The following is a 144179-nucleotide window of genomic DNA, read 5'->3' as shown; positions in this document are numbered from 1 at the left end:
GTCCCAAGAAACAAAGAGATCTTCTGTTGAATCTGACAATTAATCTGGATGGTTGTACAGTCGTCTCAAATAAAACTGTGAAGGACCTCGGCGTTACTCTGGACCCTGATCTCTCTTTTGAAGAACATATCAAGACTGTTTCAAGGACAGCTTTTTTCCATCTACGTAACATTGCAAAAATCAGAAACTTTCTGTCCAAAAATGACGCAGAAAAATTAATCCATGCTTTTGTTACTTCTAGGCTGGACTACTGCAATGCTCTACTTTCCGGCTACCCGGATAAAGCACTAAACAAACTTCAGTTAGTGCTAAATACGGCTGCTAGAATCCTGACTAGAACCAAAAAATTTGATCATATTACTCCAGTGCTAGCCTCCCTACACTGGCTTCCTGTTAAGGCAAGGGCTGATTTCAAGGTTTTACTGCTAACCTACAAAGCATTACATGGGCTTGCTCCTACCTATCTTTCCGATTTGGTCCTGCCGTACATACCTACACGTACGCTACGGTCACAAGACGCAGGCCTCCTAATTGTCCCTAGAATTTCTAAGCAAACGGCTGGAGGTAGGGCTTTCTCCTATAGAGCTCAATTTTTATGGAATGGTCTGCCTACCAATGTGAGAGACGCAGACTCGGTCTCAACCTTTAAGTCTTTACTGAAGACATATCTCTTCAGTAGGTCCTATGATTAAGTATAGTCTGGCCCAGGAGTGTGAAGGTGAACGGAAAGGCTGGAGCAACGAACCGCCCTTGCTGTCTCTGCCTTGCCGGTTCCCCTCTTTCCACTGGGATTCTCTGCCTCTAACCCTTTTACAGGGGCTGAGTCACTGGCTTACTGGTGTTCTTCCATGCCGTCCATGGGAGAGGTGCGTCACTTGAGTGGGTTGAGTCACTGACGTGGTCTTCCTGTCTGGGTTGGCGCCCCCCTTGGGTTGTGCCATAGCGGAGATTGTTGTGGGCTATACTCGGCCTTGTCTTTGGACGGTAAGTTGGTGGTTGGAGACATCCCTCCAGTGGTGTGGGGGCTGTGCTTTGGCAAAGTGGGTGGGGTTATATCCTGCCTGTTTGGCCCTGTCCGGGGGTATCATCGGATGGGGCCACAGTGTCTTCTGATCCCTCCTGTCTCAGTCTCCAGTATTTATGCTGCAGTAGTTTATGTGTCGGGGGGCTAGGGTCAGTCTGTTACATCTGGAGTATTTCTCTTGTCTTATCCGGTGTCCTGTGTGAATTTAAATATGCTCTCTCTAATTCTCTCTTTCTCTCTTTCTGTCTTTCTCTCGGAGGACCTGAGCCCTAGGACCATGCCTCAGGACTACCTGGTATGATGACTCCTTACTGTCCCCAGTCCACCTGGCCGTGCTGCTGCTCCAGTTTCAACTGTTCTGCCTGCGGCTATGGAACCCTGACCTGTTCACCGGACGTGCTTGTTGCACCCTCGACAACCACTATGATTATTATTATTTGACCATGCTGGTCATTTATGAACATTTTAACATCTTGACCATGTTCAGTTATAATATCCACCCTGCACAGCCAGAAGAGGACTGGCCACCCCTCATAGCCTGGTTCCTCTCTAGGTTTTTTCCTAGGTTTTTGGCCTTTCTAGGGAGTTTTTTCTAGGGAGTTTTTCCTAGCCACCGTGCTTCTTTCACATGCATTGCTTTCTGTTTGGGGTTTTAGGCTGGGTTTCTGTACAGCACTTTGAGATATCAGCTGATGTACGAAGGGCTATATAAATAAATTTGATTTGATTTGATGATTTGATGCTCATACACACACACATTCGCAAACATACACACGTACACGTTCCCAATCCAAACAAAACATGAAACGCATCTCTACACACTTAAACTTCACTCTGTTCTGGACAGAATGTATCTGCTTTATACTGCATTTCTCCCTACAACGTTCTGTATGTTCTGGCCAAAAATAACCTTCAATATTCAAACCTCCAACTAATGATACTTTTATTTATTTTTACCCCTTTCTCTCCCCAATTTCATGGTATCCAATTGGTAGTTACAGTCTTGTCCCATCGCTGCAACTCCCGTACGGACTCAGGAGAGGGGAAGGTCGAGTGCCATGCGTCCTCTGAAACACGACCCCGCCAAGCCACACTGCTTGTTGACACATTGCTCGCTTAACCCAAAAGCCAGCCACACCAACGTGTCAGAGGAAACACCGTACAGCTGGTAGTAAGCTTGCCGAAGTCAGCGTGCATGTGTCTGGCCTGCCACAAGGAGTAACTACAGCACGACGGGACAAGGACATCCCGGCTGGCCAAACCCTCCCCTAACCCGGACAACGCTGGGCCAATTGTGCGCCGCCTCATGGGCACCACTTCATGGGTCCCCCGGTCTCGGGCCGGCTGCGACACAGCCTGGGATCGAACCCGGGTGCAGGGCCTTAGACTGCTACGCCACTCGGGAGGCCCCAACCAACCATACTTACAGTGATAGGACGTTGGTGCTCAGTAAATGTATAAGAAAAATAAAAACATAAACCAGCCCATTAGATTAAAAACAGCAGTTTAAATATATATTTATTCATATTGTTTCTGTGTTTCCACTTCAATTCCGTCTCCCATCTTTTATCCAGCTAGGCTATTGATTTACCATTAAGTTGAATGGGGGAGAAAATCCATACCGCTCCCTTTAAATAACCATCACACAGACATGAGACATATAGTATGTCATATAGAAACAATATTGGAGACCTTGGATGAGTCCCAAATTACACCATATCCCCTATATAGTGCACTACATTTGACCAGGGCCCTGGTCCAAAGTAGTGCAGTATAAAGGGAATAGGGTGCCATTTGGGGTGCAAACCATTTGAGAGGCTTGAAATAACCAATGCAATCCTCCTATCCTGGTGAATACCCTCTCTCCTGCTCTCAAATATATTTCGAATGAAAACACCCATAGCATCGTTATCAATTAAACACTTTGCTGAATAAGACCTTTTACAGCTTCAAATGTATCAGCTTTTCATTGCTTACTGTGTAGTGCTTTCTTCTATCTGTGTAGTGGAGGCTGGTGAGGGGAGGAGGGCTCATAATAAAGGCTGGAATGGAGTCAATAGAATGGTAACCACCACATGGAAACCAGGTGTTTGATGTGTTTGATACCATTCCATTCACTCCATTCCAGCCATTATTATGAGTCCTCCTCCCCTCACCAGCCTCCACTGTATCTGTGGTATGTTGTCTCTTTGTCTTGGGAAGCACATTATGAAGCAGGGTCTGTATTGTTGGTCAGCTGGTATATGGATGCCACTGGGAGGGTCTGCTAGGTGAAAGAGGGGACAGATTGACTGAGAGTGACACTTCACTGTGGGAAATGACAGTGATTTATTTCTCCTTTTTTCTACTGCATGTTACAAGGTATGTCAGGCTGATGAATGGTTGAGACACACACATGGATGTGCACACATAGGCATGAAAGCATACACACATGCACACACAAGTGCACACCAACATACACAAACACAGAGAGAGAGAGAGAGAGACGGAGAGAGAGAGCAAGAGAGCGAGAGAGAGGAATGCCGTAGGACATCAGCCTCAGGTGGAGGTAAACATGAGAGGAGGAAAGTGGGAAGTACACTTGTGGATTTTGTTATTGTGTGTGTGTGTGTGTGTGTGTGTGTGTGTGTGTGTGTGTGTGTGTGTGTGTGTGTGTGTGTGTGTGTGCGTGCGTGCGTGCGTGCGTGCGTGCGTGCGTGCGTGCGTGCGTGCGTGCGTGCGTGCGTGCGTGCGTGGATGTTTACAGTATACGTACTGTATGTTAATGATTTTTGACACACGAGTCCCACAATGAAAGAAAAAGAGAGAATACTGAGAGAGAGGGAGAGAGGGGGAAAAAAGAGAGAAAACAAATCCATTCATCCATGCCTTTGTTTCTTATGTGCCAATCCCAAAACGCAGTGGACTGCAAATGTCTAAGTGATTGAAACAAAACGTCAGTCCTACCCCAGCCCTACTGTCTCTTTAGATTTAATACAAATCTCTAATCCACATTGTGCTCTTTGCCCAAATAAGAAAGCCAGTCTTATCTCTGGACCATTCTTCTGAACTCCTCTTTGCTTTCCCAGAAGCCAATCAAAATCAAGTATGAAATAAAAAAAGAATCAGCATGGCAGGAGCCAGAGTGAGTGAATTTCCATATAGATAGGCCAGCACATTAAACTGTCTGTCTGCCTCCTCTCCCCTCCACCCTTCCTCTTATTAGACCTGATCTTTCTACATCATCCACTTCTAACATCCAGCCGCTCTCGCTGTCAATTCTATATGGCCAGACAGTTGATTGTTTTTGAACCGCCGCTGACCTCTCATATACACTATAGAGTAAACCAGGTTGTGATATATACCTGCTGTTTGTTGTGTTGACTTGGAGACGCGATGTGGGCTGCGCTTGACATTGCTATTGTTGTATGTTAGAGGTCTCTTAGAATATGAGAGACAGAGAGAGAGAGCTTCTCGTCACAGCCTTTCCAGGCTATTGTAAATTAAAATGCAATTAAAACAAGCAAATAAGCCGTCCCAAGAGACGGAGGGGGAAGACAACAAGGATTATAAGCACTCAGCCAAAGACGACAGGCCTAGCTATGCCACTCATCATTAACATAACAGGAGCCAGGAAGAGGAAGTGAATCTGAAGAAAGAGCTCCGGTTATGGGATGTCAGACTGAGACACTAATGAATGGACCCACTCCAAGTTACAAGAACAAAGAGACAGTGGGCTGTAGTTCATAAAGATGAAACCACATCTTAACGATCAAACATGAAAACACATTGTCTCACAGCTGGCGTGGGAAACTGCATTTGCTACATAGGTATCATTGAGGGCAGTAGTCTGTATCTATTCCTTCTGTATTTGTGTGTTATGCCTGCTCAGCCTCGGCTGTATACTACAGCCCTGTAGAATCCAAAGACTGTACATAGACTGCATCCCAGCTCAGCATAGCGCCGTGGCTCGATACACTATTGACAGGTCTGCTGCAGCGGATTCCACCACACACACCCTACTAGACCCCCCATCCCCAGGGAGCATGGTGCTCTCTATCAGCCCCCCTCCCCGCTCTCCCTCACTCCCACCCACACACCCCTTGCTCAGGCTCCTGGGTATGGGAGTAGAGGGGGGTCGCAGGAGGGGTGGAGGGTTAGGGGTGGAGGGGGGAGGTGACTGAGCAAGCCCCACACGACGACAGGCAGGCAGGGAGGAAAGTGAGGCAGCCCACCCTCACAGAGAGCTCCTCTCCATGGACCAGCCCCACACGACAACAATGGGCCTGACAAAGACACTGGAGGAGGAATTTCCACTTCCCTCCCGCATTAATACACACAGCCCATACAACCTGATGCAGAGGCTGTAGGCCGCATTAAAGGTCGAATGTAGCCATTTTTATCACAATATCAAATCATTTCTGGGTAATAATTAAGTTCCTTCCCGTGATTGTTTTCAATTAAAATGGTCAAAAAGAAAGAAAAATAGCTTCTTAGCAAAGAGCAATTTCTCAAGCAAGAATTTGGCTTGGACTATCCGGGAGTGTTCTAAGTGGGGAGGGGGAAACTGAAAATGAACTGTTATTGGGAGAGAAGTTTGGAACTCTCTTTCTCTATTTGTCTATTAACTAATTTACCGTGCATCATCTGTAACTCCATCCCACCAAAACAAGCAGAAATTTCAGGTGGTCTTTACAAACAGCTCTTACACTAAAAGGACATTATCATCATTTTCACAATTGCACAGTATCATTCCAACCTCATAGTGTGGAAATATATATAAAACACAGGCATTTCACGTTTTCGACTACACTGGGCCTTTAAAATCTGCAGTGCGCCATTATTAATTGGATACTAATGGTTTTCATTTGTTACCATTATCATAATTGAACATATGTCAAAAACAAACCAAGATGAAGGGAGATAGCTACATTAAAACCTCAGTGCTAGGAGTCTGGATTTAAAATGACCAGCTGTGTTATCATATCATTTCCATTGAATTCATATGTTTACTTGGCATATTCTACTGTGACAGAATTGATCAAAATTAATGTAGTAATTACAATGCATTGATTAAGCTTCTTTTCCAAGCGTGCAAACAAAATCACTTCCTTCCCCATAATAGAGTTGCTAATTCGACAAGGCTTGGAATAAGCTAAACCGCATTGTCGAAAATCCAAGTGTTTCAAGGTTGCCAGATATACAGTGTACAGCTTGAAGAATCTCAAACTGCATTCTCATAGAGGGAAAATGTCCCCTCCTAATTCTGTGTGTGTCTCCCCCTCTCCCTGCCACATCAGCCTGTTTGATAGGGGGGCTTAATGACCGCCCACTGAGCGTTGTGAGAATGGCTGTAGGGCCCTCTTAACATTTTTGTAATACCCCCCCAACCCCTTCTACCCCTCTACCCCTCCAATCTGTCCCCTCATCCAATCCTCTTTTCTTCCATCTTTCTGTGAGAGATGAATCAGATGCTTGGCTGAGCAATGCAGGCATCCGTTTGGTCCTGCTGCTGGTGCTGCTGCTGGTGCTGGTGCTGCTGCTGTTACTGCTGCTGTTACTGCTGCTGGTGCTGGTGCTGTTACTGCTGCTGGTGCTGCTGCCTCTCTCTCTCTCTCTCTCTCTCTCTCTCTCTCTCTCTCATATCTCTCTTTTTCTCTCCTCTTTCCCTCCTCCCATCCCTCCCTTTCTAATCCTCTTCTCCTTCTCTTTTTGACATTTCCTCTCCCTCTCTTTGCCCTCTTCACTCTCTCCTCTTTGTCTTTTATTCTCTCCCTCTTCTGCCCCACTTTGGCCCGCCACCCAGCTCTCTCCATTTCACCAGTTGGCACAGTCTGGGCACTACAAGTGCCAAGCCCTCTCTAAGCAGACACCATTTTGTGGGTTGGATGATTATACAGGCAGGCTGTGAGAGAGAGACTGTGAGCAGAGCGAGAGAGAGAGGCTCTGGGATGAGGCTGTGTAAAGGTCATAGTCTGGGATCTCACCCAGCATCTCTCTCCTCACCGCCTCATGACTCCCCACGGTGAGGGGAGTAGAGATCACGGTTTAGCCTGACCCTGGGCCCTGCTGAACACACACAGATATACACACAATCACACAGGCACACACACAGGCACACACACACACATACACAAACATGCACACACCTCTTTCTCAATCTCTTTTACTCTCTCACTTCCTGCAGATCTGCAGGCCTCAATTGCCATCTGAGGTATAGTGAAGATTTGCAGACAGCACAAATGTAGACAAGTAATAACGAAATACAACATATGAGACTACAGCATTTGTGTATTCTATAAAGTATGTCAGTCCTGCCCAAAGGCTTAGCCCAGTCTGATAAACAGTGGTAAACCATCAGTTATTTCATGTATTAAATGGCACAGTGCTTCCACCATCCATTCTATGATAAATGAGCTACCCATGGTATGACGGAACAAAAAGCTTCCTCATTCTAACCCAGGCCCATGTATGTGCATGCATATCTAACATTCGTTTACTGTAACACCGTCATGGACATTCCAACAGGAGTTGCAATCCACGCATTTTGACCTTCATATCTGATAGCTGAGCAGTAGCAGAAATGTTCTACATTTTTAGAACATGTGCCATGCCATTTCTCATTTGAAAACCTTTCTTCTGTCTTTTTGGCTCGGCTGTAGTGTCTATTTTACAGTTGCTTTACACTACAAAAACGATGTATTTGGTTTCCCAGAGTTGAGAAGTTGGTGTAAATAAGATAAAGTAGTAATTGTGGGTAAAAATCGTCCACGGTTCTTACAAGATGGTATACTTTATCCGGTCACAAATAGACACAACTTATATAGACTTAGTCTTTGAACGTATGTTATGGAGAAACTTTGAGATACACTGCGAGCAGCATTGGTACATTATGCCTACCGTTTCACGCATAGGCCTATTCCCGCTTTATAAAGTGCAATTATCTGTTAATAAACTTCAATCAATTAAAGTAAATGTTTTGTTCAATTGCTGCTTTCATAACTCGAAATGTGGCCATGAATTATTTGACAATGTTTGGATTCAACACGGCTAAATAAATGCTCTCTATAAAATAAACAATGTGGTGCTATAGAAACACTGTTGGAATGGAAGACCTACTATCTTCAATACACATCCAACAGTATGAATTAGAAACGGTTGTATTTAGGCGTCCTAATCCTTTATTAGTCGGAATGAACAATCGAAGTTGATTACCTTTACCTAAAACTATTGGCACAGCTATTGACTAGAGATGCATCAGAGCCTGGAGCCAAACCAGTGAGTTTGTGCACCTGTGTGTTCAGAGGCGGATATCATGGGCATATGGGTCGAGAACAACATTGGCCATAGGCTTACACGGCGGGAAACGTTTCAAGTAATCAAGGTGTGAGAAAATGTATTAAAACAGTCTACTTGCAAATGTGCAACCACACCCAAATGATTACCAATTCTCGCTGGGTTGGCAGGTTGGTTGATTTAGCCTATACCTGAATTCTCACAGCCTACAGTAGTTTGTGGGTCTGGAATAGGGTTTATTAAATGGGGCGACATTTGTTTTACTTGAAAACTAAATGCTGAAACAAAACAATAAGATAAAACCCTATTACGTAGTTCAAACAGACAAATACCTTCTTAAACAACAATGTATTATGTGCAATGCGTTTCTACGCCTACATTAGTAGAGTCGTTCGTTTCTGTTCAGTGGTGATTATACAAGGTTAGTGTGGAGACATATTATGTGGTTGTGCTGAGTTGGATGTTTGTATCGACGTGAGAGACAACACAAAAATGCACTTGCGACATTCCATCAAACTCTTATCAGGAAAAAGTCGGCAGCAGCATTACAGAATGCCTGCGTCAGGAGCAGCCAATGAAGAATGAATGATCCCTTCAATGTGTCATAAAATCATCCTTACTAATATGACTTCATGGAAGGGGAATGAATGCATGTAGCCTACTACTATATACAATTTAACAGCTATTGAAAATAGCACCTCTAAATTATAGATATCGTCTTCACTCCACGGCTTCATGTTGCCTTCAGCCATGCATTTCGTTTCTAAAACGCTTAACTAATAAGACAGGAAATTCGCAAACGATAGAAAAACGTGAGCTCTACCTATGACATTTAATTACGGGCTGTATTGGCTCTATAGTCCCAGTTAAATTGTATTTCGCTCCGAATGCTGTTGCTAAGGGAGCAGGGCGTATTCGCTCTCTGACCGCAGTTGAAGGGCAAATGAAAACCGTGAATATGATCGAAATCCGTCGTTTTCACGAGCGCTTTTACGGCATGTGGTATCAGGACGTCGCCCAGTATGTATTTTGAGTGTGAAATATGGCTTTTAATTATTACACGGTGTGATATTACGCTCGTTTCTATCCATTACCTTATAAGGAAGGGCAGCGCTGTATCGTGCCTGGTTGCAATAGGCTGGCGGTTACCGCTCTATGGAAGATCGTGCATTAACCCTTGTGGTGCTGAATTATAGTTGAGAGGGAAACGCTTTATGTATCAGCTAGAATACTTGGCATTTTGGTGATGACTTCTCGACTTACCCCTCGTCTAATCGTTTCGAGGTAGACCTGATCAAAATGTGTCACCATTGCGGCATATACACCAAATGCGCAATGGTGTTATCGGTCGTTTAATCAATCATTCATTTCCTACAAACGAGTAGCCTAAATATTAATGGCACAACTATTAAATGAAGTAGTACCCGAAACAGCAGGGTAGCATATGAAGTTGCTTTACTATAGCTCGTATCTTTCTGCACATGCATTTTAATAGCCTATTGAAATATTATTGAATTACATTTTAGAGAGCACATTTAGCTATATATGGCTAATATAAGCCTAAAGTTATGCAAAATATGGATTACAGCAGCCGTCTGATGTCTATCAATGTTTAAATGGCATTTGTGAACGACCGGAGCATACGAAACTGGTTTCGGTGTAGAGTAGCCTAGTGCATGACCTAGATATTTGGTAACCTCATAACCGATAGGCTCTCCACATTTTAAAAGAATTCAAGCAGGCTAATGCATTGAGTATGATCATGAAAGTCAAAAGGTAAAGTCAATAGGCAGCTTATGGTCGTCGTTGAAGAACACGACGCATAGCCTAGCCTACTGGGGTCGCATTAAACCAATGCCCACTAAATGCCCCTCTTCATTGAATTGTGCCCATTCCTTTAGGAAACCTTAAAATATGACACCATTTCCCTTTGAATAATGTAAAGTTATTATTAACATTTTCAGCATCCACAACAACACGTTTATATTCATCTGAAGGTTGACACGTGCTGTCCCACTGACCAATTTCGGCTCTTAGGCTTCATTATGAAAACTCTTTCATAACGTATTTTGATTAGCTATTCTTGAAACCATTGCATAATGTAACTATTACATTTACAGACACGATCATCGTATCGACAGGCTCGTATGTGCTCAACATTCGGAGAAGACTTTGCACCTGCGCCTTATATTCTATTCTGTTCTATTCCATTCTATTCCCAGCAAGTTGGTGATACAACTTGCCAAGTATAATTTTTTGGGGAAAATAGACTATAAAGCATCAATACCATGTTGTTATACACCTCTGAAAAGTCCTAAACATGAAACATGTTTTCAAACTACATTTTTGTATTTTATTTTTCTGAATGCATCGGAAGATTGTAATTCAACATACATATTGTGCTGATCGAATGAACCTGGTTTAGGATACATATTTAGTCAACAAAGGTATGGTTTGCTCGTGGATGTAAATTATACAGTAATGGATTATAATTTCCATAGCTGCCTGTCTCTTGCAGCCCAACTCCGCTCCACACACACGGAGCGGGTACAAACCTCTGCCTTTCACCTCCCCCTCTTCGCTCTGACGTCATGTGCCTGGCTATTGCATGAAGTGTTCTTGCAGCCCCACTAGTGTGGACTGTGGATATCTTTCTGCTTACTGCCTTCGAGCCAGGACCCAGCGAGAGAGTGTGTGTGTGTGTGAGAGAGAGAGAGAGAGAGAGAGAGAGAGAGAGAGAGAGAGAGAGAGAGAGGGCAAGAGAGCGACAGAGAGAGCGAGAAGGAGCTAGAGAGAGGAGTGGTGGAGGGATTACAGTTTGGTTTCTTATAACTGGAAAACTACCAAAGGAGTGAACGAAGGCATCAACGTATTTCAACGTTCGTTCGCTTCAAACGGATTCAAGACAGAATGGAGCTACCTGCCGCGGGAGAGCACGTCTTTGCGGTGGAGGGTATCGAAAAGAAGCGCATTCGGAAGGTAAAACTTCTCACCAATGCACATTTCAATAGCGTTGAGCTCAATTCGAATGTTATCGGTTTTCTCACCAAATCTCTCTCTTTCTCCCTTCTCCTACAGGGCAAAATAGAATACCTGGTAAAGTGGAGAGGGTGGTCTCCCAAGTAAGTGTGAAACATTGTATTGCGCATATGATGTTAAATGCTCGGACACACGATAGTACCCATACGTGGATTTTGCAGGCAGCAACCGATTTTGTTTTTCAACCAAAAAATCCTCGCTCGAAAGGCGCGCGCGAGCCAAAGAGAGATGGGGGAGCAAGAAAGAGAGAGGGAGAGCGATACGGATGCCTTCACTAATTTATGCGAGGGAAGGGGGTAGGCACAGCCATGTAATCCCGTTTTAATTATTTCTGCACTGCCAGCGAATTTACGAGACAGTGGTGTTAAAATGGCCGACAGTAACTCGGTGCACAGTGCAAAGATTATTGGTTTTATACCGTTTGCGTTTGGATAGAGCAGGGACCCTACCCTGTTTTTTGAATTGTGTACTGCTCTCTCTCGCGTAGCCGACTTGAGACATACCCAGGGGTATTTGCTATGGCAGGCATGATCCGCATTTGTTTTGGAATTGGCTTCCCTTGCCAGACATAGTGAATCATCCAAGAGATGAACCCATTAGTAGGCTATAACACATTTTTTGAACATGCTGGTGTATAGGCTACTTTACGCATGAAGACTACTGTAACGACGTTGTAGGCTAGAGTCAAGAACAGTATGTAATTCGTAACCCATAATATATTGAGAGACAACCTTAGCCTCTATATTGTAAAAGGGAATAGCCTATGTTGTTTCTCTCAACATGAATTACATATTTGTTTCTGTTCTTTCTACAGATACAACACATGGGAACCCGAGGAAAACATCCTTGACCCGCGCCTTCTCGTGGCGTTCCAAAACAGGTGAGAGACTTTGGATCTGGCCTCGCAGCCTCGAGTTGAGTCATGACCTTATATGGTCACGAGAGGAGGGGGGCGGTGGGTAGCAGCGCCTGTTATTCATACACCACACAGCCTCCCATGGGGGGATGTGTTTGAATGTTGGGAGAACTCCAAAGACACGCTTATGGATTGATTATATACGCGCACGTGTGCATGGTTTTAGTATTAAATTCTGCATTCTGCATTTTAATAGCCTAGACTATCCCATGGGTTGTTGTCAAGGTCTGGGTCTCAATGAGTCCATGCTCCGCGGCATGGCAGTTCATGTAGGCTAGTCCTATGCAAAGAACTGCTACAAAATCAAATAAACGGAGGGAAATAAACGGAGGAAGTTGTTGTAATTAGACATTCGGTGTGAGGTTGTCCATCAATAAACTATGTAAATATATGTATGAAGTCAATATCCTTCATTAGCAATCTTCCTATAGGCCTAATTTACCCGCTTACGGCCCTATTGTGTAGCCTATTACAATCGAAGACTCGGGCTGCTTTCAAAAGTGAGCCAGTCTTGCAGGTGCAGGAAATAACGGCGATGGGATGCTATTGTGAATAAACGACGAATTTGCGCATATAGACCTAATACTATTTTGATAGTCTGGTCTCTGTGAGTCAATTCATGAATATGTCATTGTGAATGTCTTTATAATGACAAAACCACTCTTGTGTAGTCCGAAACATGGGCTGATTTCAACAATTAGCTTTAAGATTCAGGCGACAAATGTTTGGGCCTATCGTTTGGCTACATTCAAACGCAATGGGATATTTTAAACCACATTTTATTTCATAACTATTGATCGGAATAATCTTTGTATTAGCTAAAACCTCTGGAGTATATCTAAGAGTTGATTATAAGCAAGGCTGCATAAAAGTATTATGTCTGTGCGAAAGTTTATAGGGCTTAAACAATTTTGCGCCGCAAATTCACAAATAGCCTACATCACATGCAATGTCATCCATACTCGATTGCGTTAATCCCCACATATGTCGCAGTCATTTCACTCCAACAATGTATCACAACAGCATTGCGTGGTGCAGGCGGCTGGTCTCTCTCTCACCCACGGGATAACCTAGGCTACCCGCCCCATAGGCCACCACCACCACTCCGTGTTTCACGTCGATATGGAGACAGGGAGATGCATAGAAGGCTGAAGGCCTAAAGGACGGGGGATGGGTATCACATTTATGGAAACCGTAATTGACATCCACTGCTCTCCGGCATTTCCAGTTGGCGACCTCATATTCTCCAGTCCCCCGGCGGTCTTGTCTGTGTCTGGGCTGGACGGTCGGTCTCAGAGCGCTGCCTCTGCGCTGTGTGGGGAGGAGGGAAGGAGCAGGCCTGTGTGTTCGGCTCGCTCTGCTCCGGTCCCGGGGGATGGGGGAGGGGAATCGACATGGGAGGTTGTAATTTCCAAATCTTCTATAAAGGGAGATTACCCCGCTCGACGTCTCCGGTGTAAAATCACACCACGTTATTGCTTTATGATGCAGAAAGTTCACGGGGACTGGCCGTGTCATCACGGGTTTGCTCAGTGTTTTGCTTAAACATTCATACCGTAGCATAGTATGTCTACTACATTAATGCTGTGTGTTAGCCACATGCGCTAATGCACAGCGGTGCGGGTGCGTCGAGTCCAGCTGCCATTGGGCTAGTGGGTTATATTTACGAGCATGTTATGACTTCAGGCCTCAACCAGGGAGCAATTATTTCATATGGACATGACTGTGCATATGATCACAACAGAATCATAACGTCCTGCACTGCTCTCTCTCTTCTTTTTGTGGGGAGAGTTTTGTAAACCCAAACAAATATAATGTTGTTCTTGGTAGGCTATAGTTCTCTGGAATCTAGTTATTAATTCATTTATTCGGTGAGTGTAATTTACTCGGGAATATAACCCAATATATTCAAATGTGCATAGTTAATAATAGACCATTGTGTTCACCTAATCTTTATGCAGTGTAGATGCTGTTGTGTTGCAGTTATTTCATTTTCAGTAAACCCTACTTCAACCTTGTATTTATTCAATTTCATACACACCATGTGACCCTAATTAGGATTTGACTGTGACAGAACCATAGGGAGGTGTAAGGACTGGCGGTGGGAGAGGATGTGGAAGAGAGAGGGGGAGATTATCCCCCTGCTGTAGAACTAATTGAATTCCTTCATTATAATGAGAATATGGAATGATGGGCATATTACTATGGAGAGAGTTATGCAAATACAGACAGACCAGAATGCTTTGCAGCAGGTCACACTCGGGTCTTCATTAGCGTTCAAAATCAAAATTCCACTTTCGACCTTGAAGAGATTATTTTAAAAAGACATTTGTCTAGAGATGCTACGGAATTATTAATAAGATCAATAGAGGGATATATTTGCAAACTTTGTTTTGTTTGTGCACATCTGTCAATATGTACAGTTCATTAATATGTTGTAAAGCTACCAGTATGTCAATACGTCAAACATTCTTTGATGACACAAGATGATGTTTCCTGCCAACCTCCACCCTCGTGGTAAATATATGTTTTTCATCATCTTTTACAGAGAGAGACAGGAACAGTTGATGGGATATCGTAAACGTGGACCAAAACCAAAACATCTCTTAGTCCAGGTAACGATCATCATCCCCACCTTATTGTCCATATTGTTTTTATGTTTAATAGTTCCATTTGTTTAAAAATAACAGGATTTTCAGTCAGCCATTCCACTGAACAGCAGAGAGCGAGAGAGAGAGAGAGAGAGAGAGAGAGCGAGAGAGAGAGAGAGAGAGAGAACAGAAGTTCTTGTAACACACCAGTGTCAGGTGTTTTGGAGATCCCTGTCATTATATCTGTGGTTATTTTGAGTGGATTTGCATTAGGAGAGAGAGAGAGATATGGGTTCCTCCAGCTGGTCTGGCCTACACACTCATCATGAAACCCAGTTTGTTGCCTCAGGCTCTGGAAGTATTGCTTGAGCACATTCATTTTATTTTATGCTAATAGCCACATGTGCAAATGGCTGTTTCCCTTTTAAGATTTTACAAGTGTTATTTTCTCTTCCCCAAATGAATAACCATGTTGCCTATGGGAAATTTGGTATGCCATTCCATTTTCACGCGTGCAATTTGTTAGCTCTAAAATGTAGAATTATTCAAAGCAGAAGTGAAAGAATAACAGAACACAGTTCCCCGAGGTTGCGGATTTTGTAAGTTTAACTAGGCAAGTCAGTTAAGAACAAATTCTTATTTTCAATGACGGCCTAGGAACAGCAGGTTAACTGCCTTGTTCAGGGGCAGAACGACAGATTTGTACCTTGTCAGCTCGGGGATTCGATCTTGCAACCTTTCGGTTAATAGTCCAACGCTCTAACCACTAGTGCCACTGTGTTTATTACTACGAGTAGTCAAGCCCTGAAAGACCCACTTCATTTGAAAAACAACAAAATGGCAGCCCTGCCACTTAGTTTGCTAGAAAGCTGAAGGAGAAGGCTGGAGAAATGTAACCACTCTCAAGTTCATAGATATGGATGCAAGGATAGACAATCCTCAAAAATGTCTGTTCAAAGTGAGAGAAAAGTAAGAGACACACCACATTGCTACAACCACACGTGGTTTGACATCAAGGATCAAGCGTGACATGTCTAGTGGCACCTAAGTGACCCTGAGGTCACAGACATAGCGTCTTCCTCCCCTTTCTGAAATAGCATTCTCGTGGCCTGGGGGGTAGGTCATGCATGGGAAGTGGAGAGGGAAAGAGGGTGGAGGGATCTGAGAAGATGGAGGAAGGAATCCCAGGAGGAGAGCCCTGACTGGATGCTCTCCTCACACAAAGTTATAGATCGGTTGTCTGTGACCTTTATACCAGGTTAGCCAAGAACTGGAATGTAATGTTCCGATAACATCTGAATCCCAATGTACAAATGTAGCCATTAGCCAAGGCCTGTGTGTTGCATTTAGGCTTACAGTATGTGGATAATTTATGCAATGATATTGTATTCTTGTTCTCCGACAATGTCTTTGAATTACCCTTGAGGGGATTGATAATGTCTTATTGAATTGGATTGGATTGCTGGCTACGGCTAAGGACTAGTTATGAGAAGCAACATAGCATAAATGTAGACTTAGGATAGATTTCTGTTGGTTATCTTTTGCCTTTTATATTTCCCTTGTCAGTTAAACCCGAACAATAAAAGATGAAAAGAGTGCTTTCATTTTTCCAGAATAATAACCTTCCATTGTCTTCCGACTTTTTCAGCTTCCCTCGTTTGCACGGAGATCCAGCATCCCTGCTGGATTCGAGGAGACGTCTCCGGAGGCCGAGAACCACCTCAGGTCAGACCCGATCCAGATGCACCGCTCCCAGCCCCAACAGTACCAGCTGAACAGCAAGAAACACCACCAGTACCAGCCCAGCAAACAGGAAGTCTCAGCGGACCAGCTAGGCAACGGGAAGAAGAAGTTATTCTATCAGCTCAACAGCAAGAAACACCACCACTACCAGCCTGACCCCAATATGTACAACACCCAGTCCGCCAGGCCCAAAGACGTGGTCAAAGGTCAGGAACCCAGTCCGCCCACCAATCCCAACCCTGGGTGGAACCTGCCGCCGGCACTGCAGCAGAAATGGGTTCGTGACAAAAACACGGGCTGCCTGAGCAAAGTCAAAGACGTGACGGTGGTGGAGATGAAGAAAGCAGAGGTGCGTGTCAACGAGGCTGAGAGTGAATGCGCCCTGAAGCCCAGCCCAAAGGAGGCAGCCCTACCCAGCGCCATTAGCAGCAAGATGAAGATCATCAAGAACAAGAACAAGAATGGACGCATTGTCATCGTCATGAGCAAGTACATGGACGGCAACAAGGCTGGGGCGGCCAAGGGTAAACACTCTTCAGACTTGACTGGAGAAGAGAAACCTCAACACGCCGAGCAGTCAGACATGACCAAGGTACAGGGGACCACCAATGTCGCTAAAGAGATCTGTAATGCCAGTTCCCCTCCGGCCGCTGAGCATCCCAAGAAACGCTCTCCAGAAGACAGACATTTCTCGAAACCATCGCCCAGCACGGCTGAGGAATACAACACAGAGGTTGCGAGGGGCCAGGCGGACTTACCGGATGATCACCCCCTACAGCTAACCACCAACCCAACCCCTTCCCCCTGGGCGATGGATACTAGCCTCCCCACCCCTAGCCCTATGGACCAGATCCAGACACTCCCCACCACAAATAACGACCGCAAACGCAAGCTCTCCCACCCCGAGGAGGACAGGGGCGCGTGTAAAAGGTTTCTGAGCTCCAGGAGCATCAGTGTCCCCAGTGCTGTGCCCACTCCGCCCCAGGACAAACCCATGGACCTCCACCTCATTGTCCCCCGCCGGAGCAGCAATAGCGGGTATGGGTATGAGGTTACGGACGCCAGCACCAGTCAGGAAGAACCTATGGATCTTAGCTGTTCTAGAACCAGAAAGCAACCTGAACCTGAGCCAGTGCCAGAGCCAGAACCGGAGCCTAAGGATCCAACTGCAGTGGTACAGGAGTCAGAGACAACAACAACGATAACAACAACAGCAACAACAACAACAACAACAGAGGAGGCTGAAGAAGAGCCTGTCTTAAAGTTCTCTCCTTTTATGGGCAACATTGTCATCACTGACATCACCACGAACTGTCTCACGGTCACTTTTAAGGAATACGTTTCTGTTTAACAGTCCCTGGACCAATCGAAACTGAGGACTACTGATTTGACGGCCTTATCAATATGTGTATATGTAAAAAGAAATGTGAAGATTTGTACATATGGAGATTTATAATTTATAATTCAAAATCAATACATTTCTTATGATGTTTTATACTTCAACTCTTTGGTAATGTGGAAGCCAAGAAAGTGCCCTCATGGATTTCAGTGACTGCATTCAGGTGGATGTTAATTACTAGTGAAATGTCCATTATGAAATATCAAGTCATATAGAATAGCTTTTGCTGTTGTGGCTTGATGGTATATACCAAACATATACAATCTTAGAAAAAAGGGTTCCAAAAGGGTTCTTTGGCTGTCCCCATATGAGAATCCTTTTGTGTTCCATCTAGAACCCTCTGTGGAAAGGGTTCTACCTGGAACCAAAAGGGTTCTACCTAGTAACGAAAAGAGTTCTACAAAGGGTTCTCCTATGTAGACAGCCGAATAACCCTTTTAGGTTCTAGATAGCACCTTTTTTTCTAAGAGTTTAGCCTGAGATGTATGCCGTTTTATACATACAGTATGTTCTACTTAATAATGGCGGTTATTTTGGTCCATAATTAGATGATGTTGAGTAACTATGGTGATGAAAGATCCGTTTAAAAGCACTTCATTGCATTCACCTATGTGTGTATTTTAATTTGTACTATGTACTGTATATGTATTCTCCATATGATTTATACTTATTTCCATTGCTTTACAATCTACTCCAGCCAGGTGTGCTCAGTCTGAGGCTACTGTGTCATATTTCACGTTGGTGAGTTTTGTTATTGTTTGTGAGTGCAGGAGAAATGAATGGAAGAAGAAATGCAAATATGAATGTTGGGTGTGCCAGGCACCCACAGAGACATCATACAGACCCAGTTTCACCAAGGGGTATACTCTGATATGAGATTGAAGCGAACTTCTGACAAATCCTCCAAGGCTCTCATTTGAAAACTAGAGTTACACACATATATTTCAACTAACTGAACACCGGTTTCAGCAAACCCTGTCAATCTTAGCCATGAGCTGCTACATTGCATGTTTTCCTTTTGAGAAAACAAAGTGTATATTATAACTTGCACTATTGAATTGCACAGTGGCAGGCAGGCAAACCATTTAAGAAATTAGCTCTCAGGGGTGAGTAATGAAGACCAGTTTTATTGACTTGTGACCCTAATTAGGTTGATGTATTGCATTGGTGAAGACCCCACAGATGGTCTACTAAGCCCATACAGCAGGTCTATGTAGGACTATTTGTGGCAGGTCTATGCAGAACTATTTGTGGCAGGTCTATGTAGGACTATTTTTGCATTTAAGTTGACCTTATGACAGGGTGACATTTTTCTCCAGAGGAGGCTGGTAGGAAAGGCTTATCGTAATGGCTGGAGTGGAATAAATGGATTGGAGTCAAACATATCCATTTATCCCATCCCATCCATTACAATGACTTTGTCCTCCTATAGCTCCTCCCACCAGCCTCCTCTGCATTTCACACATACAGTAGGGGCATTCATCTTAACTTGCGATTGACGCTTGCTTTACAAAGGCCTGATAGATTGACATGTATAACTTCTCTGTCTTTAGCTTATCGAAGCTACCTGGGTTACTAGTCATAGATGTGTATTTTCAGTGTTTCCTAACACCCATCTCTGTGCAAAATATAAAAGCTAATTGTGAGTCGCTTATGTTTAGAGGCTGATATTTTGATCCTAACACACATGATCCAATGAGAACAAGCTCTTTTGATATTGCTGCTAAAGTGTATGTTAGAGTACTTTCTTCTGTCGTTGAAACCTTGTTGGATGTAACCTACATTACAGTCTAAATTGCCTTCGATGCACACTGAATGCAAAGCAAGAAAGAAAACGACGGATTATGGATTTACATATGATTGTTATGATGATAATGATTAAATAGATATTATTTATTATCATTATTATTTTGCTGTCCAAAACTAAGCTCACTTAGATGCCCTCTGCATTAGAGGTGGAACATCTTATACCTGTCGGTACAACATTTAGCACAACTTTGTAACTTTTTGAATCCTTTTGGTTACCATTGATTTGTTGGAGCCAGGGTACATTTCCCTGCCCTTGGTGGTTCAAAGGCAAAATTATTGTTTTAAGGTGTGTTCCGATGGGGAGGGGCTGGAATTAGTACTGTTGGCACAGCTATGGTATGTTTTACAATAAAGCAAGAGAACTGACCTTTTTCTGACATTGTCTGACTTTGGCCTGCTATGGGGACATGCTGTGAATGACATTAAGTGCTTAAGGCTAATGAATTGAAGTATTGTTTCAGTCAGTATGGGAAAAAATCCTTTATTTGTAGACTGGCATATTGTAACAGGCATTATAATTGCCTTCAACTACCCCCAAAAATGTTATATATATTTTTAAAAATAATTATTCACTTCATTCTACTTATATGCCATGTGATGTTCTTTATTTTGACACTAAAGTTAATATTTAGGCCTTGGCTACCGACCACGTTTTTTGTTTTTACTTGACAAAAAAGGCTAACTTTCCTTTAAAAAACATGAATGTTGGTAATAATGTGACCTCTGAATGGAAGCACATATGAAGTTGCTTAAGCACATATACAATCCAGAACAAAGGGTCTTCTGTCTTAAATAACTGTTAAATAACTATACTGGCCACTTGTGTTATTACTACTTTACTGATGGGTTATTTTTCTGTTGGAGCAAGACAGCTTGACCCTTGGCAGGAATGTAATCAGAACCACCACATAGTGGGGGGGGGGGTCTTATGCAATATCACATTGTGATACCTCTTGTATCACAATGTGAAAGGCTTTGTGGAATGGGAAGACCTCTATTAGGCTTTCACTTCTGTCAACCAAGTCTCAAGTATCACATTTGTAGGCTGTTTGATGTAGGCTACCATTGACTCACTCCATTTTGTAACAGCACAACTGAGGCTTTGTCAAACTCACGTGTCGTTTCAGCAATGTGTCTTGTCCTGAGCAAGATTTGTCCTTCAGGTAAGTTCTGTCACGGGGTGGTAGGCTTCGTCTTCGGTTGTTCTTTTCCCCACACACGCATAACCTTGGCCTATCCAGTAGACTCGTCTAATGAGCATGCAGTCGATCCATTCAGAATTAGGCCGTGAGATGTGTCAGGTTACCTTATCTTTTGGTGGGAGACGTGCTCTGGGAGTTATAGATTTGTGAACTGTATCTAGGGTTTCCACATTCAAATGCCTAAAGACCATTTGAGTTGTAGGCTTAACTCTGTTCAGATGTGCATGGTAGCCTACAGTAACTCCCAAAGCGGAATTTATTGACAACTCAAATGATGGCGCGAATGCAGTTGCAAAAAAGCGCACATACCTGGAATTTTGGCGCAAAATGTGTCAATGTATTGCTTCCTGGAACTTCGAGTTTACAGGCGGGCGCGCTTCGCAATGATTCGGCCCCAGACCAGTCAAGTGTAACAAGGAAAGTAGAACTACCTATATTGGGAGTATGCCTATACATAAACGTTACATGGACATCAGAACATGTTGTATGGCTTGTTTAGACTTCATAATATGGGCCATGACCTTGTCTACAGACCTAATCTAAAGCCAGTGTAAGACCTTGAGCTGGACTGGAAAACATGCCGAGGTCTTTCAATGGGAGTTGCTTATCAAATAATGTTTTTCGGCACTGGGAGTGTGTCATTCAACCTTGGAACAGATAGATATGGCAAGATTGATGGGCCAATTGAACACATTTTGAGAAAAGTTTTAATCGGCTGGTAGCCTAGCGGTGAAGAGTGTTGGGCCAGTAATTGGAAGGTTGTTGGTTCTAATCCTACAGCCAACTAGGTGAAAAAATCCGTCGATGTGCCCTTGAGCAAGGCAGTAAATGTTGCTCCTGTATTAAATGTAAGTTGGCGATGCACGCACATGGGGACTGTCCGGTGATGTCCTTATTTGAAAGCCTTTTTCGGAAATAGCTGGTTCTATTCATCTAAAAAGCAGGGACAAATACAATAATTTCAGCAATTCTCTTTTGGAATGCGTTCGCTTCTAATTTGAATTCCCTTTATTTGATCCATGTACAGAAGTCAAATTACACATTCAACTTGTTTGTAGCCTAACAAATGTTGTTTCATATTTTTGCAGATAGCTCTTATACACAAAACCAAGCTTTTTGACAAGTCCTGCACATTTCTAGAAGCGCAGCGCGGTACCTCTGAATTGCTCTCTGGGCTATATCATGCCAATAAATGTTGAAATTGTCCAGAGAATGGAAAACCGTTTCGCCATAGATTTGAGTCTGATCAGGTAGACTATATCGGTGTCATAAATAGGCTCACTGACATCCCTTTCCCTATGCATTTGTTGCAAGTTTGACATCTCACTTTGAGCTTAATCACAACTTTAAGAATTCAAAGCTCTCAAGTTTGCACTGTCCATGTTCATGGACACATATTTTAGACATTTTATTTTGTAGGTTAAAGTGTATAACTGTATTGTAATCGTGTTAGTATAGCCTATATAATTTTACAAGCGTCAATGGTTCTTTATCGGATATCATTAGGCTAAGAGCCATAGAGGATGTGTCTATTTTATATAGAATGGAGGTTCTTTGTTTGGTGAACCATATAGAAAAGTTTCAATTAATTGGTTTGCGTGTTTTCATCATGCATTTCAGGAATGAGGACTTTATCGAGGTGAATGAAGGCTACATTTCGTTTGTTGAGGCATCTACTTTCCAACTGTCCCCCAAGTAGCCTATGTGTTTGTTTTCCGTTTTCAGGTTTACATTTTTTTAGATGTTTACACCTGAAGTAACTTAACTAATGTTTATCATTAAACAATTCGGCACATAGCCAGCTTGTATCAGTCTCCATTTGATTTGCACTGGAATCCGCAGTAGACGCAAGGGTTAGAGGATAGCTATATTGCATCTACGTTTATAAGTCTTCCTTTTTTAGGAAAATATCTTAGCCCTATAGTCAAATGTTCCATTATTCATACACAGCGTGTGTAACTTGCTGAAAAGGAGACAGCCATTTTCTCTCGTCTATACCCGCTTCGAGCAGCGGATCGAATGTTCGCAGGGGCTTTGCGGTGTATGAAATGGTCGCTCGGCATAACGTGCTGAGAGTTGGAGGTGTAGCCTAATAAACTACAGATTTGAGTAGTGCAATGGGCGTTCCATGTCAGTTTCAATACAGAATCCCATTCTGAATTTGCTTACTGACCGAAGAAGCACGCCATTTTAGTTTATTACACAGTGTAACATAGGCAAATGCAACGTAAACGTAGGCACATTTCGAGAAATTGCATTTGATCTTAACGAAAGACAGGATCACTAATAAGGGGAACGAACAACCTTAGTTTTGGACATATGCACTTGGATAGTAAACAACAGCAATGCTTCATCGAAATTCATCAACAAGTCTATTTTCAATCAAGGTGTTAGGTGTGGATAGCAAATTGCCAAAGGTGCACATAATACATATCGGAAAAGAGGTTTAAATATATCCGGAGTTGGACATACTCTTCTAAAAATTGGCCCATAAATTGTTATTCTGCTGTCTCTAAAGGATAACCTAATGTAGTTCCAGGCAGAACCCTTTTTGGTTCCAGGTAGACCCCTTTCACCCAACAAATTAACCCTCAATGAATACTTTAAGAATCCTTTTGGTGAAAATGTTCTGTAACTAAAAAGGGTTCTATAATTGGGAGAGCCGAATAACCCTTTATGATTCAAGGTAGCCCATTTTTGCCACATACATTATATATAAGGTGAGGCCACTTGGCGGCCAATTTGAAGAAGATATAATTAGGCTACAAGACGGGCCACAGAAATGGAACAAGAAAACACACACAGGACTATCTTTAAAAGTGAAGGACATTATAGAAATAGCCAACCTCAAGATCGCATAAGAAATTGCATGAACCTGAGATATGACTGACACGCAGGATTCTGAGATGACTCAGCTTTCTGTAGTCAAACAGAAACCTCGTTGTACACATTGGAGCATATAAATAGAACAAGTGCGATGTTTCACATTCCCCCTTTATCACCAGTGCAGCCAGCCATTTCTGTATCATCTTACATTGACAGACGTAGCCTACTGCAAGGCGTATTTGCCATGTAGCCTAGGGCAAACAACAACGAATAACACCAATCAATTCCAATGACTGTTTTGTGTATTTTTTATGAGATTTATTTTAACAATTCTAATGGGGGCCAGTAGCATACGCCTATATGCCACTCTAATTATAAAGGATTCACAAATAAGTCAATTAAATGTAATTTGTGAAGATTACGTTTATTTTGTGTTATATCATGGCCAAACACAAATATAATCCGCCAATACTTATTTGCAGCATCGTTGTTGAATAAACACGAAGAGAGAGAGAGAGAGAGAGAGAGAGAGAGGCACAGTAAATTCAGTTTGCTTCGAGGCTGTGGTTCTTCTTCTCGAGCTGAAAACATACATGTATTTTATGTGTGTCTGTGGTTTTCCTCTTACTCAGGCTACGCGTTTTGCACAACAGATAATGTCCTCCATGAAAGTAGGACAGCAATCAGCGCTTGCGAGTAGTGAGCTGAGAAACCGCGGTTGCCCAGAAACGAGCGAGCCAATAATATTTTACCAACTCGCACTGTGTATCCATGTATGGCTGTCGCCATTGCTGCACTGCAGTAAAGCTGAGACCAATCATCGACAGCACCAAATATGGAGTCCTGCAGTTAGGTGTTACCTCTTCTAGGCTTAGCGCGTTCCCTTAAAATGTAGTCGTTTTAATACCCACATTTCGCTGAAATGTCGGTATCATGGTTTGAGCGTATCAAAATGGTGGTGGCATATGATTTCCAATGCAACCAATGCATCTTTTGTCCGCCGTCCTTTGTCTCCTCGTCCGTAATAAGACTACAGTGGCCATATCTACGTGTTATGTTGAACATGTGTTGTTGGGTAACAGTGTAGGGCGAAATAATCTGGCATCTGATGGTCAAATACGGAACAAATCCGATGTACATTCTGGTCTCCCCTTCGCATAGGCTCTAGAGCCATTCCACCAAATGGAGCGTTTTCTTTCCAAACCCGAAGCATATTGTCGGTTTGATGAACCACTATGGCGTTATAAACACTATATTACCACACATTGTGCACACTAGCCATGCTTTGTATGCTATTCAGTAATACACTGTAATTGTGTAACAGCACACTTTCCCTGTTTCTATTGATATTGTGGAAACGCCTGAGTAATTTAGTCATATATCAATTCACATTGTTGACAGCAACGTTCCATAATTTCGTTATCATACAAAATTGTAAAATACCTATAATGTAATGTTTAGTATGATATGTAAGTCTCTCTCGCGTTCTCTCTCTTTCTCTCTCTCTCTCTCTCTCTCTCTAAATCAATAACATACATATCTCTTTGTCTCATTATATTTTCATAACTCGTATGATTCCTTTTGGTAACTCTGCCCTTTTTCTATAGATTATTCTCTTACTTGTACAACGTGTTTAGTTGTGTACAAAAAATTGCAGGCTACAGTCGACTACTTGAATTTTCCCAATTTCCTTTTCTGAACAAGTTTAACCTTTTTCAGATGTGGACTTGAATAACACTGTACTCTAATGACTTGGGCCTACTCTTAAATACAGTCAGAAGATAACAAACGCGCGTTTTCGCAGTTTGATCTTTATGTAATTCATAGCTCTGTCTACATTACCATTTATTTTTCACTAAAGAAAGGCTGTAGTTGCATGGATCAAGGGACAGAACTCAAGGGGTTTATATTTGTATTCATTTGTTTAATAAGTTACCTAACGAGGACTGATAGCCACATTTTGTCAAATACTATAGGTTTCAAATGAATGTAGGTTTCTGTAGGATATGTTTCAGATCTCAGAGTTATCTCTTTATTATAGGAGGCGTAAATCATATTATTCTTTGCTCTTGTATAAAAATTCCTTATAAAAACAAAATCATTATGAAAAACACAAAGCCTAAAAACTTTTGTAAGTAGGCCTAATTATTAAAACATATATAAGTTAATGAGACAATTAAAGCAACCAAAGCGTCTTGATATAATAATAATAATAATAATAAAGAATAACATTCGTTATAGTAAATAAAAAAACTAGTATAGATTTTTAACAAACCAACATCATTTACTTGAAGTAATTTGGTTATTTAGCAATGTATTAATATTGTTATCATTATTATTAGTAAGTATTAACATTATTATTGTTATTACCTTGTGCTAGACTATGAGTTATATGTCATTATCATGTCATTCTTGTTTTTCCAAAGACCTGTTTATTCTTGTTATGGCTATGTTATCATATGTTCACATTTCTATGGCTAAGTTGTGTTTGAAATATTTGATCGTTTTCAGTTGTGTTTACCTATTCATCTTCAGACAGTAAAACTTAACATTCAACTCTTCTTAATTTGACTTTTAATTGTTTTCATAAATTCATAAATCTTCAACCGAATTAGTTTTTTTTTAAACTATCGGACGACCAAAGAGACGATTCAACATCCCACAATGAAGTAAATTACCTATGAAAAACAAACAATATCTTCATGAAAATGATACAACTTGAAAGGTCCATTTTAATTGACCTTTGTAGAGATTAGCCTCACGTAGTTGGACATTAATGAACAATAGTGCAATATTCTAAAAGAACATACTTTCCCATCTCTAGGCTACACATAGCTATCCTATGCATTTGTATTTAGGTTGGTGCATGGGATTCCTGGCAACTAGCTTATCAGTTAGATTCGGTGGAAATACAATCGAGCCTCAAGGTCATGTTCTTATTGATTCTCACTTTGATATTTTCATATCAAATAAATTAATGCTCTTTTTTATATTTCTAAATGCCGATGACTGGCTATTTAAAGATCTGATCAAGGAAATAGTCACAAAGCAAGGTAAGAAGTTGGGTAGACTATACAGTGAATATAAATTAACAAATTGTTTTAAAATGAATATTACTTTGTTGTGCCATAGTCAGACAGTTATTTATTCGCTTATGCCAAAGGCATTCCTGCGCACAAGCCAGACCACCACCAAATCAGCGTCACTTCCTTAGACTCAAGAGGAATTAACTCCTCCTTTTCACTTAGCAACCCAGGGCACGTAGCAACAGCTGAGCCAATGCGCTCTACCAGATACGGTCCCACCGACTGCGGTGCTTGGCAACCCATATAAAACGTGATGACGTCTTCCTCACTGAGCGTATTATGGGATGTGTGGAATTAAACAGCGACGGCAGTAGAAAGAAAAAAAAAGATATAGCTTATAAACGAGGTTGAAGTAAACATGGAGCTATCGGCTGTTGGAGAGCGTGTCTTCGCTGCCGAGTCTATCATCAAACAACGCATAAGAAGAGTATGCAGTTTATTTTCGTTACACCTCCGCGTTTCTAACAATAATGTATGCTAATCGCAATGACATTTTATCGACAATAAGTAGGCCTAATTCTCTCCCTATTTGTTGTTCTACTTGCAGGGTCGAATGGAATACCTTGTGAAATGGAAGGGCTGGTCTAAAAAGTGAGTAGGCTACACTCTGGGTTGGAAGCTGGCAGCAGCGCTTCCAGCCTGTCGTTTTATCTCTCGAATGCTTGTTTTTATGTGCAGCAATGTGTGCTCATGACATGTTTAGGCCATGTAACCGAGGCTTGTTGATTGCGTAAAGGGCATGGTTTTGGTAACATTCGCGTATTTTGCTTAGGCTATTTTAACGCACAAGCACAGGACAAGGGTGTTGCTAACATTAGCAGATTGCTATCTCCACATACGTCGCTGTCCGCTAGGCAATGCCAGAATGAAAGCAACGAGATTCTCAGCCGACATTGTTTCATTTGGTGAACGCTTTCGCCACGAATGTGACACTCTTTTTACGCTACCGTGTCGTTCTTTTGGATAGATATAGCACCTGGGAACCGGAGGAAAACATTCTAGATGCGCGCCTCTTCGCTGCATTCGAAGAGAGGTAAGGTTTTGACAGCACAGCAGGCCTCTTCTGGCAGAGTGCGAATATGTCATCTTGGGCTATCCCCAACAGACGACACGCATTTAACATAACCCAAATAAGACTAAATTATTTCGAGCGAGTTACGTTTCATACGAAAATTGTATGTATTTATTTCACAGGGAGCGTGAAAGGGAGTTATTTGGGCCTAAGAAGAGGGGACCGAAGCCGGAGACATTTCTGCTGAAGGTGGGGGAATTAAACTGTGACTGTCATGAGTTAGTTAGTCCATATTTCAGTCATATGTTTTTTCTTACTCATCACCTATGTTTTCCGACAATTGAATCATGAATCTTGTGGTCTGATAGAATGTCAGACTACAAAATGTCTGACATTCAGCTAATAAATAGATGAAAGTGCAACATTGTCTGTTATCTTGCTCTTAAATTGTTTTTAACCTCTGCTTTAATATCCGTTTTGATGCTATTGTTCAAACTCCAAGTTGAATAAAGTAACACACGTTTCCAAGTTACAATAGGAAATAAATGTATCGCAAAAGAGTAAATGCATGGGGCTTGCTTTCTGTTTAAACATTGTCATTACCAACAAAATTGGCATCATTGTAACAATGATTTTGGTGTAGGGAAATGCCATGTGGATGAACAATGTCATATAGGCCTATTTCAACGTTGGAAAATATCTGCAATGATACAGCTTATAAATAACAGGATTTAGCCTTCCAAGTACATGTTTATGAAACCCCATACTTATCTAACTTGACCACCTTTATACAGGCAAAGGCGAAAGCCACAGCAAAGACTTATGAATGCAGAAGAGAAATGCCAAGGGGGATTCGTGTTTCATACCCTGTTCCGACGCCTATGATTACACCGAGAGCTCGAGAGGGACTACGGGCTGTCGTGCCCACAATCTTTCCCCCTAGCACGGTCAACCGAGGAGAGAGCGTGAGGGTCAGACTGCCAGAGACAGAGAGAAGGCCGCGACCGGCGCCTCCGCCCTCATTCATGGCTGAGGAATTTGTCACCATTCCTAAAAAAAGGGGACCTAAACCCAAGTTACGTTTACGATTCAACATGGAGCCAGACAGCTGTCCAACAGAGGAGCCCGGGAAGAGGAGTCGGTTAGAGGAGCAGCAGGTCCCATACGGTCAGTCTAAAATGTCCAGACATTGTCATCATGAAGGGGAAACATCTGAGAGAAGTGTCATCCAGTTGACACACAGGTTTCAGGAGGGAACGAGCATTGTGCCAAAATCAAACAAAGCTCAAAGACAGGTGGGGACTATGTCCCATCCTGGCACCCATAGCCATGACGGAAGACTCGTCCATAAGGCTAGACTCGATCACCAGAGCCGCAGGACTTTAGAATGCCCTGGGGGCATGTCTATCCCACACCCCAAACTGAAGCATGTGTCCAAAAACCATTTCTACAGAGCCAGTGACTCTTCTTCATCCATGCAACAGTCTAGGCCCATTGTTGTCGCCAAATCGCCTGCATCGAGGAGTTCTGGAGAGCAGTCAGCAGTGTCTTGGAGGCCACGTCTGGATAATGTTGAGACGGTGGTGGTAACAGATGTTACAACAAACTTTTTGACAGTCACCATCAAAGAGAGCAGCACAGACAAAGGTTTTTTCAAAGATAAAAGATGAAATTAAGTCAATCTGCTTCACATAACATGACTAACAATGCAACAGCTATTTGTAAGAAGTTGGTAATAACTTAATCATGATCATTTGAGATACATTTTCTATAGGCCTAACTATATCCAGTGTTGTATGTTTAATATGTATTATGTCAAAAGTATTTAATGTAATAATGACCAAATTAAACATGTCTATATAGTTTATTTGAATATAATTTTTTGGATAACTATTTTGTATTTCATTTAAACTTTTAAATACATTAAGAGTCTTACATTTCCTCACCTTCTAATGGGGCTATCAGTTCAGCCTGGTTTAAATGTGGTAGGCTATAGAGGTATGTAATAGCTGTTATTTAATATAGCAATAAGGACTTTCCCTAACGTTTCATACCATTTTCTGTACACATTTAAAATATATATTTTTAAAAATATTTTCACATTTTGTATTAACATAATTGCAAGGATAGACATGCATGTAGACCTACTCTAGTGTAAAGTTGGCCTAATGTTTAAAAATATTTGGAAAATACCTTTCATTATCCATGGCATATTCTATGCAATAAATCGAGAATATTCGTGTGAAAATGTATGTCAGATAAGGTTCAGTGGACGACCCTGACCTATAGTTAACGATTTCCCTAATACATAGCTCTGTGCTCCGGTGCAGCAACCAGTGTAGTTGGAGCTCGGCGGTTGAGTTGTTCCTGGACTCCCTGGTGTGTGTCAAATCAGTTCAGCACAGCTGGGACTGGGACTAGCGATATTTTAGTTATGACTTCCATTAAACTGCTTTAGAAAAATGCACGAGCAAAATAAATCCGTTTCCGATGCTGAGTTAATTTGTTTTGGGATTTGAGGTAATCATTTGTAAAATGTATTTTGTTAGTTTATTCAAATAGCCATTTGGGAATTGTTTTGCGCAATATTCAAAATAACCCGTCAATGGATTTTCTTGACAAAACTAATTGTGTGCTTGAAGAAACCTTCGGACAAGATAATTAAATGGGACAATGATTAACTGAGGTTTTGGGTTTCTTCAAGCAAACAATTAGTTGTGTCACGAAAATGTGGGGTTTAAGGACAGGACTTGTCAGAGTTTAACTTTTTGACAGTATCTAAATGGTAGGTTTACTTCAGTTAGGGTAGATAACAATGAATTACCGTTTAGCTCTAAAGCATTGGTCATGGTCCGAGCTAATGAGTTTTGATGATCTATTGCTCGTTAGACCAATTTTGTCTTTTCTAATTATTTGTTTACAATCTAGAGGGATATTCGCATGGGGTCTTGATTAGCAGACAAGGACGTGCATGTATGTAGTCAATATTTTATCACTTTACTTATTATTCTTAGGTCTATTGACAGACTGCCGAAAGAAATGGCACACATGCGGCCACGGACTGCTTCATCTTTTGGATCTTGAATTGGACCACAACCTTTTAATTAAATTAGTCGAACGCTCATTTTCAAAAAAAATTACGAAATATTATGTCCAAGTGCATCTTAGAAGTATTCCTACTTTTGATAATGCCAATATCTAATGGCTTCTGCATTGTAGATTTGCTTCGTTATCTATAGCCTAATATAATACAGGTTTTACATTCATGTCAGCCTAACGGTTGACGTTTCTATCTTTTGGAAAAAGAACAAGGAAATATGACTCATCATCACACACCCTGATGACCCACGCCTCCTTTTATAAACTGAGCTATATGACTTGCCTAGTTAAAGGTTAAATAAAGGTTAAATATTAATACTTAAATACTGCAATCAATTCCTCTCGCACGCCCGGGACTATCGGCCAACCCATGTGTATGTATGTGCAACGTTATGTCTCCTAATTGTTTTAGGCCTAAGCCTATGTCTTTTGCGACAAGCAATGTATAGACGGTGCCAGACGCACGCCAGACGCACGGCAGTGGGGTAGGCTATATTACAATGCAGGGACCAGAGAGCACGGGAGTCTCATTACAGGTGGTTGCCGTCGGGGACCGTTTTAGCCAGCCATGGGTTGGTCCTGGGCAGGAGTGCCACGAGCGTTCAAAGGTGCAGATGAAACGCGGATGCTGCTGGATGTGTGTGATGATGGGACGGACGTCTGTGTGGCATATTTTACTATTTTCATATGATGTGGTCGTGCCTCATATGGGATGGGGTGCTTGCCCTTGCAGGTACGGCAGTAACCCTCAAGACTGGGTGGAGTGTCACAGACTCAACTCTATGTTGCCATAAGCCTATGAGCTTTTTATTTTATTATTCTAGATTTTAATACATATTATTCAATAGGAGTTCTAATACAGCTACTAGGTTACATTTACATTTTGCATGATTTTGTAACATTTTAAAGGGGTTCACATTAAAGAAAAATATTACTTTGGCCAATTAGCATAATGCATCTTATGGACAGATGATGTAACAAAATGTAAATGATATGCCTGCAGGGAGACAGAAATATTACAGTGCTGGAGCTGAGCTAGAGGTTGATTGTGACCATAAATGATCTCTGGCATTTCTAACACTCTGGCCCATTATTTTAATTGAGGACCCCAAACGAGCCAATTTTATTGCTTGAGGCCCCCATTATTAGCCAGATAATGATACTTTTGCGAAGAAAAAAAACAAGTTATGCAGGCAAAAAATGGTCCAGCCCTTGGCTATTCTGCCCCTATGGGACACTGAACCACTAGCCTTCTGTAGAATTCAGTCAGTCTGGGAGCTGAATGCCACTCGGACTAGAGGGTTATTCTCTCTCTTTTTGTAGAATAACAAAGTCTCCATTCATGTTGCTCTCCCCAGGGAACTGGGCTCTGGCCTCCGAACACGTGACGCAAACAGACGAACCTGAGAGCGCGTGTGAAAATGAGCCTGGCTGTGACAAACAGCGCGAGCCACTCAACTGCCATTGACAGTTACAAGGCCTTCCCTTACAGCTGAATTCTGATAGACGATTGAAAATAATAGCTATACCTGGGTATAGTTCGGAATAGTTTTTATAGAATCAATTAAAATAGTGTCGGTTAAGAAATACATACATTATTAGTGTTTAAAATGAATAAAACGTGCCCTATTTTAGCTCTTAGCAGTTTTTTTAATCTAGCCTATAGACTACGTTATTACTACACAGTAGGCCTATGTCTGTTAAATTTCCACCCTGTTGAGGAAAGGACATATCATTTCGTACGCCTATACCCTAGCAGAGGACTTTCCCCGCAGCTGAGAAAACATCTGCCTAAATTCTCCATATGAGTGCAATTTACCAAACCACATTCCCATAAAAACGCATAAGCCTTTGATCGCACACCACCGGAGGGGCCAACCAAGTCCTGTGACTTTGTATTATATACATGTGGTTGCTGGATAACCCCGCAAGATGTCGCCATGGACTTGACTTGCACCTTTTGTTGCTTGAGCACAGAAGGATTGCTATTTTGTTCACAGGTTTTAACCCTCAAACGTTAAACCGAGACGCGCATGCCCTGCATTTTCCAGATGTGCATTACATGTACACGACCACTAGATAGAGCCCAAGTATCAAAAATACGTTGTGCCTTTTTCAGTTCTTGGCCTGGGCCTGTTCCTAGTTGGATGCAACCGGGAAGGGATTTCGTCATCATTACGGTTAATCGCCCTCCCCACCTTCTTCACCCCCACTCACCACCCAAACTACCTGTGGCCGTTAGGCCTACCATTCGTTTTATAAAACCAAGCCTATCATTACAAAATGCGATTTCAATTATCTATATATACAAACACATCGTATTATTTTGTTAATTTATTTTACGAGTGATTTACTTGTATAGGCTTATGTTTAGGGGTTGAATGTGCAAATATAAAGTGTTCGGAAAATACGTATCAATACTAGCCGACATAAATAAAAGGCTTCTAAATAAGAAGTAATTGGCAGTTGTCGTCATTTATTTCCCAAAGTTTCATGAAGGCTCGCTCCAATTATCCAGGTGTGGAAAAGCTGTGAGTCGCGCAGTGCAGCTGGAGGTAACAGATGGCTGGAGCCTGTACTGCGGATCGTCTTTTCACTGAACTAACCTAAAACTAAAGCTAAAAGAGATTGAACGCGTATTAAGTATTCAGTCGTGTGGGAACGTAGGCCTAAATAATGCGATAAAAATAAATGTAATTACGTTTTGTTCAAGCTTTTTCGATTATTGGACCCACAGGCTATTCCGATTGATAGCCTATACCTACAATTTGCCACAAATAGTCTACATGTCGTTTTATCTATTTTACACAACTTCTATCATTAAATTATGCAACGACAAATGCAAATTACCGCCTTTGAAACGGTTTCGATTTTACAAATCTTTGGGCTTGGTAATTACGCCATTGATTGATTGATTGATTGATTGATTGAATTTATTTGACAATTTGTAAAATACATAATTAATGGCGCTCCAGCCAGTGACGTCTCCACATACAATTTAAGAAAATCATCAAGGATAACACAATTAAGCTTAATAGCTTATTTCCATTGTGGTCCAACGGTAATGATGACGAAATCCATTCCCGGTTGTATCAACCATCATCATCATCATCACACATACACACATACACACAGACAGACACATAGCGACGACATCCATTTTCTAGGGTGCACATTACTATTCATACAATGCAGCCGCAGCGTCAGTCACAGGCGTCCACAGATGTTGCTAAGAGAGCATCTCAGTGAGCTAGCAGAAGGATTGGAGCGGAACATTGGTGATGTCTTCTCACCAAGTTGATTTTGGATTCTATTTTTACTCCTATATTTGGTGGTTGCAATGTCGCCAACTCTCAGGCTGATGTTTATGTATGTACTGTTCCTCTGCTGTTTGTCTCCCTGCGCGGCAGACCTATGCAACTGGAGTGGAAGGTGAGGGTTAGGCTTTTTTTTAGTAGCCAGAATTCCAAACTGGTATTTGACATTGGGATTGCGTTTAGCCTTTCTAAAAACTTTGTTCTAAATATTTATAATTATTATCTGTTTATACCAATATCCTAATCGTTTTTAGGCAATTGTGTATTCTTATTGTTGCATATTATTGCAACAACAAGCAATAATATGCAATAGCACTACTTGCAGTTATCCTATCAAAATGGGTTTTGCCAAAATAATAAATGTTTTAACACCCCTCCTGGGGGTGGGGGGGAATAATATACATATTCTCTGTGAGTATAGGCTAATCTCTCTCGTCGTATATTATTTTCTGACCTGCATTGTTTTCTGAGTGAGTGTGCCCATTTCAACCCTTCTCCTTGTTCTTCGATTGCAGTGGTTTGGCGCGCGAGGCTGAGGCGAACTCGCGGACTGTGCAGCAGGTGCGGCTGCGTTGCACGGAGGGTTCGGTGGAGTGGGTCTACCCGGGCCAGGCGCTTCGGGTCGTCCTGGAACCCAACCTGTCCTCTGCGCGCCACACAACGGTCTGTATCAAACCGTTCCGCAGCTTCAACGGCGCCAGCGTCTACATCGAGCGGGCTGGGGAACTGGACCTGTTGATGACGGATGGAGGGCGGCCGGAGCAGGTGTTCTGTTTCCCGGCGGACGGACCTCAGAAGCCAGCCATCTTCCTCCTGGCGAACCCGCAGAGGGATATCAGCCAACGCGCAGTAGGCTTCAGATATGAGTTGCTGGGCAATCGGACCACTACGCCCAACCTCGGCCAAAGTGTGTTGCAGGGTGAGTATTTGACAGTGGTGGAAAAATTACCCAATTGTCATAGTTGAGTAAAAGTAAAGATTACTTAAGTAAAAGAGAAAGTCACCCAGTAAAATACTACTTGAGTAAAAGTCTAAAAGTATTTGGTTTTAAATGTACTTAAATATCAAAAGTAAATGTAATTGCACAACTATACTTAAGCATAAAAAGTAAAGTAAAAGTATAAATAATTAAAAATTGCTTATGTTAAGCAAACCAGACGGCACAGTTTATTTATCGATAGCCAGGAGCACAATAACACTCAGACATAATTTACAAACGAAGCATTTGTGTTTAGTTAGTCTGCCAGATCAGAGGCAGTAGGGATGAACAGGGATGTTCTCTTGATAAGTGCGTGAATTGGACAATTTTACTGTCCTGCTAACCATTCAAAATGTAACGTATACTTTTGGGTGTCAGAGAAAATGTATGGAGTAAAAAGTACATTATTTTATTTAGGAATGTAGTGAAGTAAAAGTAAAAGTTGTCAAAAATATAAAGTAAAGTACAGATACCAGCAAAAAACGACCTAAGTAGTAGGCTACGTTAAATTATTCGAATTTAAGTACTTTGCACCAGTGACATTTGGAGATAAAACGAATTCTCTATTTGTATGCCATGGTAATAAGATGTTCATTTGACACTTTTGTTGGAGTTGCAATCCCAATTGTAAATAGACCTAATACATTATTTTTTTTATATCAATAAATTATGTTTTGTCAGTTGTATTGATGTCAAAAAAGAACATTGCAGTGAATGAAAGTGATCAACAAGTATCCTTAATGCAAATCATCATGCCTTCAGTTGTTTTTAAGTGGTTTTTACTTTAGACCCATCTTCTTGACCATCATTTAACCATTTCCAAGCAAGTGCATCAATAATAAAACACTGATACAGTCTAACTTAATCATAGAAGACAATAAACTCCTAGCATCACAGTACTTTTCACAAGAGGTGGGCTCATTCACTGTGTGGGTGGAGGGGTGTGCTGGGGAGACTGAGGGACAGTTTGGGGCCCAAAGAAATCAGTCAATTATCCAATTAAAGACCAAATCCAATCTTGCCTGGTCTAGGAAGCAGCTGCTGACCGGTCTGTTGTTTTGTCTGGTGGTCTCATTTCCACCGGAGGGACAAAGCCAGGGACTAGGATGGCGGAGGGCCATTGGCCCCCGGGTGTCTCAATGGAGACAGCAAATACTTGTTGGATTCTACAGATGCCTCATCTCTGAGTGTGTGTGGGCCTGTCTCAATGGGGTGACGTCATTCTCCTGTCCTGATGAGATGATGTGATGTCTGTCTGTCTGTCTGAGTCCTTCTCTCCCAATATTGACAGAGTGGAGGAGTTCAGTGGAGAATACCAGTGATTGGGGTCACCAGTCTGGGGTCATTCAATTAGACCGCTAAACAATAGAAGTCAAACATGGAGGTCGAGACTCATCAAGGCTTTTGATCTGTGTGGGTAGTGCTCGTATGGTGGAAGAGATGTGAATGGAGTAGACACATGCCAGACATTCCTCCATCTGACCCCTTGGCTTGTTGTCTGGATGAACTGAGGAGGGATGGATGGATGGAGGGAGGGATGGAGCTGCTGGTATGTGTGTGTCAATGGAGTGGCAAGCTGTCTGTAATCCTCATCCATCAATCAGTTGTCTCAAGCCCAGCCGTCAGAGTAGGGTGTTGGGTGTGGTCTGAAGTGTTGAAAGTGGGCCATCACAGTAGAGTGTTGGGTGTGGTCTGAAGTGTTGAAAGTAGACCCTCACAGTGTGGTGTTAGTTGTGGTCTGAAGTGTTGAAAGTGGACCCTCACAGTAGCGTGTTGTGTGTGGTCTGAAGTGTTGAAAGTAGACCCTCACAGTAGGGTGTTAGTTGTGGTCTGAAGTGTTCAAAGTGGACCCTCACAGTTGTGTGTTGTCTGAAGTGTTGAAAGTGGACCCTCACAGTAGGGTGTTGGGTGTGGTCTGAAGTGTTGAAAGTAGACCCTCACAGTAGGGTGTTGGGTGTGGTCTGAAGTGTTCAAAGTGGACCCTCACAGTAGGGTGTTGGGTGTGGTCTGAAGTGTTGAAAGTGGACCCTCACAGTAGCGTGTTGGGTGTGGTCTGAAGTGTTCAAAGTGGACCCTCACAGTAGGGTGTTGGGTGTGGTCTGAAGTGTTCAAAGTGGACCCTCACAGTAGGGTGTTGGGTGTGGTCTGAAGTGTTCAAAGTGGACCCTCACAGTAGGGTGTTGGGTGTGGTCTGAAGTGTTGAAAGTAGACCCTCACAGTAGGGTGTTGGGTGTGGTCTGAAGTGTTGAAAGTGGACCCTCACAGTAGGGTGTTGGGTGTGGTCTGAAGTGTTGAAAGTGGACCCTCACAGTAGCATGTTGGGTGTGTTCTGAAGTGTTCAAAGTAGACCCTCACAGTTGGGTGTGGTCCGAAGTTTTCAAAGTGGACCCTCACAGTAGAGTGTTGGGTGTGGTCTGACGTGTTGAAAGTAGACCCTCACAGTACGGTGTTGGGTGTGGTCTGAAGTGTTGAAAGTGGACCTTCACAGTAGGGTGTTAGTTGTGGTCTGAAGTGTTGAAAGTGGACCTTCACAGTAGGGTGTTGTCTGAAGTGTTGAAAGTGAACCCTCACAGTAGGGTGTTGGGTGTGGTCTGAAGTGTTGAAAGTGGACCCTCACAGTACTGTGATGGGTATGGTCTGAAGTGTTGAAAGTGGACCCTCACAGTAGGGTGATAGTGTCCAGTAAGATGATCACTATAAGAAGTGTAGATGATGATGGTTAATATGAGAGAAAGAGAGAAATGGGTGGTGATGCAGAGTATGGAGTGGGCAGAGTGAGAGAGATAGATAGATTGTGAAGTCGAGAGAGAGAGAGAGAATGATTAGAGAGCGAGAGAGAGTTGTGAGAAGACAAGACAAGTGAAGTGAAAGGATGTGCATTGGTGCTCCACAGGGTGATGTGTGCCCCTTTCCTCTGCATAGACCAACACTCTTTCTCTAAACTTCTCTCTCTCCTCCCACAGCTAGCTGCCGTCCCTGCATAGACCCACACTCTTTCTCTAAACTTCTCTCTCTCCTCCCACAGCTAGCTGCCGTCCCTGCATAGACCCACACTCTTTCTCTAAACTTCTCTCTCTCCTCCCACAGCTAGCTGCCGTCCCTGCATAGACCCACACTCTTTCTCTAAACTTTCTCTCTCTCCTCCCACAGCTAGCTGCCGTCCCTGCATAGACCCACACTCTTTCTCTAAACTTCTCTCTCTCCTCCCACAGCTAGCTGCCGTCCCTGCATAGACCCACACTCTTTCTCTAAACTTCTCTCTCTCCTCCCACAGCTAGCTGCCGTCCCTGCATAGACCCACACTCTTTCTCTAAACTTCTCTCTCTCCTCCCACAGCTAGCTGCCGTCCCTGCATAGACCCACACTCTTTCTCTAAACTTCTCTCTCTCCTCCCACAGCTAGCTGCCGATCCCTGCATAGACCCACACTCTTTCTCTAAACTTCTCTCTCTCTCCTCCCACAGCTAGCTGCCGTCCCTGCATAGACCCACACTCTTTCTCTAAACTTCTCTCTCTCCTCCCACAGCTAGCTGCCGACCCTGCATAGACCCACACTCTTTCTCTAAACTTCTCTCTCTCCTCCCACAGCTAGCTGCCGACCCTGCAATGACACAGAGCTCCTCCTGGCCATCTGCAGCAGTGACTTTGGTATGTATCAATAGAACATAAATAATTCATTATTGTTCTTATTTACAAATCTAGATCCTATATGAAACATTTATAAAAACGGTAAACAGCTATAGCTTTTGTCTTGTTGTGTGCTATCTCCTTAGTTCTCCATAGATCCATGTAGCCCAATCTGTCCCCTCATCAGCTGGGTATCACCACTAATTTATGCTACAAAGGCCTGGGGTGGAGTGAGTGAGTGGGTGTTGGAAAGGAGATTTTGTGTCTGTGTGGATGTGTTGGGGTGGGGGGGTAGTGGGCCTGATCTGTTCCCAGCGAACAGCTTCTGTAGCTGGGCAGAGGGGCCTGACAGATGTGAGGGCTGAGGCTGCACAATGGGAGACCCATTGGCTTAAGGCTGCAACAGAGCAGAAGCAATAGTACCATTGAGTCCACTTCATTTATAGGCTGACTCCCGTGCCCTGATCTCACAAATCACCATCATCGACTTTTTGATGAGAGAAAATAGCTGGCTAATGAAAGTGTAAATGGCCACAGAGAGTGAAAGGAGGGAATGGAGGGCTTTCTGTGGAGTGAGTGGGGGATGTGGAGACTGAGAGGAGGGAGAGTGAGTGGGAGATCTGGAGACAGAGGAGGGAGAGTGATTGGGGGATATGGAGACAGAGAGGAGTGAGAGTGAGTGGGGGATGTGGAGACTGAGAGGAGGGAGAGTGAGTGGGGGATGTGGAGACTGAGAGGAGGGAAAGTGAGTGGGGGATGTGGAGACAGAGAGGAGTGAGTGGGGGATGTGGAGACAGAGAGGAGTGAGAGTGAGTGGGGGATGTGGAGACTGAGAGGAGGGAGAGTGAGTGAGGGATGGGGAGACTGAGAGGAGTGAGAGTGAGTGGGGGATGTGGAGACTAAGAGTGAAGTTTCTGGAGGGAAGATTTGAATCCTTTTTCCACTCATACTCACACAGCAAGATCCTGTTAACTTTTTAATTTCCCTCTTGGCCACTTTAAAAAAAAACACGTTATTGAAATGCTCACAACAATTTAGATCAGCTGAATCATACTGTGTTGATGGCTGTTTAATTGATACATTTCTCATCTTTCTGTTCATATTAATTTTTATTGCAATAAAACACAACCATAAATGTTTGGGCTGACTGAAAACAGTCTCTAATGTTAGTCCCCTCCTCTGCCCCTCCAGTGGTTCGCGGCTCCATCAGGAACGTATCCCACAATGCTGAGCGGCAGACATCGTTGGTGGAGGTCTCAGAGGGGAGGGTGTACCGGCAGCGTAGCGGGGTGTTCGAGCGCCACACTGGCACCATAGGGGTTCCCGGTTCCAGTTCCTCATGGCGCGGTCACATCCACACACTGTTACAGTGTCACGTAAAGCCTGGGGGCGGAGAGTTCCTTTTCACAGGGACAGAACACTTTGGGGAGGCCTGGCTGGGTTGTGCCCCCCGCTATAAAGACTTCATGTCCCTCTACCAATCAGCTTGGGCGGCTCGTCAGAACCCCTGTGAGTTCCCGCTGGACTGAGGGTGTGTCCCATTTCCTAGTGGTAATCCATGAGCCCTTTGACCTATAGGTAGGGTTTATTTTCTTAAATGGAACACATTGAGTCTCTTCTTTCTACCCCAGTTGGCATGGTAGAGGTTATGTCGCCGTGGCAGCAAGCGAGCGAGATGAGTTCCTCACGACCACAGCGATTTGAGAGATGTTGTCCCTTCTACTCCTCCTGATTCTATACCGCTCACAACACCAGCAGGGACAAATCTGTTGGAGCACTTGTAGAGCACAAGGAGTACAAGGCCCAGGGCAGGGGCCCACAGGGGACCCATCCAGGCAGCACTAGAGGGGCCACCCCTGCCCCTGCCGGCCCCAGCGGGGAAAGGCTTAGAGAGCCTGGCCCTTTGTCTGTCTCTCTTCTCAACGCCCACAGCTCCCAGAGACTAAAAATGGTTTGACTACTGCTTCACGCTTTGTCTCTCCCCACACCAACTGCTGCTCACTTCAGGGTCTCGGCGTGAGAGGTGTCCTCTGGACTACTGTGGCAGGAAATCATATGAATTTAATGTCTGATTGTTGTTAGAGGGTTTATGTGGTCTTGTTTATTCCTTTGTACGATAGGTTTTGAAATATTTTATTGTAATGTAAATTAAATGTTTTGTAAATTCACAAGGATTTGCTTATTTACATATTGATTGTATCATTTTGGTTTTATTACAGGGTATGGATGATGCTAATGTGTAGGTGCAAACCTTCAGTTTGATTACCATTTATTGCCAAATATATAAGCAATGTTTGTGGGGATTTCTTGTGTACTTTTTTTGATTGACTTGAAATGCACTTTCAAGCAATTACTTAAACTTTTGAACAAGATATTTATTTTGTTCTTCATAACAGTCTTTATTGTGGTTCTTGAGCATTCTGGGAAAATATTTGTTGAAAATAGCTCCTCCTGTAGGAAATAATGATCATGAATGTTTGCATTACAATTTTCTGCAACACATTTAAATGACAAAAAACATCTATTGCACTATTGTATCTATTGTCTATTAAAATAATGATGTTACACATGTGGTACAGATGTTTTTTTAATTTCAGTCATTGAGCTTTTGGCATTAAGCGTTAGACAACCCTAAGCATTAGAGGGAGAGTTTGAAAGATGAGGGGATGTCAACCCCAAACCCCCTCACCTCTACCCCCCAACCAGCAGGCCTCCCCTCAGTGTTAGCCTGGGCGTGGCAGCCCCTCCCGCTCTATTGTGGGTAGTCAGTGGACTGAGTGACGCAGACAGAGTGGGGTTTTACAGAGCTGCTGGGATAGTGAATGAAGAAGACCATTTTTCTTCAGCTTTAAGATTGATTATATGTCTCAGGCCCTCTGTTCTTCATCAGCCACATTCAACAGACCTGTGCTTTAGATGGAAGCAGTGGGATTTAAACTCACGTCTCAGAAGAGGCTGGAGCCAAAACTCAAGGCACTATAAAATATTGTATCACATTAGTATCGCCAGTCTTGCTAGCTCAGCAAACTGTGGACCAGACAGACAGAGAGAAGGCTGAGGTGATGAATGTGGGAGTCTTTATTAGACTGCAGAGGTAGATAGTTTGGGCTCTTTCTCTTCGCAATCTCAGCAGTATTGACGGTAGAATTTTTTAGATAAGAGTTAATAAATACTTAATAGATAGTTAATGGCCAATGTTCAAGGAGATTATTAATATGGCCTCAAATAACCCTAGTGATAGAAAACGGTCCATTTAAAATCTCACTGCTCACAGGTGGAACGGTTGCTCTAACTAATAATGAGATTTTTCAAAAATCGGAATTTCAAAAGTATTACAACCTGCGTCTGAACGCAAATTCTTAATATAGATTTGTATTTAGTCTATCCAGTCCATCTAGCTGTGGTCTATAGATTGTTTCACAACAGAGACATGAGCCCCTCCTAAAGACCAGCATCTAAAAGCACAAGGCTTTTGTGTCTTTTGGTATAGCTGGTATGGAATAGGATTAAATGGGATGTTGTACCCCCATCCATATGCAACACAGTGCATAATCTCAGTTTTATAGGGGAATGGGAGTTCAGAGCAAACTGTCCAACACGTTTCTACTTTGGCCCTTTTCCACTGCTTTCTATACCGGCCTAATTATAAGCAGTGCTAATGTCAATGGAATAACTCAGCGTAAAATGATATACAAATGGCTAAGATGGGGACAGAAAATGACTAGGCTGAATCAGTCTATTCTTTTGGGGCTGTTGCTCCCCGATCACAGCCTGGGAAACAGAGTGAGCAGAGGTGGGAGGGGGACTTTTCGGGGCCCCAAAAATCTAAGGCCCCTCCCCTTGCCCCTCCCCCCAAAAGATGGAACAATTCATTGACTTTTAAAGCGACTCCTTTTTATGCCTATTCCACACGTCTACTTGGCTGAGCAGGATTCACAAATTGCTGTGTTGAACATTTTATTGGGACTAAATAGCTGCCAATGAAAGTGTAAATGACTGTGGGCTGAATGGGGCCCCCACAATGGGCCCACGGTGACAAGGCCCCGGCAGACATAATGATCATTGTCACAGATGCTGTTAGCCAGGAACCACTGGGCCTCATGAATCCAAGGGGGCAATTTCAAGCCAGTAGACCGGTCACTTTATCCACCAAGATCATCTCTATCTCTATCTCTATCTTAACTTTTTCTTTCTTTCTTTCTTTTCTTTCTTTCTTTCTTTCTTTCTTTCTTTCTTTCTTTCTTTCTTTCTATCTCTTTTCTCTTTCTATCTCTCCTCTTTCTATCTCTTTTCTCTTTCTATCTCTGTTCTCTTTCTATCTTCTCTTTCTATCTCTCTCCTCTTTCTATCTCTTCTCTTTCTATCTCTGTTCTCTTTCTATCTTCTCTTTCTATCTCTCTCCTCTTTCTATCTCTTTTCTCTTTCTATCTCTGTTCTCTTTCTCTTCTCTTTCTATTTCCTTTGTCTATCTCTGTTCTCTTTCTATCTTCTCTTTCTATCTCTCTCCTCTTTCTATCTCTGTTCTCTTTCTCTTCTCTTTCTATCTCCTCTGTCTATCTCTGTTCTCTTTCTATCTCCTCTTTCTATCTTTGTTCTCTTTCTATCTTCTCTTTCTTTCTTTCTATCTTTCTTCTCTTCTCTTTCTATCTCTCCTCTTTCTTTCTATCTATCTTCTCTTTCTATCTCTCTTCTCTTTCTATCTATCTCTCTTCTATTTCTTTCTGTCTCTCTTCTCTTATCCTTCCGGTTCGTCCAGTTATCGTCAAACTTAGTTTCTTCGTGAGGTTTTGATCATAAATACTCCTGATACTATAATCCACTAGACATTTTTCTTAGAAAAGCACCTTTGAAAAACCCTAAATGGCTTAGCGTTTTAACCAACCTTTTAAATACTATTAAATGCCAAACTGTGGTGTGAAAAAATTACGAACCCTGCTCAACTCCAACTCATATCTCCTAAAGTCTCCAAAAAAGTAGATTTTCAAACCCAGATCTCCCTCACCAAGTCACTATTGTCCTCCTGAGGGGCGTACCATATCAAATTTGCGAGCTGAATATTGTCTACTCTCCGGGCTTTTGAGGTCACACAATTCCCATCTTTGGGAATTCTCCAGCCGGGCTCTGAGTGAACGACGTCCCGGGGTTTTCCAGGAGCGCCTGGAAGCGGGAGGCCGTGAGCCCCTCGGATGGTGTGCCGGCAGGAGTCCCCTCCGTCTGGGGGGTAATTGGTTTATCCCGTCGCCTGGCCAGCTTTCCCATGTGGGCCACTGCTGTGGGGAGGCCCGGGGTACAATGTGGAAACAGCATGAGACCCTCCAGGCCAGCCTTTGACTGGGTCTCCTTTACAGGCTATAGGACCAGGAGCATGGGAGCACAAAGCTCATGCCAGAGATGGACCCTGTGGTTTTGAAAAGGTCCTTCATTATTTTGCCGTCTGTTGTTTGCGTTTGAACTGAGTGTTTTGGTAATTGACTTATGGGGAAAGTTCTTTTGTTTTTGTTTTTTTATATCCCCGCTGATTCATAAAGTAATGAGATGGAGAGTTGGGCCAAAGTTTTACAAAGTGGTGAAGCCCTCTATACACAACACACCTGGTTGGAAATTCAGTTGGCTTTTCCACATTCTTTTCTACATAATGCTCTGCATTTGGGCATTCTTTTGTTGGTCTTCTAAAAGGGAATGCTGAAATTGAGTCTCAGTATCTGAGTATCTGACAGAGAGTGACAACCACATTTCTACTATTCCTGGGTGTTTGCAATAGTCAGTCCTCGACACAAACTGTTCTGTGCTGATAATAACTTGACTGATATACACTGAGTGTACAAAACATTAAGAACACCTTTCTAATATTGAGTTGCACTCCCCCCCGCCCTCAGAACTGCCTCAATTTTTCAGGGCATGGACTCTACAAGGTGTCGAAAGCGTTCCACAGGGATACTGGCCCATGTTGACTCCAATGCTTCCCACAGTTGAGTCAAGTTGGCCGGATGTCCTTTGGGTAGTGGACCATTCTTGATACACACGGGAAACTGTTGAGCATGAAAATCTCAGCAGCATTGCAGTTCTAGTTCGCCTGACACAAACTAGTTCGCCTTCACCTACTACCATATCCCGTTCAAAGGCACTTAAATCCTTTGTCTCAATTGTCTCAAGGCTTTAAAATCCTTCTTTAACCTGTACTCCCCTTCATCTACACTGATTGAAGTGGATTTAACAAGTGACATCAACAAGGGATCATAGCTTTCACCTGGATTCACCTGGTCAGTCTATGTCATGGAAATAGCAGGTGTCTTGAATATTTTGTACACTAAGTGTATGTTAAAAATACATGGTTGACAATAGCTTGGCACTTTGTTAATAAAAAGCTTTTAATCTCAAATAGTCACAGGAAATAGTGTCCCCAAAATATACTGGGAAAACAAAAAAGGTGATAATTTAACAATAATGGTGATAATATATTCAACAACAATGGTGATAATATAACAATAATGGTGATAATATATTCAACAACAATGGTGATAATATAACAATAATGATGATAATATAGCAACAACAATGGTGATAATATAACAATAATGATGATAATATATTCAACAACAATGATGATAATATAACAACAACAGTGGTGATAATATAACAACGGTGATAATATAACAACAACAGTGGTGATAATATAACAACAACAATGGTGATAATATAACAATAATGATGATAATATAACAACAACAATGGTGATAATATAACAATTATGGTGATAATATATTCAACAACAATGGTGATAATATACAGTACCAGTCAAACGTTTGGACACACATGCTCATTTAAGGATTTCTCTTTATTTGTATTTTTTTCTACATTGTAGAATAATAGTGAAGACATCAAAACTATGAAATAACACATATGGAATCATGTAGTAACCAAAAAAGTGTTAATTCTAAATAAATCATTGACAGTGTCACCAGCAAAGCACCCCCACACCATCACACCTCCTCCTCCATGCTTTATGGTGGGAATCACACATGTAGAGATCATCCGTCTCACAAAGACACAGCGGTTGGAACCAAAAATCTCACATTTGGACTCATCAGACCAAAGGACAGATTTACACTGGTCTAATGTCCATATTTTATATTTGAGATTTTTCAAAGAAGCCACCATTTGCCTTGATGACAGCTTTGCACACTCTTGGCATTCTCTCAACCAGCTTCATGAGGTAGTCACCTGGAATGCATTTCAATTAACAGGTGTGCCTTGTTAAACGTTCATTTGTGGAATTTCTTTCCTTCTTAATGCGTTTGAGCCAATCAGTTGTGTTGTGACAAGGTAAGGGTGGTATACAGAAGATAGCCCTATTTGGTAAAATACCAAGTCCATATTATGGCAAGAACATCTCAAATAAGCAAAGAGAAATGACTGTCTATCATTACTTTAAGACATGAAGGTCAGTCAATCCAGAAAATTTCAAAAACTTTGAAAGTTTCTTCAAGTGTAGGATGAAAAAAACATCAAGCGCTAAGATGAAACTGGCTCTCATGAGGACTGCTACAGGAAAGGAAGACCCAGAGTTACCTCTGCTGCAGAGGATAAATTCATTAGAGTTAGCTGCACCTCAGATTGCAGCCCAAATAATTGCTTCACAGAGTTCAAGTAACAGACACATCTCAACATCAACTGTTTAGAGGAGACGGTGTGAATCAGGCCTTCATGGTCAAATTGCTGCAATGAAACCACTACTAAAGGGCACCAATAATAATACGAAACTTGCTTGGGCCAAGAAACATGAGCAATGGACATTAGACCAGTGTAAATCTGTCCTTTGGTCTGATGAGTCCAAATGTGAGATTTTTGGTTCCAACCGCTGTGTCTTTGTGAGACGGATGATCTCTACATGTATGATTCCCACCATAAAGCATGGAGGAGGAGGTGTGATGGTGTGGGGGTGCTTTGCTGGTGACACTGTCAATGATTTATTTAGAATTCAAGGCACACTTAACCAACATGGCTACCACAGCATTCTGCAGCGATTTGCCATCGCATCTGGTTTGCGCTTATTGGGACTATCATTTGTTTTTCAACAGGACAATGACCCAACACACCTCCAGGCTGTGTAAGGGCTATTTGACCAAGAAGGAGAGTGATGGAGTGCTGCATCAGATGACCTGGCCTCCACAATCACCCAACCTCAACCCAATTGAGATGGTTTGGGAAGAGTTGGACTGCAAAGTGAAGGAAAAGCAGCCAACAAGTGCTCAGCATATGTGGGGAAAGCATTCCAGGTGAAGCTGGTTGAGAGAATGCCAAGAGTGTGCAAAGGGTGTCTACTTTGAAGAATCTAAAATCTAAAACATATTTTGATATGTTTAACACTATTTTGTTTACTACATGATTCCATATGTGTCATTTCATAGTTTAGATGTCTTCACTATTATTCAACAATGTAGAAAATAGTAAAAATAAAGACAAACCCTTGAATGAGTAGGTGTGTCCAAACTTTTGACTGGTACTGCATGTAACAACAGCGGTAATCTCAGACCTGTCAACTCGATATATGGTATTACTTCATGAGAATACGTGTCTTCCGGTCTCCAAGCAGTAGTCTGAAAAAAACAGATAGCATAAGAGGTTCTGAAGATGATGCTTTATTGTGACATTATAGATCTTCATTCAGTATGCTCGCTTTCACATCAGTAATAATAAGACTACACATTGAGGAACATGAGAAAACACATACAGTGAAATGGTGTGCGCATACTTCAGTTTCTCCATGCATCATCCTGCACAATCTCGAACACATTCTTACAGTATAGCTGCTGAACCAGACTATTCTGTCTGGGACGTAGCCTCATAGAATTACATATTAGAAGTCATTTAGTAGGATCTCTGTGTGTAGTCTATCCTCACCTAACCAGTGCAGCAGCCACCAGTCCACCAGTGATAGGTCCTACCCAGTAAACCCAGTGGTAGGTCCAGTAGTTGGCCACTATAGCAGGACCCAGGGCTCTGGCTGGGTTCAGACAGGTTCCAGACACATCTCCACTGAAGAAATAATAACGACAAAGAGTATTAGAGCCATGATAGTAGAAAACATTATTATCTCCAGGTATGCAGCAGAATCAGGTCCATCAAAACAACCATGTGCTGCATCTCTACCCATGATGCTATGAAACTAAATGTTGAGATAACAAGTATTTCATGTTTTGCCATGATCATGGTGTAGTGTGGGAACAGTAAATACGTTACTTAAAAATGCCCAGAAGGTCATAATTGCAATGTAATGAGCGTGTTATCTGAACTACCTATCTAAGATGCTTATCTAATCTTCATGTCACAATAATGCACATTTTAGCAGTGGCCGTTCCATATCTTCAGTTGTGGATGTAATCGTTGATATAAATCAGTATATAATTTGTTTAAACAGTGTATAATAATACATGTTAAATCCATGTAAATAATTTATAACAAACTCTATTTAATAGGTAACAAATGATATAATAGTGGTTTATAAATAGTTAATAAACAAACCTTCAAATAAAGTTTTTACAAACCTTATCTATCCAGGCTAATTATTAAGAGAACAAATCATTTTTTGGGAATTACTTGTACCAGGCCCAGGAAAACCTCTAGGCCCTAATAACCCTATAGCAAGAACTGACCAGGTCAAGTAGCCAGGAAAAACTTTGGGCCTAGTTACAGTACAAGTGAAAAATTCCACTCTTGGCTCTCTCAGTATCTCACCCAGCCAGGATGTTGATGATGACAGTGCAGCCCACCATGAAGGGCACCATGGGGCTGCTACTCTTGGCGTTGACCGCACCCAGCAGCACCACCATGGTGACCAGGCAGGTCATGGCTATCTCCCCAAACAGAGCCCCCCACAGCTGATCTTGTGATTGCAGCAGGGCAAACGCTGCCCCCTGGGCCTTGGAGTAGTTCTCTGTTGTGGTCATCAGCTGAGGAACAATGGATTCAGGTTAATTTACTGGCATCGTCTGACGAGCTAAACTGGGGTAATGTCTGTTGTCTGCATATCTAATCACTGTAGTTGTGAATATTCATTTTGTAGTTTTTTTGCATTCGTTTTATTTTGATTCAATCCAACTGATAATTTTTTCTGCATTTCAAATCATTTCAAGGTGCAAGACAAAATTCTACCTCCACAGATACTGTTAGCCGTAGATGTGCATTGAATGACCACTGATATCAGGTTTAACCCTCACCTTTGACATAGAAGCACCTAGCACACCCCCTATGAGCTGACTGATGAGGTAGGGCCCCACCATATTCAGCTTCATGCCTCCACACAGGTAGATAGCAATGGTAAACGGTGGGTTAAAATGGGAGCCGCTGTGGAGGTCAGAGAGAAATAGCAGAAGAATGGTCAGATAGCCCAGGAGGGTTGGGTTTTACACAGTATATTTTACAGTTTAACATTACTCACCTTCACACTTTCACCTTTGTATCAGTTCAAGGAGATTGGCTTTAGATATTGATTAGACTTTGTTAATATGTTCACTCAATTATTAGGTATAACAATATGAATGGGGGTCACAGTTGCTTTATTAACTTGGGATATGTATGTGTCAGGTGCATCTGTGAAATCATAACACATGACACCATAATGGCCACTGTTTCTGAGTTGAATGGCTCTCACTGGAACGAGAATGGTTTTACATCCTTAGGTCTATTACCTTTATCTGTAAAAGACTGTTTTTGAACTCGGAACACGACGAAGAAACACATAATCACCACAAAAAGAATACAGGACTTACGGGTTTCCACTCCGTGTGTGTGTTCAGTATTTTGACCCCAAATTGTAGCAATATAGAACATTGTAGCAATATAGAACATTGTAGCAATATAGAACATTGTAGCAATATAGAACATTGCAAATATAATGGAATAATGGGCATGCATTGCACTCAAATACATTCATCCCACTCATATTAAAGCACACAACATACTGTTCATGCAAAATATAAATGCTCTATTGAAAACAAATGATTACCGTTAATCTCAAAAGGAGACCACTGTAATGATGTAATATGAGACATTTTACAGACACTTTTATCCAAAACAGCACAGTACAGTGAGTAGTGAGACAGTGTATCAATACACTGTATATAAACACACAGACCCATCTCCTTACCTGATCTCTGCCATGCAAGCCACCATGACTGCCACGGCCAGACCATGGACCAGAGCTGGCTGCAGCCTCCCTGCTGCCTCCACGTTCTCTATGACCGACACACAGCCGATGAACACAAAGAACATGGTCCCCACCAGCTCAGCCAGACACGGCTGGACCAGGCGCTCAAACTTGTTGGGAGGCTTGACCGGTGCTTTCTTAGAGTCTGATGCCATCAGGGATGTCCCAACGTCACCCAGTTCCATTGTCCCTTCTGTCATAGTGGAAAGGAGTTTGGAGAGATAGAGTGAGAATAGAGGAGAGAGAGCGAGAATAGAGGAGAGAGAGCGAGAGAGAGAGTGAATGGAGGAGTTTGGAGAGAAAATAGATGAGAGAGAGAGAGGAGTCGTTGTATCTAGAGATTCAATGCAGCACTGGCGATAACGTCCGCAGGTGTGTGTCCAAATATCTACCTGTTTGCGTTGCTAATCACTTGAACTTTGGTAAGTTCAAAGAACGAAAGGGCGAGATACAGAGTGGAGAGAGAGAAAGAGAGCGAGAGAGAGAGCATAAAATGTAATTGCTCCATTGACCAACGATGGACTCTTTGACACTGATATCCATGTTATGATTAATCCAAGTCAGTTAACTCTAGTGAACACAGTACAACAGACAACCTGTTCACAGTATAAAAGTATAGTACTTGTCCAGCAGACAGATATTTTCTTGGCACTGATTTGAAAACAACATTTTCAGCATAGAGCACATGTCAATATGATTATGATATGTTTTTACTATTTAAATAAATGAAATGTTTTGTTAGTTTGTTAATACAGCAGCCTACTACTAGACATAATGTTCTAGATTTCCAGGCAAAGCAAAAAAGTTTCATCTTGGTTAACCTGCTTGTATTAATCATGCATAGATCATTGATGTTAGCCAGTCCCAGCTAGATAAGATAAAGCATTAAAACTAGACAGTTTGACGAAGTCTCTGCATCTGTGCAAAGTCTGCTCCTGTTATTCTCTGAAGGGAGTAAAAGACAATCCAGTGAAAAATGAAACTGGCTTTTTACACTTTAGCATAATATCTTATTATTTGTCCTAAATGGTAGACCCATCCATCAGCAAATAACAGATGATAAATTGACATTGTAAATGTGTAGAATGTGGCAAAATCAGACTGTTACTGTGCTTACAGTCATCATGTATGTACTTATTCTTGAGGGGGCACTAATGGAATTAATGAATGAATTTAATAATTCATTTGTATTAATTGCGTATGAAAGAAACCGTATCTTCTATATTTCCAATGTACAAATCAATAAATGGACATGACGACGACGCCTCTGCTGTACACATTTATACTTCAATTCTTGAATCTTCACTGCAACATTTTTTGAATGTTCACATACTACTGTCTCAAATGAGTGTCTGCCATAGAAATATAATTACTAGAAGAGAGGTCCCCGTTCAAGTCAATGAGGCCATAATGGGAGGACCGGTTGTCTGATGGGCTATGACCTTTCTAGCAATTATATTTCTATGGCTGAGACACTCATATCATGACAGATGCTGCTAGACTTTCAGTCAAGATAGCAATTACAGTGTCAAATTCAATGTTATCTCATGTGGCTAGTTTTTGGATGTCTGTGTGCAGATATTCAATGAAAAGGCATGACGCATATGGAAGGTTGTATCACAGTACAGTGAGAGTCAGACCAATGCAAGGCTGTAGTTCACCACATAACCAAAAGCTGGTGGTATAAAACACAGACTATGGGCCAGAAGTCACTTCTACTAGGTCAAAAGGGATCAATCATAGAAAGAAATATGCAATGCAATATTTAATGCACAGAAATGAGTTTATACAAATGACATTGAATATAATGCATTACATTTATGGACAATAGATAATCTATATATACCGGTATAGAATAAAGTTACATTGGTAAGATTATTTTAAACTAAGAGACATGGAAATAGTAACAGAAAAATACTGTTAGAATTTATGTGCATTTGGAAATTGACGTTTTTATGGACTTGAACTGGAAACCTACATCTGTATCACATCAAGAGAACTCTGGTTTTCTCATCCCCAAGCAGTAATCTGAAAATAGAAAAAACACCATCAAAATAGTACAGAATTGTTGAATGTAACATCACTCGACAAGTTGTTGCTTCCACACATTGTTTCTTTAGTTTTTTAAACATAAATGTAAATAATTCCCCAAAATATGTCTTAGACAACACAAGACTTTAACAAGGAAAATCAAGATATAAAGGTGTTAAATCCACACATTGTTAAAACTAGGTTAATGACTCTCCCAGACTTAAGAATTGTAGAACAGCACCCATTGTAAGAGTAACTTTCCATCACATAGCTAGCCATTGATTTTAGAGGGACAGTTAATGTTTACCAAGTTGAGGACAAACAGCCCTGTCTAACAGCCATGTTGCGATACAGTGCTTTATCGCACAAGACCACATGGTGGTGGATTCTCTTGCTGATTTGCAAGAATTTATGGGCAGACAATATAGTAAATATATTGCATTCTAATCTATGGAGCTCCAGTTGGGTAATTATTTTAGTATTAATGGTCATTTCAAGGACAAAGATTAAGGCTGCTTTCCCAACCAAAGTGTCTCAATAGTAGCTTTGGCTCCAGTCTGTTAAAACCAAACAGGACAATGATGTAAACAGCCAGGTATCCAGGCCCCAGAAGATCAGAGCTGTACAGTACCGTATGAAGCTGGCGGTTAGCAGGGCTCCAGACATGGGTCCCACCCAGTAGATCCAGTGGTAGCTCCAGTAGTTGGCCACCACGGCCGGGCCAAAGGCACGAGCTGGGTTCATACATGCCCCAGACACCGCTCCCCTGTAGAGGACGTGATATAAAAGTGATGCATGAATGAATGATAGAGCATGTGGTGTCTTGCGGTACACAGTAAGGAGTGTATTGTGGTGTACTGTGTGTTTTATTGGTAGTGTACAGGTATTTATCTCAGTAGTAGTTAACTATAATGTACAAAGGTAGGCCATTACATCAAACATCAAGAGAAAGGAGATGATTGTGGACTACAGGAAAAAGAGGACCGAGCACACCCCCATTTTCATCGACGGGGCTGTAGTGGAGCAGGTTGAGAGCTTCAAGTTCTTTGGTGTCCACATCACCAACAAACAAATATGGTCCAAGCACACCAAGACAGTCGTGAAGAGGTCACGAGAAAACCTATTCCCCCTTAGGAGACTGAAAAGATTTGTCATGGGTCCTCAGATCCTCAAAAGGTTCTATAGCTGCACCATCGAGAGCATCCTGACCTGTTGCATCACTGCCTGGTATGGCAAATGCTCGGCCTCCGACCGCAATGCACTACAGAGGGTAGTGTGACATCCCAGTACATCACTGGGGCCAATCTTCCTGCCATCCAGGACCTCTATACCAGGAGGTGTCAGAGGAAGGCCCTAAAAATTGTCAAAGACTCCAGCCACCCTAGTCATAGGCTGTTCTCTCTGCTACCGCACGGCAAGCGGTACTGGAGCGCCAAGTATAGTTCCAAGAGGCTTCTAAACAGCTTCTACCCCCAAGCCATAAGACTCCTGAACATCTAGTTAAATGGCTACCCAGACTATTTGTAGTGCCCCCTCCCCCCCCTTTACACCACTGCTATTCTCTGTTGTTATCATCTATGCATAGTCACTTTAATAACTCTACCTACATGTACATACTACCTAAAATAACCGGTGCCCCCGCACATTGACTCTGTCGGTACCCCTCTGTATATAGTCTTGGTATTGTTATTTCACTGCTGCTCTTTAATTACTTGTTACTTTTATCTCTTATTCTTATCTGTATTTTTTTTAACTGCATTGTTGGTTAGGGGCTCGTAATTAAGCATTTCACTGTAAGGTCTACACCTGTTGTTTTTGGCGCATGTGACTAATAACATTTGATTTGATTTGTTTGTATCTGAAAAGTTGTTCTGCAGAATGTACAGTACAGTCTTTCTCCAGGCTAATTTCTCAAACCTTTCCAGCCCTCCTCCCATCCTATCCCTTACCCACACACCTTACATCAATCCACTCCACGACCACCCCACCCACTGCTCTTACCCCACACCTTCTACCCCATGGGTCCTCACCCAGCCAGGATGTCTGCGGTCACAGTCAGCCCGATGCAGAGAGGGGCCAACAGGCTGCGGGTGCGTCCATTCACGGCCCCCATACACACCACCATCGTCAGGAACAGAGTCATGATCACCTCTGCCACCGTGGCTGGTACTATCTGGGTGTCTGCCTGCACTGTGTTGAATGCTGCCCCTGAAACTTTGGCATAGTTCATGGATGGGGAAATCACCTGGAGAAGGAGATATTACTGATATGAATATAGGATCTGTAGGGAGAAAAGTATAGGTCCAGATACAGAAGAACATTATTTAACATTTGCTTATCGACTGCTACTTTCCACTGGTCATATTCTACCTCTGTTCAGAGTTTGTCTTTTCAAGTGTGCTAAAAATAATATACAGTACTAGCCAAAAGTTTGGACGCACCTACTCATTTAAGGGTTTGTCTTTATTTTTTACTATTTTCTACGTTGTAGAATAATAGTGAAGACATCAAAACTATGAAATTACACATATGGAATCATGTAGTAACCAAAAAGTGTTAAACAAATCAAAATACATTTTAGATTTTAGATTCTTCAAAGTAGCCACCCTTTGCTTTGATGACAGCTTTGCACACTCTTGGCATTCTCTCAAACAACTTCACCTGGAATGCTTTTCCCACATATGCTGAGCACTTGTTGGCTGATTTTCCTTCACTCTGCAGTCTAACTCTTCCCAAACCATCTCAATTGGGTTGAGGTCGGGTGATTGTGGAGGCCAGGTCATCTGATGCAGCACTCCATCACTCTCCTTCTTGGTCAAATAGCCCTTACACAGCCTGGAGGTGTGTTGGGTCATTGTCTTGTTGAAAAACAAATGATAGTCCCGATAAGCGCAAACCAGATGGGATGGCGAATCGCTGCAGAATGCTGTGGTAGCCATGCTGGTTAAGTATGCCTTGAATTGTAAGTAAATCATTGACAGTGTCACCAGAAAAGCACCCCACACCATCACACCTCCTCCTCCATGCTTTACGGTGGGAACCACACATGTAGAGATCATCTGTTCACCTACTCGGTGTCTCACAAAGACACGGTGGTTGGAACCAAAAATCTCACATTTGGACTCATCAGACCAAAGAACAGATTTACACTGGTCTAATGTCCATTGCTTGTGTTTCTTGGCCCAAGCAAGTCTCTTCTTCTTATAAGTGTCCTTTAGTAGTGGTTTCTTTGCAGAAATTCAACCATGAAGGCCTGATTCACGCCGTCTCCTCTGAACAGCTGATGTTGAGATGTGTTACTTGAACTCTGTAAAGCCTTTATTTGGGCTGCAGTTTGAGGCTGGTAACTCTAATGAACTTATCCTCCGCAGCAGAGGTAACTCTGGGTCTTCCTTTCCTGTGGCGGTCCTCATGAGAGCCAGTTTCATCTAAGCCTTCGATGGTTTTTGCGACTGCACTTAAAGAAACTGTAAAAGTTCTTGAAATGTTTTGGATTGACTGACCTTCATGTCTTAAAGTAATGATGGACTGTCATTTCTCTTTGCTTATTTGAGCTGTTCTTGCCACAATATGGACTTGGTCTTTTACCAAATAGGGCTATCTTCTGTATACCAACCCTATCATGTCACAACACAACTGATTGCCTCAAATGCATTAAGAAGGAAAGAAATTCCACAAATTAACTTTTAACAAGGCACACCTGTTAACGGAAATAGATTCCAGGTGACTACCTCATTAAGCTGGTTGAGAGAATCCCTAGAGTTTTCAAAGCTGTCATCAAGGTAAATGGTGACTACTTTGAAAAATATATTAAATGTAAAATATATTTTGATTTGTTTAACACTTTTTTGGGTTCCTACACTATTCCATATGTATTATTACATAGTTTTGATGTCTTCACTATTATTCTACAATGTAGAAAATAGTAAAAATAAAGAAAAACCCTGGAATGAGTAGGTGTGTCCAAACTTTTGACCAGTACTGAATATATATATACAGTTCAAAAGTTTGGGGTCACTTAGAAATGTCCTTGTTTTTGAAAGAAAAGCAATTTTTTTGTCCATTAAAATAACATCAAATTGATCAGAAATACAGTGTAGACATTGTTAATGTTGTAAATGACTACTGTAGCTGGAAACAGCTGATTTTTTATGGAATATCTACAGTACATAAGGGTACAGAGACCCATTATCAGCAACCATCACTCCTGTGTTCCAATGGCACGTTGTGTTAGCTAATCCAAGTTTATAATTTTAAAAGGCTAATTGATCATTAGAAAACCCTTACGAAATTATGTTAGCACAGCTGAAAACTGTAGTGCTGATTAAAGAAGCAATAAAACTGGCCTTCTTTAGACTAGTTGAGTATCTGGAGCATCAGCATTTGTGGGTTTGATTACAGGCTCAAAATGGCTAGAAACAAAGAACTTTCTTCTGAAACTCGTCAGTCTATTCTTGTTCTGAGAAATGAAGGCTATTCCATGCAAGAAATTGCCAAGAAACTGAAGATCTTGTACAACGCTGTGTACTACACCCTTCACAAAACAGTGCAAACTGTCTCTAACCATAATAGAAAGAGGAGTGGGAGGCCCCGGTCCACAACTGAGCAAGTGGACAAGTACATTAGAGTGTCTAGTTTGAGAAACAGATTCCTCAAAAGTCCTCAACTGGAAGCTTCATTAAATAGTACCCGCAAAACACCAGTCTCAACGTCAACAGTGAAGAGGCGACTCCGGGATGCTGGCCTTCTAGGCAGAGTTGCAAAGAAAAAGCCATATTTCAGACTGGCCAATAAAAATAAAATATTAAGATGGGCAAAAGAACACAGACACTGGACAAAGGAACTCTGCCTACAAGGCCAGCATCCCAGAGTCGCCTCTTCACTGTTGACGTTGAGACTGGTGTTTTGCAGGTACTATTTAATGAAGCGGCCAGTTGAGGACTTGTGAGGCGTCTGAAAACTTTCAGGGAACCATAGTAAAACATCCTCAGTACCTCCCTGAAACCTAAAAATGAACATTCCCAGAACAAATCCAATGAAATCAAATTGTATTTGTCACATGTGCCGAATACCTCAGGTGTAGACCTTACAGTGAAATGCTTACTTACAAGCCCTTAACCAACAAAGCAGTTAAAAAAAACTTCTGTTCTCAGAATCGTTTAAAAAACATACAATTTTATGGCTTCGTTCCCAGAACCAATGGGAAACCAAACATGTATGTTCCCACAACTTCCAAGGAACCAAATGTGCTAGCAGGGTAATGGCCAATGAGCTCTTGACTTTACAAGGTGGTGAAACACAGACTCAACTCATCTTGTTCAGCTCTAAGGATACTGTACATGTAAATGACTGCCAATAGAGTAGAGTGGGTGACTGCCTGCTCACTCAACCCTCATGGATGTCAATTGCTTTATGGTTTTACTGTCCTGGTAGCAGCCAAGAGAAGAGCAGGGTAGGTGTAGAAAGATATTATTGTCATGATCCATATCTGAAGTGTTGACAGGATGAGGATGATTATACTGTTAGGATGAGTGTGGAATGTACAAGTGTTGTGTATTATGGGACGATCAAACCTCTGAAAGTATGAAATATCTAGCAAATATTTTCCTGACGTTTACATAGTCTTTATGACAGTAGGCCTAGCCATTTGGTGCCAGGTAGTTACCAAATACTGTATACTGAATTCTTGAACGTTCGTACTAGAAAGTACATATTGTTACCAAATAATTAAGTTAAATAAATGTACATGTTTTCAATGTCAATAAATAAGAACAATTATAATTCAAATCCTATTAAATACCAAGTTAGTACTAGTAGAAACAGTGCAACCCACATTTTAGTAGGCTACGAGTACCCACCTTGGCTAGTCCTGCCCCTATCATCCCTCCACACATCTGAGCCAGTATGTAGGGGACCAGCAGTATGATGTTGAGACCCCCGATCAGAAACACAGACACAGACACTGCTGGGTTGAAGTGCCCCCCACTGCAGAGAGACATGGAACAATTGAATTACTCTAATACATTTGAATTAAGTTATTTTATTTTAAACAGTTCACAATAGCTTTTTTATATGAGGCACATCCTTTAGAAAACAAAACAAACTATTTTAAATATAGAGGCATGTAGCAACAATAAAACCATAATAAGAAAAAATGCTAATATAGATTGCCTCATCAAAATGATACAAGTGTGATTATAAAATTCTGTTGTGCATTTTAAGGATCTATTGTAGGCTACTTTGAAAGCACAGTCATAAAACTTCAAGTCATTGCTGATCAACAGATCCATTACAATTCATCATTTTTGCAATGCTTTTTTTCAATCTGTTACACATCAACATACTGCATGTTGAAAGCCTAGGAACTGACTCTTCTGTCGCTCTGATAACATTTCAAAACCTGAGCATCAACTTCCCAGCCTAGTCCCAAAACCTATACCATGTCATGGCCAGAAAGGTTGGCTATACAGCACAAACAGATCTAGGACCAGGTTATCACCTTCCAGCCTCTCACCACCCACCCCCAGAGGGGCCCCCCAGCCTTACCTGATCTCCCCCAGCACGGCGATGACGATGCCCAGGGCCAGGCCGTGTGCCAGGGCTGGCTGCAGCCTCCCGGTGCCCTCCGTGTTCTCGATCACAGACAGACACCCCACAAAGATAAACAGAGATGAACCCAGCAGCTCTGCCAGACAGGGCTGGATATAACGTTCGAACACATCCCTGAACGGCTTGGTACCGCTGTTTCCATCTGTGGCTGGATCTGGACCTTTCCCCTCTGGCTGGATCACATTGATGTCCAGGTCCCAGAGCTCGGTCTTAGACTCATAGAGAGCCATGGTGTTGGGTTAGACTGTGTGAGACTGGAAACAGCCCATGGGTTGTTAGTGCTCTTAAGTCTAGAGCTTACGCAAGAGTGCTGATAAGGAATAAGAAGGGAGGAGGAGGGGTGAGGTGGATGAGGAGGAGGGAGGTGGAGGAATGGGAGGAGGAGGTGGGGTGAAGATAGTGGAGGGGGGAGTTGATAAGTTATTTTCTTGGATTGGTCCAGATAGCTAGGCAGAGAAATGCTACTAGATCATCAAACGATGAGACAAAATGCAAGAAATGTTCAGATATTGTTCGCTTATATTGATTACCGTTAAATGTAATACTCCATCATGACTTTTGGTTAAACTTCAAACATACTTGTCAGCACTTTGTATGGATAAAGAAATGCAATAAATCAATCAAAATTATTTCCCCATGACTGTTATTATGAATAGGATTATGAATACTAGTTGTGAAATAAATAGCTTACATTTCAATATACATTATGCAGTTAGAATACAGGGACAGAAACCATGCTTCTGCAGATAGAGCTATTGCCTAAATACAATAGAAGTACAGCAGAGAGGCTATGTGTCACATCTTAAATGTATATAGTTCTGTCCTTGTGCTGTTCTTGTCTATTAATGTTTTGTATTATGTCATGTTTCATGTTTTGTGTGGACCCCAGGAAGAGTAGCTGCCGCTATCGCAACAGCTAATGGGGATCCTAATAAAATACCAGAATGATGAGTGTGTTATAGGACATATGGATAGACAAGCGGCCTCATTATATGACTGTCTATATAAGCTGTAATTCTACATAACTACTGAATTACCATCAATCCACTTGTATATCAGTGTAGGCTGCTGAGGGGAGGACGGCTCATAATAATGGTTGGAACGGAGCAAATGGAATGGCATCAAACACATGGAAACCATGTGTTAGATGTGTTTCATACCATTCCACTTATTCCGCTTCATCCATTACCACGAGCACGTCCTCCCCAATTAAGGTGCCACCAACCTCCTGTGTTGTATATGTAATGTGACTGAAACATATCTACATAATAATCAGAATAACATATTACGATAACAATCTTTTACATATACAGTGCCTTGCAAAAGCATTCATCCCCCTTGGCGTTTTTCGTATTTTGTTGCATTACAACCTGTAATTTAAATGGATTTGTATTTGTATTTCATGTAATGGACATACACAAAATAGTCCAAATTGGTGAAGTGAAATGAAAAAAATTACTTGTTTAAAAAAAAATTGAAAAAAAAAGAAAAGTGGTGCGTGCATATGTATTCACCTCCTTTGCTATGAACCCCCTAAATAACATCTGGTGCAAACAATTACCTTCAGAAGTCACATAATTAATTCAATAAAGTCCACCTGTGTGCAATCTTAGTGTCACATGATCTGTCATGTGAACTTTGAACATCCCACGGAGTACCATTAAATCCATAAACATATATATTTTTTTAAATATGGCACCACAACAAACCTGCCAAGAAAGGGCCGCCCACCAAAACTCACAGACCAGGCAAGGAGGGCATTAATCAGAGAGGCAACAAAGAGACCAAAGTTAACCCTGAAGGAGCTGCAAAGCTCCACAGCAGAGATTGGAGTATCTGTCCGTAGGACCACTTTATGCAGTACACTCTACGGAGCTGGGCTTTATGGAAGAGTGGCCAGAAAAAGCCATTGCTTAAATAAAAAATAAGTAAACACATTTGGTGTTCGCCAAAAGGCATGTCTCCGGTCAGATGAGACTAAAATTTAGCTTTTTGGCCATCAAGGAAAATGCTATGTCTGGCACAAACCCAACGCCTCTCATCACCCCAAGAACACCATCCCCACAGTGAAGCATGGTGGTGGCAGCGTCATGCTGTGGGGATGTTTTTCATTGGCAGGGACTGGGAAACTGGTCTGAATTGAAGGAATGATGGCGCTAAATACAGGGAAATTCTTGAGGAAAACCTGTTTCAGTCTTCCAGAGATTTGAGACTGGGATGAAGGTTCACCTTCCAGCAGGACAATGACACTAAGCATACTGCTAAAGCAACACTCGAGTGGTTTACAGGGAAACTTTTAAATGTCTTGGAATGGCCTCGTCAAAGCCGAGAGCTCAATCCAATTGAGAATCTGTGGTATGACTTAAAGATTGCTGTACACCAGTGGAACCCATCTAACTTGAAGAAGCTGGAGCAGTTTTGCCTTGAAGAATGGGCAGAAATCCCAGTGGCTAGATGTAACAAGCTTATATAGACATACCAGAAAAGAGACATGCAGATGTTAATTGCTGCAAAAGGTGACTCTACAAAGTATTGACTTGGGGGAGTTATGCACGCTCAAGTTTTCAGTTTTTTTGTCTTATTTCTTGTTTGTTTCACAATAAAAAATATTATGCATCTTCAAAGTGGTAGTTGTTGTGTAAATCAAATGATACAACCCCCCCAAAAAATGTATTTTAGTTCCAGGTTGTAAGGGAACAAAATAGGAAAAATGCCAAGGGGGGTGAATACTTTCGCAAGCCACTGTACTTTTAGGTTATAGGTTTCATCTAGAGCTATGAGTTTTCCTGACCACCTTACGTATAAATAGAATCTGGAGGTTTTCCTGGCCATGTCCCCAGGTTAGGAAAAACTCCTGGCCCTATTCATATGCCAGCAAATAATGTTCATCCTACTTTTGAATACAAGGTCAGAAAATATAAACCTCTAAATTATACCACCACATACCATAAATTATAATATTATGCCTTAATAAAATAAAGGTCAGGTGAGAAACATAATTTTCTGGGAAACTGCAAGGACCAAAACAATGGATATAGTGTTGGCTCAATGTTAAATGGTCTAATCATTTGACATTGATATTAACCTCATAACTTGTTGATCTTTCCTGATACTTGTTTGTCTTTCCGTCTTGGTGGGGGAGTTTTAGTGTATTGAATGTAATGAGGAAATATGTAATCTTAGGCACAAATATTTCACTTCCTAGAAGGGTGAATTTCAAGTGATAGGATGAACGTTTTCCACCACACATCAAGAATGTGACTTGAGACTGAAGAGTCTTTTCATTCCTGAAGTACATTTTGTCCTTCAATAAGACTGTAAGAATGGAAACAGCTTTAATAAAAAAATATATAATTTAAAAGTCACATTTTTCAACCAAATTTATATGAAACTGTGGGCAAGTCTTCAAAGATTAATTTCAACAACTCAAAAAACAAATGTATTCATTCAAGATATTCTAACATAGCAGTCAAACTTAAAGGGGTAGTTCAGCAATTTTATATATTTAGATATTTCTTTCCTTTCCTTGAAAGCAGTGTATGGACAGCGAGCCAGTCCAAATAATTACCAACCTCAGAATTTCGGGATCAATTCCCCATCTCCCCCATTTAGCACTATATGTAGAAACTTGAAATTCACCCTCCTAGGTAGTGAAATATTTGTGCCTAAGATGACATATTTCGTAATCACAGTCAATAAACTACAACTCCCCCACCAATACAGAAATACATACAAGTATCAGGAGACAAATAAATAACGAGGTTAATATCAATGTCGAACGATTAGACCATTTAACATTGAGCCAATATGTAACATTTCTACCTGAAACTCAGTGTTTTACGTCAGATAGTGCGTCGATTCTGCCTGCACTGATGGGTTGAGGGACAATCGTCGTGTGGGAGTGATGCCATCTGACGTAAGACAATGCCTGCAACTAAAACTAATTGCCAATTACATAACAGTAGTAGCAACGGAATAGAAGTTGTCGAGAATAAAACATACTTTTTAGAATTCTGCGTATTGCTACTAATTAGCATTTTCGCCATAGCATTTAGCATTTAGCATTTTTTTGTCACTATACTACTTTCAAGGTATGTAAACAAATATCGTTCTGTAACATCGCTGAACTATCCCTTTTAAAATAAACTATCCCATTGAAGGAAGACATTCAATTACAAATAAGTAAATACCTTCAAACTCTTCACTTTTTGAACCAGAGTTGAAGTTTCTGATTCATACTTAAATGACCAGTTTCATTGATTTATCTGACAGTTAATCTTTAATTAAGTTGACAGGTAAGTTGACTGATAAAAATGTGGTTGTTATAGCTTTACCTGAGCAGCACCTGTGGAGTGTGCCTCTTGTATAGTAACAGTACTTATCGACTACTATAAGGCTGAAGAGCCCCACCACTTGGACATGACCCCTGCTCAGAAACACCACGAGCCTGTCTGACAGGGGAACGTTGATAGTTAACTGGCACTCTGGGCTCCATTGGAAATGAATAGTCTAGCTCTGTTATTATGGCGTTATCACATAATTGAGAGAATGAAAACCCATATCCAAACAGTAAAGAAGAGTGATGTTTTGTATTTCTCTGGACATTTCTAGGTACTTTTCGTCAATCTGAAGTAGACCGACCGTTGCCTAGAAGACCAAGAAGCCAACTGTGCCACTAGCTGTCCTTCAACACCACCAAAGGGTGGCGCTCTGCTCTATAGTCTTAGACTAGACATTTTAGTAGGCTATACCCCCTTTATTAGAACCAAGCACCACATCATATTTCCGAGTTTGCCTTATGTGCGAACCACCCTCTTCATTGACTGAACTGTTCATTGTTTTTTATGCATCAACCTAAACTACGGTTTCTGTTTTCTAAATTGGTTTCATCAGCCAGGTAGGCCTAGGCTTACACATCAAATTACCATCTAATTATAGAGCTGAGGTAAAAACAGCAATCATGTGTCAGACTAAACCAGACAATTACACACCTGATTTTGTTCAAACAATCTTGAAAGGGAATGCAAATGAAATAGATGATGGACAGTCAGTGGATTATCCGTGCTGGCCGTTTCAATCTGTAGGTTGTTTTACTAGATAAGGTTGTGGATGAGATACGCCACATGCCCACACCACATCATGAAGAGAGGAGTGGGGGGAGGACCACATAGGGTCAGCTATAATAAATACCTTGAACGTCGGAATGGACCTGAACTCAGTGACCACGACCACAGTGGCAGATTACCAAGAACTAACAGAGTTGAAGTCAATTTAATAAGACAATTAAAGTATTTAATAGATAATGTAATACAAATGTAAGTGTTAAAAAATGTTGTTATATCAATAGAATGATGGCTGTTACCATAAGGTAAGGACCCTGGGACTAAACACCTCCCTTTGCAACTGGATCCTTGACTTCCTGAAGGGCCGCCCCCAGGTGGTAAGGGTAGGCAACAACACGTCTGCCACGCTGATCCTCAACACTGGGGCCACTCAGGGCTGTGTACTTAGTCCCCTCCTGTACTCCCTGTAGGCGTTGATGCATCCTGACCGGTTGCATCAACGCCTGGTATGGCAACTGCTCGGCATCTGACCGTAAGATTCTACAGAGGGCATTGCGTATGGCCCAGTATATCACTGGGGACAAGCGTCTTGCCATCCAGGACCTATACACTAGGCGGTGTCAGAGGAAAGCCCAAAAGATTGTCAGAGACTCTACCAAGTCATAGACAGTTTCCTCTGCTACCGCACGGCAAGCGGTACTGGAGCACCAAGTCTAGGACCAAAAGGCTCCTTAACAGCTTCTACCCCCAAGCCACAAGACTGCTGAACAATTAATAAAATCACCACCGGACTATTTACATTAACCCCCCCATCCACACATTACAAATACCCCCGCACATTGACTCCCCCTGTATATAGCTTCGTTATTGTTCTTTTATTGTGTTACTTTTTATTATTTTTTACTTTAGTTTATTTGCTAAATATTTTCTTAACTCTTGTTGAACTGCACTGTTGGTTAAGGGCTTGTCAGTAAGCATTTCACGGTAAGGTCTACATATGTTGTATTCGGCGCATGTGACAAATAAACTTTGATTTGATTTGTTATGCCCTTCCAGATGTTTTGTTGAGAGGTCAGGTTCTGTTGATTGACAGCTTATTTAAAAATATTAATCATTAAATCAAACCAAAATGTATTGGTCGCATACACAGATTTGCAGATGTTATCGTGGGAGCAGCGAAATTCTTCTGTTCCTAGCTCCAGCAGTGCAGTAATAACTAACAATAAAATACATAATAATAATAATTTTTAAAAGTATAAAAACATAACAAATATAATCTAAAAAGGAAAAAGAAGGAGAAAAACAAGACATTTAGAAATATCAGAGTGAGGAATGAGAGTCCGGAATACAAATAGTTGGTGTGACTAGACAGTATGGACAGTATATGAATAGAAAAGGTGTGTGCAGCAGTAGTTATATAGGATGAGCCTTGACTAGAATACAGAAATATATATATATATATATATAAAGGGTAAAACAGTATGTAAACATTATTAAAGTTACCAGTGTTCAATGACTCTACGAGTATAGGGCAGCTCTAAGGTGCAGGGTTGAGTACCTGGTGGTGGCCGGCTAGTGACAGTGTCCTAAGGGGCTTAGTCTCCCACAATGTGGAAATACATGATTTATATCATTTTCTGCATATTGCAATGCTTTTAAAATACAAATGGATGCATATGGGCATGCTATGTTTCTTGTCAAAGTCAATGAAGACATGTTATGCATGTCATGCAAATAGCCACAAGGGAGCAGCAGAACACTGTAAATGACAGCAGCCATTGAAGGCTCCAGGTATTACCCCCCAAGCATAGATCTCGTATCAGCTCACCATACTTACCTCAATCCGTACAACTGATGAATGACTGGTGGCAATTTCCATTGATTCCATCCATGGCCATATGAAATACCTCATGAAGTTCACATCAAGGGATCTGTTAGACTTATACATACATACTATTAACAGTAATTCAAGTTCAGTCATCACGTGGCATTCATATCACTGCACTGTAATAATACATTTGTTGTAACATAACATTTTAAAATCATTATAAGAACATTGTAATAACATATTGTATGGCCATAGTGCTCTTTATTTAATGAATTGAGTATGATTTTGTAAGCCTGACTGCCTCGTCACTGATTAGAAACAACATTGTTTCCATCATGTTGATTGAGCACATCCCTGGGTGGCCATAATGATATTACCAATTTCAAAAAGCAAACATGTCCATAGAGAAATAGTTTCACTGACCCCTACTGTAGCTAAGGTATTGCAAGCCTATTATGTGCTGCTGTTGAATCACATAGGTGGATAAGCCCTTTTAACCCTATAGTAAACATAGTAAACCGCGTGACAGTTAGAAAGCCATTAATCCATCTCAAACAATTCGCTTTACACACTGTTTTGTCCGTTTTTTTCCGTACTCATAATTGGCCATTATAAGTGTGTCACTTCGACAGGGTTGTTTTACCAAGGTATCACATGTCACTCACTAGTGGGCCATGTAGGCTAGCCTACAGTAGGGAAGTGAATTGCACTTCCTCCTTTTACACACCACTGTTCATCACAGCGTTTGGGTTATAGGAGTAGCCCACAAAGTGAAAATGGAAAGAGCGAAAACTGAACGGGGCTGTGTCCTGTAATTGCCTATTCACTTTGTAAGAGGAAAAAACATTGCGGGGAATGACAATCGATTGTTATTAGAACGCTCCAACAACACCTATTCAGCGGCGAGCAGCAGAGTCAACGGAACATTTTCAGAAATACAATGGCAGCGACCTAGATCAACTTTTGGACTTGCTTTCTAAAAGGATCAACGAGGGGGCCTTGCAACTTTTTGAAAGTTGTTGGATACGGTGGAGCAAGGACGCAAACATGAAGAAACAGTTTAATCGCATGAAACAGCTCGCCAACCAAACAGTTGGAAGGTAGGCAAAGTATTTTGGATAAATAAAAGTGTAGCCCACAATTATTTAGTGGGCTCAGGCTGCATTTTCTTTTGCAGTGTTGCATTCATTGCTGTCATTTATTTTGTCGGTAGTGTTACATTGTAGTTACATTGTAACTTTGTAGTTACAGTGTAGCCGCAGAGACAGGTTGGCAGTTGTAATTGTGATGGCATGACCAAACTGTCACTAACCATGTTATGATACATATCTCCCTATCACAAATCGTTCTCCTGACCATAGCCAGCCTCTGAGTTTTATCTCATCTCAGTGGGCTGTGTCAGAAGTGTTGGGCCACATATGAGTGCTCAGGAATGGGTTTATACCAATTAAATGTGATAATATAAGAAAGATATGCCTAACATAAGAACTTTTACAATGAATAACTTTTATGATGAATACATGAACGTGTAATCAAAAAGCTTATAGTCACAACCGGATGTGGATATGATGTCTGAATGGTTTGCCTGACAAATGTTAACTTCTTAATGGTAGGCTACATGTGTCCTACATGGATTGATTTGTTAGTGGTGTGGGAAGAAAGTAAAAATGGTGGTCTAACCATGATGTAATTAGTGTATTGTGGACAACCCCGCCCTGTGCAATTGGGTTCTGGACTTCCTGACGGGCCGCCCCCAGGTGGTGAAGGTAGGAAACAACATCTCCACTTCGCTGATCCTCAACACTGGGGCCCCACAAGGGTGCGTGCTCAGCCCCCTCCTGTACTCACTGTTCACCAATGACTGCGTGGCCAAGCACGCCTCCAACTCAATCATCAAGTTTCCAGACGACACAACAGTAGTGGGTTTTATTAGCCGCAACAAAGCCTCTTCAACCTCAGGAGGCTAAAGAAATGTGGCTTGTCACCTAAACCCTCACAAGCTTTTACAGATGTACAATTGAGAGCATCCTGTCGGGCTGTATCACCGCCTGGTACGGCAACTGCACCACCCACAACCGCAAGGCTCTCCAGAGGGTGGTGCGGTCTGCACAATGCACCACCGGGGGCGAACTACCTGCCCTCCAGGACACCTACAGCATTCGATGTCACAGGAAGGCCAAAAAGATCATCAAAGACAACAACCACCCAAGCCACTGCCTGTTCACCCCGCTACCATCCAGAAGGCGAAGTCAGTACAGGTTCATTAAAGCTGGGACCGAGAGACTGAAAAACAGTTTCTATCTCAAGACCATCAGATTGTTAACCTGTTATGGCTAGGGGGCAGTATTTTCACGGCTGGATAAAAAACATACCCGATTTAATCTGGTTACCACTCCTACCCAGTAACTAGAATATGCATATACTTATTACATATGGATAGAAAACATTACAAAGTTTCTAAAACTGTTTGAATGGTGTCTGTGAGTATAACAGAACTCATTTGGCAGGCAAAAACCTGACAAGGTTTCAGGCAGGAAGTGGCCTGTCTGACAAGGTGTCGTTCTTCTTGTCTCTGTTTATTGAAGAGTGAGGATCTTAGCTGTCCCGTGACACTTCCTACGGCTGCCATAGGGTCTCAGAAGGCGGTAAAAAGCTGAATCGTGGCTTTTCAGGCTCTGGCTGAAACAAAGTAGCGCGTTTGGGTAGTGGCTGGTTACAGTACTGTGAGACATAGGCTCGTGCCCGCGTCGACCGAAAGCTTTGTTTACTTTCCTCAGTTTAGCTAAAAGGAGATTCCTGGTCGGAATATTATCGCTTTTTTACGAGAAAAATGGCATAAAAATGGATTTTAAACAGCGGTTGACATGCTTCGAAGTACGGTAATGGAATATTTAGATTTTTTTTGTCACGAATTGCGCCATGCGCGCGACCCTGATTTACCATTTCAGATAGTGTCTGGGACGCACGAACAAAACGCCGCTATTCGGATATAACGATGGATTATTTTGGACCAAACCAACATTTGTTATTGAAGTAGCAGTCCTGGGAGTGCATTCTGACGAAGACAACAAAAGGTAATGAAACTTTTATAATAGTAAAGCTGATATTGGTGAGTGCTAAACTTGCCGGGTGTCTAAATAACTAGCCCGTGATGCCTGGGCTATGTACTTAGAATATTGCAAAATGTGCTTTCACCAAAAAGCTATTTTAAAATCGGACATATCGAGTGCATAGAGGAGGTCTGTATCTATAATTCTTAAAATAATTGTTATGCTTTTTGTGAACGTTTATCGTGAGTAATTTAGTAAAATGTTAGCGAATTCCCCGGAAGTTTGGTTAGTGTTGGTTAGTGTTGCATTTAGCTGTCTTCTAGGTTTTTGTGACATTATATGCTAGCTTGAAAAATGGGTGTCTGATTATTTCTGGCTTGGTACTCTGCTGACATAATCTAATGTTTTGCTTTCGTTGTAAAGCCTTTTTGAAATCGGACAGTGTGGTTAGATAAAGGAGAGTCTTATCTTTAAAATGCTGTGAAATAGTCATATGTTTGAAAAATTGAAGTTTCTGTATTTTAGAGGAGTTTGTATTTCGCGCCACGCCCATCATTGGATAATGGAGCAGGTGTTCCGCTAGCGGAACGTCTAGATGTAAGAGGTTAAACAGCCATCACTAACTGCCTACAAACAGACTTGAAATCATTGGCCATTTTAATAACTGGATCACTAGTCACTTTAATAATGTTTACATATCTTGCATTACTCATCTCAAATGTATATACTGTATTTTATACCATCTATTGCATCGTGCCTATGCCGCTCTGTCATTGCTCATCCATATATGTATATGTGCATATTGTTATTTCATTCCTTTACTTAGATTTGTGTGTATAAGGTAGTTGTTGTGGAATTGTTAGATTACTTGTTAGATATTACTGCACTGTCAGAACTAGAAGCACAAGCATTTTGCTAAACTCATTAACATCTGCTAACCATGTGTATGTGACCAATAAAATTTGATTTGATTTGTATATAGCTAGTGTGCTATGATGGAAAAACACTGACTGTTATATGTTTATAGCCAACTCCCATGTAAAGGGGGAATCCCCATCCATCCAACCAGGCACTGTGCAGCCCCCATTCCACACTGCTTCCTCACTGTGCCCCCTCTCCCTCTGACCCTACAGGGGTTGCCCTCAGGCGCTCAACACCACTGTTGTCCCTCAGTCTCTGCTGATGTCCACTGAGCTAGCACCACTGTTGTCTCTCAGTCTCTGCTGATGTCCACTGAGCTAACACCACTGTTGTCCCTCAGTCTCTGCTGATGTCCACTGAGCTAGCACCACTGTTGTCCCTCAGTCTCTGCTGATGTCCACTGATCTAACACCACTGTTGTCCCTCAGTCTCTGCTGATGTCCACTGATCTAACACCACTGTTGTCTCTCAGTCTCTGCTGATGTCCACTGATCTAACACCACTGTTGTCCCTCAGTCTCTGCTGATGTCCACTGATCTAACACCACTGTTGTCCCTCAGTCTCTGCTGATGTCCACTGAGCAACAGTATTATCACATTAGGAAAGTCTATCGACCATAAGTACTGCACACTATATCCTCCAGTAGTACACCCTCTAGAATAACTATTAAAGCTCTAATGGATGAGTGCTTCACACTATATCCTCCAGTAGTACATCCTCTAGAATAACTATTAAAGCTCTAATGGATGAGTGCTTCACACTATATCCTCCAGTAGTACATCCTCTAGAATAACTATTAAAGCTCTAATGGATGAGTGCTTCACACTATATCCTCCAGTAGTACATCCTCTAGAATAACTATTAAAGCTCTAATGGATGAGTGCTTCACACTATATCCTCCAGTAGTACATCCTCTAGAATAACTATTAAAGCTCTAATGGATGAGTGCTTCACACTATATCCTCCAGTAGTACATCCTCTAGAATAACTATTAAAGCTCTAATGGATGAGTCCTTCACACTATATCCTCCAGTAGTACATCCTCTAGAATAACTATTAAAGCTCTAATGGATGAGTGGTTCACACTATATCCTTCAGTAGTACATCCTCTGGAATAACTATTTAAGCTCTAATGGATGAGTGTCTCACACTGGTAGCCTACAGTGCACATGTGTAAAACTCATTCCACGAAGGGCCGAGTGTCTGGATTGAAGAGTTAAGGTTTCTGGTTAGTAAGACAATCCCCTCTGGTTATCTAGGGCTTAATTGAAAGGAAAAACAAAAACCAGCAGAGACTAGGCCCTCCATGGAATGAGTTTGACAGCCCTGCTATAGTGGATGATGGGGTTTACATTCCCCCTCATAATGTAAAGTGTTATATAAATACAATCCATTATCATTAAGTCTGTTTATTATCATTAGGAATATAATAACTTTACCCTGTCTGTAATAGTCATTAGAGTTTAAGTAAGAGGCCTTGATTGCCTATCCAGTCTTTTCCATATATTGGGACATAGCTGTAAACACAGCTGGGCAGGCTAGAGAGTATGCGTTCCAAATGGCATCCTATTCATAGTGCCTGTTTGACCAGGCCCCATAGGGCTCTTATCAAAAGTAGTGTACTATAAGATCACTTTATTGGTCAATTAACCACACGGTCCAACCGAAACTTGACCTCTGCCTTTAACCCAACCCCTCCGAAAGAGACGCATACATACACAGGTATATACATATATACATTCATACATACATGCATACATACATACATACATACATACATTCACACATATTGTACATACATACATACATACATACATACATACATACATACATACATACATACATACATACATACATACATACATACATACATACATGCATGCATGCATGCATGCACACATACATTCACACATACTGTACACATACATACATACATACATACATACATACATACATACATACATACACACAGGTGATACATACATACATACATACATACATACATACATACATACACAGGTATATACATTCATACATACATACACTACCGGTCAAAAGTTTTAAAACACCTACTCATTCAAGGGTTTTTCTTTATTTTTACTATTTTCTAAATTGTAGAATAATAGTGAAGACCTCAACTATGAAATAACACATATGGAATCATGTAGTAACCAAAAAAAGTGTTAAACAATCAAAATATATTTTATATTTGAGATTCTTTAAATAGCCACCCTTTGCCTTGATGACAGCTTTGTACACTCTTGGCATTCTCTCAATCAGCTTCATGAGATAGTCACCTGGAATGCATTTCAATTAACAGGTGTTCCTTCTGAAAATGTAATTTGTAGAATTTATTTCCTTTGAGCCAATCAGTTGTGTTATGACAAGGTCAGGGTGTTATACAGAAGATAGCCCTATTTGGTAAAAGATCAAGTCCATATTATGGCAAGAACAGCTCAAATAAGCAAAGAGAAACAACAGTCCATTATTACTTGAGGAACATTTCAAGAACTTTGATAGTTTCTTCAAGTGCAGTCACAAAAACCATCAAGCACTATGATGAAACAGTCGCTCATGAGGACCGCCACAGGAAAGGAAGACCCAAAGTTACCTCTGCTGCAAAGGATAAGTTCATTAGAGTTACCAGCCTCAGAAATTGCATCCCAAATAAATGCTTCACAGAGTTCAATTAACAGACATATCTCAACATCAACTGTTCAGAGGAGACTACGTGAATCAGGCCTTCATGGTCGATTTGCTGCAAAGAAACCACTACTAAAGGACACCAATAATATGAAGAGACTTGCTTGGGCCAAGAAACACGAGCAATGGACATTAGACTGTGGAAATGTGTCCTTTGGTCTGGTGTCCAGATTTGAGAGTTTTGGTTCCAACCGCCGTGTCTTTGTGAGACATGGTGTGGGTGAACAGATGATCTCTGCATGTGTATTTCCCACCGTAAAGCTTGGAGGAGGAGGTGTTATGGTGTGGGGGTGCTTTGCTGGTGACACTGTCAGTGATTTATTTAGAATTCAAGGCACACTTAACCAGCATGGCTACCACAGCATTCTGCAGCGATACGCCATCCCATCTGGTTTGGGCTTAGTGGGACTATAATTTTTTTTCAACAGAACAATGACCCAACACACCTCCAGGCTGTGTAAGGGCTATTTTACCAAGAAGGAGAGTGATGGAGTGCTGCATCAATGACCTGGCCTCCACAGTCCCCCGACCTCAACCAAATTGAGATGGTTTGAGATGAGTCGGACCGCTGTGTGAAGGAAAATCAGCCAACAAGTGCTCAGCATATGTGGGAACTCCTTCAAGACTGTTGGAAAAGGATTCCAAGTGAATCTGGTTGAGAAAATGCCAAGAGTGTGCAAAGCTGTCATCAAGGCAAAGGGTGGCTATTTGAAGAATCTCAAATATAAAATATGTTTTGATTTGTTTAACACTTTTTGGTTACTACATGATGCCATATGTGTTATTTCATAGTTTTGATGTCTTCACTATTATTCCACAATGAAGAAAATAGTAAAAATAAAGAAACATTTTGAATGAGTAGGTGTTCTAAAACTTCAACTGTACATAAAGTGAATAGGCTGTAATTTGGGATACACACAGTGTAGACCGACATGTGCATGCTGCCACCTGCTTTTGGCAGAACTACTACTCTACTCCACTCTCACATTCCTGTGGGCCTGCTGCCAGTGGGACTGCCTGGTAGGCCTTCCAAACAAAAGGCTTTTCACAAAAACAGTTGGCTGAACACAGGAGTTGCATGAGGAGTGATTTATGCAGGAGTTTGTTGTGAACTCTGAGTATCTATGAGTATCACAAACTAATAGGAATGAACATCTCAAACTAAAAGTAGTTTTGATGAGAGTGGTGAAGAGAAACAGTTTGATCAATGCAGAAAGTGTGTATTACACATACCTACAGGTAATATAGTGACCAGGGAAACAAAACTCAAAGTAAATCTAATACATTTTACCCCTAACTTTTAACCCTAACTTTTAGTCCTAACCTTTTCCAGAAAACAAAAATGCTTTTTCTGGAGTCGATGGGGACTATGTGGAGGGTGGTGTACTAATGGTGTAATGATTCATATCAATCTTCCCTCCGTATGTCACCACCCTGGTGATGAGGGCCTCTCTGTCTGTCTCCGGAAAGGACAGGCGGGCCAGGCTGGGGCATGGGGAGGTTTTGTCGAGTAAGCGTTTCCATGCTTGGTCAGCCAGGAGACAGCATGGTGCTGTGGACGTCACTGAGCTACACTATCGTAAATTAAAAAGGAGGAAGTTTGGGTTTAGTCATACTGTAGTCTCGTTCCCAGCCCTGTGTCTTCATAGTAACGCCATAACCCTGCCAAGCAAGGCTAAAGTCTGGACCAGTAATACTCTTTTGGTAGTCAATGCTAGTCCAATTAGTAGGTTTAATAGTAGTGTGTTTATTGAAGTGATAATACCCTTCAAGCCGGTGTTTGGGGGATATATTGGCACGTTAGCAAACCGTGTCAATATATCCTCCAAACACCGGCATTGAGGGCATTATCACTTCTATACAATGGGTTACCAACGTATTCAAATAATTATGGACATATTTTCATCCCCCAAAATATTTTTTATGAATTTATTCGTAGTATTTCATCCTTCCACGAGATATAATCCTGACACAAATCTAAGTTTGCTGGTTGTTTGTTCTATAGGTTTGGTTGCCAGAGACACGACCCAGTCGCTAAGTCTTTTTGTACTGTATCTATGTACGCGGCTCAGTCGTTCATTCTAAATGTTCCAAATGCAAACATTCTTATCCCTTGATTGCTAGCTAACCAACTACGGCTAATTTACAATCATGGCAAACAGTGCAACCAGAGTAATAGCAAATTAGCTGCATTTGCATTTGTTTAAGCAGTTTTCCAGTGAAATTTATTTGGATACAGCCATAACACTGAGCTAATCTAGGTCCAAAATGCTTCTTAACAGCTTCTACCCCCAAGCCATAAGACTGCTGAACAAGTAATCAAATGGCCATCCCCCCCCTTTATTTTTACACAGCTGCTACTCGCTGTTTATTATGTATGCATAGTCACTTTACCCCTACCTACATGTACAAATGACCTCGACTAACCTGTACCCCCGCACGTTGACTCAGTACCGGTACCCCTTGTATATATCCTTGGTATTGTTATTTTTTTTGTGTTACTTTTAATTACATTTTTTACTTTAGTTTATTTAGTAAATATTTTCTTAACTCTATTTCTTGAACTGCATTGTTGGTTAAGTGCTTGTAAGTAAGCATTTCACGGTAAGGTATTCGGCGGATGTGACAGATAAAATTTGATTTCGCCTGGCATAGAAAATGTGTTCTCTCATCAGGACACTGATGTTCAGAGGAGCCAGCCAACAACACAGCTAACACAATCGCAAACTAGGTGCATTTAGTCTGTTTATCTGTATCCTTTTGACATTTCTTTGTATATAGCCATAAAAATGATGCCAGCTGATTCATAATTTCGACTGGCTGAGGAAAGCTGTCTGCCTGTCTGTCTCGTCCTGACTTCCGACACGTTCATTACTATGGGACAGCTGGAGATCAAATTTCAATGTTGAAATAATGTTGCAAATGTCGGAGAGAGAGACAGCAAGGTTTATACAAGTCTCCGCTGTTGAAAACCAAATGCTAGTCTAAAAGAAATGTGAGATAATATCTAGATGCTTTTTATAGTGGAAATCAAGTTTATAAAGTGCCTGGATGGGCTGATGAGACAGTGGATTGCGCAGGGAGATGGAACAGAGTAAATGAGCATTTCAACGTCATAGTTTATCCGATGGTAATTTGTGGAATAGACACCTGCCGGAATGTGGTTTTATCCAATCAGCATCCCGGAATTAGACCTACCGGTTCTATAATGATTCATACTGTAGACTCACTTCCAACGCTGTGTCTTCATAGTAATGTTATACGCCTTACAACTGAGGCTAGTCATTCTGTCCTGGTACTGTAGTTATATAGCTAGTCATTCTGTTCTGGTACTGTAGTTATATAGCTAGTCATACGTTCTGGTACTGTAGTTATATAGCTAGTCATTCTGTTCTGGTACTGTAATTATATAGCTAGTCGTTCTGGTACTGTAGTTATAAAGCTAGTCATTCTGGTACTGTAGTTATAAAGCTAGTCATTCTGTTCTGGTACTGTAGTTATATAGCTAGTCATTCTGTTCTGGTACTGTAGTTATAAAGCTAGTCATTCTGTTCTGGTACTGTAGTTATAAAGCTAGTCATTCTGTTCTGGTACTGTAGTTATAAAGCTAGTCATTCTGTTCTGGTACTGTAGTTATAAAGCTAGTCATTCTTGTACTGTAGTTATAAAGCTAGTCATTCTGTTCCGGTACTGTAGTTATAAAGCTAGTCATTCTGTTCTGGCACTGTAGTTATATAGCTAGTCATTCTGTTCTGGTACTGTAGTTATAAAGCTAGTCATACTGTTCTGGTACTGTAGTTATAAAGCTAGTCATTCTGTTCTGGTACTGTAGTTATATAGCTAGTCATTCTCTTCTGGTACTGTATTTAGAAGGATTACTTTATCCTATCCCAGGTATTCCTTAAAGAGGTGGGGTTTCAGGTGTCTCCGGAAGGTGGTGATTGACTCCGCTGTCCTGGCGTTGTGAGGGAGCTTGTTCCACCATTGCCAGAGCAGCAAACAGTTTTGACTGGGCTGAGTGGGAACTGTGCTTCCGCAGAGGTAGGGAGGCGAGCAGGCCAGAGGTGGATGAACGCAGTGCCCTTCTTTGGGTGTAGGGACTGATCAGAGCCTGAAGGTACGGAGGTGCCGTTCCCTTCACATCTCCGTAGGCAAGCACCATGGTCTTGTAGCAGATGCGAGCTTCAACTGGAAGCCAGTGGAGTGTGCGGAGGAGCGGGGTGACGTGAGAGAACTTGGGAAGGTTGAACACCAGACGGGCTGCGGCGTTCTGGATGAGTTGTAAGGGTTTAATGGCACAGGCAGGGAGCCCCGCCAGCAGCGAGTTGCAGTAATCCAGACGGGAGATGACAAGTGCCTGGATTAGGACCTGCGCCGCTTCCTGTGTAAGGCAGGGTCGTACTCTGCGAATGTTGTAGAGCATGAACCTACAGGATCGGGTCACCGCCTTGATGTTAGCGGAGAACGACAGGGTGTTGTCCAGGGTCACACCAAGGCTCTTAGCACTCTGGGAGGAGGACACAATGGAGTTGTCAAACGTGATGGCGAGATCATGGAACGGCAGTCCTTCCCCGGGAGGAAGAGCAGCTCTATCTTGCCAAGGTTCAGCTTGAGGTGGTGATCCGTCATCCACACTGATATGTCTGCCAGACATGCAGAGATGCGATTCGCCACCTGGTTATCAGAAGGGGTAAAGGAGAAGATTAATTGTGTGTCGTCTGCGTGGCAATGATAGGAGAGACCATGTGAGAATATGACAGAGCCAAGTGACTTGGTGTATAGCGAGAATAGGAGAGGGCCTAGAACTGAGCCCTGGGGGACACCAGTGGTGAGAGCACGTGGTGTGGAGACAGATTCTCGCCACGCCACCTGGTAGGAGCGACCTGTCAGGTAGGACGCAATCCAAGAGTGAGCCGCGCCGGAGATGCCCAACTCGGAGAGGGTTGGGCATTCTCTTCTGGTACTGTAGTTATAAAGCTAGTCATTGTGTTCTGGTACTGTAATTATAAAGCTAGTCATTGTGTTCTGGTACTGTAATTATAAAGCTAGTCATTGTGTTCTGGTACTGTAGTTATAAAGCTAGTCATTCTGGTACTGTAGTTATAAAGCTAGTCCGTTCTGGTACTGTAGTTATAAAGCTTGTCATTTTCTGGTACTGTAGTTATAAAGCTAGTCATTCTGGTACTGTAGTTATAAAGCTAGTCGTTCTGGTACTGTAGTTATAAAGCTAGTCATACTGTTCTGGTACTGTAGTTATAAAGCTAGTCATTCTGGTACTGTAGTTATAAAGCTAGTCGTTCTGGTACTGTAGTTATAAAGCTAGTCATTCTGTTCTGGTACTGTAGTTATAAAGCTAGTCATTCTGTTCTGGTACTGTAGTTATAAAGCTAGTCATTCTGTTGGTACTGTAGTTATATAGCTAGTCATTCTGGTACTGTAGTTATAAAGCTAGTCATTCTGTTCTGGTACTGTAGTTATAAAGCTAGTCATTCTGTTCTGGTACTGTAGTTATAAAGCTAGTCATTCTTGTACTGTAGTTATAAAGCTAGTCATTCTGTTCTGGTACTGTAGTTATAAAGCTAGTCATTCTGGTACTGTAGTTATAAAGCTAGTCATTCTGTTCTGGTACTGTAGTTATATAGCTAGTCATTCTGTTCTGGTACTGTAGTTATAAAGCTAGTCATTCTTGTACTGTAGTTATAAAGCTAGTCATTCTGTTCTGGTACTGTAGTTATAAAGCTAGTATTGTACTGTAGTTCTAAAGCTAGTCATTCTGTTCTGGTACTGTAGTTATAAAGCTAGTCATTCTTGTACTGTAGTTATAAAGCTAGTCATTTTGTTCTGGTACTGTAGTTATAAAGCTAGTCATTCTTGTACTGTAGTTATATAGCTAGTCATTCTGGTACTGTAGTTATAAAGCTAGTCATTCTGGTACTGTAGTTATAAAGCTAGTCATTCTGTTCTGGTACTGTAGTTATATAGCTTGTCATTCTGGGGGGTGGGGGGGTTGGAAGATTGATTTAAAACTCGACACACCAGAAGTCCATTGCTGTCGGGGTCGGCAACAGGCGGCCCGCCGGCCAAAACCGGCCTGCGAGTGATTCATTTTATTTTAATTTTATTTTTTAGTATAAAAAGACTGTAAAATCACCAAGAATTCAGCTTAAAATTAGTTTAATTTAGGAATTAAGTTCCTAAGAGACATATGTGATTGGGTCTCAATGTAATTCAAGGTATGAAATGATTGTTAAAAACATCGGCCCATAGATGAGTGTACCAGTATTAATTTAGGCTTGATTAGTTTTACTATAGATATGTTCACATAACACTGAACGAAGACTTTTGAAGTTTTCCACTGTCGTTTTCCAGTGAATGAATTAGGGTCTTTCTATTTCACCAGAGTGGTAAAGCTGTAGAACACCTCCTTCACTGTGCCTATGGTCTGGTGAAAAACTGCTGGAATACTCATCATGTCTGTGATACAGTAAATCAAAGATTGTAATGTAGTTTGCAGACCTAAGTCAATGGGAGGTCACTGCGTGTGTCTGTGTGTGCTTGCGTGTAGAGGGGTGTATGTGTTTTGTGTGTGCGTGTGAGTAGCCTACAAGTGTGTGTTTTTGTGTGTGTATTTGAGCACACTCGTGTATGTGTTTATATTTAATATATATTTGTATGTATGCATGTGATTGGCCTGTGTGTGTGTGTGTGTGTGTGTGTGTGTGTGTGTGTGTGAGTAGCCTATGTGTGTGTGTGTACACCAGTGCATGTCTGTTTATATTTATCTGTATGTGGTGAGTCTATTTGTGTTACAGGTTAGCATAGTGATAAGAGCATCAGCAGTTATTTCCTACACTTGTCGAACTGCAGCAGTATGTTTCTGGCTACTGTGGTTAGTCTGTTTTACATTCCTTTCCTCCATATCTTAATTTCTGTTACCGAGCTTAAAGTATGTGTAGTATACTGCAATAAAACACTGTTGCTATGTATTAGCTCTGAGGACATAGCAGCTGTGAGAGACAGTACTGCATCACCAAATATGTAGACCACAGTGTAAAGGTGTTGAATATGTAGACCACAGTGTAAAGAGTTGTTTAATATGTAGACCACAGTGTAAAGAGTTGTTTAATATGTAGACCACAGTGTAAAGGTGTTGAATATGTAGACCACAGTGTAAAGAGTTGTTTAATATGTAGACCACAGTGTAAAGAGTTGTTTAATATGTAGACCACAGTGTAAAGAGTTGTTTAATATGTAGACCACAGTGTAAAGAGTTGTTTAATATGTAGACCACAGTGTAAAGAGTTGTTTAATATGTAGACCACAGTGTAAAGGTGTTGAATATGTAGACCACAGTGTAAAGGTGTTGAATATGTAGACCACAGTGTAAAGGTGTTGAATATGTAGACCACAGTGTAAAGGTGTTTAATATGTAGACCACAGTGTAAAGGTGTTGAATATGTAGACCACAGTGTAAAGAGTTGTTTAATATGTAGACCACAGTGTAAAGGGTGTTGAATATGTAGACCACAGTGTAAAGAGTGTTGAATATGTAGACCACAGTGTAAAGGTGTTGAATATGTAGACCACAGTGTAAAGGTGTTGAATATGTAGACCACAGTGTAAAGGTGTTGAATATGTAGACCACAGTGTAAAGGTGTTGAATATGTAGACCACAGTGTAAAGGTGTTGAATATGTAGACCACAGTGTAAAGGTGTTGAATATGTAGACCACAGTGTAAAGAGTTGTTTAATATGTAGACCACAGTGTAAAGAGTTGTTTAATATGTAGACCACAGTGTAAAGAGTTGTTTAATATGTAGACCACAGTGTAAAGGTGTTGAATATGTAGACCGCAGTGTAAAGGTGTTGAATATGTAGACCGCAGTGTAAAGGTGTTGAATATGTAGACCGCAGTGTAAAGGTGTTGAATATGTAGACCGCAGTGTAAAGGTGTTGAATATGTAGACCGCAGTGTAAAGGTGTTGAATATGTAGACCGCAGTGTAAAGGTGTTGAATATGTAGACCGCAGTGTAAAGGTGTTGAATATGTAGACCGCAGTGTAAAGGTGTTTAATATGTAGACCGCAGTGTAAAGGTGTTGAATATGTAGACCGCAGTGTAAAGGTGTTGAATATGTAGACCGCAGTGTAAAGGTGTTGAATATGTAGACCGCAGTGTAAAGGTGTTGAATATGTAGACCGCAGTGTAAAGGTGTTGAATATGTAGACCGCAGTGTAAAGGTGTTGAATATGTAGACCGCAGTGTAAAGGTGTTGAATATGTAGACCGCAGTGTAAAGGTGTTGAATATGTAGACCGCAGTGTAAAGGTGTTGAATATGTAGACCGCAGTGTAAAGGTGTTGAATATGTAGACCGCAGTGTAAAGGTGTTGAATATGTAGACCGCAGTGTAAAGAGTTGTTTAATATGTAGACCGCAGTGTAAAGAGTTGTTTAATATGTAGACCGCAGTGTAAAGAGTTGTTTAATATGTAGACCGCAGTGTAAAGAGTTGTTTAATATGTAGACCGCAGTGTAAAGGTGTTGAATATGTAGACCGCAGTGTAAAGGTGTTGAATATGTAGACCACAGTGTAAAGGTGTTGAATATGTAGACCACAGTGTAAAGAGTTGTTTAATATGTAGACCACAGTGTAAAGAGTTGTTTAATATGTAGACCACAGTGTAAAGAGTTGTTTAATATGTAGACCACAGTGTAAAGAGTTGTTTAATATGTAGACCACAGTGTAAAGAGTTGTTTAATATGTAGACCACAGTGTAAAGAGTTGTTTAATATGTAGACCACAGTGTAAAGAGTTGTTGAATATGTAGACCACAGTGTAAAGAGTTGTTTAATATGTAGACCACAGTGTAAAGGTGTTGAATATGTAGACCACAGTGTAAAGGTGTTGAATATGTAGACCACAGTGTAAAGGTGTTGTTGAATATGTAGACCACAGTGTAAAGGTGTTGAATATGTAGACCACAGTGTAAAGGTGTTGAATATGTAGACCACAGTGTAAAGGTGTTGAATATGTAGACCACAGTGTAAAGAGGTGTTGAATATGTAGACCACAGTGTAAAGAGTTGTTGAATATGTAGACCACAGTGTAAAGAGTTGTTGAATATGTAGACCACAGTGTAAAGAGTTGTTTAATATGTAGACCACAGTGTAAAGAGTTGTTTAATATGTAGACCACAGTGTAAAGAGTTGTTTAATATGTAGACCACAGTGTAAAGAGTTGTTTAATATGTAGACCACAGTGTAAAGAGTTGTTTAATATGTAGACCACAGTGTAAAGGTGTTGAATATGTAGACCACAGTGTAAAGGTGTTGAATATGTAGACCACAGTGTAAAGAGGTGTTGAATATGTAGACCACAGTGTAAAGAGGTGTTGAATATGTAGACCACAGTGTAAAGAGTTGTTTAATATGTAGACCACAGTGTAAAGAGTTGTTTAATATGTAGACCACAGTGTAAAGAGTTGTTTAATATGTAGACCACAGTGTAAAGAGTTGTTTAATATGTAGACCACAGTGTAAAGGTGTTGAATATGTAGACCACAGTGTAAAGAGTTGTTGAATATGTAGACCACAGTGTAAAGAGTTGTTGAATATGTAGACCACAGTGTAAAGAGTTGTTGAATATGTAGACCACAGTGTAAAGGTGTTGAATATGTAGACCACAGTGTAAAGGTGTTGAATATGTAGACCACAGTGTAAAGGTGTTGAACCACAAGAGATAAATAGGATGATATGTTCCTCGATGAGATGAATAGGCTTGATTAGGTCTTTGCTGGTGCATGACTGCTGTACCACCAAACCCACAACCCCTCAGTTTATCCATAACCATGTTGCATTGAAACTTACCCCCAGAACAGAGTCTCTTCAGCAGACACTGGCTAACATGTTCCAGTGACTGGATGGATAGATAACCAACCTGATAGACAGAGAGCAGGGGTTTCCTGTTTAGAAGCTTGACAGAGAGTCTCTGTAACAAAGTCGTGGGGCTCAATACGTGGATAAGATGAATAAAGAGGAAAATATATCTATCTAACCCAAGTCTATATGTAACCATTACTGAGCATATTAAGATGGTAAGCTGACATGAAGCTAAATGGAATGACCTGAGAAGTGGATGTATGGGGTGGTTGGGACTCTGATGAGTCGATTGGTCTGATCATCTTTCTACATGTTTCATTTCTTATTCAGTGTTATACTCTCTCTTCTCCCAGTGTCCTGACTGTAGCATTGCAGTCAAGATGCCTATTCTTAGAATAATGCCTGCTAGCTCAATGCAGCTATTCTAGCTCAAATCAATGCTAATTCATTATAGATTTTTGCTCAGCTCATAGCCTCCTACCTCCCCAGGCCAACCAATGACCATGTCTTCTCAGTAACGAGACACTTTACTGCATGGTCTGTGTGGATATTCTGGTTTGACCTGCCATTTGTCTGGTCTAGATGATATCAGGGCATGATTTATGTGGCCTCTACAGATGAAGATATATCCATCCCTAGTCTCTCTGGTTGATTATAAACTTACTTCACCAATTAAAGGGATAGTTCAGCGATTTAACAAAAGCCAAAGTGTAGATTTCAGTCACTCCTTGTCCATAGACTGCTTTCAAGGTAAGGGAGCAAATATGTAAATACGTCAAATCGCTGAACTATCCCTTTTATACAATTCTGCTACTTTCAGTGGGATAGATCATAGACACAGTTTATATTTGTTGTACTGTATACCAGCGGTACCATTTACAATAAAGCAGGGGCTTGGTACAGTAATGTGCAGTATAGGGTATAGTAAGGTATTATTTCAGTGGGTATTAGGTAATAGATGTTGTGTGTGTGTGTGCGTGTGTGTGTGTGAGGGGGTTAATTGATCCCAATGAACATTACTGTAGGTTGTTGGCCCAGACTCCAGTAAGAGGACAGTGCCCTCTGGGGAAGATGGTATGTGTGTGCGTGTACGTGCACACGTTTGAGTGGGGAGGACCTAAGTTTCTGTAGCCATCCTGCTGGCTCAGCAGTATCAGAACCCTCTAAATGGTGAGCTAATGATCACTTCACTTCCCAGCACACTTTAAGTCTGGCTTTTGTTAAGTGCTGGGAAAATCTAGTGCTGGGACCACCACTCCACTGGATTAAAGGGAACTGTGTGTTATTACAGATGTAGGGATAGGTCTATGGAGAATATTGGCTGTTCTTTTTTTCCACAGTGAATGATGGTGTTAAGATTGGTAGGCTGTGTTTCCCAAAAGGTGGATCAGGAAGATCAATATGGGTTTCTCTTGCACCTGATTCTTTGTGGCTGAATGCTAGATTGCGTCGACGAACAGTTTTTGCTTTTTGGGTCTCAAGAACATTTGAATGGCTTTAAGTCTGTCACAGTGCCAAGAAGACCTTTGAAACCACAGCTGTATGGGATAGTGCATTTTGGTTTTGGAATGATGTCAGGTAACTCTCTCCACTACTCCTCTCTCTCCTCCAACACACTAGCTGACTGGTAGGTATTACATGTTTGAGACATCAACAGACCTCTCACCTCCTGCTGTTGCCATAACAAATGCTGGAATTCAGGAAACAGGAAGTGTGTGTTCTAACAGGGGGAGGCTCTAACAGGCCCTCTCCCTGGAAACAGCCACAAGCAGAGGTGTGGAGTGTTGGTGTGTATGAGTGAGTTAGGTCTACTTGTGATGTTTGTTGTGCAGGGTAGTCCAGGGTGAGTTTCCTGAAAGCTTTATTTCTCTCGTCGACCCAGGCCCAGACAACTCATAGTATAGCAGAAACTCTTTTGTTGCTGTAGGGCTGCCGACTGCGTTGTCTAGAGAAATAAAGTGCAACGTTACCTATGACTTGCCCCTAATCAGTAAGACGGGTTAGTCTTCATTACCTGTCGTAGTAATGGCTCAGAGATGGAGAAGTAGAGAGATACACTCGCCAATCTCTGTTTGTTGTCTTTTCACTGCAGCGTTACTCTTGCTAAGTTGAAATTAAGTGCAGTGGAGTTGCAGGCTTACAGCACCACTATAGTACCACAATAGTTCACTTATTAAGTCTTTCAGTCACTCCTGGAATTGCATTGTTTTTTTTAATCAGTAGAGAAGTCTTATAAACGGTGAGAGAGTGTGATCTGGCACAACTCTGACACAGGCCCTGCACTACAGTTGGGTTCAGTTGGGCTTTCCATACCATATGATATCTTAAATACCACCATGTTGAATGTAGAAATGCAAAGTATAGAACTGACACCATTCTCTATTCTTTACAACAGAGAAGCGTTTCCGTAGCTTGATTGAACCAGATTGAACCCAGCACTCACAATTGTTTCTGGTGAGCGCACAGTTCAGTCTGGTTTAACCAGGCTAACATTTCTGATCTACACACTACACTTCTATTGGAACTCTCTGTAATGAATAAGTCCTATTATGTCTGCCTATCTGACCTTTGACCTCCTTATGTGTTTTCCTCCACAGAGCTGAGAAGACTGAGGTGCTGAGTGATGACCTTCTACAGGTGAATATTATTATTTTGTCTCCTGCTTCCACTTTATACTCAGTCACAGCAGCCTTAGACACTGTCAAGTCAAATGCAACCATTAACATACAGTATGACTTGTGTTGACTGGATGGAACATGTGATGACTTGTGTTGACTGGATGGAACATGTGATGAATTGTGTTGACTGGGTGGAACATGTGATGACTTGTGTTGACTGGGGGGAACATGTGATGAATTGTGTTGACTGGGTGGAACGTGATGAATTGTGTTGACTGGGTGGAACATGTGATGAATTGTGTTGACTGGGTGGAACATGTGATGAATTGTGTTGACTGGGTGGAACATGTGATGAATTGTTGTCACGGTTGTCTTCGTCCTCTGATGATATAACGAAATCATCGTTGGAAAATGTGGACCAATACGCAGCAGGTACGTGTATGCTCATCTTGAGAATTTATTAACTTCAAAAAATTAACGTACAAAATCACAAAACAAAAAGAACGAACAACTACAAACAGTCTGGCTAGCATAGGCTCAGCACAGAACAATCACCCACAAATAACACATACAAACACACCCTAATATATGGGACTCTCAATCAAAGGCAGATAGACAACACCTGCCTTCAACTGAGAGTCCCAACCCCAATCAACCAAACATAGAAACACACACACACTAGACTAACCATAGAATTAACTAAACATAAACCAAAACCCGGAAATACTAAATCAAACACCCTTTACACAAACACACCACCCCGAACCACATAAAACAAATACCCCCTGCCACGCCCTGACCAAACTACAAAACAATTAACCTTATATACTGGCCAGGACGTGACAGTACCCCCCCCTTAAAGGTGCTACCCCAGAAGCACCTTAACAAAAATAACCCCAAGCAACACCAACAAAAAGTCCCCTTTTCTAAAGGGAGGGAAGGGAGGGTGGCTGCCGTCAACGACGGCACTGTGCGACACCCCCCCTCCCCAACCCACCTATTTCTGGAGGTGGCTCTGGTTCCGGCCGTTCCAGGCTGTCGGGCCACTCTGGCATCGCCGAGGGGCAGTCGGGCCAGTCTGGCATCGCCGGGGGACAGTCTGGGCAGTCTGGCAGTTCGTGACAGTCTGGGCAGTCTGGCAGTTCGGGACAGTCTGGGCAGTCTGGCAATTCGGGACAGTCTGGGTAGTCTGGCAATTCGGGACAGTCTGGCCACTCGGGCCACTCCGGCAGTTCAGGGCAGTCTGGCCACTCCGGCAGTTCAGGGCAGTCTGGCCACTCCGGCAGTTCAGGGCAGTCTGGCCACTCCGGCAGTTCAGGGCAGTCTGGCCACTCCGGCAGTTCAGGGCAGTCTGGCCACTCCGGCAGTTCAGGGCAGTCTGGCCACTCCGGCAGTTCAGCGCAGTCTGGCCACTCCGGCAGTTCAGCGCAGTCTGGCCACTCCGGCAGTTCAGCGCAGTCTGGCCACTCCGGCAGTTCAGCGCAGTCTGGCCACTCCGGCAGTTCAGCGCAGTCTGACCACTCCGGCGACTGTTGACTGACGGGCAGCTCCGACGACTGTTGACTGACGGGCAGCTCCGACGACTGTTGACTGACGGGCAGCTCCGACGACTGTTGCCTGGCGGGCAGCTCCGACGACTGTTGACTGGCGGGCAGCTCCGACGACTGTTGACTGGCGGGCAGCTCCGACGACTGTTGACTGACGGGCAGCTCCGACGACTGTTGACTGGCGGGCAGCTCCGACGACTGTTGACTGGCGGGCAGCTCCGACGACTGTTGACTGGCGGGCAGCTCCGACGACTGTTGACTGGCGGGCAGCTCCGACGACTGTTGACTGGCGGGCAGCTCCGACGACTGTTGACTGGTGGGCAGCTCTGATGATGACTGTTGACTGGCGAGGCTGGGTTTACCACTTGCAGTTTAGTGCGGGGAGCGGGAACAGGACGAGTCGGACTGGGTGGACGCACTTCCGGGTCCGCACGAGAGACAGGAGCTGGAAACCCAGGGCTATGGAGGCGCACAGCCGGTCTAGATCTTACCTCCTGCACAACCCGCCTTGGCTGGATGGAACTAGTAGCCCTGTACGAGCGGGGTGCTCGTACAGGGCAGACTGGGCTGTGCAGGGGCCTGATGGTAGCCGTGCGTAGAGCGGGAGTTTGGTAGCCTGGTCCTCGGAGGCGTACCGGCGACCAGATGCGCTGCGCAGGCATCCTCCTACCAGGCTGGATGCCCGCCCTAGCACGGCACCTGCGAGGGGCTGGAATAACTCGCACCGGACTGTGCGTGCGTATGGGTGAGAGAGTGCGCTTCTCAGCGAAACATAGCTCTCTCCACCCCATACGCTCCTCCATATAACCACGGGTAGCTGGCTTCCGGCTCTTCTTACGCCTAGCCAAACTACCCGTGTGCCCCCCCAAAATTTTTTCTTGGGGGTGCCTCTCGTGCTTCTCCATCAGCGCGTCCACTCTGGCCTCGTACCACCGCCTCTCTGCCTTGGCTGCCTCAATTTCCCACTGCGGGCGGCGATAATCCCCAGCCTGATGCCAGGGTCCGGCCCCGTCCAGAACTTCCTCCCAAGTCCACTTCTCCCGCCAGTCCAACTCGAACTCCGTCTGCTCCTTCCTCTGCTGCTTGGTCCTTTGGTGGTGGGTGATTCTGTCACGGTTGTCTTCGTCCTCTGATGATATAACGAAATCATCGTTGGAAAATGTGGACCAATACGCAGCAGGTACGTGTATGCTCATCTTGAGAATTTATTAACTTCAAAAAAATGAACGTACAAAATCACAAAACAAAAAGAACGAACGAACAACTACAAACAGTCTGGCTAGCATAGGCTCAACACAGAACAATCACCCACAAATAACACATACAAACACACCCTAATATATGGGACTCTCAATCAAAGGCAGATAGACAACACCTGCCTTCAACTGAGAGTCCCAACCCCAATCAACCAAACATAGAAACACACACACTAGACTAACCATAGAATTAACTAAACATTAGTTAACAACCCGGAAATACTAAATCAAACACCCTTTACACAAACACACCACCCCGAACCACATAAAACAAATACCCCCTGCCACACCCTGACCAAACTACAAAACAATTAACCTTATATACTGGCCAGGACGTGACAATTGTGTTGACTGGGTGGAACATGTGATAATTGTGTTGACTGGATGGAACATGTGATGAATTTTGTTGACTGGATGGAACATGTGATGAATTGTGTTGACTGGGTTGAACATGTGATGAATTGTGTTGACTGGGTGGAACATGTGATGAATTGTGTTGACTGGATGGAACATGTGATGACTTGTGTTGACTGGGTGGAACATGTGATGACTTGTGTTGACTGGAAGGAACATGTGATGAATTGTGTTGACTGGGTGGAACATGTGATGAATTGTGTTGACTGGGTGGAACATGTGATGAATTGTGTTGACTGGGTGGAACATGTGATGAATTGTGTTGACTGGATGGAACATGTGATGAATTGTGTTGACTGAATGGAACATGTGATGAATTGTGTTGACTGGGTGGAACATGTGATGAATTGTGTTGACTGGATGGAACATGTGATGAATTGTGTTGACTGGATGGAACATGTGATGAATTGTGTTGACTGGGTGGAACATGTGATGAATTGTGTTGACTGGATGGAACATGTGATGAATTGTGTTGACTGGGTGGAACATGTGATAATTGTGTTGACTGGATGGAACATGTGATGACTTGTGTTGACTGGATGGAACATGTGATGACTTGTGTTGACTGGGTGGAACATGTGATGAATTGTGTTGACTGGATGGAACATGTGATGAATTGTGTTGACTGGGTGGAACATGTGATGAATTGTGTTGACTGGGTGGAACATGTGATGAATTGTGTTGACTGAATGGAACATGTGTTGACTGGGTGGAACATGTGATGAATTGTGTTGACTGGATGGAACATGTGATGAATTGTGTTGACTGGGTGGAACATGTGATGAATTGTGTTGACTGGGTGGAACATGTGATGAATTGTGTTGACTGGATGGAACATGTGATGAATTGTGTTGACTGGGTGGAACATGTGATAATTGTGTTGACTGGATGGAACATGTGATGACTTGTGTTGACTGGATGGAACATGTGATGACTTGTGTTGACTGGGTGGAACATGTGATGACTTGTGTTGACTGGAAGGAACATGTGATGAATTGTGTTGACTGGGTGGAACATGTGATGAATTGTGTTGACTGGGTGGAACATGTGATGAATTGTGTTGACTGGGTGGAACATGTGATGACTTGTGTTGACTGGGTGGAACATGTGATGACTTGTGTTGACTGGGTGGAACATGTGATGACTTGTGTTGACTGGGTGGAACATGTGATGAATTGTGTTGACTGGGTGGAACATGTGATGAATTGTGTTGACTGGGTGGAACATGTGATGAATTGTGTTGACTGGGTGGAACATGTGATGAATTGTGTTGACTGGGTGGAACATGTGATGACTTGTGTTGACTGGGTGGAACATGTGATGAATTGTGTTGACTGGGTGGAACATGTGATGAATTGAGTTGACTGAATGGAACATGTGATGAATTGTGTTGACTGAATGGAACATGTGATGAATTGTGTTGACTGGGTGGAACATGTGATGAATTGTGTTGACTGGGTGGAACATGTGATGAATTGTGTTGACTGGATGGAACATGTGGAGAGAGAGAGAGAGAGAGAGAGAGAGAGAACACACTACATTTACGTCATTTAGCAGGCGCTCTTATCCAGAGCGACTTACAAATTGGTGGATTCACCTTATGATATCCAGTGGAACAACCACTTTACAATAGTGCATCTAAATCTTTTAAGGGGGGGGGTTAGAAGGATTACTTTATCCTATCCTAGGTATTCCTTAAAGAGATGGGGTTTCAGGTGTCTCCGGAAGGTGGTGATTGACTCCGCTGTCCTGGCGTCGTGAGGGAGCTTGTTCCACCATTGGGGTGCCAGAGCAGCGAACAGTTTTGACTGGGCTGAGAGGGAACTGTGCTTCCTCAGAGGTAGGGAGGCGAGCAGGCCAGAGGTGGATGAACGCAGTGCCCTTGTTTGGGTGTAGGGCCTGATCAGAGCCTGAAGGTACGGAGGTGCCGTTCCCCTCACAGCTCCGTAGGCAAGCACCATGGTCTTGTAGCGGATGCGAGCTTCAACAGGAAGCCAGTGGAGAGAGCGGAGGAGCGGGGTGACGTGAGAGAACTTGGGAAGGTTGAACACCAGACGGGCTGCGACGTTCTGGATGAGTTGTAGGGGTTTAATGGCACAGGCAGGGAGCCCAGCCAACAGCGTGTTGCAGTAATCCAGACGGGAGATGACAAGTGCCTGGATTAGGACCTGTGCCGCTTCCTGTGTGAGGCAGGGTCGTACTCTGCGAATGTTGTAGAGCATGAACCTACAGGATCGGGTCACCGCCTTGATGTTAGTAGAGAACGACAGGGTGTTGTCCAGGGTCACGCCAAGGTTCTTAGCACTCTGGGAGGAGGACACAATGAAGTTGTCAACCGTGATGGCGAGATCATGGAACGGGCAGTCCTTCCCCGGGAGGAAGAGCAGCTCCGTCTTGCCGAGGTTCAGCTTGAGGTGGTGATCCGTCATCCACACTGATATGTCTGCCAGACATGCAGAGATGCGATTCGCCACCTGGTTATCAGAAGGGGGAAAGGAGAAGATTTTAATTGTGTGTCGTCTGCATAGCAATGATAGGAGAGACCATGTGAGGATATGACAGAGCCAAGTGACTTGGTGTATAGCGAGAATAGGAGAGGGCCTAGAACAGAGCCCTGCGGGACACCAGTGGTGAGAGCACGTGGTGTGGAGACAGATTCTCGCCACGCCACCTGGTAGGAGCGACCTGTCAGGTAGGACGCAATCCAAGCGTGGGCCGCGCCGGAGATGCCCAACTCGGAGAGGGTGGAGAGGAGGATCTGATGGTTCACCGTATCAAAGGCAGCAGATAGGTCTAGGAGGATGAGAGCAGAGAAGAGAGAGTTAGCTTTAGCAGTGCGGAGAGCCTCCGTGACACAGAGAAGAGCAGTCTCAGTTGAATGACCAGTCTTGAAACCTGACTGATTTGGATCAAGAAGGTCATTCTGAGAGAGATAGCAGGAGAGCTGGCCGAGGACGGCATGTTCAAGAGTTTTGGAGAGAAAAGAAAGAAGGGATACTGGTCTGTAGTTGTTGACTTCGGAGGGATCGAGTATAGGTTTTTTCAGAAGGGGTGCAACTCTCGCTCTCTTGAAGACGGAAGGGACGTAGCCAGCGGTCAAGGATGAGTTGATGAGCGAGGTGAGGTAAGGGAGAAGGTCTCTGGAAATGGTATGGAGAAGAGAGGAGGGGATAGGGTCAAGCGGGCAGGTTGTTGGGCGGCCGGCCGTCACAAGACGTGAGATTTCATCTGGAGAGAGAGGGGAGAAAGAGGTCAAAGCACAGGGTAGGGCAGTGTGAGCAGGACCAGCGGTGTCGTTTGACTTAGCAAACGAGGATCAGATGTCGTCGACCTTCTTTTCAAAATGGTTGACGAAGTCATCCGCAGAGAGGGAGGAGGGGGGAGGGGGAGGAGGATTCAGGAGGGAGGAGAAGGTGGCAAAGAGCTTCCTAGGGTTAGAGGCAGATGCTTGGAATTTAGAGTGGTAGAAAGTGGCTTTAGCAGCAGAGACAGAAGAGGAAAATGTAGAGAGGAGGGAGTGAAAGGATGCCAGGTCCGCAGGGAGGCGAGTTTTCCTCCATTTCCGCTCGGCTGCCCGGAGCCCTGTTCTGTGAGCTCGCAATGAGTCGTCGAGCCACGGAGCAGGAGGGGAGGACCGAGCCGGCCTGGAGGATAGGGGACATGGAGAATCAAAGGATGCAGAAAGGGAGGAGAGGAGGGTTGAGGAGGCAGAATCAGGGGATAGGTTGGAGAAGGTTTGAGCAGAGGGAAGAGATGATAGGATGGAAGAGGAGAGAGTAGCGGGAGAGAGAGAGCGAAGGTTGGGACGGCGCAATACCATCCGAGTAGGGGCAGAGTGAGAAGTGTTGGATGAGAGCGAGAGGGAAAAGGATACAAGGTAGTGGTCGGAGACTTGGAGGGGAGTTGCAATGAGATTAGTGGACGAACAGCATCTAGTAAAGATGAGGTCAAGCGTATTGCCTGCCTTGTGAGTAGGGGGGGAAGGTGAGAGGGTGAGGTCAAAAGAGGAGAGGAATGGAAAGAAGGAGGCAGAGAGGAATGAGTCAAAGGTAGACGTGGGGAGGTTAAAGTCACCCAGAACTGTGAGAGGTGAGCCATCCTCAGGAATGGAACTTATCAAGACGTCAAGCTCATTGATGAACTCTCCAAGGGAACCTGGAGGGCGATAAATGATAAGGATGTTAAGCTTGAAAGGGCTGGTAACTGTGACAGCATGGAATTCAAATGAGGAGATAGACAGATGGGTCAGGGGAGAAAGAGAGAATGTCCACTTGGGAGAGATGAGGATTCCAGTGCCACCACCCCGCTGGCCAGATGCTCGCGGGGTATGCGAGAACACGTGGGCAGACGAGGAGAGAGCAGTAGGAGTAGCAGTGTTATCTGTGGCAATCCATGTTTCCGTCAGTGCCAAGAAGTCGAGGTGCTGGAGGGTAGCATAGGCTGAGATGAACTCTGCCTTGTTGGCCGCAGACCGGCAGTTCCAGAGGCTGCCGGAGACCTGGAACTCCACGTGGGTCGTGTGCGCTGGGACCACCAGGTTAGAGTGGCAGCGGCCACGCGGTGTGAAGCGTTTGTGTGGCCTGTGCAGAGGGGAGAGAACAGGGATAGACAGACACATAGTTGACAGGCTACAGAAGAGGCTACGCTGATGCAAAGGAGATTGGAATGACAAGTGGACTACACTTCTCGAATGTTCAGAAAGTTAAGCTTACGTTGCAAAAATGTTATTCACTAAAATGACGAAGATGATACAGTACAGCTGGCTGGTGAAGTAGGCTAGCTAGCAGTGGCTGCGTTGTTGACTTTGTTTGAACGTGTAGCTGGCTAGGTAACCTCGATAGTTTCAGTACTACACCTTATCATGATACAAAAGCAACTATGTAGCTAGCTAACATAGCACTAATCAAGACGTTCCTTTGTAATGTATTTAGTTTCTACAATGCTGCTCGTCGGTAATAGTTGGCTATGTTTGGAAAAGTGGCGTCGCAGGGGACGAAAATAGCTGGCTAGCTAACCTCCATAATTACTCTGATCTACACAATTATCAAACTATGACCAAGACAACTAACACTGCACTAGTCAAATCGTTCCGTTGTAATGTATTAGTTTCTACAGTGCTGCTAGTCAGTAAAGGTTGGCTAGCTAGCAGTGGAGGAGAGAGAGAGTGTATGTTAACTGAGAGGAGGAGAGAGAGAGAGAGAGAGAGAGAGAGAGTGTATGTTAACTGAGAGGAGGAGAGAGAGAGAGTATGTTAACTGAGAGGAGGAGAGAGAGAGAGTGTATGTTAACTGAGAGGAAGAGAGAGAGAGAGGAGTATGTTAACTGAGAGGAGGAGAGAGAGAGTGTATGTTAACTGAGAGGAGGAGAGAGTGTATGTTAACTGAGAGGAGGGGAGAGAGAGTGTGTGTTAACTGAGAGGAGGGGAGAGAGAGTGTGTGTTAACTGAGAGGAGGAGAGAGAGAGAAAGAAAGTGAGTCTCCATGCTCTATTGAATAGACATGGTCTTTAAGAGAGGGAAGGAGTGTGTTAAAAGTGGAACAGAGGAAGTGAAAGAGGGAGTGTGAGTGTCAGACAACTACACACTTCTCTCAGCTCCTCATAAAGAACACTTGAGTCACACTTTTAGGACCTGCCTTAGTGAACTGTGACCCTAAGCTTGACTTAATATACACACAGCCTAAGCACCTGGTTAACAGTGACCGTTTCTAGGGCTGAATAGACAAACAGAACAGGAATGGATAGGGATGCTGAAACTGCATAGTTACAAGACACTGGACAATGTATAGAAGCTGTACTTACTGGCTATTATCACAATGCACTATGAGATTTGAGGCTGACTTCATAGTCTGAGTTGAAAGGTATTGACTATAAATAAGAGACTGCATCTCAATAGTCTGGAATGGCTTCCTTTCCTCCTTTCCTCTGCTCTTATCTTCATAATCACAAACTGAAATAACATAACAGGTAAAAGTGATGTGGAAAGGAAAGTGAAATCCGATCTTTCACATATGAATGAGCATGATGGAGATACTTACTGTAAGTTGAGGCTGAGGAAACTGAGTACAAATATTGAAACACATCCTAACTCTCTGCTATGCTGACTGACTCTTCCTTGGTGAGAATGCAGTAAGAAGCTGTTTACAAGTATTGAGACACAGCCTTTAACTCCCTCAAGACTCTCCCCTGGGAAGAATTCAGGAGATAGGGATTCCTTCCCACAAGTTCTCCCTCAGCTAAACTTTGCTCCTGCAGAAGTGCTTTGTGCTGCCCAAGACACTCCTACTATCTATTTTCCCTCCTCAATGGAATGTGCTTCACTAGTTGAATGCTAATGTCTCTCTGAGCGTGAGGGCAGTCCAAGTCAGGGCTATGGTTTGTATCACAGGGATGACAGTCTAGTTCCAGCATTCAGAGTTCCTTTCTGGAGCCTGGTGGGTTTTGTACAGGCATTTTCACCCTTGAAGGGTATTGCCTGCATATACAAACGCAAGTATGCCTACATGTACACACAAACACATACATTATGTTCTTCTATCCTCGTGGGGACCTAAAATAATTTCCATTCAAAATCTTATTTTTCCTAGCCCTTACCATAACCCTAACCCGTAACACTAACCCTAAACCTAACTCCGAACCCTTAACCTAACCCCTAAGCTTAAAATAACCTTTGTCCTCATGGGGTTGTGGGAAATGTCCCCACAAGGTAGAATTTTCCTTGTTTTACTATCCTTGTGGGAACTTTTGGGGATTTTAGGTCCCTCCACACACACACACACACACACACACACACACACACACACACACACACACACACACACACACACACACACACACACAAGCACCTTCCTAATATTGAGTTGCACCCACTTTTGCCCTCAGAACAGCCTCAATTCATCGAGGCATGGACTCTACAAGGTGTGAAAAGCGTTCTACAGAGATGCTGACCCATGTTGACTCCAATACTTCCCACAGTTGTGTCAAGTTGGCTGGATGTCCTTTGGGTGGTGGACCATTCTTGATACACACAGGAAACTGTTGAGTGTGAAAAACCCAGCAGCATTGCAGTTCTTGGCACACTCAAACCGTTGTGCTTGGAACCTACTACCATACCCCATTCAAAGGCACTTAAATATTTTGTCTTGTCCATTCACCCTCAGAATGACACTCATACACAATCCATGTCTAATTGTCTCAAGGCTTAAAAATCCTTCTTTAACCTGTCTTCTCCCCTTCATCTACACTGATTGAAGTGGATTTAACAGGTGACATCAATAAGGGATCATAGCTTTTACTTGGATTCACCTGGTCAGTCTGTCATGGAAAGAGCAGGTGTTCATAATGTTTTGTACACTCAGTGTATACAGGCATGTCTATACACATATGCCTACGTATACAAACACAGGCATACACATAAGCAATGATACCATAAACAAACATACAGAGACATATGGCAGACACATTCAATTAATTTCAACAGATACAGTATAATAAACAGATTTAACCCACAGTTTGCTGTTTACGGGTGGATAGCTCAATATGTCAAGAGAGACCAGGTACTGTAGCTCAATATGTCAAGAGAGACCAGGTACTATAACTCAATATGTCAAGAGAGACCAGGTACTGTAGCTCAATATGTCAAGAGAGACCAGGTACTGTAGCTCAATATGTCTAAAGAGACCAGGTACTGTAACTCAATATGTCAAGAGAGACGAGGTACTGTAGCTCAATATGTCAAGAGGGACCAGGTACTATAACTCAATATGTCAAGAGAGACCAGGTACTGTAGCTCAATATGTCAAGAGAGACCAGGTACTATAACTAAGTATGTCACGAGAGACTAGGTACTATAACTCAGTATGTCTAAAGAGACCAGGTACTGTGGCTCAATATGTCAAGAGAGACCAGGTACTGTAGCTCAATATGTCAAGAGAGACCAGATACTATAACTCAATATGTCACTAGTAGAGGTCGACCGATTATGATTTTTCAAAGCCGATGCCGATTATTGGCTGAACCAAAAAAGCCGATGCCGATTAATCGGCCGTTTTTGTATTTATTTGTAATAATGACAATTACAACAATACTGAATGAACACTTATTTTAACTTAATATAATACATCAATAAAATCAATTTAGCCTCAAATAAATAATGAAACATGTTCAATTTGGTTTAAATAATGCAAAAACAAGGTGTGGAGAAGAAAGTAAAAATGCAATATGTGCCATGTAAGAAAGCTAACGTTTAAGTGCCTTGCTCAGAACATGGGAACATATGAAAGCTGGTGGTTCCTTTTAACATGAGTCTTCAATATTCCCAGGTAAGACGTTTTAGGTTGTAGTTATTATAGGAATTATAGGACTATTTCTCTCTATACGATTTGTATTTCATATACCTTTGACTATTGAATGTTCTTATAGGCACTTTAGTATTGCCACTGTAACAGTATAGCTTCCGTCCCTCTCCTTGCTCCTACCTGGGCTCGAACCAGGAACACATTGACAACAGCCACCCTCGAAGCAGCGTTACCCATGCAGAGCAAGGGGAACAACCACTCCCAACTCTCAGAGCGAGTGACGTTTGAAACGCTATTAGCGCGCACCCGCTAACTAGCTAGCCATTTCACATCGGTTACACCAGCCTAATCTTGGGAGTTGACAGGCTTGAAGTCATAAACAGTGCAATGCATTGCGAAAGATGCTGGCAAAACGCACGAAAGTGCTGTTTGAATGAATGCTTACGAGCCTGCTGGTGCCTACCACCGCTCAGTCAGACTGCTCTATCAAATCATAGACTTAATTATAATATAATAAACACACAGAAATACGAGCCTTAGGTCATTAATATGGTCGAATCCGGAAACTATCATCTCGAAAACAAAACGTTTTTTTCTTTCAGTAAAATACGGAACTGGTCCATATTTTATCTAACGGGTGGCATCCCTAAGTCTAAATATTCCTGTTACATTGCACAACCTTCAATGGTATGTCATAGTTACGTAAAATTCTGGCAAATTAGTTCGCAACGAGCCAGGCAATGAACGCAAGAGCAGTGACACAATTTCATGTTAGCAGGCAATAGTAACTAAATATGCAGGTTTAAAAATATATACTTGGGTATTGATTTTAAAGAAAGGCATTGATGTTTATGGTTAGGTACATTGGTGCAACGACAGTGATTGTTTTCGCAAATGCGCTTGTTAAATCATCACCCGTTTATCGAAGTAGGCTGTGATTCGATGAGAAATTAACAGGCACCGCATCGATTATATGCAACGGAGGACACGTTAGATAAACTAGTAATATCATCAACCATGTGTAGTTAACTAGTGATTATGTTAAGATTGATAGTTTTTTATAAGATAAGTTTAATGCTAGCTAGCAACTTACCTTGGCTTCTTGCTGCCCTCGCGTAACAGGTAGTCAGCCTGCCATGCAGGCTCCTTGTGGAGTGCAATGTAAGGCAGGTGGTTAGAGCGTTGGTCTAGTAACCAGAAGGTTGCAAAAACGAATCCCCCCTGAACAAGGCAGTTAACCCCCGTTCCTAGGCCGTCATTGAAAATAAGAATGTGTTCTTAATCTTACTTGCCTAGTTAAATAAAGGTGTAAAAAAAATCGGCAAATCGGTGGCCAAAAATACCGATAACCGATTGTTATGAAAACTTGAAATCGACCCTAATTAATCGGCCATTCCGATTAATCGGTTGACCTCTAGTCACTAGTAACCAGATACTATAACTCAATATGTCAAAAGAGACCAGGTACTGTAGCTCAATATGTCAAGAGAGACCAGGTACTATAACTCAATATGTCAAGAGAGACCAGGTACTGTAGCTCAATATGTCAAGAGAGACCAGGTACTATAGCTCAATATGTCAAGAGAGACCAGGTACTATAACTCAGTATGTCTAAAGAGACCAGGTACTGTAGCTCAATATGTCAAGAGTAATCAGATACTATAACTCAATATGTCAAGAGAGACCAGGTATTATAACTCAATATGTCAAGAGAGACCAGGTACTATAACTCAGTATGTCACGAGAGACCAGGTACTATAACATTATGTCTAGAGAGACCAGGTACTGTAGCTCAATATGTCAAGAGAAACCAGATACTATAACTCAATATGTCACTAGTAACCAGACACTATAACTCAATATGTCAAGAGAGACCAGGTACTATAACTCAATATGTCAAGAGAGACCAGGTACTATAACTCAATATGTCAAGAGAGACCAGGTACTATAACTCAATATGCCAAGAGAGACCCGGTACTGTAGCTCAATATGTCAATAGAGACCAGGTACTATAACTCAATATGTCACTAGTAACCAGATACTAATACTCAATATGTCACTAGTAACCAGATACTATAACTCAATATGTCACTAGTAACCAGATACTATAACTCAATATGTCACTAGTAACCAGATACTATAACTCAATATGTCAAGAGAGACCAGGTACTGTAGCTCAATATGTCAATAGAGACCAGGTACTATAACTCAATATGTCAAGAGAGACCAGGTACTGTAGCTCAATATGTCAAGAGTAACCAGATACTATAACTCAATATGTCACTAGTAACCAGATACTATAGCTCAATATGTCAAGAGAGACCAGATACTATAACTCAATATGCCACTAGTAACCAGATACTATAACTCAATATGCCACTAGTAACCAGATACTATAACTCAATATGTCACTAGTAACCAGGTACTATAACTCAATATGTCAAGAGAGACCAGGTACTGTAGCTCAATATGTCAAGAGAGACCAGGTACTGTAGCTCAATATGTCAAGAGAGACCAGGTACTATAACTCAATATGTCAAGAGAGACCAGGTACTATAACATTATGTCTAGAGAGACCAGGTACTGTAGCTCAATATGTCAAGAGAAACCAGATACTATAACTCAATATGTCACTAGTAACCAGACACTATAACTCAATATGTCAAGAGAGACCAGGTACTATAACTCAATATGTCAAGAGAGACCAGGTACTATAACTCAATATGTCAAGAGAGACCAGGTACTATAACTCAATATGCCAAGAGAGACCCGGTACTGTAGCTCAATATGTCAATAGAGACCAGGTACTATAACTCAATATGTCACTAGTAACCAGATACTAATACTCAATATGTCACTAGTAACCAGATACTATAACTCAATATGTCACTAGTAACCAGATACTATAACTCAATATGTCACTAGTAACCAGATACTATAACTCAATATGTCACTAGTAACCAGATACTATAACTCAATATGTCAAGAGAGACCAGGTACTGTAGCTCAATATGTCAAGAGTAACCAGATACTATAACTCAATATGTCACTAGTAACCAGATACTATAGCTCAATATGTCAAGAGAGACCAGATACTATAACTCAATATGCCACTAGTAACCAGATACTATAACTCAATATGCCACTAGTAACCAGATACTATAACTCAATATGCCACTAGTAACCAGATACTATAACTCAATATGTCACTAGTAACCAGGTACTATAACTCAATATGTCAAGAGAGACCAGGTACTGTAGCTCAATATGTCAAGAGAGACCAGGTACTGTAGCTCAATATGTCAAGAGAGACCAGGTACTATAACTCAATATGTCAAGAGAGACCAGGTACTATAACATTATGTCTAGAGAGACCAGGTACTGTAGCTCAATATGTCAAGAGAGACCAGGTACTGTAGCTCAATATGTCAAGAGAGACCAGGTACTATAACATTATGTCTAGAGAGACCAGGTACTATAACTCAGTATGTCAAGAGAGACCAGGTACTATAACTCAATATGTCAAGAGAGACCAGGTACTGTAGCTCAATATGTCAAGAGAGACCAGGTACTATAACTCAATATGTCAAGAGAGACCAGGTACTGTAACTCAATATGTCAAGAGAGACCAGGTACTGTAGCGCAATATGTCAAGAGAGACCAGATACTATAACTCAATATGTCACTAGTAACCAGATACTATAACTCAATATGTCACTAGTAACCAGATACTATAACTCAATATGTCAAGAGAGACCAGGTACTGTAGCTCAATATGTCACGAGAGACCAGGTACTATAACTCAAAATGTCAAGAGAGACCAGGTACTGTAACTCAATATGTCAAGAGAGACCAGGTACTGTAGCTCAATATGTCAAGAGAGACCAGGTACTATAACTCTATGTCAAGAGAGACCAGGTACTGTAGCAAATGGCATGCAGACATATCTTGTAAACGTCTAGTTTACCACAGATGATTCATTCATAATGTTAGCCTTATCTTTCTGGCAGGTAACCAGTTACAGGTGTGTCTGCTTGCAATGTGTTTTATTACCCAGCTCCAAAAAGGATAGCCCTCCTTACACCATAGGGTTTACTCTATAGATACAGTCACAATTTCCTTGTTCTATTATGGTCTAACAAGGCACAGCTCAATTCCGTTTAATCCACTTTATTTATCTCCAGGGGGTAGATATTAGTGTGCAGATCACGTTCAGTAACATGATACATCACCAACTTTCCTAACCATGAGCTGAATGTTAGTTTAGCCTGTTGAAATGTGGCACTTTAGTTATGCAGGGCCTCTGTGTATTTAAATGGCTAAGTGGTCATCTTGTTTGGACATGTTTGAATCAGTAACAGGAGAGGAGCTAGCGATGTCAGACCGGCCGGTGTCTGTTGGACTGGACTGACACTTGGGGAAAAGATGTTGGGGAAGAAAGAGGCGAGGTTAGTACAGGTGCATCAAAGCTGGGACCGAGAGACTGAAAAACAGATTCCATCTCAAGGCCATCAGACTGTTAAATAGCCATCACTAGCCGGCTACCACCCAGTTACTCAACCCTGCAGCTTAGAGGCTGCTGCCCTAGACATGGAATCACTGGTCACTTTATTTATTTTATTTCACCTTTATTTAACCAGGTAGGCCAGTTGAGAACAAGTTCTCATTTACAATTGCGACCTGGTCAAGATAAAGCAAAGCAGTGCGACACAAACAACAACACAGAGTTACACATGGAATAAACAAACGTAAGACAATAACACAATACAAAAAAATCTATATACAGTGTGTGTGTAATAATGGAAAACTAGTCACTGAATAATGTTTACATACTGCTTTACTAATTTCATATGTATATACTGTATTCTATTGTACTGTATTTTAGTCAATGCCACTCTGACATTGCTCATCCTAATATTTATATATTTCTTAATGCCATTCTTTAACTTTTATATTGTTGTGAAATGTTAGATACTACTGCACTGTTGGAGCTAGGAACACAAGCATTTCATTACACCCGCAATAACATCTGTTAAATATGTGCATGTGATCAATAACATTTTATTTTATTTTGTTTGAGAGAGATGGGTGGGGGAAGGGGGAGAGAGAGAAACCAAGAGAAAGGGAGAGAGAGAGAAGCTGTCTCTCTCAGAGGACCAAGGCTAAACCCCACATCAGCACTGCTCTGACTCACTGCTCTGGATCTTCCATATTCCCTTTGAGCCAGGATCAGGGGTCAATTGGCTGCTCAGTCCACTGACTGTTTTTACTGGCTACTGATCTGGGCTGTCTGCTGGAGAAAGACCTCCTCAATAATAGGCCTGTAAACCTTTAAACATCGTTACACATAATGGAGGGAGGAAGGTGAGGGTGGGGTCTGTGTGTTTACTCCTTATTGCATCCCTCTCCAGCCTTCAGACCAGCATTCAGGCCAGGGTGTAATACTATATATTATTCTGTCTGTCTTTCTTCCCGTCAGTAGTACTGAATGAGACCAGTGCTTGTTTTCAGAAGTCAGTTCTCCATTGCTGTTATTGAACTCTTTCTCTTTTGACCACCACCTTCTGTCATAACTCAAGGCTGTGTCCCAAATGGCACCCTATTCTCTGTATAGTGTACTAATTTTGACCAGAACCCTATGGTCCCTGGACAAAGTAGTAGACTATACTGGTATAGGGGTGCCATTTGGGACGGAGCCCTACTCTGGCACCCAGTGATGAGGGTCTGGATACACATTACAGTTATTACTAGCAGGCATGAATCACTGCCCAGGATCACTGTTACAGTGAATCAATTGGATCCAGAGAGAGAGAGTTTCACCCCAGCTGGCATGGAGAAGCAGCTGGAGGGAAATGCATGGGATTGAGAGTGTACGGTGGAGAGTGCACGAGAGAGAGAGTGCGCGAGAGAGAGTGCGCGAGAGAGTGCTTGCGAGAGAGAGTGCGCGAGAGAAAGAGCGAGAGAGACAGAGAGAGAGAGCGTGCGAGAGAGCTCTCCCAGCCAATAACGTGGCTGCAGAGCCAGCTGGGTGGTTACAGTGAAACACGAAGAGGAAGTAAACACTTAGCACCAGAGAACGCTCATACTGAAAGTTCATCAGAATACTGTGGACTGTATAGGCAAATCACTATCCTCCAGAATCCCCTCCTTAAGTTACACACATTTGCTTGGAAGAAGATAGTTTGCTGACTGTAATACTTTGGCTCATAGTCCCATACAGGAACTACACTCAGAAAGCCTCATAAACAAATGTTGCTAGTTAAAACCCCTGTCACAATACACTTGGATAGCAGGAGGGGTGAAGTCAGGCGCAGGAGACTGAAGTCCGTTAAACGTATGTTTAATAATCAAAATAGAAAAATGCCGCAACAAGGCAGGGTGCACAACAATAAGGAGGAGGACAACTCCAAAGATCCAAAAAGACGGGGCACAGCCCGGCAACCCTAATGGCTAAAATTTGTATTTATTTAATTTTTTTATTTCACCTTTATTTAACCAGGTAGGCAAGTTGAGAACAAGTTCTCATTTACAATTGCGACCTGGCCAAGATAAAGCAAAGCAGTTCGACAACATCACAGTTACACATGGAGTAAAACAAACATACAGTCAATAATACAGTAGACTTATTTTTCTATGTACAATGTGAGCAAATGAGGTGAGATAAGGGAGGTAAAGGCAAAAAAAAGTCCATGGTGGCAAAGTAAATACAATATAGCAAGTAAAACACTGGAATGGTAGATTTGTAGTAGAAGAAAGTGCAAAGTAGAAATAGAGTTAATGGGGTGCGAAGGAGCAAAATAAAAATAAATAAAATAAATACAGTAGGGGAAGAGGTAGTTGTTTGGGCTAAATTATAGATGGGCTATGTACAGGTGCAGTGATCTGTGAGCTGCTCTGACAGCTGGTGCTTAAAGCTAGTGAGGGAGATAAGTGTTTCCAGTTTCAGAGATTTTTGTAGTTTGTTCCAGTCATTGGCAGCAGAGAACTGGAAAGAGAGAAAATAACGCAGCGTAACTGGGAAACATACAAAATATTCCCGGCTATCACAAAAGACATGACAATCAACAATCCCGCACAAATCCCCAAACGAAACAGACAAACTAAATACCCCACTAATTGACTAACACAAAACAGGTGCAGACCTAAACAGACATAACCAAACGACACAGAAACATAGATCGGTGGTAGCTGGTAGGCCGGCGACGACGACCGCCGAGCACCGCCCGACCGAGGAGAGGCGCCACCTTCTGTGGACGTTGTGACAACCCCCTGCTTCACTTCCTTTTTATACAGTAGTTTAGTTTGTTGACTCTAATAGTTTGTTGAATATGATGATTTATTTACAGGCTCATACTAAAACGACATCATTTAGGGCATTCAAACTCAACTCTGGACCTGGAAGCCAGTTCCACAGCACTTTTTCATTGTTCCCCTCTAACCATGTAGTGATTTAGACCTGGGACACCAGGTGTGTGGAATGAATTATCAGGTAGAACTGAAAACCATCAGGCCCCGCACCTCGTAGGGTGAGAGTTAAATAGCCCTGATATAGGGGATGGAGCACACAAGCACATCCCTCATTGCATTTCCACTTCCTTTTCGAGGTTGTGGACTGGAACAGTTTGATATGATTGTTTGATCACAGCCCCATAACAGAAGTAGACTGAAATAGAGCACAGTGGAGTGATCGTGTGGACCCCATATCCATATCTCCATTATTCCCATCAACAACACCATCATTGTATCACTTCCCTTTTTAAAGTTTGTGGGTGTGATAGTGTGCTGTTGAAGGGGATAGTGTGCTGTTGAAGTGGATAATGTGCTGTTGAAGGGGATAGTGTGCTGTTGAAGGGGATAGTGTGCTCTTGAAGGGGATAGTGTGCTGTTGAAGGGGATAGTGTGTTGTTGAAGGGGATAGTGTGTTGTTGAAGGGGATAGTGTGTTGTTGAAGGGGATAGTGTGTTGTTGAAGGGGATAGTGTGTTGTTGAAGGGGATAGTGTGTTGTTGAAGGGGATAGTGTGTTGTTGAAGGGGATAGTGTGTTGTTGAAGGGGATAGTGTGTTGTTGAAGGGGATAGTGTGTTGTTGAAGGGGATAGTGTGCTGTTGAAGGGGATAGTGTGCTATTGAAGGTGATAGTGTGCTATGGAAGGGGATAGTGTGCTATGGAAGGGGATAGTGTGCTATGGAAGGGGATGGTGTGCTATGGAAGGGGATAGTGTGCTATGGAAGGGGATAGTGTGCTATGGAAGGGGATGGTGTGCTATGGAAGGGGATAGTGTGCTATGGAAGGGGATGGTGTGCTATGGAAGGGGATAGTGTGCTATGGAAGGGGATAGTGTGCAATGGAAGGGGATGGTGTGCTATGGAAGGGGATGGTGTGCTATGGAAGGGGATGGTGTGCTATGGAAGGTGATAGTGTGCTATGGAAGGTGATAGTGTGGTATGGAAGGTGATAGTGTGGTATGGAAGGTGATAGTGTGGTATGGAAGGTGATAGTGTGGTATGGAAGGGGATAGTGTGCAATGGAAGGGGATAGTGTGCTATGGAAGGGGATAGTGGGTGTGATAGTTTGCTGTAAATGTAATACATCAGTCTTCTGCTTTGCATTGATAGGGTCCTTGTATTAATTGTTTACTGATCATAACACCCATAGAGAGCAATATATCCCTTCTCAAATTCCCATAGATTCATCTGTTCTTCATACGCATATCTCTAACCTGTCTTGCATAAATATTAAGAAAATCTAATGTGGCCTAGTTCTGCTCCCTGCAGAGAGCACTATCTGTATCAATCCTGCTGGCTCTTCCTCAGCAGCCATCCATGTGTCTGTCAGCTGACTGTTAAGACACATCATGTAGGGATGTGAATAACCATTACCAGACGGCAACCAGGAGGAACCAGCCAGTCAAAACAGCTTCTTCCACTCAATCATTTCACAGAACTAGGTCTATAACCATTATGCAATGGACATACAGTATATCTATTGGAACGAAACAGAAATGCAAAACATTGGTAAAACAGCGGTATAGATCAGGGTTGTCAGGAGGGTAGCTCTCCAGGAACAGGGTTGGATAAAACCTACAGGAGGGTAGCTCTCCAGGAACAGGGTTGGATAAAACCTACAGGAGGGTAGCTCTCCAGGAACAGGGTTGGATAAAACCTACAGGAGGGTAGATCTCCAGGAACAGGGTTGGATAAAACCTACAGGAGGGTAGCTCTCCAGGAACAGGGTTGGATAAAACCTACAGGAATGTAGCTCTCCAGGAACAGGGTTGGATAAAACCTACAGGAGGGTAGCTCTCCAGGAACAGGGTTGGATAAAACCTACAGGAGGGTAGCTCTCCAGGAACAGGGTTGGATAAAACCTACAGGAGGGTAGCTCTCCAGGAACAGGGTTGGTGTTAAAACCTACAGGAGGGTAGATCTCCAGGAACAGGGTTGGATAAAACCTACAGGAGGGTAGCTCTCCAGGAACAGGGTTGGATAAAACCTACAGGAATGTAGCTCTCCAGGAACAGGGTTGGATAAAACCTACAGGAGGGTAGCTCTGCAGGAACAGGGATGGAGTTAAAACCTACAGGAGGGTAGCTCTCCAGGAACAGGGATGGAGTTAAAACCTACAGGAGGGTAGCTCTCCAGGAACAGGGTTGGAGTTAAAACCTACAGGAGGGTAGCTCTCCAGGAACAGGGTTGGATAAAACCTACAGGAGGGTAGCTCTCCAGGAACAAGGTTGGAGTAAAAACCTACAGGAGGGTAGCTCTCCAGGAACAGGGTTGGATGAAACCTACAGGAGGGTAGCTCTCCAGGAACAGGGTTGGATAAAACCTACAGGAATGTAGCTCTCCAGGAACAGGGTTGGATAAAACCTACAGGAATGTAGCTCTCCAGGAACAGGGTTGGATAAAACCTACAGGAGGGTAGCTCTCCAGGAACAGGGTTGGTGATAAAACCTACAGGAGTGTAGCTCTCCAGGAACAGGGTTGGATAAAACCTACAGGAGGGTAGCTCTCCAGGAACAGGGTTGGTGTTAAAACCTACAGGAGGGTAGCTCTCCAGGAACAGGGTTGGTGTTAAAACCTACAGGAGGGTAGCTCTCCAGGAACAGTGTTGGATAAAACCTACAGGAGGGTAGCTCTCCAGGAACAGGGTTGGATAAAACCTACAGGAGGGTAGCTCTCCAGGAACAGGGTTGGTGTTAAAACCTACAGGAGGGTAGCTCTCCAGGAACAGGGTTGGAGAGCACTGATATAGAGAGAGACTATATTGCGGTACCATTCTATTATGTGTTTGTGACGATGTGTGTGAGTGTGTGTGTGCTTGTGTTCATTTGTGTTTCTTCTGACCTAGTTTCTTCTGATGATCATGAGTGTGAATGTGTGATTGCAGATTGAAAGGCGCATGGAGCTGGTCCGCCTGGTGTCCCACAACGCACACAAGAAACTGGTCACCTGTCTACAGGGTCACATCGGAACAGAGGCAGAAAAGAGACACGTAAGGACAATCTCCTTCTCTACCTCCTTCTCATCCTTTATTTTCACACCTTCTCACCCTCTCCTCTTCTATCACTCCTTCTCATCCTCTATTATCACACCTTCTCACCCTCTCCTCTTCTGTCTCTCCTTCTCTACCTCCTTCTCATCCTCTATTATCACACCTTCTCACCCTCTCCTCTTCTATCTCTCCTCTACCTCCTTCTCATCCTCTATTATCACACCTTCTCACCCTCTCCTCTTCCATCTTTCCTTCTCATCCTCTATTATCACACCTTCTCACCCTCTCCTCTTCTATCTCTCCTTCTCACCCTCTATTATCACACCTTCTCACCCTCTCCTCTTCTATCTCTCCTTCTCTACCTCTCCTTCTCATCCTCTATTATCGCACCTTCTCACCCTCTCCTCTTCTATCTCTCCTTCTCTACCTCCTTCTCATCCTCTATTATCACACCTTCTCACCCTCTCCTCTTCTATCTCTCCTTCTCACCCTCTATTATCACACCTTCTCACCCTCTCCTCTTCTATCTCTCCTTCTCTACCTCTCCTTCTCATCCTCTATTATCGCACCTTCTCACCCTCTCCTCTTCTCTCTCCTTCTCTACCTCCTTCTCATCCTCTATTATCACACCTTCTCACCCTCTCCTCTTCTATCTCTCCTTCTCTACCTCTCCTTCTCACCCTCTATTATCACACCTTCTCACCCTCTCCTCTTCTATCTCTCCTTCTCTACCGCTCCTTCTCATCCTCTATTATCACACCTTCTCACCCTCTCCTCTTCTCTCTCCTTCTCTACCTCTCCTTCTCACCCTTTCCTCTTCTATCTCTCCTTCTCTACCTCTCCTTCTCACCCTCTATTATCACACCTTCTCACCCTCTCCTCTTCTATCTCTCCTTCTCTACCTCTCCTTCTCACCCTCTATTATCGCACCTTCTCACCCTCTCCTCTTCTATCTCTCCTTCTCTACCTCTCCTTCTGACCCTCTCCTCTTCTATCTCTCCTTCTCACCCTCTCCTCTTCTCACTTATTTTCTACCTCTCCTTCTCATCCTCTCCTTCTATCTCTCCTTCTCTACTTCTCCTTCTCATCCTCTCCTCTTCTCTCTCCTTCTCTATCTCTCCTTCTCATCCTCTCCTCTTCTATCTCTCCTTCTCTATCTCTCCTTCTCACCCTCTCCTCTTCTCACTTCTTTTCTACCTCTCCTTCTCATCCTCTCCTCTTCTATCTCTCCTTCTCTACTTCTCCTTCTCATCCTCTCCTCTTCTATCTCTCCTTCTCTATCTCTCCTTCTCACCCTCTACTCTTATATCTCTCCTTCTTTACCTATCCTCTTGTATCTCTCCTTCTCAGGGAGATGTGTTGTGAACAGCTCTTACCTCTAACTCAGACATCCACATTAACCACATACTAATGTCAATGAAAGATGTGCAATTACTGTCATTTTGAGTTATTTCAAGGTAGGTTTTAAGCACTAGAGAAAGGAACCCGAGACTGAGACAAGTTATCCATGATCTCAATGTTCTCTCTCCTCTGCAATCACTACACAGCATCTCTCAGTAAATAACAGAGGATAGACTCAGTGGATAGACATGTGGAGTAGGCCTCTCCAAACCCTCCACTATCTTTCCAATCTACTGTTAGCCAGACCCGCCCCAGTGTTGCAACATTACTGATATGACTGGCAATTCACTGTCATTACTTTCACTCCAGAATTGTATGCTTATCTCGTGTTCGAAACATGGACCTTTATGATTCCGAATAGACTTGCCCAGAACTGGCTGAGAGTTTGTGTTTTGAGGGGTGGACACTTCGCTAGTCTCATTAGTATATTTTCTAACACGTGTCCCCCCCAGAACTTAATAGAGCATCTGACGCATAATACAACATTTTAGTTCTGGTTGTCCGAGATGAAAGATGATACAGGAACATGTCTTGTGTTGAGCAATTTAACTACAAACCCCATGATGCCTTGTGTTTCCTGCCGCAGAAAAAGCTCCCTCTGACAGCGCTGTCCCAGGCTATGCAGGATGGAGGAAGCCAGCTGGGGGAGGAGTCACTGATTGGGTGAGTGTGGAGCAGTGACAGCAGACATATATGGGGCCGGTTTCCCAGGTACAGTGGAGATTCTCCATGCTTCTGAGTCCAAGACCAGGCTACATCTGTGTTTTGAAACCAGACTATGATATGTGGTTTGAACATGGTTTCTACATGTTCAACATGCAGATTCAGAAAGATTCAGTTGAGAAAGTTAGTCCATAAGCACAGAACATGATCAGATCCCAGGACTAAGCTAGTGAGAGTTATACAGGGATGGATATGGTTGTTTAAAAGGCCCCAAATGTGTTTGTGGTATTCCTACAATATCTATTACTCTCAGCTTTAGGATTGATAATGCAGTGGTAACGGTCTCTCTCTCTCTCTCTCTCTCTCTCTCTCTCCTCTTTCTCTCTGTTTATCTGTGTATATGTGTGTCTTTACGCGTGTGTGTCTTTACACGTGTGTGTCTTTACGCGTGTGTGTGTGTGTGTGGCAGTAAGATGATGGATGTGTGTGGGGAGGCAGAGGGCAGACTAGCGTCTGAGCTGATGCAACACGAGGTCCAGCTAGAGAGAGACATCCTGGAACCTCTCAACCAGCTAGCAGAGGTGACCACCAACACTCTCCATATCTTACCCTGGCATTGATAACACTGAGCATGCCAATGGTCATACTAATGATAATGACACCATTTGTGATCACTCCTATACCTACATTTAACATTTAACCTACCCAGGTGGACATTCCCAACATCCTGAGACAGAGGAAACAGCTGGCTAAGCTAGTCCTAGACTATGACTCAGCCAGAGCCAGGTACTGTACTAGAACCCCAGAGCCAGGTACTGTACTAGAACCCCAGAGCCAGGTACTGGACTAGAACCCCAGAGCCAGTTACTGGACTAGAACCCCAGAGCCAGGTACTGGACTAGAACCCCAGAGCCAGGTACTGGACTAGAACCCCAGAGCCAGGTACTGGACTAGAACCCCAGAGCCAGGTACTGGACTAGAACCCCAGAGCCAGTTACTGTACTAGAACCCCAGAGCCAGGTACTGTACTAGAACCCCAGAGCCAGTTACTGGACTAGAACCCCAGAGCCAGTTACTGGACTAGAACCCCAGAGCCAGGTACTGGACTAGAACCCCAGAGCCAGGTACTGGACTAGAACCCCAGAGCCAGTTACTGCACTAGAACCCCAGAGCCAGGTACTGCACTAGAACCCCAGAGCCAGTTACTGGACTAGAACCCCAGAGCCAGGTACTGGACTAGAACCCCAGAGCCAGGTACTGGACTAGAACCCCAGAGCCAGTTACTGGACTAGAACCCCAGAGCCAGGTACTGCACTAGAACCCCAGAGCCAGGTACTGCACTAGAACCCCAGAGCCAGGTACTGGACTAGAACCCCAGAGCCAGTTACTGGACTAGAACCCCAGAGCCAGGTACTGGACTAGAACCCCAGAGCCAGGTACTGGACTAGAACCCCAGAGCCAGTTACTGGACTAGAACCCCAGAGCCAGGTACTGGACCAGAACCCCAGAGCCAGGTACTGGACCAGAACCCCAGAGCCAGGTACTGGACCAGAACCCCAGAGCCAGGTACTGGACTAGAACCCCAAAATCAGGTACTCAACTAGAACCCCAGAGCCAGCTACTGGACTAGAACCCCAAAAATAAAGCTATGCCAAATAAAAAAATATATTTTGCAAAAGTTGTATGTGTATTTCTCAAGTAAAGATCTGTGTTCACACATAGATGAGACAAAGTTCCACATCTCCATTATATTTTCTTTTTGTTCCAGGTGGTTGCAGGCAAGCAAGTCTATTCACTTTTCCACAAACTACCAGGCCACTGTCGCCAAGGTTGAGACTCTCAAAGACGAGATGGACGAGGCCCTGAACAAAGTGGAGATGTGTAAGGTACTGTAGATAGTATTCATTCAAGTCTAGTTATAATTTTTCAATGAAAAGGAACTGGTCACTCGCTAGCAAAATACATACTGTAGTAACAAGACTCTGGAGAAAAGCTGTTGTTTTATAGATTGATTTGGGATAAAAACAGAACAGACGTTTTTTACAGATTGATTCGCCATATCAAGTGTCTCCACTGAAATCATGTCAACATGCATTTACTTTCATAGTGTATTGAACTGATATCATTTATAATATGTGCACCAAATGTGCACATACAGCAGAGGATGTAATGGTGGGCAAAGTGGTAGAATTAGGTTTCCAGGGAATTCTGCAGGTTTCCAGCACTATGAAAAAACTCTCAGTATAAAGGAAAGTCTAGGGACAGCACAGGGCAGCATGAGAGCACACACTCCTGGTATTCCTAGATGACCTTGGAAAATTGGGAATACCTTCCTGCTCTAATGACTGGAGGTAAAGTTGAAAAGATGGCGTCATTCCAGCTAAGGCTTCTTAATCATGACAGGATCATATCTGATGACCTGGCTGAACAGAGGGTTATTGTGACAGGGGTATGAACAGAGGGTTATTGTGACAGGGGTATGAACAGAGGGTTATTGTGACAGGGGTATGAACAGAGGGTTATTGTGACGGGTATGAACAGAGGGTTATTGTGACAGGGGTATGAACAGAGGGTTATTGTGACAGGGGTATGAACAGAGGGTTATTGTGACAGGGGTATGAACAGAGGGTTATTGTGACAGGGGTATGAACAGAGGGTTATTGTGACAGGGGTATGAACAGAGGGTTATTGTGACAGGGGTATGAACAGAAGGTTATTGTGACAGGGGTATGAACAGAAAGTTATTGTGACAGGGGTATGAACAGAGGGTTATTGTGACAGGGGTATGAACAGAAAGTTATTGTGACAGGGGTATGAACAGAAAGTTATTGTGACAGGGGTATGAACAGAAGGTTATTGTGACAGGCGTATGAACAGAAGGTTATTGTGACAGGCGTATGAACAGAAGGTTATTGTGACAGGGGTATGGACAGAGGGTTATTGTGACAGGGGTATGGACAGAAAGTTATTGTGACAGGGGTATGAACAGAAAGTTATTGTGACAGGGGTATGAACAGAAAGTTATTGTGACAGGGGTATGAACAGAAGGTTATTGTGACAGGGGTATGGACAGAGGGTTATTGTGACAGGGGTATGGACAGAAAGTTATTGTGACAGGGGTATGAACAGAAAGTTATTGTGACAGGGGTATGAACAGAAGGTTATTGTCACAGGGGTATGAACAGAAAGTTATTGTGACAGGGGTATGAACAGAAAGTTATTGTGACAGGGGTATGAACAGAAGGTTATTGTGACAGGGGTATGGACAGAGGGTTATTGTGACAGGGGTATGGACAGAAAGTTATTGTGACAGGGGTATGAACAGAAAGTTATTGTGACAGGGGTATGGACAGAAAGTTATTGTGACAGGGGTATGAACAGAAAGTTATTGTGACAGGGGTATGAACAGAAAGTTATTGTGACAGGGGTATGAACAGAAAGTTATTGTGACAGGGGTATGAACAGAAAGTTATTGTGACAGGGGTATGGACAGAGGGTTATTGTGACAGGGGTATGAACAGAGGGTTATTGTGACAGGGGTATGAACAGAAAGTTATTGTGACAGGGGTATGAACTGAGGGTTATTGTGACAGGGGTATGAACAGAAAGTTATTGTGACAGGGGTAAGAACAGAAAGTTATTGTGACAGGGGTATGAACAGAAAGTTATTGTGACAACGGTATGAACAGAGGGTTATACTGACATAGGTATGAACAGAGCCTGACATACATGTTATTAGGGCTATGTTATTAAAGGGTCATGACTGTGCTGTCAGTTACCTATACATGCTATTCACATTGTCAGGTTCAATGTTCTGATTCAATGATCCAGAGGGATACCAAAGAAAGCAGGCTAGATGTATTAACCACAATGGGTGTTGCAGCTTCAAGACAAGATACAACGTCACAAGCACATATATCTATAACCTCCGACTAGGCCCCCTTTCCCAAACAGACCCCCCCTTCTGTGTCTAGGATGAACAATCAATCTCTGTGGTGTAGACCCAATCAAAAGTGGGTCTACACCACATTTGGAGGGACAAAATGCTGATGTTTACATGGTCCTTCCTCAGGACCAGTTGTCTGCTGACATGTATAACTTCTCCTCCAAGGAGGGAGACTACGCCCGCTACTATGTTATTGTGAGTATTCTTCATCCTGACTATCATAACATCATCATTTCCTTCAGATCACATTTTACCCACATTAGCTCATCATTTGAAATGTTACATTAACAGTAGGGTAGTATTGGATTGAATAACTTTCTTGCCCTCAGGGAATTTAAGGTGTGGCATTTGGAATAAATGGAATATGTGATACAACATAAATGTGTGTGATGTCATGTGAATGTGTGTGATGTCATGTGAATGTGTGTGATGTCATGTGAATGTGTGTGATGCCATGTGAATGTGTGTGATGCCATGTGAATGTGTGTGATGCCATGTGAATGTGTGTGATGCCATGTGAATGTGTGTGATGCCATGTGAATGTGTGTGATGCCATGTGAATGTGTGTGATGCCATGTGAATGTGTGTGATGTCATGTGAATGTGTGTGATGTCATGTGAATGTGTGTGATGTCATGTGAATGTGTGTGATGTCATGTGAATGTGTGTGATGCCATGTGAATGTGTGTGATGCCATGTGAATGTGTGTGATGCCATGGAATGTTGGTAGGTGTGATGCCATGAACTGTGAGGCGTGTGTGATGCCATGGGTGAATGTGTGTGATGCCATGTGAATGTGTGTGATGCCATGTGAATGTGTGTGATGCCATGTGAATGTGTGTGATGCCATGTGAATGTGGGTGATGCCATGTGAATGTGGGTGATGTCATGTGAATGTGTGTGATGTCATGTGAATGTGTGTGATGCCATGTGAATGTGTGTGATGCCATGTGAATGTGTGTGATGCCACGTGAATGTGTGTGATGCCACGTGAATGTGTGATGCCATGTGAATGTGTGTGATGCCACGTGAATGTGTGTGATGCCATGTGATTGTGTATCAGTTGGTAGAGGCCCAGGCTGACTACCACAGGAGGTCTCTGGCTGCTCTGGAAGGAGTCCTGCCGACCATACAGGCACAGAACGGTAAAGGAAACCTTAATGAATCAAAACCTGTTAACAATTTTCTTGATAAAATACAAAACATTAATGTTCTTCCCCTGCAAGAATAAATTCAGCTGAATGTTGATTCAAAATGCTTTCTCACTTCATGCAGTGAATGTTCTGACTGCATCACCTTGGTCAGATATGTTTTACCTCTAACCAGTAGTCTCTTTCATTTCAAAGCCAGTATTCACAAAGCACAGCCAACTTTTCATGTCATGTTAAGTAGGATACCGAGTCTGATAAAGGTTTGTTATAAAAAGAGAAAATCTCAAGTGACTTAACTGCGTCGGTTTGTTAAGTCTTGGCTCTTCATTGCCTTAGCAGTAAAACAAAGCGGTGCTAATGAGCAGTTTTTCTCTGACTTAATGAAATAGGAATTAGATTGAATCAGGTTAAATTAGATTTCAGTGAAAATGGCTCTATTGTCTTAAAAACATCTACAGTCACATCTGGACCCGTATTCCCCTGTCCGTATAAAGCTGATTCATTATGAACTGAAAGGTTAAACTGATCCTAGATCAGCAGTCCTTCTCTGAGCGCTTTTTGAATAGAGGCCCTGGTCGAACTCTGGAAAATATTTATTAATGACATGTGCTAAGATGCAGTTGGTTAATCTGTTAGTCGTGCTCTAAAATGACAGGAATAACCTAGCAGTGAGAACAGAATCTTTGTTTCCTCACATACGGTTCATGATAATGAAACTGACCTACGCTGGCGGCCATGTTGTGCCCTGTGTACAGACTCATGGATGGAGAAGCCTGCGTACGGCACGGCTCTGGAAGAGCACCTGAAGAGGAGTAACCGTGAGATCGCCCTGCCCTTAGAGGCCTGTGTCATGATGCTGCTGGAGACTGGCATGAAGGAGGAGGTAACCATCACCATGACGACGATGATGATGAGGAAAATAATGGACTAGCGCAGGGATCATCAACTAGATTTTTTTCTTGAGTGGATGGTCAGGGGGCCAGAATATAATTACAAATCATTTGTAGATGGCAAATTGACCGCAAGAAGCCCATACAGATATAATATTGGACTAAAACATAATCATTTCAAACCTTGCTTACATTTATATAGGATCAATTGCAGTATATCTCTCCATTATGTGTGGGAATACTTTGGAACCGATTTCCAAAATGAAAAGCACTTGGAGCTGATTTGCTGGTGTTTTTACAGTTTTACAAATTCAAATCATTTGGACCGCGGGCCGCCAGTTGGGTAACCCTGGGCTAGCGTTTTTATAGTGCTTCTCACTAGGTCTCAATGCACTGCTAGTTATTGAGGGTAAGTCACCCTATCCATATCTAATGTGTAGCAAAATACCCACTCCTTTATGATCAAAACCAACATGTTACAGACAGAAGACTAGGCAATTGCCATTTCACACACATGCTGAGTAAGAGCCTACGGTCTGGTACTGATGACATCTGTGGTCTGGTTCTTTGGTTGGTTAACCAGCCTCGTGCCTTGGAGGGAAGTTTTCAACTGTAACGCTTTCATTTCTTTTCTTCTTATACAGACATTCAGAACTGTTGTTGCCAATATATTTCGCTCAACCTCAAAGACTCGTATCTCTAGATGTGATATGATGGTATCTATTTTCTCCCTCCTTCCTTGTCTCAGTCATACCCAAACCAGACGGCCTTCTCTAATATTAGAACAGAAAGTAGACATCCATTTCCCCCTCAAAGAGCTTCTCAATTCAATGCAAATTGGCATTTTTCCTCATTTATATTTGTATCTAACCGTGGTTAGTTTGTTGAACCAGTTCTAATTTGCTATGAAGAAAAAAACATTTGTAAACTTTAAGACTTTAAAACTGTATCTCTCTCTTCTCAGGGTCTGTTCCGAATCGCTGCTGGGGCCTCCAAACTAAAGAAGCTGAAGGCAGCGCTGGACTGTTCCACCTCCCAGTTAGAGGAGTTTTACTCTGACCCCCATGCTGTAGCTGGTATGACCCATTTCCCTTACATATCCCATTAAAGTTGTTTTCGTTCCCCTTTACTCTCAATAGTCTATGCAGGGGTTGAATTTGGGGGTGCAGAGTGGAAGACAATACAATCTGCAATCTTTGGATTTGAGACTGTATTCAGTCCAGTGGGAATGGTGTATATTTGAGTTAAAAATGATCATGTATCCTGCCATGCCCTCCGACGAACCATCAAACAGGCAAAGCGCCAACACAGGGCTAAGATTGAATCGTACTACACAGGCTCCGACACTCGTCTTATGTGGCAGGGCTTGCAAACTATTACAGACTACAAAGGGAAGCACAGCCGCTAGCTGCCCAGTGACACGAGCAACCCAGACGAGCAAAATCACTTCTATGCTCGCTTTGAGGCAAGCAATACTGAGGCATGCATGAGAGCATCAGCTGTTCCGGACGACTGTGTGATCACGCTCTCCGTAGCTGACGTGAGTAAGACCTTTAAACAGGTCATCATTCACAAGGCCGCGGGGCCAGACGGATTACCAGGACCTGTGCTCCGGGCATGTGCTGACCAACTGGCAGGTGTCTTCACTGACATTTTCAACATGTCCCTGATTGAGTCTATAATACCAACATGTTTCAAGCAGACCACCATAGTTCCTGTGCCCAAGAACACTAAGGCAACCTGCCTAAATGACTACAGATCCGTAGCACTCAAGTCCGTAGCCATGAAGTGCTTTGAAAGGCTGGTAATGGCTCACATCAACATCATTATCCCAGAAACCCTAGACCCACTCCAATTTGCATACTGCCCAAACAGATCCACAGATGATGCAATCTCTATTGCACTCCACACTGCCCTTTCCCACCTGGACAAAAGGAACACCTACTTCAGAATGCTATTCATTGGCTACAGCTCAGGATTCAACACCATAGTACCCTCAAAGCTCATCACTGAGCTAAGGATCCTGGGACTAAACACCTCCTTCTGCAACTGGATCCTGAACTTCCTGACGGGCCGCCCCCAGGTGGTGAGTGTACGTATCAACACATCTGCCATGCTGATCCTCAACACTGGAGTCCCTCAGGGGTGCGTGCTCAGTCCCCTCCTGTACTCCCTGTTCACCCACGACTGTGTGGCCAGGTACAACTCCAACACCATCATTAAGTTTGCAGACAACACAACAGTGGTAGGCCTGAACACTGACAACGACGAGACAGCCAAGTAGGGAGGAGGTTAGAGACCTGGCTGGGTGGTGCCAGAATAACAACCTATCCCTCAACATAACCAAGACTAAGGAGATGATTGTGGACTACAGGAAAAGGAGGACTGAGCACGCCCCCATTCTCATCGACGGGGCTGTAGTGGAGCAGGTTGAGAGCTTCAAGTTCCTTGGTGTCCACATCACCAACAAACTAGAGTGGTCCAAGCACACCAAGACAGTTTGTAAAGAGGGCACGACAAAGCCTATTCCCCCTCAGGAAACTAAAAAGATTTGGCATGGGTCCTCAGATTCTCAAAAGGTTCTACAGCTGCACCATCGAGAGCATCCTGACTGGTTGCATCGCTGCCTGGTACGGCAACTGCTCGGCCTCCGACTGCAAGGCACTACAGAGGGTAGTGCGTACGGCCCAGTACATCACTGGGGCCAAGCTTTCTGCCATCCAGGACCTCTATACCAGGCGGTGTCAGAGGAAGGCCCTAAAAATTGTCAAAGACCCCACCCTCCCCAGCCATAGACTGTTCTCTCTACTACCGCATGGCAAGCGGTACCAGAGTGCCAAGTCTAGGACCAAAAGGCTTCTCAACAGCTTTTACCCCCAAGCCATATGACTCCTGAACAGGTAATCAAATGCCTACCCGGACTATTTGGTGTGTGTGTGTGTGTGTGTGTGTGTGTGTGTGTGTGTGTGTGTGTGTTGTGTGTGTGTTGTGTGTGTGTGTCTGTGTCTGTGTCTGTGTGTGTGTGTGTGTCCCAACCCCTCTTTACACTGCTGCTACTCTGTTTATCATATATACACAGTCACTTTAACCATACCTACATGTACATACTACCTCAATCAGCCTGACTAACCGGTATATAGCCTAGTTACTGTTATTATTCACTGTCTTTTTACTGTTGTTTTTTTATTTCCTTATCTATTGTTCACCTAATACCTCTTTTTTTACATAAAAATTGCATTGTTGGTTAGGGCTTGTAAGTAAGCATTTCACTGTAAGGTCTACACCTGTTGTATTTGGCGCACGTGACAAATAAACTTTGATTTGATTTTAGGGGGGCAGTCCCACTACTTCCAAACGCACAATTGAACCCCATTCAGTTCATGTACTAGAATGCATTATATTTGTGGTTGTGTTGTCCGTGTCTCTGTCCAGGAGCTCTGAAGTCTTACCTCAGAGAGCTGCCTGAACCCCTAATGACCTTTGCACTGTATGATGAGTGGACACAAGCCTCCAAGTAAGAATACTACATATCCACCTGTGTACACAATGATTCACTGTCCACAAATACACTGGACAATATACTCATCACACGCTGCAGTGAAACACTTTTCAAGACCATGCTCGTATTCACTAGGCACAAAACAGAAGAAAACGGACCGAAACTTGGATTTGGCAAATAAGAAATATTTTTTTGCGTTTTCCGTTGCAAAGCGTTTTGCTATGGTGTGCCCTAATGAATACGACCCAAACCCAACAAGTGTTTATTATAGAGACTGTGAAACATTGTACCATCTTATTTGGGTATGTAATGTGGTGTTGTACAGTGTGTCTGACCCAGACAGGAGGCTTCAGGCTTTGTGGGTGGCATGTGACGGTTTGCCAAAGAACCACAAGGCCAACTTCAGGTGAGTGTCAATGCTGGAGACATTTAATCGTCCACCACTCGAGTTATATGCTCCCAAAAGTGATTTATTTATGAGATGCACACAAGGTCTATGGTTCAATCCCCCATTGGGATTTTGTTTTTAGGTATCTGGTAAAGTTCCTAGCCAAGCTGGCCCAGGACAGTGAGGTGAATAAGATGACTCCCAGTAACATCGCCATAGTGCTGGGACCCAACCTGCTCTGGTCCAAGACTGAGGGGTGAGCAATACACTGTGGAGGATATACAACATCCATCGCAGGCATCAAAAAGAAAGGACCAAGGCACTCTTCATATAATTCATAACAATTCCTTTATTTGTATGGCATGTTCAGTGGAAACAAAGATAACACATTTAAAATCTTTGTTTACAAATGTCTTGGCCCTCCTTTCTTTTTGATGACCCATTTACCCCTTTTACCAAAGAGCGCCTTCTGTCTACAAAAAACAACCATTGTGTACCTTAGCAGTGCTTCCCTGTCTTCTTATTTCTACAAATCTATCCCTTGCATTTGAGTTAAACAATTAGCATTGGTAGTGTTGTACAGTACATATATCAGTAGTTAATTTCCTAACAACAGATTTAGCTTGATGTTTCATTGATCTTGATCTCTCTCTCCCCCTCTGTCCTCAGGACTCTGGCAGAGATGGCTGCTGCTACCTCGGTCCATGTGGTGGCCATCATAGAACCCATCATCCAGCACGCTGACTGGTTCTTCCCAGATGGTAAGAGACCTCTACTTCAACCTGGGAGGGATTGTGTTACAGAAAGTCTTTATCTAAGTGACTATGTTACTCCTAAGTTACTCCTCACGCGACATAGAACAGGAAATGCCCGTTGTCTTGTTTGCTGACCTCTCTGTGTTTCACTTCTCACCAGACGTGGACTTTAACGTGTCGGGCATGTTCGTGGCCATGACCCCTGAACCTGACCCAGGCCCTTTTGAAAGGCGACGCCCTGGAAGCCTGGTGGAAGGGGACACTCCCCGCAAAGACAGGTACCTGTCCTACCCCCGTAGCAGCCCCCGTCCCAGCCCAGGTCTCAGCATCCATCCCCGGACACTAACCAGGCAGGAGTCCAGGGGGGCCGTCTCAGCCCTCTATGTAGTGGCTGACGAGTCCATCACAGTCAAAGAAACACCCGCTGGGGAGCAGGAACAGCCAATGCCACTGCCTTCTTAATAAAGTCCAAGCTATACCCTAGGAGACAGTTTGTGAATCCAGAATCCCAGTTTGTGAAAGTCCATTCCAATTCCAATGTGTTTGTGTGTGTTTTAACACTACAGTATTACCGATATGTAAGATGATTATAGAAACAAACCAATAAAATGTGTGTTTAAACCGAGGCCAGCGGTGAACGTGATGAATAAGCACACTTCTCACTAAGAATTGTTCGTAAATTTAACACATTGTTTCAGGAGATATAAGGATTAACCCTCACTTGTCTTGAATTGAATCACACTTTTATCAAGCTGTGTCACCATTTTGAAATACGAAACAATGTTTAACACTTTGAACCTCTTATATGCCACCTCTATTAAAGCCTAGGTTTTAGGTTACTGGTTGTGTGTTTTGTCACTCTATTCTGTTGTCATGCTGAAAGAAATGGCAGGAGCTCAAAGTTCACTAGTTCAAAGGTCACTTTGATCTCATGTGATCTCTGCTTCAGTAAAGGCCTTTGGTTAATACCTCATTCTTCTCTCTCTCTCTCTCTCTCTCTCTCTCTCTCTCTCTGAAGTGGTCTCTCTTTTAATCTGTCGGTATCAGTCCCTGTCTCTGTCTCTGTCTTTCTGTCTCTCTCCTCTCTGTCTCTGTCTCTCTCCTCTCTGATGTTGTCATTGGTGTGTCTTCACCCCTCACTCTCTCCCCTCTCCCCCCTGTATAGCCCCGCTCCTAACAAACTGGGTGACCACACCCCTACCCCCACCCCACGTAGAGCTGCCACTCTAAATAGAAAACAGCACCATCATGCCTCTTCGCCCGTCTTCCAGCCCCCTCTACCACCGCCAGAGGCTGTAGGAGTCACCCAGACCCAGCCTGTGGCTGAGCCCCAGACCCAGGAGCAAACTCTGTGTGGGAGTACGGAGGCTGTCCAGCCTGGCCTGGCTGGGGGGGGTGGGGGTGGTGGTGGGGGTCAAGGTCAGGGTGGGGCACCAGAGGTCCAGGTGGCCACAGGGCAGCAGCCTCTGCCTCTTACCCAGCACAGCGCTGAGGAGAGCAGGTAAGGAGGAAGCAGAAACTGAGTCCCTCCCCTCCCGTCACCAATCAGCCAAACAGAAACCAGAAGGTTGCGCGCCGCCCTGCTGTCGATCCTGATTGATCAACCTACAGCTACTCACTCTGTCATTGACCGTTATGTGTTTGGTTGTCCCATATTGTTCCATTTATGTTCTATGCAGGCTGATACTGTGTGTTGTAATCACACCCAATGAAATCAAGTATGCTGTAAATCAAACCGATGTCTCAAATCCAATGATTTAGCTGTTTGTTGAAAGGCCTCTCCTAGTGATCCAGGGAGCGGCTTTGTGATTGGAGCTTGTCTATTGTCCTATCCCTTCCCAGACAGGGTGCTTGTCCTGCTCCCTCAAGTGTCTGCCTTCCTACCAGCCTTCCTAAATATTTGTCTGTCTGGACCGTTCATGTGGCTGTCTGTTGGTCAGCCCTCCCCCCAAGCATGCATACCTATCTGCCTGCTTTGGCGTTTCATGTAGTTGTCTAATGTTTGCTTTGTGATCGTCCCAAACTCTCGACTCACAGCCCTATGGTTTACCATGCTGGTATCGTCCCAAGCAGGCTTGGTACTCCTGCTCTGGTTATCCTCAATGCATGTGCGACTGTAGTTAGTTTCCTTGAATGAACTTCCCGTGTTTCCTGTAGTGTTTTTGCATCTGTTTTGGGTCAGTTGGAAACACACTGTGATTTGAGAGACATAATTGTCTTTTGTGATTTGACTCATGTAACTGGCTAATTGTCACTGTAATTGTTCTTATACATGATTGCCAATGAAGTGACTAACCCTGACCTGTGATGCAGTTTTTGCATGTCATCAATTTGCATTGATTGAGACATGGCTTGTAGACTGACAGGTGACAGTGGGTTTGTCCTGTCCTCTATCTCCACAGCCCTGGCCATGACCCCACCTCCACCCCCGCTCCCCTGAGGAACGGGGGTTCCCAGCTCACCGTGGGGACGCCCCACTCCCAGGCAGGATGCAGGGGTCCCAGCCCCCACATTGGGCGCAGAGGTGAGAGAACACACTCTGAGTACCCAACCACACCTCTCTACACCCTCTGGTAGTTTCCACTTAAGAGACTGACACAACGTATTTCAAATAGTATATCCCATTTAGCAGACACTTTTATCCACAACGACTTACAGTCATGCATACATGGGTGGTGCCGGGAATCGAACCAACTATCCTGGCATTGCAAGCACCATTTTCTACCAACTGAGCTACAGAGGACCACAATAGCATCAAATCAGACAGAAAGCTCAGACCTTTTTAACTCACGTACTTATCAGTGCTTTGAACATTGTGATTTCATAGTTTAAATACATGGGTTTATTGTCTTCCCCAGGTACTAAGAAGCAAGCCCCTGCCCCACCCAAACAGGCCAACCCCTTTGTAGCTAATGTCTCCACCCTTGGCCACAGTCCCGCGTCTAACAACCCCTACCCCCTCATCGCTCCACGACGCCACTCTGGTAAAGAAACCCCCATCCACGCCCCCAGCCACCCGCCCCCACAGCCCCCACAAGCCCCCCAGTCTCAGGGGGAGTCAGACCCCTCTCCGCCCCACACCCCCACACCCCCTAGCACCCCTCCTCATGATGGTCCAACCTCCACCCCCTTCACCCCTCTATCCTCCTTCCACTCTGGCTCCCTCCCTCGCCCCACCAGGCCGGCTCCTAAGCCACGCTCCCGACCTACAGTTCCCCCGCCGCGTCAGCCGCCCACCAATGACGACAACAACGGGACCTGCGGCTCCGCCTCCAAGGTCATCACCGGTAAAGTTACAGTCCATCCTTTCCCAATCCAAACTACTCATGACTATAACGGATATTAAACTGTCATGACACAAACTTACTTGGGTAAGCTCGTGGGCCAGTATACCTTACAACAGAGGACACGATCCAGCTCTCAATATGTGCTGTGTGAGTCATAGGTAATAGAGTCATAGCCCATATCCTATCAGAGATATGCTACATCGTGTGGTAAAAAAGGAAACACACTCTGGTGAGAAAGGACGACACAGTATAAAATGCACCCAGAGAAAGGAAGGACAGAGGGATGACTAAAAGAAGGATATAGTTTCAGTGTATTATTCCCCAATCGGCTCCTTCATTAGCTTCACATAATAATCAGAGCTGGAAACGAATCTCAACAGAGGAGTTTGTGGGTGGGGGTGTGTGTGGGTGGGTGGGAGTGGCAGTTTTCCTGGTAGGAACTCTCAAGGTTCCATGCAGAGCAGGAGGCTCCCTGGCTGACTCAGACACAGTATTGCAGTAGCACATACTGATGTATTGTTGGCCCTATTTCCACACACACACACACACACTTCCTGCACTAATGGAAATGTCCGTGTTTGCCAAACGTTCCATTATATGCTCAGAGTCCAAATCAGAAAAAAACTTTGCTATTCAACTATGTAGCCAGGAATTTGTCTCGGTGTACGATACTGTCTCTGGGCCTGTGCTAACAGCATTCATTTACTTTCAAATCATTTAAAATATTACATGACATTTCATAACACTTTTCACTACACATTAAGTGTGTGCCCTCAGGCCACTAATATTATATTATACTGCATGTTATCTATGCATTCTTTCTTTAGTCTGGAAGGACATTTTGAGAATCTTTTTTTTCAAGCTCTGGCTAAGTCTGTTTCAGACATAGTTACACAGCCCTGTACTTCCTACTGTATTAACACAGTTAACTGTCCAACTGCCAATGAAATCATATGCTGCTGACAATGCTAGCTAATCGAGCATTGTGTGATTTCATCAGGACTCTCACAGAGAGAGAAATGTAACAGTGAAAGGTGTTTGTTCACTTGGATTCTGGTCTCACTGCCTTTAGTATTGCCTCACGCACACCTTACACTGTAATTGTGGTGATTTAATTTAAAATGCATGATGGGTAAATATTGGAATATTGCAGATGTGTGAGCTGCCGCCCTGCCTGTGAGCTGAGATTGAGAGGCAGGTAATGGTAAGGATATGATTGGCTGACGCTCTGATTTGCAGCCCCTTGCTCTCCGTGTGTGTGCGTACGTGCTCGTGTGTTAGTCTGCGTGTGTGTGTGTGTGTGTGTGTGTGTGTGTGTGTGTGTGTGTGTGTGTGTGTGTGTGTGTGTGTGTGTGTGTGGTTGAGCCCAATGCATTAACCCTGCCTGCCAATAGTAAATAACATACATGTGATTCCCACCCCGTTGTGCTGTGGTTGAAGGCTACTTACACCTACCCTTGTTAACTAACCACTCTTAACACCCCTGGGATAGTCCAAGAGATGGTCCAGTCTGATACCGATGGTCCAGTCGGTACTCTACTTCCTATTTCTTATCTAAGTCAAATAATAGAAGGCCTGGACATTAAGTTTAGAATGAATCTGCATAAAAGCAAAGAGTTGTGGGATATTTGAACATTTATGTCCAGACCATCTAAATGACTGGATTTAGTTTAATTTCTTTGAAGCACTCTAGAACCTAGGTGATGCACTTCTAGCATTTCAGAGTAACACACCAACAATACTCTCCAAGCCACTCTGTTATTGAAATCACATTTCCCACATCGGAAATTGTACGAACTGTGACTAGAACGTGGCATTCAACTTCCCTGTCATAGTCAAATGCATTTCCTTTTTTATTATATATATATATTTTTACAATATGACAAATCCTTGGTGTCTTTTCTCCAGTATGCAAAAGTGGCATTCAACTTCCCTGTCATAGTCAAATGCATTTCCTTTTTTATTATATATATATATTTTTACAATATGACAAATCTTTGGTGTCTTTTCTGCAGTATGCAGAGATTGTGTGCTTTCCTTAGGTTTGATGTGTCTGATGTGGATATGGTCTGTTCGGTGATGCGTGTGCCTCTGTTCTGTAGAGCTTCTTGTTGCAGGCTGATAGTGGTGTACTACAGGGTTAAGGTCAAATGCATCAATTCAGGAAGTGACCTGAAATCGAAAAATCCTAATTGAAAACGATAAATTGCACTTCTCAATTCTTGAACTGGCATTTTAATTTATATCCCGAATTGGCTAATAAATACCACTTCTCAAACTGAAATTTTCATTTATCCCCTGAATTGGTTAATAAATAGCACTTCTCAATTCTTGAACTGGAATTTAAATTTATCCCCTGAATTGCCTGAATTAAAATGGAATTAATCCTAACCCTAGTAGGCTGTGTTTTGCCTGATTGATCACTTACCTGTCAATCTAAATGTCTTCTGTAGATGCCAGCCTGAACTTGAAGGGGATTGGCCGAGCCCTTATCCCTGAAATTACGGTGGACATACAAGGGGAGAGCTCTGCTGGTCATGAGCCCGCCCCCTCTCCAACCCCACCCTCGGACCCTGAGATCCAATCAGAGAGCACCAGTCTGTGAAAGCGGGAGGGATCACTCCAACTGACATCACCCCAAAAAAACATTCTGCCCCAATTGGCCAATATGCTAGCCATTCATCCAATCGCCGTAGTCAGAGTCAGCTCTGAGCCTCTACAGACTGGACCATACAAACTCCCTGTGCTCCATCAATCCAGTGAGCAATAATGTCTGCAACAAACAACCCCTAGCTAACATTACTCTCTACAACAATACAGGGACTAGACAACCTTCTCTTACTCCGTAATCCAAACTCAACACTGTTGGCACCCACCACCCTCAACACCAACACCCTTCCATCCATATCCATAAGCCATCAACCCTGAACAGTATTGGAACTGCACCACAGGATCACCACATGTTCATTGAACCTTCAACCTGCTAAACATGATAGGAGGTTGGCCTGCAGCTAGAGATGCCACTGTAGCCTTCTATTGAATAACACAAGCGCAACATATTTTCCATTTATCTTTTACAATAAATACAGTCTTACAAAGCAAAAAGGTTGTGAACACACATTCAGTAGAAACACACACAGACAGACAGGACCCCTAGGTTTAACAGGAGTTGTTCAATTTGATAAACTCTTTGGTTAGTGTCAGTTGATCTCAAAAAGTATTTGTATAGTTAGACAACCTTACATTTAAAAATATTAAATGATACCTCTATCAAAAACCTGAAGCTCTCAGAAAAAAAAATGCTTCTCAAAACAACCTAGGTAGCATTTGTGTTAAAAAAAGGTGACCCATTTTTCCCGTGTCCAAGGGCATTGAAATATTTGATATTGATTTATACACTTTGTTCTGTTGGAATTTAGAATTCCCAAATCAAAGCTTTTGATTAAACGCCACATATAAAACCACTGAACTCCAATGCTGGTGAAGCTGTAATGTTATGACCCAGTACCTGGAAGCATCTGATGCAAATCTGAATATACTGTTTCATCATTGATCTTTGGATCCATTGTAGAATGTTGACATTGAATTGGAGGTGGGGTGGGAGGCTAAGCTTGTAAACCTAAAAGCTCAGAACTAGTATTTTTGTATTATGTAACTTTCTTCCCTGTGGTGCATTGTATGGTGGTTGAAGGAATGTTTTTTGAATGGAAATTGCTCATTTGTATGTCCTCAATGCATTACCTAAGATTGTCTACAAAACTGCAATTTTGCCCCATTTGAGAACTTTCTTTAATGGTTTTTAATGGGCCAAATAATAGAAATGTAATACAGAAAGTGCTATTGATGAGCAAATATACATGGTGAGCCCAAAGAATCCTATAAATTGCCATACTTGATTTGATGAGAATCTCTCATGGACCAAAGATGCCAGTTGATTAATAAGTACGTTTGGTGAGTGTGCTGCTTTGTGTTTCTAATATAAATGTTTTAATAAATAGTTGCCAAGGACCAAATAAGTACCAGTGAGGAGTGCAATTTAAGTAACTGTTTCGTTTCATACTGTGCCTTCTCCACCCCCAATATTCACCCTGTTTCATCTGTTGTTGTTTTTAACCTGTCTTACCTCAATATACTATAGGACCGTGTTTTATTCAACCCCAATCAAACCATGTGATACATTGTTATTGAACAGAGCTGAATTCAAACAGTCACCCCTGCCAAAAATGTGTATACCAATCACAGATTTCCCCTTTAAAAGAAAAGGGATGGATTGGACATTCCCTGCCACAGCTTTTTTATTTGAGAAATGATTTGATTTAATTTAGCTCAGGAAATGGACAAGCAACAACCCAACAGAACAATATCCCAGATTACTATTCAAATTAAGGATATTATGTTGACAATCTTTAGTGGGTAACCTGGCTTCTCACTCTGCTTTTGATTATTGCACGTTTTGAATGTGATTTGCGTTGCTTTTTTTCTGCCCATGTCTTTTCAACCTGAAAATGAACAAAGATTTTCAATAATGAGTGAATGGATCCTCCACTGTTTGTTCATATTAAAGGAAAATAGTTTTGGGTATTATTACTCCAAATAAACAAAACATGAATTAAAACAGTAATATTCCGTGTTTATTCATGTCAGCTGAATACTGAATTTATACTGTATATTCTAATCTAATGTATACTATTAGTAAGAACTATAATACATGTAGCATATTGAGAGGCATCATGCCCATTTAAACACTGCCAATCAAAACTATACATTGCTGCCATATAGTAAAGATACAAATTGGCTGAAAGGAACTGGCATAAATAGAAAAATATACCTGTTTCATCTGAGGTCAAAAATGTTAACAGCTGTGCCATATAGGTTACAAAATAAATGGGAGGAGATTTTTGATGTACCAATTCCATGGCATAGGATTTATGAACTGATACAAAATACTACTTGATTCAATACTTAGTTTTCAATTTAAATTATTATATAAAATTCTTGCCACCAACAGATTGTTGTATGCCCCATATATATATATGGCAATCTCAGCTCTGTAGATTTTTCTGTGAAGAGACAGAATCACTAGATCATTTATTCTGGTATTGCCCCTATGTAGCTTGTTTCTGGTCACAGGTTCAGGAATGGTAAAAAAAAAAAATCACAACATTCAAATTAACCTTACAAATAGCAGTGTTGGGCAATTTGGAAAGCCATAGCCAGTCAATAAATAATATAATACTCATAGGAAAGATTTTCATCTTTAGCTCACAATCTGTGCATAATATACGATTAGAAAGATTCAAAAATGTGGAGAAAAAAAATCACAGCACAATTGAAAAATATATGGCACATGGAAACCAAATGAGGGTGGTCTATGGTGATAGGTGGGATGGGCTGAGAGTGGTTGAGGGTTGGGATTAAAGAGTTTGTTTGGTAATGTATTATTGTTATGTGACTGCTTTATATTAAAGTACCATGTATGTGTATGTAGCAAAAAAAGCTGTAAAAAAAAAAGATATTTGTCCTCTGAAGGGGGGGGGTTAAAAAAAACAACTATACATTGCTATTATACAATAATAAATAACAGCCTTTGCTGTGACACTTCAGTAGCACTCCTATGATGCTGCAGCAATGGCCAAGCACCACCTGTCCCTGCCAATGTCTTTGGTTGTTGAGAATTCCTCACTAGGCCCAGTAGCCAATGATAAAGACGGCGATGGAGAGGCAGATGATGAGGTTGGCGTCGACCACGTGGCTAAGGCATGGGTCCTCTTCCAGAGAGCTAGCGGGGTCGAGAAGAAGAGGGGGCTGTGGGGCGCTGTCACCCTCCTTTTGCCGCTCCATCCCACACAGCCAGTAGAGGGCGCCTTCAGCCTGGACTGGCTCCTCACACTGGCTTCTGAGGAGACTGGGGAGAGAGAAGTATGGGTATATGCGTATGAGCAGTGTTTGATTTGGACTGGAACACACCAGTACTGGCGCCTCAGTTTTGAGTACCAGCATCTTATAGAATATTGCTGGCTTAAAAATATTCCTGCACCTAAATATAAACAGTACTGGCACCCAAAATGAGTGCTGGCACCTATTTCAGTCCACTTCAAGCACTGGGATTGTGAGTATTGTATGAATCATGGTCCTTAGTATTGTTGAAGCAACTTACCAGTATTAACCTACTGCTACCTAAAAAGGGACAACACTGCCCACATTTCCTCTGAAGGTGTGTCTCTCCGTTAGAAGACAGAGAGCAGGAGAAGGTTATCTCCTGCTCTGCACTCCTTGGTCTCTGTAGCACTAGTCACAGTCTCTACTGTCTCTAAAGCTCCACTGCTCTTCTCCACCTTATCAAATCTGGTGAACCAGGTGAGGTGGCTGATCTGTTCCGTAGCAGCAACAACACAAACACAGCAACGGTTAGTGATAGGCCAACAGTAACAGGCCATATCGTGCTCACATTTAGAACTGTCTCCTATCTCAAGTTTATATTTGATTTAGACAGTACTGTAGATGCAAATTCTTAATTTATCACAGTGTCGTTGAAATCAATAGGTTGATTTGTTCAAATACACAATTGCCTTCACAATCACAATCAAGATACTGTATTTGAGCTCTGGTTTAGTAGCACTCCCCAGCCTCCCCTCACCTGCTGTGGGCTGGGTTTCTCCGTGGCCAGGCTGACCCCCACCACCACCACCAGGGTGAGCAGAGACAGCATGGTGGAGAAGTAGAGGTAGTGGACATGTTTCACCACATCAGGCCTGCTGTCCTCCTGGTAACACAGTGGTGAGGGATAGATAAAGTCTAGGACCATCCTCACACCGCCCACCAGTAGGCCCAGGAACAGGCCCCAGAAAGCCCCCTGCAGAACACATTTCATCTCAACATCATCTTTCAATACATCTGATTGGTACTGCAATCTGACTTTTACTGCAATCTGATTGCAAATTGAGTAGCATTTCATTCCTGTAGGTGAAAAACCAAGTACAGCCTATTTTCAGATGCAAACACTTACCTTCACTACAGACACCTTCACTACACACACCTTCACTACACACACCTTCACTACACACACCTTTACTACACACACCTTTACTACACACACCTTTACTACACACACCTTTACTACACACACCTTTACTACACACACCTTCACTACACACACCTTCACTACACACACAGTACCAAATGTTTGGACACACCTACTCATTCCAGGGTGTTTTTTTCTTTGTACTATTTTCTACATTGTAGAATAATAGTGAAGACATCAAAACTATGAAATAACACATTGAATCGTGTAGTAACCAAAAAAGTGTTAAACAAGTCAAAATATATTTGAGATTCTTCACATGACAGCTTTGCACACTCTTGGCATTCTCTCAATCAGCTTCATGAGGTAGTCACCTGGAATGCATTTCAATTAACAGGTGTGCCTTGTTAAGTTAATTTGTGGAATTTCTTTCCTTAATGCATTTGAGCCAATCAGTTGTGTTGTGACCAGGTCGGGATGGTATACAGAAGACAGCCCTATTTGGTAAAAGACCAAGTCCATATTATGGCAAGAACAGCTCAAATAAGCAAAGAGAAACGACAGTCCATCATTACTTTAAGACATGAAGGTCAGTCAATACGGAACTGTGCAGTCGCAAAAATCATCAAGCTCTAAGATGAAACTGGCTCTCATGAGGACCGACACAGGAATGGAAGACCCAGAGTTACCTCTGCTGCAGAGGATAAGTTCATTAGTTACCAGCCTCAGAAATTGCAGCCCAAATAAATGCTTCACAGAGTTCAAATAACAAACAGATCTCAACATCAACTGTTCAGAGGAGACTGTGAGAATCAGGCCTTCATGGTCGAATTGCTGCAAAGAAACCCCTACTAAAGTACACCAATAATAAGAAGAGACTTGCTTGGGCCAAGAAACACAAGCAATTGACATTCGACCCATGGAAATGTGTCCTTTGGTTTGAGTCCAAATGTTAGATTTTTGGTTCCAACTGCAGTGTCTTTGTGAGAGGCAGATTAGCTGAACGGATGCTCTCCACATGTGTGGTTCCCATTGTGAAGCATGGAGGAGGAGGTGTGATGATGTGGGGGTGCTTTGCTGGTGACACTGTCAGTGATTTACTTACAATTCAAGGCACACTTAACCAGAATGGCTACCACAGCATTCTGCAGCGATACGCCATCCCATCTGGTTTGTGCTTAGTGGGACAATCATTTGTTTTTCAACATGACAATGACCCAACACACCTCCAGGCTGTGTAAAGGCTATTTGGCCAAGAAGGAGAGTGATGAAGTGCTGCATTAGATGACCTGGCCTCCACAATCACCCGACCTCAACCCAATTGATATGGTTTGGGAAGATTTGGACCCAAGCAGCCAACAAGTGCTCAGCATATAAAAACACTTTTTTGGTTACTACATGATTCCGTATGTGTTATTTCATAGTTTTGATGTCTTCACTATTATTCTACAATGTAGAAATAAAGAAAAACCCTTGAATGAGTAGCTGTGTCCAAACTTTTGACTGGTACTGTACCTTCACTACAGACATTTTCACAACACACACCTTCACTACAGACACCTTCCCTACAGACACTTTCACTACAAACAATTTCACTACACACACCTACATACCTTCACTACACGTACCTTCACCACAGACATCTTCACTGCACATACCTTCACTACACACATTTTCACTACACAAAACTTCACTACAGACAGCTTCACTACACATACCTTCTCTACACATACTTTCACTATACATACTTTCACTACAAATAATTTCACTACACACACCTTCACAACACAACATTTCACTACACACACACCTTCACTACACATACCATCACTGCACATACTTTCACTACATATACTTTCACTACACAAATTTTCATCACACTTTCACTACACATACCTTCATTACACTTACCATCACTACACATACTTTCACTGCACATACTTTCACTACATATACCTTCACTACACATACTTTCACTGCACATACTTTTACTACAAAGATCTTCACTACACACATTTTCACCACAGACACCTTCACTATAAATCTTCACTATAGATAATTTCACTACAGACACCTTCACTACACTACAGACACCTTCACTACAGACACCTTCACTATAGATAATTTCACTTCAGACACCTTCACTACAGACACTTTCACTACCTCACATACTGTACTCTGTATTTACACATTCTACCTCTCTCTCTCTCTCTCTCTTCCCGGTCTCTCTCGCTCTCTCTCCCCAACACACACACAAGCACACCTTCTCATTGGTCCTCTTCCAGAAGCATCCAGTCAGGAAGACGATGGAAACAGGAGGCTGGAGGTAGGTACTGATGGACTGGATGTAGATAAACAGCTGTCCTCCCTGTCTGGCCTGGACCACAGGGATCCACAGCACTGACACCACCACCAGAACCAGCACAAACATCCTGAGGAGGATAGTGTATGTGTACCTTCCCATGAGTATGTGTATGCATGAGTATGAGTGTATGTGTACCTTCCCACGAGCATGAGTTCCCACTCGGTTGCGCGGGGCCGGACATGCCTCCACAGGTCCATGGTGAAGATGGTGCTGGAGCTGTTGAAGATGGAGGTGAGGGAGGACATGAGAGCAGCAATCATCACCACCATCATCAGACCACGCAGACCTGGAGAGCAAGAGAGAGACAGGAGTATGGAGAGTACACAGAGAGAGACAGGAGTATGGAGAGTACACAGAGAGACAGGAGTATGGAGAGTACACAGAGAGAGAGAGACAGGAGTATGGAGAGTACACAGAGAGAGAGAGAGAGAGAGAGAGGAGTATGGAGAGTACACAGAGAGAGAGAGACAGGAGTATGGAGAGTACACAGAGAGAGAGAGACAGGAGTATGGAGAGTACACAGAGAGAGAGAGACAGGAGTATGGAGAGTACACAGAGAGAGAGAGACAGGAGTATGGAGAGTACACAGAGAGAGAGAGACAGGAGTATGGAGAGTACACAGAGAGAGAGAGACAGGAGTATGGAGAGTACACAGAGAGAGAGACAGGAGTATGGAGAGTACACAGAGAGAGAGACAGGAGTATGGAGAGTACACACAGAGAGAGACAGGAGTATGGAGAGTACACAGAGAGAGAGACGGGAGTATGGAGAGTACACAGAGAGAGAGAGACAGGAGTATGGAGAGTACACAGAGAGAGAGAGACAGGAGTATGGAGAGTACACAGAGAGAGAGACAGGAGTATGGAGAGTACACAGAGAGAGAGACAGGAGTATGGAGAGTACACACAGAGAGAGACAGGAGTATGGAGAGTACACAGAGAGAGAGAGACAGGAGTATGGAGAGTACACAGAGAGAGAGAGACAGGAGTATGGAGAGTACACAGAGAGAGAGAGACAGGAGTATGGAGAGTACACAGAGAGAGAGACAGGAGTATGGAGAGTACACAGAGAGAGAGACAGGAGTATGGAGAGTACACACAGAGAGAGACAGGAGTATGGAGAGTACACAGAGAGAGAGACGGGAGTATGGAGAGTACACAGAGAGAGAGAGACAGGAGTATGGAGAGTACACAGAGAGAGAGACAGGAGTATGGAGAGTACACACAGAGAGAGACAGGAGTATGGAGAGTACACAGAGAGAGAGACAGGAGTATGGAGAGTACACAGAGAGAGAGACAGGAGTATGGAGAGTACACAGAGAGAGAGAGAGACAGGAGTATGGAGAGTACACAGAGAGAGAGACAGGAGTATGGAGAGTACACACAGAGAGAGACAGGAGTATGGAGGTTACACAGAGAGAGAGACAGGAGTATGGAGAGTACACAGAGAGAGAGACAGGAGTATGGAGAGTACACAGAGAGAGAGAGAGAGACAGGAGTATGGAGAGTACACAGAGAGATAGACAGGAGTATGGAGAGTACACAGAGAGAGAGACAGGAGTATGGAGAGTACACAGAGAGAGAGACAAGAGTATGTAGAGTACACAGAGAGAGAGACAGGAGTATGTAGAGTACACAGAGAGAGAGACAAGAGTATGAAGAGTACACACAGAGCGAGAGAGAGAGAGAGAGGGAGAGGAGTATGGCGAGTACACATAGGGAGAGAGACAATGCACAATTGGCCAGCGTCGTTAGGGGAGGGTTTGGGTGGGGGGGGTTTTACTTAGTTAATCGCGCTCTAGCGACTCCTTGTGACGGGCCGGGCGCCTGCAGGCTGACCTCGGTCTTCAGTTGAACAGTATTTCCTCCTACACATTGGTGCGGCTGGCTTCTGGGTTAAGCTGGCAGGTGTTAAGGAGCGTGGTTTGGCGGGTCATGTTTAGGAGGACACATGACTCGACCGTCGCCTCTCCGGAGCTCCAAGGGGAGCTGCAGCGATGAGACAAGATCGTAATTGGATAAGATGAAAAGGGGGATAAAATACAAAAAACTAAGAACCAGGTCTAGAGAGTGAAAGAAACGCACAGCAGGTTGTGGTAAACCGTGGGGTGTTGGGTTGAGCGTGTAGAGATTGACACAGAGACAGGGAGGCTTTAGTCCGCAAAAACAACTTTACTTAGACAGAAATTAAATATAACAAAGAAAATCACTTAGGTTTGGCTCAGTCCTTCTTCTTCTCTACTTTTGCTTGGTGGCGGTCTCTCCCCGTTCTCTCCCGCGGTGTGCCACCGTGCTCCTTTTATTTGGCCTCCACGGCTGGTTGGCACTTTCCTCTAATTACCTCCACTTAGAGCTGTCCGTGTCGGGGTGCCCAGCTCCCGTATTCCCAGCAGAGGGAGCCAACGTCGCCTCCCGTACCTCCCCTCTATTACCATCCCCCGGGGTAGACCTCCTGGGATACCACAAGATGTTTGTGTGTACAGGAAGTGAGAAAGACAGATAGAAAGAGATATACAAAATGTTACAGAGAGACGAAGACTTCCTCACCTGAGGGCAGTAGCTTCTTGACCAGTTTGGCGTAGGCGATGTCTGAACAGCCCACTGGGTTCCCACACACCTCAGTACACACCTCAGGGTCACCACACGCCACCTCGTCTAGACGCAACAACAACAACGCTGCTGTAAATATACTATCTCTCCTTTGTTTGATAGTGGTATCAGCGGGTTTTACCTAGGTACAGTATCCTCTCTAGAGTTACTACCAAAGCGTTGCACTTAGGACATTGTACCTGGGTAGAGTATTCTGCTGATCATGCCGGGCAGGACCATCATGAAGAAGGGCAGGATCTTGAGGTAGGCAGCCAGCAGGGAGCCTCCTTTAGCATGGAGCAGGTTCTTAGCAGCCAGGGAGCGCTGCACTATCACCTGGATACAACACAACACAGAATCAATGACTGGAACTGTTGACAGAGCAGCTGAATGTGCCTCCCAAGTGTATAGAGCACTTAAACAATCCATTTGTTTTATTATGAAGGTGTATCAAAACTCTCCTGCCAGTGATGCAACAATGCCAATATGGTGATTTACAGTTCGTTAGATGGTGTTCTAAAGCATAGTGTTTCCATTCCCCTTTAAGGTGTATCAATTCTGATACCTCAGATCTTGTCCTCTTGCCCATCTAGTGACTGTCCCTGAGCAGTGTCACTGTTACCTGGTCTGAGCACCAGTACCACATGGAGGGTATGGACATGCCCAGGAGGATGCCCGGTCAGGGCAGGTCAGAGGTCACGGGGTCACGGAACAGGTGGAAGGCGTCGTCCCGGGGGATGCCACATGTGGTGTTGGGGTCGCGGACCGAGGGGATGGCCGTAGCATACCCCTCTAGGAGGGCGTTCCAGCCCCCCACCTCAGCGAAACCTCCACAGGAGTAGGACAGAGTTAGACAGTTAGGCAAACGGTACTGCACTGCCCTGTACTGTACTGTACTGTACTGCCCTGCCCTGTACTGTACTGCACTGCCCTGTACTGCACTGCCCTGTACTGCCCTGTACTGTACTGCACTGCCCTGTACTGTACTGTACTGTACTGCCCTGTACTGTACTGCCCTGTACTGCACTGCCCTGTACTGTACTGTACTGTACTGCCCTGCACTGCACCACCCTGTACTGTACTGTACTGCCCTGTACTGTACCATACAGAGTGTAAACTATACAGAGAGTGAAAAACATGAAAATCTATAACTGACGAAATCTAAAATCTTGTTGGAAAGTTTTTCTGATTAAAGACAAAGTATTTATCTTTGAATCATACACTGACTATACAAAACATTACGAACACCTGCTCTTTCCATGACATAGTCTGACCAGGTGAAAGCTATGATCCCTTATTGATGGCACTTATTGATGGCACTTAAATCCACTTCAATCAGTGTAGATGGTTGTAGGTGTCAGGCGCACTGGTTTGTGCCAAGAACTGCGACGCTGCTGGGTTTTTCTCGCTCAACAGTTTCCCGTGTGTATCAAGAATGGTCCACCAGCCAAAGGACATCCAGACAACTTGACACAACTGTGGGAAGCATTGGAGTCAACATGGGCCAGCATCGCTGTGGAATGCTTCCAACACCTTGTAGAGTCCATGCCCCAACGAATTGAGGCTGTTCTGAGGCAACTCAATATTAGGAAGGTGTTCCTAATGTTTGGTATACTTAGTGTATACAGTAGCCACCGATCAACACAGCACCAAAGCAGAACCGGTATTGACCACTGTAAGAGTAGGAGACTTACTGAAGCCCATGAGGGTGAGTGCTCCTATCAACATGATGCCAGTCTGGGCAGCGTCTGTGTAGATGACTGCAGCCAGACCACCTGAAACAACACAGCACAACACTGAACCAGTACTGGACATACATACTCTGTCACAGACAAACAAAGTATTTTCCATAGACCTAATACTTTGATACTTCAATTAGGGTCGTTTGATTGTTGTATACCGATATCTTTGTGAAGATGTAAATGAATAAATACAAAATAGCTATGAATAATTGTATTCTCTTCCCCCCGAATCACTTCTGCAAGTATTCAGGCATGGTAGTCACCTGCATGTTAAAGGGATACAGACAGAACATTAATGATTGAACAAGTTATCTCAGTACACAGAGAGGAAAGTGTTGTGTCTCAGTACACAGAGAGGGAAGTGTTGTGTCTCAGTACACAGAGAGGTAAGTGTTGTGTCTCAGTACACAGAGAGGAAAGTGTTGTGTCTCAGTACACAGAGAGGAAAGTGTTGTGTCTCAGTACACAGAGAGTTAAGTGTTGTGTCTCAGTACACAGAGAGGGAAGTGTTGTGTCTCAGTACACAGAGAGGAAAGTGTTGTGTCTCAGTACACAGAGAGGAAAGTGTTGTGTCTCAGTACACAGAGAGGGAAGTGTTGTGTCTCAGTACACAGAGAGGGAAGTGTTGTGTCTCAGTACACAGAGAGGGAAGTGTTGTGTCTCAGTACACAGAGAGGGAAGTGTTGTGTCTCAGTACACAGAGAGGAAAGTGAGGCACCAATCTGGTGTAATAAGTAATATAGGCACAATACTTTTTGGGGATATTCAAGAAAAACTCCTCGCCTGTAATGAAGTATTTGAGCGCTGAAATGCTTGGCTTGATGTTGCATAGAATTTCAGTAGGCCTACTTGTGGGTTTGTGATATTTCAGTAGTACAGAGAGTGGACTGTATTACAGACAGGTGTGTGTTGACCTCTCACCCCAGAAGCGATATAGATGGGCAGGAAAAGCCAACCCAAGAACAGCACCATCAGCATCCCCTGCCAACCAGAGACATCGATACTTGTAAGTGATTTATGCAAAACTTAGTATAAAAAAGTTATATTTTGAAGTTTGCATTAAACCATATGCCTTATCAAAATCATGTACAGATGTAGGGTCTTAATTAATCCTGTAGCAACAGGAAATGTGAATTATTGTATGGATTGTAATTAATGAACATTTATGTTGGGGTTGATACATTTTCGTGATGGAAAAATCAAGTCTGAAATTTCAAAGTGGAAATTACAAACTTCAGAAGCCTGCATTGCAGGAACGTTCTCCTGCAACAGGGTGAGCAAATTAAGATCCCACATCTGTAATAGAGATCCACACTTTTTATGCCCAGTTTATAATGAATTATAATGTCCAAATGTATAGTCTTACTCATATGCCACAGCACTGATGCCCGCTGCCGCTCCTGAGCCTGCCAGGCCCATGAAGTGGCCGCTACCCACATTACTGGCAAACAGAGAGGTGCCCACCTGCAGAGAGAGAGTGTAAGAGAGATAAAGAGAGAGAGAATGAGTGAGTGACAATACAACTATGTCTGACTTTAAGCCAACCCCATTGTAAAGTATTCATATTTCTCCATATAAAATCTCAGTTTCACCCCAATAACATTACAAGGACTGCTTTGTTTCACCATCTGGTTTGGTCCTGGACTATTCAGAAAAAGAGGAATAAATCAACAATGGTTCCTCTTGGCATCGAACATCTGGAATCCATTCAACATACTGCGTGGATGTCATTTGTGTGTAGTTTCCATAGCAACATCTCTGTTTCTTTTCACTCACTGGTCACCAGGACATGCTCTTTCCTGCGAGGAAGTATCCATCCACCGTGCTCCGCTTGGTTTTCCACATGGACTGGAAGGGAAGGACTGACTGTTACACGGATTCTCTATTCAGACTTCAATGTGTGCTGAAGGAGTGTGCTGAAGTAGTGTACTGAAGGAGCGTGCTGAATTAGTGTGCTGAAGGAGTGTGCTGAATTAGTGAGCTGAAGGAGTGTGCTGAAGGAGTGTGCTGAATTAGTGTACTGAAGGAGTGTGTTGAATTAGTGTGCTGAAGGAGTGTGCTGAAGGAGTGTGCTGAATTAGTGTACTGAAGGAGTGTGTTGAATTAGTGTGCTGAATTAGTGTGCTGAATTAGTGTACTGAAGGAGTGTGCTGAAGGAGTGTGTTCGAGGAGTGTGTTGAACTAGTGTGCTGAAGGAGTGTGCTGAAGGAGTGTGCTGAATTAGTGTGCTGAATTAGTGTGCTGAAGGAGTGTGTTGAACTAGTGTGCTGAAGGAGTGTGCTGAATTAGTGTGCTGAATTAGTGTGTTGAATTAGTGTGCTGAAGGAGTGTGTTGAATTAGTGTGCTGAAGGAGTGTGTTGAATTAGTGTGCTGAAGGAGTGTGCTGAATTAGTGTGCTGAAGGAGTGTACTGAATTAGTGTGCTGAAGGAGTGTGCTGAATTAGTGTGTTGAATTAGTGTGCTGAAGGAGTGTACTGAATTAGTGTGCTGATGGAGTGTGCTGAATTAGTGTGTTGAATTAGTGTGCTGAAGGAGTGTGTTGAATTAGTGTGCTGAAGGAGTGTGTTGAATTAGTGTGCTGAAGGAGTGTGCTGAATTAGTGTGCTGAAGGAGTGTGCTGAATTAGTGTGCTGAAGGAGTGTGCTGAATTAATGTGCTGAAGGAGTGTGCTGAAGTAGTGTTTTGAAGGAGTGTGCTGAAGTAGTGTTTTGAAGGAGTGTGTTGAATTAGTGTGCTGAAGGAGTGTGCTGAATTAATGTGCTGAATTAGTGTGCTGAAGTAGTGTGCTGAAGGAGTGTGCTGAAGTAGTGTACTGAAGGAGTGTGCTGAAGGAGTAAAGGAGAGTGCTGAAGAAGAACAACTCTACTTTGAGATTCAGATGGAAGAATATACTGTAGAGCAACAACCAAACAAATCCCATTAGAGCACATGACATGTTTCAGTCAATCTCACCAGAGCTACTGATGTGTCAGGAATAAATCAAATCATTTAGAAATGGAATCCTATTCCCTATATAGTGCACTACTTTTGGCCAGCTACATAGGAATAGGGTTCCATTTCGGATGCTGTTAGGGTGCCATTTCCCAAGTTTGGTCCTACTTACCCAGAGGCCCACAGCCAGTACAAGGAGGAAGTAGACAACGAGCACCACAATGTCTACAGTGACCAGGGTGGGTACACCTAAACCTGGGGATTGGGAGGTGGGCACGCTGGTCCCCTGGGTGGTAGCCATACTTGGGTCAAAGGTCACTGAAATTCTCAGGGAGTGATTGTGTCTCCTGCTGGTGAGGGAAATGTAGTCATTGTTGATTGTAATCACAACAGACCCTCCAAACACTCCATTCACTAGATTAAGTTCACTTTATTGGTCAATTGCACACAAGGTCCAACCAAAATTTTACTTCCTCTTTCAACCCAACCCATCTGAAAGACACACATACATACACAAACATACAGTGCATTCGGAAAGTATTCAGACCCCTTCACCTTTTCCACATTTTGTTACATTACAGCCTTATTCTAAAATGGATTAAATAAAAAAACATATCATCAATCTACACAAAATACCCAATTGAAGCGAAAAACAGGTTTTTAGAAATGTTGGCAAATGAATTAAAAATTAAAAACAGAATTACCTTATTTACATTAGTATTCAGACCCTTTGCTATGAGACTCGAAATTGAGCTCAGGCGCATCCTGTTTCCATTGATCATCTTTGAGATGTTTCTACAACTTGATTGGAGTACACCTGTGGTCAATTCAATTGATTGGACATGATTTGGAAAGGCACACACCTGTCTATATAAGGTCCCACAGTTGACATTGCATGTTAGAGCAAAAACCAAGCCACGAGGTTGAATTAATTGTCCGTAGAGCTCCCAGACAGGATTGTGTCGAGGCACAGATCTGGGGAAGGGTACTAAAAGATTTCTGCAGCACTGAATGTTCCCAAGAACACAGTAGCCTCCATCATTCTTAAATGGAAGAAGTTTGTAACCACCAAGACTCTTCCTAGAGCTAGCTGCCCTGCCAAACTGAACAATCGGGGTAGAAGGGCCTTGGTCAGGTGACCAAGAATCATAGCTTTCACCTGGATTCACCAAAAAGGACAACCATCTCTGCAGCACTCCACCAATCAGACCTTTATGGTAGAGTGGCCAAACGGAAGCCACTCTTCAGTAAAAGGCACATGACAGCCCACTTAGAGTTTGCCAAAAGGCATCTGAAGGACTCTCAGACCATGAGAAACAAGATTCTCTGGTCTGATGAAACCAAGATTGAACTCTTTAGCCTGAATGCCAAGCGTCATGTCTGGATGAAACCTGGCACCATCTCTACGGTGAAGCAAGGACAACGACCCTAAGCACACAGCCAAGACAATGCAGGACTGGCTTTGGGACAAGTCTCTGAATGTCCTTGAGTGGCCCAGCCAGAGCCTGGACTTGAATCAGTTCAAACATCTCTGGAGAGACCTGAAAATAGCTGTGCAGGGACACTCTCCATCCAACCTTACAGAGCTTGAGATGATCTGCAGAGAATAATGGGAGAAACTCCTCAAATACAGGTGTACCAAGATTGTAGCTTCATACCTGAGAAGACTCAAGGCTGTAATCGGTGCCAAAGGTGCTTCAACAAAATACTGAGTAAAGGGTCTGAATACTTATGTAAATGTGATATTTCAATTCATTTTATTTTATAATTTATAATTTTGTTTGGTCATTATGGGGTATTGTGTGTACATTGATGAGAAGAAAAAAACCCATATATTTTAGAATAAGTCAAGGGGTCTGAATACTTTCCGAAAGCACTGTACACATACATATCCAGGTTTTACGCTATACACACTGGACCCAGACCGAAGTTTATACATTATCCTCATTCATAGTTTCAATTTGACAGGGCATGGACTCTACAATGTGTTGAAAGTGTTCCACAGGGATGCTGTCCCATGTTGACTCCAATGCACAGTTGTTTCAAGTCGTCTGGATGTCCTTTGGGTGGTGGACCATTCTTAATACACATGGGAAACTGTTGAGAGTGAAAAACCCAGCATTGTTGCAGTTCTTGACACAAGCCGGTGCTGCTATACCTCGTTCAAAGGCACTTCAATATTTTGTCTTGCCGTTCATTCTCTGATTGGCACACATAAACAATCCATGTCTCAAGGCTTAAAGATCCTTTGTTAACCCGTCTCCTCCCCTTCATCTACACTGATTGAAGTGGATTAAACAAGTGACATCAATAAGGGATCATATCTTTCAACTGGATTCACCTGGTCAGTCTATGTCCTGGAAAGAGCAGGTCAGTACAGGTGCATCAAAGCTGGGACCGAGAGACTGAAGAACAGCTTCTATCTCAAGGCCATCAGACTGCTAAACAGCCATCACTAACTCAGAGAGGCTTCTGCCTACATGGAGACCCAATCACTGGCCACTTTAACAAATAGATCACTAGTCACTTTAAACAATGCCCCTTTAAATAATGCCCCTTTAATAATGTTTACATATCCTACATTACTCATATGTATATACTGTATTTTATACCACGTATTGCACCTTGCCTATGTCGCTCGACCATCGCTCATCCATATATTTATATGTACATACTCTCATTCACCCCTTTTAGATTTGTGTGTATTAGGTAGTTGATGGGTAACTGTTAGATTACTTGTTAGATATTACTGCACTGTCGGAACCAGAAGCACAAGCATTTCGCTACACTTGCATTAACATCTGCATGTGACAAATAAAATGAGATGTTTTTATTTTTATTTTGTTCATAATGTTTTGTATAGTCAGTGTACGCTGAGAAGCTCCACGGTGTAAAGTGTTGTCCAGAGACCAACTACTCTACAGTCCATGTTTTAATTCCCTCACAACATTCATACAATATCCTCACACCAAACATTAACTCAAGGACAATAGTCACCTTGCATTTAAGTGTACTGAAACCTACAGTACCAACCTGTCAGCTTGTAGTCAGACTCAGGGTTTAAAACCCGTTTAAAACCTGTTGAGGACAGGCGTTCCGCTAACCACACAGCCATTTTCCAAGCAAGGAGATATGTCACAAAAACCCAAAACACAGCTAAATGAAGCACTAACCTTTGACGATCTTCATCAGATGACACTCCTAGGACATCATGTTACACAATACATGTATGTTTTGTTCGATAAATTTCATATGTATATCCAAAACTGCCGGTGAATGTGCACATCAATTTACAAAAATACTCATCATAAACGTTGACAAAATACTTAACAATTATTTTAAGAATTATAGATACAACCCCCTTGGGTTGTGCCATGGCGGAGATCGTTGTGGGCTATACTCGGCCTTGTCTTAGGACGGTAAGTTGGTGGTTGGAGACATCCCTCTAGTGGTGTAGGGGCTGTGCTTTGGCAAAGTGGGTGGGGTTATATCCTGCCTGTTTGGCCCTGTCCGGGGGTATCATCGGATGGGGCCACAGTGTCTTCTGATCCCTCCTGTCTCAGCCTCCAGTATTTATGCTGCAGTAGTTTATGTGTCGGGGGGCTAGGGTCAGTCTGTTACATCTGGAGTATTTCTCTTGTCTTATCCGGTGTCCTGTGTGAATTTAAATATGCTCTCTCTAATTCTCTCTCTCTCTTTCTGTCTTTCTCTCGGAGGACCTGAGCCCTAGGACCATGCCTCAGGACTACCTGGTATGATGACTCCTTGCTGTCCCCAGTCCACCTGGCCGTGCTGCTGCTCCAGTTTCAACTGTTCTGCCTGCGGCTATGGAATCCTGACCTGTTCACCGGATGTGCTTGTTGCACCCTCGACAACTACTATGATTATTATTATTTGACCATGCTGGTCATTTATGAACATTTTAACATCTTGACCATGTTCTGTTATAATATCCACCCTGCACAGCCAGAAGAGGACTGGCCACCCCTCATAGCCTGGTTCCTCTCTAGGTTTCTTCCTAGGTTTTTGGCCTTTCTAGGGAGTTTTTCCTAGGGAGTTTTTCCTAGCCACCGTGCTTCTTTCACATGCATTGCTTGCTGTTTGGGGTTTTAGGCTGGGTTTCTGTACAGCACTTTGAGATATCAGCTGATGTACGAAGGGCTATATAAATACATTTGATTTGATTTGATTTGATAGATACAGTACTCCTTTATGCAACCGCTGTGTCAGATTTAAAAATAGCTTTTCGGCAAAAGCACATTTTTCAATATTCTGAGTACATAGCTCGTCATCAAAGCAAGCTATACAGACACCGCCAAGTTCTGGGGTCACCTAAACTCAGAATTAGTATTATAAATATTCTCTTACCTTTGCTGCTCTTCGTCAGAATGCACTCCCAGGACTGCTACTTCCACAATAAATGTTGTTTTTGTTCAAAATAATCCATATTTATGTCCAAATACCTCCGTTTTATTCGTGCGTTCAGGTCACTATCCAAAGGCATAACACACGAGCGCAATTCGAGACATAAAAAGTCAAAATGTTCCATTACCGTTCTTAGAAGCATGTCAAACGTTGTTTACGATCAATATTTATGGTATTTTTAACGTAAAATTGCGATAATATACCAACCGGACAATAGCATATTCATTCAAGAAGAAAAAGAATGAATGGCGCGCTCGCGGGATCGCGCATC

At 42.9% G+C, this 144179-nt stretch overlaps 5 protein-coding genes and 1 pseudogene across 13 annotated transcripts; 3 read left to right on the top strand and 3 right to left on the bottom strand.

Moving 5' to 3' along the window:
- The first annotated feature begins 10912 nt into the window (after positions 1-10912).
- Positions 10913-20163, top strand: LOC106606687 (E3 SUMO-protein ligase CBX4). The gene is made up of 5 exons (XM_014203037.2): positions 10913-11278; positions 11378-11421; positions 12153-12218; positions 14803-14869; positions 16494-20163. The coding sequence occupies exons 1-5, from the start codon at positions 11210-11212 to the stop codon at positions 17937-17939; spliced, it is 1692 nt and encodes a 563-aa protein (XP_014058512.2). The 5' UTR covers positions 10913-11209; the 3' UTR covers positions 17940-20163.
- Positions 20164-27096: 6933 nt separating this feature from the next.
- LOC106596252 (meteorin-like protein) lies at positions 27097-41510 on the top strand. Of its 4 annotated transcripts, none has more exons than XM_045719985.1 (5): positions 27097-27337; positions 27458-27501; positions 27878-27943; positions 28105-28171; positions 28717-29787. In XM_045719985.1, exons 1-5 carry the CDS (start codon positions 27269-27271, stop codon positions 29590-29592), a joined length of 1122 nt encoding a protein of 373 aa, XP_045575941.1. In that variant the 5' UTR covers positions 27097-27268; the 3' UTR covers positions 29593-29787. The 4 variants fall into 4 exon arrangements, with proteins under 4 accessions (XP_045575941.1, XP_045575944.1, XP_045575942.1 ...); XM_045719988.1 differs by lacking the exons at positions 27878-27943; positions 28105-28171; positions 28717-29787 and adding exons at positions 34854-35257; positions 38905-38964; positions 40135-41510 and having other exon boundaries at positions 27100-27337; XM_045719986.1 differs by lacking the exon at positions 27878-27943 and having other exon boundaries at positions 27116-27337.
- Positions 41511-45293: 3783 nt separating this feature from the next.
- On the bottom strand, positions 45294-50528 carry aqp8 (aquaporin 8). 2 transcript variants are annotated; one of them, NM_001173915.1, is given in 6 exon segments: positions 45294-45904; positions 47347-47540; positions 47845-47979; positions 48679-48893; positions 49161-49287; positions 50090-50488. In NM_001173915.1, coding segments are annotated over 5 exon segments (780 nt in total). In that variant the 5' UTR covers positions 50350-50488; the 3' UTR covers positions 45294-45904; positions 47347-47497.
- A 1385-nt stretch (positions 50529-51913) lies between these two features.
- On the bottom strand, positions 51914-59056 carry LOC123723770 (aquaporin-8). Its single transcript, XM_045719984.1, has 5 exons — positions 58727-59056; positions 58039-58165; positions 54211-54425; positions 52812-52946; positions 51914-52177 (listed from the first exon to the last, which is right to left on the bottom strand). The coding sequence occupies exons 1-5, from the start codon at positions 59017-59019 to the stop codon at positions 52135-52137; spliced, it is 813 nt and encodes a 270-aa protein (XP_045575940.1). The 5' UTR covers positions 59020-59056; the 3' UTR covers positions 51914-52134.
- Positions 59057-66377: 7321 nt separating this feature from the next.
- On the top strand, positions 66378-127450 carry LOC106606653 (rho GTPase-activating protein 17). Of its 5 annotated transcripts, none has more exons than XM_045719980.1 (21): positions 66378-66780; positions 68629-68754; positions 84831-84870; positions 106752-106856; positions 108844-108920; positions 109390-109501; positions 109630-109706; positions 110689-110806; positions 112993-113061; positions 113929-114010; positions 114772-114899; positions 115871-115982; positions 118339-118420; positions 118731-118811; positions 118936-119049; positions 119463-119554; positions 119709-119826; positions 120714-121049; positions 121951-122072; positions 122407-122835; positions 125289-127450. In XM_045719980.1, the coding sequence occupies exons 4-21, from the start codon at positions 106764-106766 to the stop codon at positions 125438-125440; spliced, it is 2394 nt and encodes a 797-aa protein (XP_045575936.1). In that variant the 5' UTR covers positions 66378-66780; positions 68629-68754; positions 84831-84870; positions 106752-106763; the 3' UTR covers positions 125441-127450. The 5 variants fall into 5 exon arrangements, with proteins under 5 accessions (XP_045575936.1, XP_045575938.1, XP_045575937.1 ...); XM_045719982.1 differs by lacking the exon at positions 68629-68754 and adding an exon at positions 123989-124033 and having other exon boundaries at positions 66379-66780; XM_045719981.1 differs by lacking the exon at positions 68629-68754 and adding an exon at positions 123989-124039 and having other exon boundaries at positions 66379-66780.
- A 1557-nt stretch (positions 127451-129007) lies between these two features.
- On the bottom strand, positions 129008-139799 carry LOC106606652 (sodium/myo-inositol cotransporter 2-like; annotated as a pseudogene).
- Between the last annotated feature and the right edge of the window lie 4380 nt (positions 139800-144179).

This window comes from Salmo salar, chromosome ssa06 (assembly GCF_905237065.1).
Source record: "Salmo salar chromosome ssa06, Ssal_v3.1, whole genome shotgun sequence".
NCBI lineage: Eukaryota > Metazoa > Chordata > Actinopteri > Salmoniformes > Salmonidae > Salmo > Salmo salar.
The sequence above is the reverse complement of the archived record's forward strand: the minus strand, read 5'-3'. Positions and strand labels throughout refer to the sequence as shown.

Excerpts from the sequence above, each read along its gene's own strand:
- LOC106606687 (XM_014203037.2), top strand. The coding sequence starts at position 11,210 with ATGGAGCTACCTGCCGCGGGAGAGCACGTCTTTGCGGTGGAGGGTATC. Across the intron at positions 11,279-11,377 it reads AAAAGAAGCGCATTCGGAAG|GGCAAAATAGAATACCTGGT; the intron begins GTAAAACTTCTC and ends CTTCTCCTACAG. Across the intron at positions 12,219-14,802 it reads CTCGTGGCGTTCCAAAACAG|AGAGAGACAGGAACAGTTGA; the intron begins GTGAGAGACTTT and ends CATCTTTTACAG.
- LOC106596252 (XM_045719985.1), top strand. The coding sequence starts at position 27,269 with ATGGAGCTATCGGCTGTTGGAGAGCGTGTCTTCGCTGCCGAGTCTATC. Across the intron at positions 27,502-27,877 it reads TGGAAGGGCTGGTCTAAAAA|ATATAGCACCTGGGAACCGG; the intron begins GTGAGTAGGCTA and ends TCTTTTGGATAG. Across the intron at positions 27,944-28,104 it reads TTCGCTGCATTCGAAGAGAG|GGAGCGTGAAAGGGAGTTAT; the intron begins GTAAGGTTTTGA and ends TTTATTTCACAG.
- aqp8 (XM_045719499.1), bottom strand. The coding sequence starts at position 50,349 with ATGACAGAAGGGACAATGGAACTGGGTGACGTTGGGACATCCCTGATG. Across the intron at positions 48,894-49,160 it reads TAGGTGCTTCTATGTCAAAG|CTGATGACCACAACAGAGAA; the intron begins GTGAGGGTTAAA and ends ATTGTTCCTCAG. Across the intron at positions 47,980-48,678 it reads ATCATCAACATCCTGGCTGG|TGGAGATGTGTCTGGAACCT; the intron begins GTGAGATACTGA and ends TTATTTCTTCAG.
- LOC123723770 (XM_045719984.1), bottom strand. The coding sequence starts at position 59,019 with ATGGCTCTCTATGAGTCTAAGACCGAGCTCTGGGACCTGGACATCAAT. Across the intron at positions 58,166-58,726 it reads GCCGTGCTGGGGGAGATCAG|TGGGGGGCACTTCAACCCAG; the intron begins GTAAGGCTGGGG and ends GTCTCTCTGCAG. Across the intron at positions 52,947-54,210 it reads ACCGCAGACATCCTGGCTGG|GGGAGCGGTGTCTGGGGCAT; the intron begins GTGAGGACCCAT and ends CGTCCTCTACAG.
- LOC106606653 (XM_045719979.1), top strand. The coding sequence starts at position 66,728 with ATGAAGAAACAGTTTAATCGCATGAAACAGCTCGCCAACCAAACAGTT. Across the intron at positions 119,050-119,462 it reads CTCTGGTCCAAGACTGAGGG|GACTCTGGCAGAGATGGCTG; the intron begins GTGAGCAATACA and ends CTCTGTCCTCAG. Across the intron at positions 119,827-120,713 it reads GACACTCCCCGCAAAGACAG|CCCCGCTCCTAACAAACTGG; the intron begins GTACCTGTCCTA and ends CCCCCTGTATAG.